We start from the raw sequence: 144,179 nt of genomic DNA, 5'->3' as shown, positions 1-144,179 counted from the left end.
AAAATTGCAAGTGTAACCCACTGCTTGGGAACTCGTGAATTTTATCATGATTGCATTTATAATGAGACACAATCTTGCTGCTTTGATGACCAGGCTGACCCTGAACTCCTGAGTTCAATGGTAACCTTCTGAAGACTTCTGCCGCTTGAACAGCTGACATTACAGGTATGAGCCACTGAATCTGGCCTCTCTGCCCTGCTTTTGCTTTCTGGATGTCATGAGGTGAGCAGCCTGATCTACCCACATGTTCCTTCTGCTATAATATTAGTACCTCAGCAGCTCAGGCACAAAGCAATAGAGCCAGGTGTCATTGGGCTGAAATCTCTGAATTCTGGAGCCCAAAGAAGTCTTTCCCTCTTTAAGCTCATCTTTCTCAGGTATTTTGAGACACTCGCAGAAGAATATATAGCAAAAGTATGGTTTAACTATGAGTTTAATTAAGTACCATAGTGTATGAGGAGTCTACTCAATGAAACAAGTGGTCTATTTTTATTTAAAAACTAAAATATCTACAATTGCTTAGCCTCCCATCTAGCCAATTTTGTACCATCTGTGGCATGATATTATGGGATGCTTCCTTTGAAAGGGAAAGTCTGTGTTGCTGATGTAAAGGATAGGTGAAACACCCATTCCAATTTCCTCTCATATATAATTATGCATATATTACTCTTTTCTGTTAAACAGTTTGGATAATAACACATTCTTGACTTCTTCCTGGGTCTTTGGGCCAATCAGAATCAAGTTAAAAAGAGTCCCATTATTTGCTTTTAAGTCTTCAGTGTAGCTACAAATAGAAATACATACATATAATTATAACAAATGCTATTTATAGTCAGACCAATATGTTATACAGATCCTATTTAATTATTTCTCCTTCGCTTTTCATTCTGACTTCTGGATCTGTGCTCTTCTGAAGTCAATATAATGTTGTATAGCCAAGAATCGTGTCAGTACAGATTATGTTTCATAAGTGCTCCATCCGAGTAACTATCAGTCAAGAATATAGCATTAAATCATACTATACAGCAAAAACATCAGGGATTTAGCAATCTGCAGTTCAACACTGAAATGAGCATGGACAATCTACTGAAGAAGAATAATTTCTTCCTGTTTATGACCATTTTATTTCTGGTTCTTTAAAACATAGTTTAACTAGTCTGCTATTATACTCAGTTCAGGGATTTAGATGTGTAATACCCAGCTCATTTTGTTAAACAAAACCTCAATATTCTCTCATAATACCTTAGGGGAGCTACAAGCATCTTCAGAATAGATTACATTTGTGAATCAATTCCTTTCTGTGTACCTAACCAGCCATTTGAAGTGCGTATCAGGTCAGCCTTCATCAACTCTGCTACTCCATCCCTCCCATTAATAAAAACTGACATTTCAAATTTCAGCTGTTATGTACCTAAACAGATATGTGTTCTACAAACAGAAGAGCAACTACAGAAATATCCTGTTACCATCTTGCCATGTGGGGGTTTCTAAGACAACTGCATTGATTTGGCTTCGTGAACATGGTTGTGAATTTCTTTTTCACATCCTCTCAAGCATGTTAATAGCAAGAGGTGGTATTCATCTACAAATTTAAATTCCACAGATGCATCAGGCGATGCTATGATCAGTAATGTGTGATCAAGGCTGGACCTTTTGCCTTCCCAGTGGAATTTCATTAATTCTGATATAGATTGTGAAAAGATGTGTTTGCAAATATTCACACAGCAGCTCGGTAGAATTGCATTCTTCTGGGAGGTGACTTAGATGACAAAGGTGCTATGAGTGGAGGTAGGTTCCGTTCTCAAAGAAAGAATTCAAAGAATAATAAAGCAAATAAGTGAATATACAAAGTGCTAGGAAGATTTGAAAGAAAAACATGTAATAGTCAATTATGGATTAGAAATTGTTTAACACTTATTAACGTGTTCATTCTTTACACAAATACGAATTTCCTACGATATGCTGGTAGTAAAGACCATAAGACATTTAATAACAACTTCATATCTGTATAGTAGGGAGAGGGCCACTGCAAAATAAACACAGTATACTAACCTTTACAGAAGGAAGAAATGGCCAAGGAATGAATAAATTCAGAAACAAAACAATATATTCCTAAAAACAAAAATTATTCAGGACAAGCAGAAAACATACCAGTAAAGATACTATGGTAAAAGACGAAAGTCAAGTTCTTTCAGGCCCTGTATTATATATTTCAATTTGTGAATGGGAGGTAGACAGAAACCATAATCAAATAAACACCTTTGAAAGATGTTTCATACCCCATAAGGGGTAGTAAACAGTGGGATAGGAAAAATGTTAAAGTGACTTTGGAGTATATTAAAGAAATCCATTTAGAAAATGAAAGGAAATATAATTGTAATGACAGGATAAATGAAACACACGGATGCTAGGATCAAGAATATAAAACATGGTAGCTTAGGAACAGGTTGAACTATAAAGAAAAATGAATGCTTATTTTCTGGCAGAGTAATAGGGCAAATGCTTCAATGAGACAGAAAAAATATAATAAGGCATTACAATGAAACTGAGTTGTTAGAACAAAATAATTTAGAGATGATCGCCAGTGGCGATTAGGTATTAGAATCAGGGTCTCAAGATGAGAACTTTGGCTGGGCATATGAGTTTGGGGTTTTTTAAGATCTTAAAGATTTCCACATTTCCACAAGGAAAAAATAGTAGTTTTCCATAAGGAAACTTAGGTAGAGTGATTGGAAGCCAAGAAACTATCTGTAGCAAATAACCAAAACGTCTTGTTACATAGAAAGTTTCATGGATATATTAGATGTATCCATGGTAATTATTGTAAGAGAAGTTTCAGCAGAGAAAAGCCTATGACAGCTGGAGAAATAATGACAGGAAGGGCAACATTGCCCAGGATGGATGTTCAGGGCCCTTGGATGACAGGTGACTAATATGTTTGAAGGTGGAGATGCTGGAAAGACAAGCATTGGTGAGTGGCTCACTGCAGAGAGGAGTGTAAAGGTGCAGTAACTGGGTAAGGCATATTCTCTGCCTGAAACTGACTCCACAACCACAGAGACTCAAAGTGTTTTTCTCTGCTTCTGCATATGACTGCCTTGTGCTCCGTACTTCCTCACCTTTAAATGTAAAAGTATCTGTGATTGGCAGAGATTAAGGCAATTACCAGAAGAAAGATGTACAGGTCTATGAGTTTTCTAACTTCTCTCTTGAACAAAGAGCTGATAGTGCATATAATCTGCCCAAACATATAAAGGATGTTCAAAGACAGACCAAAAATTTAAAATACAAATTAAATCTATTATTAGAGATCAAACATGGGGTAAAAGGCAAGCCAGGATTCAAGCTGGATTAAGAACTATTTTGTCAGGAATGTAATTTAGTTGAGGAGATACTGTATGCCAAAGTGAAAACCCAGAAAAAACAATTATATCACATAGAGAGAAAGTTTAGCAAAATGAGTAAAAACAATTAAGATGCTTCTGATAAATTATAATGGAAAGTACAAACATGAAGCATCCCAAGAAATGAGAAATACCTCAAAGTCAGAATGTCAAAGAATGCTTTAAATTGTCAAGCGACCCAAAAGTGAGAGTAGGGAGAAATATCATGACAATTAAATAATAAAGTTATGTCAACCAGAGAAGACAATATATTGGCATATAGTGAGAGGGAAATTTGTACCTTGAGAAGACATTGGAGACTAAGGTAAAATCATCTCTTGGAATTATGAAGAATAAAGGTCAGGATTACCAGAGTGTTTAGTGAAAGTTATGCAGGAAGTCGATACAAAGTAGACTGTAGATCCAAGATGTAAATTCACTATATACAGATCTTTATCAGAGGTGATATCTATGGGAGGTAATGAACAGGAAACTAAAGCAAGCCAAGAGGATTAACAGTGATGTGAGCTTTCTTTACCCAAATGAACAAGGGCAGGGCAAAGGAAAGGTTTTTAGACTCCTACACAATGACCTGGAAGTTAAGTCATGACTTTGGGAAATTTTTAAGACCAGGTTGACCATCACAGGAATCTGTGGCTCCCGGGAGGAAGCCGTGTCATTGTATCATTGTTGCACACGGCCACCACACGGATCTGAACAAAAGTATCCAGAGTTGACTAACACAGCATCTTGGGCCATTGGTCATGTTTTCTTAGGAACAACACAGCAGTGGAGAATGAAAGGATGAGAAAAATAGAGAAGTCATGTCTTCAAATAAAGCAAAGAAAAAGAGTTAAGATAGCTATTTAAGCAAGTTGAATGGGCAAATCTCATCACAGTCTATGAGAACACATCAGATGATAATGATCTGAGCCATTTATTAGGATGATGAGATATAGGAATATTGAAAGGTGTTTCTGTATTATCTATGGGATATACTTACATATAATTACACATATAGGTAAAAATATTAGATCTTAGAGATATATGTCAATTTAAATTTTGAAATGCAAGAATATGTTAAGGGAAATAATGTTGTCTAATTCAAGTCATGACCCCTAGTTTAAAAAAAATATCTTCACACCTGTGATTTTTTGCTTCTCAGTCTCTTAGCAAACTTGGACGTTATTCTACTGAGAGAATACCCTATCTCAACTCCCTCCCTCCAAGCTGTCTTATTTATTTAAAAAATGAACCACCAAAAATACCACACTCGTCTGCATTGCCAACTCTGAAGCATTATGAATTTATTTTGCCGGGTTCTCCAGCACTCCTAATAGATAATCCTGCACTGGTTGTACTTGGTAAGGGGTGTGACGTGCCAAGACCAAACAGAATTTTGCTGATGTACCTGGCTGCTGATTTTTTCAAATCCTTTTCTATCTCTATGCTCTATTTAAGCAGGAAAATGTAAGCGTGACTCATAAGGAACAACAGAGATTTATGCAAAAATAGAAGTCAGAGAAGCTGTACCTCCTAAGGAGCACAACAATGACTTTTCTCTAAGGAAAAGGCAGCTTTCGCGTTACTGTTATTATTGAATAGAATTCATACTGACAAACGAAAGTGGCCAGTGAGAAAATTGGCTTGGCTGGAATCCACTGATGGGAACTGCACACCAAAGGCCCAAGCTAAAGAACAAGCTATCTCTAAGCTAGTGGCTCAACTGAATATGTCTCCATCTTTAAAAAATGCTATACAAGCAACTTGTAAATAGTGAAGATCATCTGTGATTTAATTCCAATGTTCACTACTACTCCTATAGTGCTAGTAAGAGAATGAAAGACAGGGAGATACATCTGTAATGCATTTTTTCTCAATTTTCTCCAATTCCACACAAATGCGTCTTGAAAGTATGTCCAAATAGCAAAGCACAAGCCCACCATGCCTAGAGACAAAATAAATAGTAGGATAAAAAGAGCCGTAACAGGAAAGATAATGTTGATCTGGAACTATTTTTGAAAAAATAAGTCATTTCTCCTTTAGAAGTTAATTTAAAACATATTGAAAAGAGAATACACTTAAAGCCTTCTTCACTAAGTCTGTTTCACAATGATGTGTGTGCATTTCATAAACTGCAAGAAATTTTGGCCAAGTGCATCATAGAGCTTGGGTCAAGCCAGTAGGTCTGTCAAGACAGAAAATAAAGCTAAATTCAATGCTTCTCTACTACTAGGAGAGGTTGATCGTCATTACTGTAGTCATTAAGTCTTCCTTACTAGTCTGACGTTATGTAGTGTGATATTTCTTGGACAGATTCTAGATGTTTTTGTTGTAGTTTCATATCTTTAATTTTGATGTTATAAGCATCATATGAAACCATTCATTGGAAACAACCAAAAGATTTTCAAAATAATTTTTTAAAAATCCTCTTTCATTGGTATTATCAACATTAAGACTCATCAGAAAATATGTGCCTTGTAAGTTTGACATAAGATGTTGTTATCAGATGCTTCTAAGAGGATGGAGTTTTACCTGAAATGTGTATTGCATTCTATAAGAGATTCCTCCAGCACTGAACCCATGCATTCTTGTTAGCAGTTACTTCTACACACAGCATTCCCTTACTCTTCTGTTCACAACTTGTTTGGACATCAAAATGGTCCCCCTCATAAGAAATATTTGGCAATCACAATGGCTCACATTGGCTATATTAATTTGAATATATACCCTTAAGAAACAGGATAAAAGATTTTAAATTTGATACAATATTATCAGAATTCTAACCTCTCAATCTAACTCACAAATCTCAATTGCTTAATGCAGAATCATTTTCCTAAATAATGAAAGCTTCATGGCTCCCATTGGCATATGCTTGGAAAATCATCTTTCAATTATTGCTTTTCTCCCCTTGTACATGATGCTCACTTTGTGGTTGATAATACTTTGAATCAAATAGTAATCAGAATAATGAGATACCAGCAGTTGGAGTCATCGTTGGTGCTACATATTGTCAAAGATTGTTCACACTAATCAACTAATAATGACATTGCTGCTTCCTTCATGCTAAACAAAATTCCCTCAGTTGTGCAACAAAATTACTACTAATAACCTTTGAAACCTTTGAATGCTTAAGGAGACTGTCTTAGAGTTCATCTGGAGACATTGCAGAGAATAAGCCAGGGAAGACACAGTGTACCAGATGGAGATTACTCTTTAGTAATTAACTAGACATCGCTCCTTTGGGCCCATAACATTTTCTAACATCATGAAGCATTTCCTGTAGCATAATGATGTGTCTATATTAATATATTAGATTGATAACAGATAGGAGGCAGTGTTAAATATTAAAGATTTCATACATGAATTATATTATTAATAGCCTTTCTTTAGTATTTTTTTAAAAAGCATGCTAAAGTGACACTCGACAAACAAATTTAGAGGCATTAATATTAAAAAGGAGCCAATGAATTCAGACTCATGACAAAATGCATATTTGTTCATTTCTCCAGGGAGACCTACCTTCATGATTATTAATAGGGTAGTTAAAGATTTACTTTGAAATGGAGAAGCTGAAAATACCTTGAGTAGAGTGAGTCAGGAAATGGCACCTTTCAAAGTGTTGGGATTTGCCATCTTAGCGAACCTTCTCTTCCTGTGTGGGGAACAGTCTGCTGCTCAGAGGTATGGGGTTAGATGACAAATGAGATGTGGCATCCTCTGTGACACGGACACTGTACATCTTGTCTTAGAAAACACTTAAGAGAAGAGGAGAACTCTTTCAGAGATGGTGTGTGTTTCATTACACTAAAGAAGCCATCCCTCCTTTTCTCACTGTGAAAATTTGTATTGAAAAGCAAGAAAGCACAAGCTCAAGCTGCATGAATTCTAACAGGCTGGTCATCAACAGCCTATTTTGCCGGTTTGGAAATGCAGATCTGGCATGATATAATGTGATGTCCTTATTTTAGGCCTTAGAAGCCATTTTGTCTGGTTGACAGCTGGTCTCCTCAAGGTCATTTTACTAATACCCAAGGTGACAGCCTGAATAGTAACTAAAACTAATTAACTCCTTAGAACTGGCAGAGAATTTGCAATACCACAATCTGAAGTTTTTGGAACATTTTAGCCGTAAAATCATTTAACTGTCAAAACTACTCCTATAGGGACACATTTAGACTTACCTTGCCCCAAGAAAAGCCAAATTAAAAGACGGAGTAAAGGTATTTGAAAGATAACAGGTCCATCAAAGGTTTCTATTAACCTACTGACCACAAACACCAGAAATGGTAGCTTTAATTGAATTATATTTACACCTTTATGCCATAAAGTAGATAAAGGTATAATCCATCAGGATTACAAAGTAATCTTTAACAATATGTCAAATACATAAGATCTTTAGGACATGACCCAGAAAATAGAGACTTGTTCAAACTGCAGAATTTTAGAGATTCCCACAAAGGTACTAAGTTGGAACTTAAATTTTAGCAAAATTTCTGAGAGACTAAAAATACAAACTTATCTCAGACCATCATTCTCCTAGGACTCACCGCTAACAGGTGTCAGAGTCTGCTCTCAAATATAGTTTAATTTAGTACTAAATGAATCCTACTTGGGTTGGGGTTGTTTATTCTGTTTTCACAACTTCTTCAATGAAGCATGTGTGTGAACTGAAGCACTTCAAACACAAGGCCAGCTCAAGGTGGGGTCTATTTAGATTGTTTTTTCCCTCTACTATTCTATAATTTGCTTATACTGGTATCTCAAGTCATTGAAAGCAAATTAGGCTTAGGAATTAGTATGCACTACTTTTACTTGCAAAAGACGACTGTGTATGTACAGATGTGACTCCGTAAGTGTGGGAAGCATGATTATAAACACAAAGAATTGGAGTGTTAATGTGTCATTCAATGAAGTATTGGAGATAATTGAGAATAGAAATCATTAAAGAATGCCTAACAATTCATCAGGCCTCACTGAATGCTTTGTTTCTTTCTACCAGACACAGTATCTTTCTTTCTCTGCATTTTGTCTTTTCTTTCTCTCCCACTCTAATTATTTTGTTTATAATTTTGAATCACATTCCCACACATACTTACAAATAGGTCCTAAAACCTAAGCTAGTGGCAGTGGAAAATCAGGTTTGAAGATTTTATATATGGTTTTTTTTTTTGGGGAGGGGGATCCAGTTGTGGGGCCTGAACTCTGGGCCTGGGCGCTGTCCCTCAGCTCAAAGCTAGCGCTCTACCACTTGAGCCACAGCGCCACTTCCGGCTTTTTTCCTTTTTGCTTATGTGGTGCTGAGGAATCGAACCCAGGGCCTCAGGCATGCAAGGGAAGCACTCTACCACTGAGCCACCTTCCCAGCCCGATTTTATATATTGTTAAATTGCCTCTTTTAATTAATGAAAGCCAAAGTACATAAAGGAAGTGAAATATTTCATTCCAAAATACATTCAGAGAATCTTATTGGTTGCATATAAATGTGAATTAAAAAGTATCTAATTATTGTACTTACTTGAGTTCAAAAACATTTTAACATGTAACTTAATTTTCTTGAAATGTTACCTATCTTGTGTTATAGTTGAAACATGATTGGACAATGATACACGAAAACTGGCTTCATTCTTAAGAAAGAGCCATGTGGATGAATCTACAGCTGTGGTAAAAAACAAAAGTGTAGAGAAAAAAGTAAAATAAAAATAACCAATGCATTTAGGATAGATTTTTAATCTGCTTGGGGAAACATGTCTTCTCTTCTTGTGTAATATGAAATGGCAGATGCCATGAGACATTAGGAATAAGAACAAGCAATGATATAGGAATTTCATCAGAACACTTGAAAGCTGTCAATTTACAATGACAAAAGGTAAAAGAAAAGATAAAGCAATTAAAGCACATCAGAAGAAGAATAAGAAAATACTTGGTTGTATACTTGTGAACAATTCAGGAGGAAAAATGATCCAGATTTACCTGCAAACTTTTTAAGAGTTTGATCATTACTTAGCCCAGGACACTACTCAATATATTCGTTCAGTATGTTTGAATCACTCACTGTAGCTAAAACTAAGCCAATTGAACGAAAAGCTTAATTTGAGAGTAAGATGGTAGACCAACAGCATCTGCCCACCTCTATCATTTCCAGGGCAGTGACTAGGAGCAGGCAGACAGCAGTCTATTTTTGTGGCAGGCAAAGGTGTAATGCTCTAAGGTTGTAGCAGCAAAACAGAAACATATTCGAAAAGGAAGGTGGCAGGGCCAGGCCAGGTAGCACATGCCTTTAACCCAGGTACTTGTAAGTCAGAGATGGGAGGATCACAATCCAAAATTAGTTTGAGCACAGGCCAAGACTCTACTTGAAAAACAAATTAAAAGCAAGAGAGCTAAGGTATGGCTCAAGTGATGAACTGCCACCTAACAAGCAGTGGTCATGAGTTCACTCAGAAAAAAAAAGAAGGAATACTGTAGAAATATTTTATATGCATGTATGAAAATAGAAAAAGGAAACATGTTGAAATGATTTTAAGAAAGAGAAAGAGGGAGGAAGGAAAGAAAGATTGTATTTGTTCAGAAGAAAACGTATGTACTCATGCAATGTCACAATGAAATTCCCCAACATACAACCATTTGGTGAGAAGGAGAATATGACAGCTGGTATCTCCTTACAAAGTGCCATTAATTAAGCCAAAGGGCTCCCTTTGCTACTACAGACTGCTTCACAGGCTGCTTGAACTTCCGACTGAGTGAACTATGAATAACGATTGGTTTGTTTCATAGTACAGAAAAAAGCAAAATGGTATGTGTTATGGATACACTTATTTTTATTATTTATAATATTACAAATAACTTGCATTACAAGCATTATGAAACAAGCATCACCTACTTTTATTTCCTCAAAAAATTATATAAGTAATCCAAGTTCACCTAAAGAATAGGAAGTCCCCAGTTTGAATCCAGTTTTGACTCCCTCTGTTCTTAGTGTTCTTTACAACACATAGTTGCTTTTTCATTTTTTTTTTTTACTAAAAGTAGTTTTGTTCTTTTGTGCAACAAAGTAGTAAGAATTCAGTAGATTTTTCTGAGCATTATCGCTTCAGTAACATACAGAGCTTACTGAAAAACAACAGACAGACATTAATTTGTATCGATAGCAATTGTTTAACTGTTATTTTCTTTCTTTTTCATGGCATTATAAAAATTACTGGCTATCTAGATGATGAATCCATTTTGAGAAAGTTTATAGAAAACTTAATTCATTGCTAAGACAAAAAAAAGAAGTTGGCTTTGGATTTTATTGATAATGTGCTGACAATAAAAAAAGTCTTTAAGGATAAATTGAAAAGAAAAATCAGGTCTGCTAATGCTTGGAACTTTGACAAACTGCTTTTGATGGATGCATATTTGGGTAGACAAAGGAAGGCAAGTAACCCTCGTAGGAAGTGCCAGCTTCTGAATTTGTTGTTTGGATCTTCATGTTCCTCAAAGACTCATACACTAAAGATTCCATTCTCTAGTCTATGGCGCTATTGAGAGGTGGTGGAAACTTTGAATGTTAGGTACCAGTAGATAACAATTCACCAACTGGGGAAATGTCCTGAAAGGGGATATTGGAGTCCTTTCTCCTCCGTCTTCCTTGTCCTCTTTGGTCCTCGCCTTCTTTTCCCTTGCCCCTTCTCCCCTCCAATCTCCCCTTCCTCCCTTTCCCCTTATCCTCCACCATGCGCTAAACAGGTTTCCTAGCTATAGCAGGCCCCAGAGCATCAGGGTCAGGTAACCATGAATAGAAAACCTTTCTTCCTAATCCTTCTCAGTTCATTATTCCCCAATGTTTTGTCCTAGTGACAAAAAGCTAACATATAGAGGATGGAACAGGATAGCTAAAGATCAGGTACTCTAGTGAGCAGTTAGGAAAGCTGAGTCACTAACAGGTAGTATCTAGGGAAGTTGATATTTCAAAGCCACAAATGTTGCTTTAGTTAAAAATTAGAAATCCGCTTTAAAGAAGTAAGAGAACACTAATTACAGATAGGATGTATTTTTCAATGCAAAGGTTCCAAGCACAAATAAAAATGACACCAAATTAATCAGAAGAGTAACACCAAATGACTAGAATTAAAAAGCCTAAAATAAAAGAGCAAACGGCTAGACTGAGCTGGTGGCTCACACCTGTAATCCTACTCAGCAGGCTGAGATCTGAGGATTGTGGTTTGAAGCCAGCCCAAGCAAGGAAGTCCAAGAGACTATTATCTCCAGTTAAACACAGAAAAACCCACAAGTGGTACTGTAGGTCAAGTAGTAGAGTGCTAGTATTGAGCAAAAGGAGCTTACAGACCGTGCCCAGGCCCAGAGTTCAAGGGCCAGGACCAGCGCCAGAGGGGGAAGGGGAGGGGGAAGGGGAAGGGGAAGGGGAGGGGGAAGGGGAGGGGGAAGGGGAAGGGGAAGGGGAGGGGGAAGGGGAGGGGGAAGATGAGGGGGAAGGGGAGGGGGAAGGGGAGGAACACCATGACAACAGCAGCAGCAACAGCAAACCAGAGATGGTCATCATTCATATAGAAATATTCCCTCACTAGCAGCTATATCTGCCCTTCAAGCAAACCTTCAAAATGGTCCTAGCTGTGGACAGGTTAGGCAGAAGTTGGAAAGAAGACACCGTAGAACTGAGCCTGAACACAGATCTCCAAGCCTTGGGTCTTGCTCACTTAATGAGCCACTTTCAATTAGGATGAGATATCATTTATTCTTTTTCTCCTCTAGATTTGGTAGCACATGAATTTAAACATCTTTAAAAAGATATTTTAATGCAACAAATTCAAGGCAATTTGTAGAATTGCAAAATTTCACTGACATTGTTAGAATATTAAAATGGCATTGATATTCCAGGGAAGAAAAAATATTCAAATGAAAGTGTGAAGCACTATAGTAAAAATGATTTTAAAACCTTTTTTACTGCATATTATTTTTTAATGTGGCTTATCTACATTATTCCAAATTAATGCTTTAACTTAGAGGTCTCAGCTTAAAATTGAAGTAATATAGAAGATACTTTTGATTTAAAGACAAAATTATTAGAAAAATGTGAATATTCATGCTAATACAATGTGATAATTTATCATATTAAAGGGAGTTTCAAAAATGTATGTATTTGTGCCTAAATATATTCAGAAAACCACAATAGCAATAATGATATACTTGGAAGAATGAAAATGTTTATCAACCCTTCCTTCTTTCTTAAGAGTTGGGAAATGTACATCATTTGACTCATTTGCTAAATGAAATTAAGTATAAGTTTAAAACTGATCTAACACATAATGTACAGTATTCTACCTAAGTATGTACAAGTAAATGTAAGACGATGGTAGGAAGATTAACATGATAGAAAAGCAGAGAAAAATACAGATGCAATACAAAAAAACAAACATCTAAATGGGCAAAAAGGAGCTTATTCAAAAATTTTGTTGCTCATATTATTCAAAGAAATGATGACTTTCAAAAATAAAAGGCAGGTCTTAAAAAAATGAACAAATGCCAAAGGCTGGTGGCTCACCTTTGAGATCTGTGAATCGAGTTCAAACCCAGCCTAGGCAGGAAAGTCTGTGAGACTCTTATCTCCAAGTAACCTGCAAAAGCTGGAAGCAAAACTGTAACTCAAGTAGTAAAGCAATAACTGAGCAAAACAAACAAAGGGGCAATAACTAGGACCTGAGTTCAAGCCCCAGGACCCACATAACAAATAAACAAATACACAAATAAAAGAACAACTATGCAAACAATTTATTAAGTTCAAGAATTTGTAAGTTATACAGCTAAGATCATAAAGCTGGTTCCCAACAGTATCTGAAGGATGATATCTATATAAAATGCATCATAAAATGTGTAAATAAAAAAGTGTAGTTGTGGAGGTGGGAGGGAAGGGATGGTAGGGGAAAAACAAAGGGGAGGTAACAATGCTTGATAGGAAATGTACTCATTACCTTGCCCATGTAACTGGAACCCCTCTGTAAAGTATTTTTACAATAAAAAAAATATAAAAATTCCATGGTGAAAAGGCAGATTAAATACAAATTTGTTGAAGTCAGAGGAAAAAGAAAACATAATATTTGAGATTATCATGTATGCTCAGTAAAAATCTACAGATATACTCTAACTTCATAGTTTGTCTAGTGTAGCCAATCAATAAATAGTAAATACAGATATGTTATCAGGAAATTAGATAATCTTCAGGCAAACTTGGAAAGTTATTTCCCAGTCTGACATCAAAAACCATGGGATTCACTTTCTTAAACTTCATTTCTAAGTGTTAAATACTTGCTAATGTTTTAAAATGGAGCAACAATTAGATGTTTAAAGTACTTTAATTCATCATTAAGATTTCAAGTATTCTTAAAAATGTAAATTGTAGAAAGTAGGAAATTTCAGTTGGCTTAATTCATTTTTGGAGGAGTGTTTGTATTTGAATTTTCACACTATTCCCATTAATAATTTATTATTTAAATCTTATAATCATTTATGAAATCACAAATTTCATAGGGAAGTGATAGAGGAAAAGAGAAACTGTCATAATCATCTATATACTAAATGTAATGTGGCATACTGCTATATGAAGTCAGACTTATACTGGTTAAACATGTACACTGAAAGCTGTCAGAAAGCTCTTACATAATTTTTTTAAAAAGTCAATCCAAAGTTACAATAAGAAAAAATAAATAAAAGGGAGTCCTGTGACATGCTGAAACAGAACCAGAGAAACAGCTTTTTTTTTTTTTTTGCCAGTCCTGGGGCTTGAACTCAGAGCCTGGGCACTGTCCCTGAGCTACTCCCTGCTCAAAGCTAGCACTCTACCACTTGAGCCACAGCACCACTTTCAGCTTTTTCTCTTTATGTGGTACTGAGAAATTGAACCCAGGGCTTCAAGCATGCTTGGCAAGGACTCCACCATTAAGCCACCTTTCCAGCCCCAAGAAATAACCTTTTAAAGATAAAAGAATAAATGTAACAAATACAAAACAAAAACAAATGTTGTAGATATTAATTTCTGTGAGTTACAAAACCCTATAAATGTATTAACTACATAAAAACAAAAAACAAAACCACATAAAAGACAACAGAGTTCAAAAAATAAGAGAAATATCTCGTTAGTATTAATTTTAAAATGTCTGGGAAGACGATGTTAATTGGTAAAACAGACTTCAGAAGAAAAATGATCATATAAGAAGGAAAAATCTACAACAACAAAGTGATTCCTTCTCAATCAGATGCATCACTAACAAACATGAGTATGACTAAGAAGACAGCAGCAAGGTATTTCAGGTTAAATCTGGCTGAACGCCAGGTATAAATAGACAAATCCACTGTCACTGAGACTTCAACATTTTTCTATCAGTAATTGACAGGTTTAGTAAGCAGAAAATCATTGAAGAAATAGGAGAACAGAATAACATGATCAATCAACTGAACCTAATGTGTAATATCATGTCCCAAGTCTAAATAATACACATTCTTCTCAATATTGTTTGGAACATCCATCATGAGTGACTATATTTTTAAAAACAAACAGGTAAGTTTATAAGAATAGATTAAACAAAGAATGTTCTCAGAAACACTGAAATTAAACCAAGAATAAGTGAAACCTGGAAATTCTCCCAATGTTTTTAAATTGTAAAACACTTCATAATTAACAGTTGGGTTACAGGATATATTATTAGTTACAGGATATATTATTAAATATTTTGTTTAAGTGAAAACAAAAATACAACATAGACAAAAGTATAGGATGCAATGAAAAGTATGCTTACAAAGAAATTCCTAGCTACCATCTTGGAAAACTAGAAAAAATAGAGTAATAGAAACCTTTAAACAAACAAAGATAATAAAAATTAAAAATTGACAAGAAATGATCCAGGCACTGGTGGCTCACACTTAAAATCCTAGCTACTCAGGAGGCTGAGATCTGAGGATTGCAGTTCAACTGCCAGTAAAGTCATGAGACTCTTATCTCCAATAAGCCACCAGAAAACCAGAAGTGGTGCTGTGGCTCAAGTGGTAGAGTGATAGACCTGAGCTGAAGAGGTCGGAGTCAAGAGTGGAGAGTTGGCACCCAGGCCTGTAGTTCAAGCCCCATAACCAACAACAAGGAAGGAAGGGAGGGAGGGAAGGAGGGAGGGAGGGAGGGAAGAAGGAAGGAAGGAAGGAAGGAAGGAAGGAAGGAAGGAAGGAAGGAAGGAAGGAAGGAAGGAAGGAAGGAAGGAGAGAGAAAACAAAAAAAAATCAAGCAAAAGTTGCTTGTGAAAACATAATGAAATTGTTAACCTGGGAGCTACCTAAACAAGAAGAAAAGCACAAATTACTCATATTAGAGACAAAAAAGATTCGTATTCTGTTTGGCCTGCTATAAGAAATACAATACAAGGTACTAGCTAATTTGTTTCGTTTGAGGGCTCTCCTCTTGGCTTGCAGAAAGCACACTTCTTTCCACACCCTCACATAATTTCTGCCTTGGGAATGTAGAGAGGATTGGAGAAGGAGAGAGGAGGAGAAGAAAAGGGGGAGAGGCAGCTGAGGAGAGAGAAGGAGAGACAGAAACAGTGAAGGTGAAGAGGAAGAGGGGAGAGAGGAAAGAGAGACCACCCAGATGCAGAAGGCGTATTTTCTATCTGGTTATTAAGGCCACTCTTGCTCTTGCTATTTATTTGGTTAGAATCCTACTGCTATAAAGTATTTTCACCTTAACTCCATGAAACCCTACCACATCATGCAATTGGGAGACGGGGCATGAATTAATGTAAGTTGGAACAAGGGAAAAAATACAGCAGTGACTTTTCTGACATTTTCTTTTCATGTAGATCTGACTTTCTGACCTAAATCATTGTCTCTGTTCTAAATAAATACGTTGCATTATAAAATCTGATAAAACAATAATATTATGAACAATAGTGCACCCACATATTGGATTAATGGAAAAAATGGGCCAACTTTTGAAGAAATATTATGCAACTGGTTTTTAAAAGTTGCTAGTTAATATTGCTTTCAGATATTAAAACTTTATAAAATACTCCAAAGAAGAGACAATTTTATCTCTCCTTTTACCACTTTTCTCTTAAATAGTAAAACAATTTATGGGAGAGATAATTTTCAAGAAGTCATATTGCTTTTGCTTGAGAAGTGACAATTATACTTGAGAAAACTACTTATGCTGAATTATTTTTCCCAACTCCCTTCTAAAATCTTACTTAATGGGACATTATCAACCAGAAAATAATAGATACCAAATAATAAATGCTGTAAACAACTGCCTAGTCACTTAAGGAAATATTAGCACTTTACCTAATATATTTCATTTTAAAAAGTGCAAAGGTCTCTGTAATTTAAAGCATAAACAAAGCTTCCTGGTCTAACATGCAAAATAGCTTAGCAATCATTAATTGCATCCTCCTAAGAAAAAAATCTGAGCAACAGCAAGTCTTCTTAGATCCTTTAGGGAACCGGTCACGGGACAAGGTAGGGATACAGTTAGGAGAAACAGAAGAGAAACAGAATCATTGCCTGTGTGGAGCAGAAGTGCTAGAGCTTAGCTTGAAAGATGAAAGTTCTAGCTGCCTCAGTTCTAGTCAATCCTAACCCCTTCCTGCTTTTTCTCTCCAAATACCAGTATAAAGGCATAACTTAAAAACCCTACTGCTAGGCTGGGAAGGTGGCTCAGTGGTAGAGTGCTTGCCTTGCATGCATGAGGCCCTGGGTTCGATTCCTCAGCACCACATAAGCAAAAACAAAAAAGCCGGAGTGGTGCTGTGGCTCAAGTGGTAGAACACTAGCCTTGAGCTGAAGAGCTGAGGGACAGTGCCCAGGCCCAGAGTTCAGGCCCCATGACCGGACCCCAAAAAACAAAAACAAAAACAAAACCCTACTGCTTCCGGCAGGGAAGAAGGAAGTCCAGAGAGTTAAGATATTAAAACAAGCCCATGTGAAAACACAATCTGAATTTGCAAACAGGTAGAACCATACAGAAAAAAAATATAAAACAATATAGATTTCCTTCAATTATACATTTGTCTTAGTTTCGTGAAGATTTTTAAAAGGAGAAATATTTACTACAACTATAACAAAGGCTTAGAGCATTAATGGTCCTGTTCCACTTCACCGGAGTATACACACAGAAACATATCAATAGGTGATTTCACCACTGTGAGGGGAAAAAAAGCAGAGAGGGGACTTACACAAACCAAGATCAGATTACTGTGTCAGCCATTCTGGTGTCTTGACCCAATAAGGAGATGTCCACCGAAGTGATGTGGCTGGCTGCTAAAAAGTATACCTCATTATTTTCCAGTGAGCTTTGTTTCCCTAAATAGCAGGGGTACCACTCCACAATAACAGCAGAAAGAATTGTAAAACAGATATATGAAGAGTAACTTAATCATTATATCATGACCAAGTATCCTGCACTGTGTATAACTGCATGTGCTGTACTTTCACACAGTTGGCAGCATGGCAGGTAGTTTACTCCAGCAGCAGCATGGACACATGAGCAAAACATCCTCTACAACAATGTCACAGCTACAACACCACCAAGTTCTGGGAGCCGAGTTCCACCTCCATTGCAATCCCATGAGAATACTGTATATATGTGGCCTGTAACTGACTGTGGTAAGTGGTTTGTGACTTATGAACACTCACAGATCAACATGAAAAATGCAATTTCAGTGCAATATGGACCAAGGGAATAAACAGATGGTTTGAAAAAGAATAACTATAATGAATTAGTATATAATGAATTCATGTTGGTTTTATGAAAAATAAAATTAATGCAATTTTGGGTACATGCTAAAATGCTTAAGAATTTTGTAAAGATACAAAGAAACTTTTGGCAAGAATCAAAAAAAATCAGTATCATTCACTGTCCTAAAAGATAGCTTGGCTAAAGCCTCCAAATTCTGACAACCAATTGAACCAAAGGTTTTATTATTTAAGAGTTTAACTTAAAACCCAATCACAAAATACAACAAAAACATTAAAAGTTTGTAGCATTATTTTTTTGTACTATTAACATTGTAGGAAACACTTCTTACTCCAAAAAAATTGAACAAACTGTATTTATAAACTGTTTCATTGAATGGCAACTCCTTTGTATGACTAGCTGAAGATAATAAAAAATGAACTGTAAAACTAAATAAAAGAATCAAATATATTCATAAATGAGAATGTTTTGTATCCAATTTAAAGAAAAACTGATGTTGAAGTTTTGTAATAGATGTTAAATGGAATTTAGCAATGTATTTCTTTAGACTATAATGATTGTTTTCCTAATGAAATTGGTTATAACATCCACTGACTTTTCTTTCTCACATTTCTGATTGCCGATTTTAACCTACATTACTACCTTCATTATTTGCATTTTGGTAGTAGCAATTATACGTGACATGAAGAAACACTCAATGTCTACAGCCATAAAAGAAATGCAAATCAAAACAATGAGATTCCAAATCACTCCAGTTGGAATGTCCATTATCAAGAAAACTAACAATAACAGATGTGGTAGGGATGTGGCCAAAAGAGAACTCTACTACACAATTGGTGTGAATGTAAACTTGTTCAACCACTCTAGAAAGCAGTATGGAGGTTCCTCAAAAGACTAAACATAGAGATAACCTATCACCCAGAAATACCACTCCTGGGCTTTTGTCCAATAGACCAAAAATAAGCCACACTAAAGTTACCAGCACAACTATGCTCACTGCAGCATTGTTTACAGTAGCCAAAATATGGAATCTACACAGATGCCCTTTATGGATAAAATATCAAGAAAAATGAGATATATAGATATACGGATATATACACACATACATATAAACACACACACACACAATGGAATTCTACTCATCTACCAGAAAGAATGATATTGCACCATTTGTAAGGAATTGGAATGACTTGGAAAACATTATATTAAGCAAGGTGAATCAGATACAAAGAAAAATAGGAGCCGGGCGCCAGTGGCTCATACCTGTAATCCTAACTATTCAGGAGGCTGAGATCTGAAGATGTGGTTCAAAGCCAGCCGAGGCAGAAAAGTCTGTGAGACTTTTATCTCCAACAAACCACTAGAAAACCTGAAGAGGAGCTGTGGCTCAAGTGGTAGAGTACTAGTCTTGAGCTGAAGAGCTGAGGGATAGCACCCAAGCCCAGAGTTTAAGCCCCATGACTGACAAAAAGAAAAAAAAAAAGGAAGTGGCACTGGGGCTCAATTGGTAGAGTTGCTTTTCCTAAAGCTTGGTTCCTGCATTTTATCTTGCAGGTATAGCCACAGTATTTTCATGCATAAATATTGCCTTGCAGAAATTCTGAAGCTAACAGTATCTTTTCCCTATAAAGTGACTTTTACACTTGGCCTAATTAACCAAAAGATTCCTTTTTATTCCTTGAAATTCAGTTAAGCTAACCAGGCTACGTCTTTCTGATTGACATTTTGAGTTCATTTTTACATGGCATACCTGTCATGGCCATCAGTTACAAGGTGAATATATGTGTGTGTGCGTGCATGCGTGTGTGTGTGTAAAACAAAGTTCTAAGTTTTCTTTTTTAGTGCTATGTATTTTACATTTTCATTACCTACTCTTATAAAACTCTTCATTTCTATTTCACTTGAATCTTTTTATACATTTCAATGAAATATATTCTATTTTATATAAATTTGTCTTTCTTCCTACAATACTTTTTCTACCTTTCTCTTGTATACTGTCAGGCTAAAAGTTGTCCATATCCTGTCTTTCCATCTTATCCCTACTGGCTTTGCTTTATTATTTGTAGCCAATCTTTGTGGAAGTAGTTATTTTATATAAGTAATTTAAAAAATTCCATTTAAGACACATGCTTACTGCTGTTATTTACGAATATATTGTTTTGCAGCCTTTTTCTTCTTCTAAGGGCTACTGGTCTTTCCTACACATTTTTTTCTTAAAATACCTTTGTTCACTAAGGATAGCATTTCAAAGCTAGCCTGGACAGGAAAGTCCATGAGACTCTCATCTCTTGTTAACCACCAATAAAGCCGGAAGTGGACCTATGACTCAAGTACTAAAGCACTAGTCTTGAACAATAAAGGTTAGAGAGGGCTCAGGCCCTGAGTTTAAGCCTTAGGACCAACACTTGTGAGTGTGTGTGTGTGTGTGTGTGTGTGTGTGTGTGTGTGTGTATGTGTGTGTGTCTTTTGACTTAAAAAATATTTTTGAGAAAGATAGAACATTTTTATTATGCACCATTTACTAAGCACTACACGCATGGAAAACTAGTATGTACAAGTTTTTACCTCTAGGGTGATTCTGTTATAGGCTCTTAGGCTACCTAATGTTTTCAGGGGAAGTACTGGGCTTTGAACTCAGGACCTCATACTTGTTAGGCTGGCTCTCTCTCTACCACTTGTTCCACACCTGTAGCCCTGTTTTTCACTAATTATATTGGAGATGGATTCTACTGAACTTTTCTGCCTGGAGTGGCCTTGGACATGATCTTTTAGATCTTAGACTCCTGAGTACTACTATACGTATACATATGCATGTACATACACAGAGAATATTTATTTCCATGCAGTAGCCTTATATACTCATTACAAAAATGATTTTTTGCTGTTTTAGAAAGGTTCTCACATTAAAATTTTAAGCAAAAATGCAAGATATATAGTTGTAGTTTTTTGTCAACTGGATAAAATTTATAGATGTAAAGAAAAGACAATTAAAGGAAACCCAATAAAGCATGAAAGTTATTTCTAGATTGTAAACATACTGATAATTTTACTCTTGTAGTTCTCAAAACTCTATATAGTCAATATATTTATGATTTTAATGGTAATAATTTATAAAGTATTTCAAGTTGAGGAAATTCAGCCATGTGTTTTCCTTTTCCTTGTAAAAATCAATATACTCTAAATTATCAAACGTTTCTACTGGGTAATTTATAATAAAATTTGTATCTTTCAGCTGTCTAATTTAAGTGTAAGAAGCAAATAGTCCCTATTCTCCAAATTATCCAGCTATAATTATGGTGATCAGATTCCAAGCATTAACAGCTATTAATGCTGCAGTGTAAGTTCCTCTCCTGTGACATTTAAACAGATCCTTCTTTTTGAGCATTATCTTCTATGCAATTCTTACTTTAATACACTACCACTAATTAGTGTATTCAAATTAGTATTTAATAGGAAGACATCCTGGCTTATTCCATGTTCAAATTAGCAGTATCTAACCTGTTCACCTATAAAGTCTTTGCTCCAACTTCTTTCAAATTTTCTGATTTTTTACAGAATTACGTCCAAAAAATAAGCAAGTTATATTGTACCTCGTTCTTCTAAGCAATTCTTCTAAACCTCGTTCTTCTGTAACAATTTTCTGGCTCCAAATTTTTACTGTTTTATTTTAATTTTACTTTTTCATTTTGAATCAATTATTTACAACATACAACTAATGGTAAAGTATAAAAGACATAGCTGAATAAAACAGAGAAATAATTAATAAAAATACTTCAAGTAGAGCATATAAAGAATTCAAATCTACGGCAAAACTCTGATGTGGTCTATCATAAAGAAAGCAATGAATTGCCTTGCAAAAATGTAGAAAATGCCTTTGTACTGATTAGGTGAGTTCTGAAATCTAATTCCTTGCTAAGCAAAAATACCTAAAGTTTATGACTTTTTGCCTAATGTTCGAGACTTAATGGGCAATAACAAGACCTTGGACATATGTTCTTATTATTCTTTCATTCTGTTTTATGATTTGTACCATTAGTGGGTTTATAAATACATGAGTCCAACTCTTGTGTCTTAACTTCACTGTAATCAGTTAATGTAATCTGGTCAAAGCCAATTTAACAAAAGTTCAAGGGAAAAAAAGAAAAAAAATGGTTTTCACAAAATAGCTGACTCGAGAAAAGCTAAGGTTAAATGAAATGCATTTATTCTGAAAAGCAACTATTAATCAGGATTCTGTCTATTTGATTAAAAGCTGTTTCAGTGAAAGGCAACAGAAATCCATTTCAACCTACTTCTATATAAAGGAAATTTATTATAAGAACAAGGAAGTGTGTCCAGGGATCCAGGGGTGCAGTATAGCTAGTACACTAGGACTGATATCACAGAAAGGGAAACCGGCAGCAGGACAGGCAACCCTCGCAAGTCTTACCATCTCTTCCTAACTACCTCTGCATTTTGCCAGTGCCATTCAGGTCCAATCTGATTTTTGTGCATTTTGTGCATGATGAAAGTGATATTTTACCACAACAGTTTTGGTATAAAATTCACTTTACTTCCAAGTTAGAAAGTGTGATTTAATCCCAATTTTATGATCCATTTGGCTCAAGGTGAAAGCAGGTCTTCACCTATGTATTTTCAGGTATGACCAGATGTGCCAATTGATGTGATAAAGCACAGCTCTCTGCAAGTGTCTGGGGAGTTCCTGTGCCTGTATCTCCTCCAAGAGAAGTTGTACTTGGATGTTTCTATTATGCCCTTCAGGAAAAACTTTTCCTGAGGAAGCATAGTGAGCATTTGTTTGTATATTTATATCATATAACTCATTTAGGCAAATTGGGATGACTGAGTCTGCCTAATTTTTCTAGTGCCAGCTGCAGAAGTAGAAGGCATGTCCTAACGTTTGTTCTTCTCTGATGTTACAATGAAAGACAACCCACGGGGGTACAGGTGATAGGGAGAGCTCAGAGTTTGATGAACCATCTTCTGAGTACCATGGAGATGTGTACTATGCTCCGAATCCTGAACACAGTCGAGTCACAGACTATCCCTAAATCTCTCTCAGTTTTTACGGAAGCCATATTTCTCTCTCACTTTCCCATCCAAAGACCAAGCAAAGCAGAAGGGGAAACAAGCATCCTTTTCTATAAGCCATCTGCCTACTATAACAGGTATCATTGGTTTAATATAGCCCATCTACAGAAAGACCCTTGGAATTGCATTATACACCAGAACTTTTCCCACCTCATACCCAACTTGATCCCACGCTTTCCAGCTACCAGTCACACATCACTAAAGCTCCTTGACTATTCCTGCAGCTCTTCTTCATTAGAATTAATATAGATAATATCTATAAATAAGTCTATATGGAAATACAGATATGAAACTTAAGGATCTTGATCAGTAGACTTAGCATTAGCTGTGGGTTATTTGAGCTGTGAGATTTCTCTGTTAGAAGATATCACTATGCCTAGGTCTCGATGTTAGATTATATCATTGTGTTTGATGAAAATTCTGAACTGATTTGAGCTGTAAGTATACCTGGATTTCTGAAAATGGTGCCCCCATAACAAGAAAATCTCTATTATCCCAGGAAGAAGCCAGTTTTTTCCATGAGGTATTGACTCCTCAACATGACAGTTCTCCAAGAAATGAGATACCCTCAAATGGCAGAACTTTTCAACTAAGTGCCTCAAAGGATGAATTATGCTTCCAAGTTTTCATGCCTCTACCTTAGCAACAGGCATGGTCAGTTGAATTGTTGAGATTCTGGTAAGCTGCTTTTACAACAGTAAGTTTTCAGGTCTTCAAAATTTTCCCAGTCCTTTTTCTTTTTCTTTTTTTATGGCAGCCCTGGAGTTTGAACTCAGGGCCTGGGAACTGTCACTCAGCTTTTTTGCTCAAGGCTCTATCACTTGAGCCACTCAGTGCTCTATCCCTGGCTTTTGGGTGGTGATTGGATATGAGTCTCTCAGACTTTCCTGCCTGGCTGGCTTCAAACCATGATCCTTTGACATCAGCCTGTTGAACAGCTAGGAATACAGGCATGCGCTACTGGTGCCTGGCTCCTCACTTTCCTTTTCAGTGCCTTGATAATTCATACAGGGCTGTAAAACTGATTAAGAGATTATGCAGTTGCCTGTTACCCTCTTATGACTCGCACAGTATTTCTGCATATTACAGTGGCTATGAGAAAAGCAGATGGAATACAGTGTCCTGTGAAGTGGTATCACATGTAGGTAAAGACCCTGCCAACAGAATCACTCCTCATGTAGTCTATTAACAGTGTGCCATTCAAGATCTCTAGAGAGCTGCTGAAGGAAGACTCATCAATGTTGTGACCAGATTCAGTGAACCAAAAACCAAACACATGTTCTATTGAACACCTGGCGGTGTTGACAACATTCATTACTACTATGTACTGAACACGCCATCCTACCTGTTTCTGTGATGATCACATAACCTATCATAATGTTTCACTCTCCTTAACTCTTTGGTACATATTTCAATCTTTGCATGCCACATAAAGAGGCAAGTTTGGAAATGAGGGCACTTACTAAATCATATAGCTTGAAGGGCTAGAACTAAGATTTGAATGAGAAACCATGTCTTTCAAATCCATAACGTTTCCATTGTGATACAACACATAAGCTACTCATACACCGGCTAAAGACTGCCCCTTAAATTATGATCACTGTGGCAAGCATTTTCAGTATGACTAAGAAAATGCTAAATAAATGCACTCCCAGTTCAGGGAAATCAAAGGCAGAATAGTAAATAAAAGTAGAGAATATTCCAATTTTTGCATATATACTTATTAATCTAGATACCTAGAAACTGAGTATCCTAGAAAAATTCCATGTCTCACAAATATGAAGTGGTGTTAGCACGCAAAATTCACAAAATCTGGGAAACAAGATGTGTAATTACAATCTATAGAAAGTGACATCTATGTTGGTAGTTTCTAAAGACAAAATAGTAAGTATGCTTGTATCCTTCCAAAATTCAGGTTGAACCCTAACTTCTCTGTACTTTGTGTATAATAAATAAAATCTGAAAAGATTCATGCATTCATAGTTTGATTACTTTCATAATGGAATCCATAGGTCATCTTTTTTCCAGAAAGCCACAGTGTGATACATAGTACAAATTAGTATATGATTAAAAAGTTTTACTCAGTATAGACACAGAATTAAGTTCACCTCTAATTCTGAAAGAAAACAAACCTATCTTGTTGAATAAGAATAATGAATCCAGTAGGAAAGGGGCTCTGTTTCTTGATGATTCTTTTGTGTCATTCTAATATATGAAAAGCTTTGTCATAATGAATATGTAGTAATAAGGCAGCTTTTAAATAGAATTTTCTATCAGAGCTCATGATGTTAATTTTAAACTGTTTCTTTTTATTTTCAAAAATTATTATGAAGTAAAAGATATCTTTACTTGGGGGAGAGTCCTGTGAACTTGAGCACCTGTATGTTTCCTCCAATATATTCAGAACATTGAACATGTTCATCCAGGGAACTCCTTTCTCCTTTCCATTTGATAGTCACGTACTCCCCTCCCCTGCCTCACCAACTCCTCCATTTTACATATAGGAAAGGGAATTTGTCTGCAATGCTAGTTTGGCCACAGACCAGTCATTCTCTAAGACCATTTGTGTGTGTTGGATGGGAAGAGTTTAATGTATCCAATATAAAATAGAAAGATAAACTATATCAATACCTGCTTCAGAGAACTAAATATGAAAGGAGCTTCATAGGTTCAAAAAGAACTAAAGGACTCAGGGTTGAAATTACAAGGTTTATAATGCAGATGCAATACTGAGAACATAATTCTAAACTTAGTTTGAAAGCACTTAAAACTTATGATGAGTGACATACAAAATAAGTATTTGTAATCCCAAACCTGGCACATAAAAAGGGGATGCTTATAAATGTTTTAAAAGGGGAAAGCTCTGATTCTAGCCATTCTATTCCTTCCCTGTTGACTTGTCTTGGGGTCAGTCATTAAGTAGACCTTCTCAACATAAAATTTTTAATGAAATCATCAGGGAAGCATTTTGTGACTGTATCATGTAGATTATAATTCTCTCAGTGGTCGGAATCAGCAGGAGAAATGCACTTAGAAACAGATGACATATTAACTGCCATTTTTTTCATTCTATATATACTGAATACCCTATTTGTGTTTGTGAAACTCTCAAAAGGGAGATTTAGGATAAATTAAATAGCCTGGCAAAGGGGGCATATAAAACCAAGTAGAATGAGTCAGTGACATTTATTTAAGTCATATTTTTTAAAAACAAAAATCCAGGTAATGAGAAGGAACATAAAATTCTGTTTTACTAACAAACAGAATATTTTGAACGGATAAGCTAGAACAAATGCATTTGGTAGCAAAGTCTGAACTGTGTAAAATGTAAGACTATTTGCAGAACTACTCCCACTAGACATGTATTATGTCTATTTGTTTAGCTATAAAAATATTCAAGTGTTTAATCGCTTTAAGCAAGTGATTAAGTTTAATTCAAGGTATTAATGTATTTCATCACCTTTCTAAACCCTTGAAGGATCAAGATTTGTGCACATACCTATCTTAAGGACTTAAAAAAGGAATAGTTGACTTCTACCTTTATTACTAATATCAAGAGGTATTGGTAACATAATAATCTTTTCTACATAGAAAACAGGGGAGGAACTAGAAAGGACATGGTTTTATTAGGAAATAGTGCTGCCACAGGAAAGGCATGAACAGCCAACAATGGATTAACTACAACTCTTGTCTAACACTGGCACATTCTGACCCAAATATCTAGGACAGGATTAAAAACAAAACATAAAAACAGAATTAAAATCTAAAGAGTGAAGACCAGGAATGGTAAAACTTATTGTATCACGTGAAAATTTTTCTTTGCTAACTAATAGTAAAAGATATTTCTTTTTTATTATTAATAAGTTTTTTATTGTGAAAATACTGTACAGAGGGGTTACAATTACATGAGCAAGCTAATGAGTACATTTCTTATCAAGCTTTGTTGCCTCCTCCTTTGTTTCCCCTTCCCATCCCTTCCCTCCCATCTCTCCCTCCTTTGCCCCTACTCCTACTCTACCCCACCCCCACCAAAGTTAAAGATATTTCTATCCTACTCAGCTAAAGATAAATCATATTGAGGCACAGAACTAAACAGAAAACAGAAAAATCACTCATGGTTGACATGCTTAGAGAGCGAACTAAAGTAACTCCATAAAAAAAGCTATGGAACTTGCAAGTTAAGTGCTGTAGAAAAAAGACCCCAATAATCTCTTTTACCTGTTTCTAAGTTTTAGAGAAATTTGACAGATTTGATCTCTTCTATACTCCCAGGAGGCATGTGGCAATGTCTACAAACATTTTCATTATCACCATTGAAGTGTACTAGTAGGTAAAATTTTCTCAACACCTAACAATGCATAACAGAGGCTGCCACACACAGAAAAACGTCAGTGTCACTTTGTGAAACGCTGCTCTGAGACAAGTTCATCTAGCAGAGATGAAAATAAGTCTTGACCTATGGAATGGCAATTCTAGATTACAAGTTTATTTCCCCTACTGAACAATAACTAAATGTGGAATATTATGATCTTATCTTTATAATTCTTCATTAACTTATCCATATAGTTCTATATCCTCAAATGTATTTTATATCGGCTTCTTGCTGGAAATTTCATTATTTAAAATCATGGACACATGTTCACTTTATATATGTATGTTATGATTTTCAGCCTTTGAAAATTATTTGTAAAAATTGCCCAGAAGAAGAACAATTGAGATATTATCTCAACTCTTCAATTCTGGCTGAGTTTACTTTCCTGTTGAGTTAATTAGACCTCAACCTATACTACAGAGACTCTTTTCTGTAACTGTTTTATTTCTAACTTTAAGTGTATGCTCAACTAACACTGGAAATATTTTCTCTATTTTGCCTTCACTTATATAGTTATTCCAAGAAAAATAATTTTTGCTTAAAGACAAAGATTCCTTTTGCTTTCCAAACAAAAGAAATCCAGATTCCCTGCATCTGGGCAGGAAAAGAAAAGTTCAAGAAGACTGTGCTACTAAGAGAAACTTTCCTTAATCATATACATTGTTAAGTTGAATCTGCAAATTGCAAGCTAATTTGTAAAATAAAACATCTACTTGACATATATAGCTTGAAACCTTAAAGGAAAAATAAGAATCAATCTGAAGCCTCTATTTGGACCTCAAAAGGAAAAACGTCAACATACAATAGAACTTAATCAGTACCTAATCTGCTGAGCTGAGTGCTTCTGCCACCTGGAAGCTACAGCCATTTTTTTTTCATGATGAAACTAACAAAAGGAAAACACTAAAATATACTTGGCTGTTTGGAGGAGTATAAAAATTTTGATTAGTGTACCAAATTGTGACAAATACTGATTCCAATTATAATTAGTTATTGGGGCATTAGCTAAGCTACAGAGGTCTTTCTATCTCTTTCTTCTCTGTAGTTCTTCCAATAGGGCTGCAATGATGATTAATGATAAGGTCAAATGTAGAATTGTGTTCATTTCACCCTTGATATTTATTAATAGTAGACTTCCAAAGATGCTGCTGAAAAATTTTTGTGATATAATATCACAATACATTTTCATGAGAGCCAAATGCTGACACTGAATCTATGTGGGCTAGGTCCATACTTTCACAAAGAACTTGGTTTCCAAGGCTTGTGGTTGAAATTTCGCTTAAACAAATTTATAATGCAAAGGATTTTTCTAGTTTTTTTTAAAAAAAATATAAGCCATTTTAGTAAATGTCAAGTGCTAAAGGATTACTGCATGACCTTCTTCATGCTTCTAATAAGAAGTGTCAAGGTACAGAAAAGAAAAAGAATCTGAAATGAGATTTGGAGACTCGGGTATGAATATTCTTTGCTTCAAAGCAAACTGGGAGAAAGGCAGGTATGGTAGGCAGAGTACTATTGTCCAAAAAGGCAGTAAACAAACTCACCTAGAACCTCTGCACATTTCATGAAATGTAATCATACTTGGAGAAGCCAGAAGGGTTTGAAGTGAAAAAAACTCAACCTGCATTGATGATTTTGGAGATGGCAGAGGAGAGCCAGGCAAGGAACATGGGCAGCTTTCAGAAGCTAAAAACAATTAGGAAATCTATTCTCCACAGATACTTAAGAAGCATGGCCTGCTGACAACTGGGAAGTTAGTCCACAGAGATTCATTCTTGAACCTTTGTTTGCTAGGGCTATAAAATGTTGTCCTGTCACTCTGTATGCTGATTTATCACAGAAGCAATAGGAAAGGGAGACAGTAGGTGATAGTATTTGTTCACAAACTAGTTAAGGAAAGTAGAAAAATACCTTGTAACCTTTAGAGGTGGAAAAAGAAAGAGATACTTGTTTTGCAAATAGAAGCCTGAATAGAAGGCACAGACGGTGAGGGACTGCAAAGGAGGTAAATCCCAGCACACAGGTATGGATAGAAATAAGAACATCACTCATGAGTAGAGGTGGAATAATTTCATGTATGTTGTAATGGGCTACACAACTGCAACAATTTGATTGACTGGCTCACTCACTAGGTTCTCTATTTGAGATGGTTCTTCATGTTTCAGGCACTGGACAACTGACCCAGCACTGAATTTTAAGACACGATCCCTATGCATAAAAAGACAATATCCTCTGGAAGAAAAAAGTACAGTAGAAAAAGATTGTGTTCCATTAAAAAAATACAGTTATACATCATTTGTAAATTTTGATAATAGTGTAAAGGAAAAAATAAAGTACTATTCACAGTCATATTTAATGGGTATCTAATTTAGATCGAGAGAGTCAGTTTGAATGTTTCCTTGGGTTGGTGCCTCTTATGCTGAGAAAGGAAGGACAGTCTGGCTAACGACTGAAAAAGTCTTACAAAAGGAAGAGATGGAAATGCAAAGAGCCTAAGTGGAGGAAAATTGAGACTATAGGAGATGACCAAAAGTCATCGGCAATTTGCTGATAAACTTTCTGCCCAGCCTCCAAAGGATACCATATTATTAGGCATCTACAAAGCAGAGGGCCTTTATTTGCTAGGAGAAAGAACCCTCAAAAGGAGATACATATCAATGAAAATTATTGAGTTAATTCTCATTCCTATTTGTTTTCAGTTTCTAAGCTTCTTAAGGTTCATCTTTTCCTACTAAGGGAAATGTGACCGAGAGCATATTTAATTCTACCCTAATATTCTTTGATAGAAGATAAACTGGGAGAAAGTACAGATGTGATAGGTGGAATAATGTCCTCTGAACCATCAGAAACACAGCATTTCATTAGGCAGAACCTCTGGATATTACTTTACATGGACTATCACCACAGATACAGGGATCTGATGGTTTGGGTGAGAGTTCAGCCTCCCTTTGCTGCCTTTAGATCCAAGGAACATAGGAATCCTATGAAGCTCAGAAAGACAGCAACACACTTGCTCACACTACCCAGATTCTTGAGAATGAACCCAACTTGACTGACACCTTGATTTTAGCTCACTGAAACCCAGTCTGGGACTTACAACTTCTAGAACTTAAAATAATAACTATGCTGTTTAAGCAACCAAGCTTTTTTTTCTGCTCATTTTTAATAATTTTATATTCTTTTTAAATACTGTTTTTATTGTGAAAATACTGTACAGAGGGGTTACAATCACATGAGCAAGGTGATGATGAATACATTTCTTTTTTTTTTTTTTTTTTTTTATTTTATTTTTTCCCTAACCCTAACCCTAACCCTAACCCTAACCCTAACCCTAACCCTAACCCTAACCCTAACCCTAAACCCTAACCCTAACCCTAACCCTAACCCTAAACCCTAACCCTAAACCCTAACCCTAACCCTAACCCTAAATGAATACATTTCTTATTAAGCATTGTTGCCTCCTCCTTTGTTTTTTTCCTACCATCCTTCCCCTCCCATCTCCACAACTACTCTCCCCTCTCCTACCCCCCATCTAAATTGTAAAGTTCGTTTTTTGACATAGCATCTTGTACATCTCCATTGTTGCAATGGGTCAACCTGTATCCCTATTTAAACAATTTGTTTTTTCATTCCATTCACCAAATTATACCAACATGAAATACAGTGAAAACAGGGGTTATACCATGGGGGAGGGACATACAAAGCAAAAAAAAAATCGTGGCACCTTATAAATACTTTAGAAACTGGGCGCCGGTGGCTCACGCCTGTAATCCTAGCTACTCAGGAGGTTGAGACCTGAGGATTGCCGTTCAAAACCAGCCTGGGCAGGAAAGTCCGTGAAATTCTTACCTCCAATAAGCCACCAGAAAACTGGAAGTGGCACTGTAGCTCAAGTGGTAGAGCTCTCCCTTGAGCTGAAGAGCTGAGGGACAGCGCCCAGGCCCAGAGTTCAAGCCTCACAACCGACTCAATAAATAAATAAATAAATAAATGCTTTAGAAACAACAGCAAGAAAAAAAAAACCACCTGTATCCTTAGCTTTTTGTGATCATTTTCCCACTAAGGAACTAAGAATACAATTAAAGACACTCCCATTTCAAACTAAGTTCATAAGTTAACTTCTTACATCTGCAATCATAAATGTTTCCTCAGCATGTCTAGCTAAGCTTGTGTCTGTGGTATTTTGCAAGCTAGGTTGATGTGAGGCAAGTCAGTGGCATCCTTTCCCTCTCAGCTTAAGATGGACTTGGATATTCCTGAAAATAGTTGTTCACAGGGTTGTTACTGTCATTGAGTTGCATTAGCTCATTACCTTATATTACAGTTCTGTTTCTAAATGACAAAGTGCAAGCTCCCAGAGCTGAAAGAAAAAAATTACTTTTCTAAATACCTTTCTGAGTGACACAAAATTTTGTTGTCTACAAAGGAAAGCTGGAGCTAACAGACAAGAAAAAAAAATTGTCCCCAACCTACTCCAAAAGCTGACACCACTATAACAAAGATCTGAATGCTCTTTTGTGGGTTTTGTTTTGTTTTTGGTTGATTTGTGCCAGTACTGGGGCTTGAACTCAGGGTATCACTTTCTCACTTGGCGCTTGTTTTACTCAAGACTGGCACTCTACCAGTTAAGTCATACCTCCACTTGAAGCTTTTTGGTGGTTAACTATAGATAGCATCCTTACAAACTTTTCTGTCTAAGCTGGCTACAAAGTGTAATCTCAGTCTTCTGAGTTACTACTTACTCAGTCTTCTGAGCCACTGGCACCTGCCTAGGTCTGGATTCCCTTTAACTAGATAATTGCAGAGAATCTGCCTAGTATGCTTCAGAATAATATCTTTTATTTATTGTTATTGCAAAAGTGATACACAGAGTATACAGAGGGCTTACCATTACATAAGTAAAAAAAAAAAAAAACCAGTACATTTCATTTTGAACAATGTTACTCTTTCCTTCACTCTTTCCAAGTTTTTCTCTCCCATCCCCACCCATGAGTTGTACACTTCATTTTCAACCTAGTGTCTAGTATCACTGCTGCACTGTGACCCCTTTATTCTCCCCCAAAGGCAGATAAACAAACAAACAAAAGGAAAAGGAAACGAAACAGAAAAAATCCCTCATTTTCATTTCCTAGAGTTCACATCCATAAATACTATTTTATATGACTTAGCTATTGTGCCTTTGTGATCCTCTCCTAAGAATATCCTTCTTTGGTCTCACTGTGTGAATGACTAGAAATCTGTATTTTTTATCATGTTCCAGTGTATTACTTTTCTATTACCATACAGTGTGTTTACTTGTAGAGTTATAGGCACATTCTATTAACTGTTCTATTAACTATTCTATTTCTATCCAGAAATGAAGGAAACCATAAAACTTATGATTTTCTGGGTCTGGCTTACTTTGTTTAATATAATTTTTTCCAACTCTTTCATTTCCTTACAAATGGTACAATATCATTCTTTCTGATGGAAGCACAGAATTCCATTGTGTATATATATATCATATTTTCTTGATCCATTCATCTACTGAGGGGCATCTGGGTTGATCCAATAACTTGGATATGGTAAACAATGCTGCAATGAACATAGTGCTGGTAGCTATAGTGTGGCCTTGTTTCTATTCTACTGAATACATGCCCAGGAGTAGAATTGAGGAACCTACTTACTGATTTCCAGAGTGGCTGAACAAGTTTACATTCCCACCAACAGTGTAGTAGTGTTCTCTTTTTGCCACATCCATCCACATCAGCATTTGTTATTGTTAAGTTCTCTTCATTGGCTATTCTTGGTTATTCATGGCCATTTCTTCATGGCCAGTCTAACAGGAGTGATGTGGAATCTCAATGTTGTTTTGATTTGCATTTGTTGTATAGCCAGAGTTGTTGAACAATTCTTCATATGTCTATTGGCCAGTTTTACTTCTTCTGAGAAATCTATCTTTCAGCCTAAGTTCATTTATTGAGTTGTTTCTTTAAGAACCCTACAGATTCCTCCCCCAATTTACTTGAACTGATCCTAAAATTTAGCAAAGTAGCAGTGTATAAAATTAACCCACAAAAATCAGTAGATTTTCTGTATGCCAACATGATGAGAGCAAGACTGAAATCAGGAAACTAAGTTCATTTGTAATAGCCTCAAAAAAAACCTAGAAATTAACTGAAGCAAAGATGTAAAGGACCTCTATTGTGAAAACTTTAAAATGTGAAAAAGGAAATTGCAGTAGATCTAAGGAAATGGAAAAATCTTCTATGTTCCTGGACTGGAAAGACTGCCATCATGAAAATAACAATACTCCCCGAAGCACTTTACAAATTCAGTGTAATACCCATCAAAATCCTAACAACATTCAATTAAATAGAGAAAAAAATCCAAAAATTCAAATGGAATAACAAAGGACCCTGAATAGCAAAAAACAATCCTTATTTGGAACAGCTGTGTTGGTGGAATATCAATACAAAAACTTCAAACTCTATTACAAAGCTATAGCAATAAAAACAGCTTTGTACTGGCACAGGAATAGCCCCCCAGAACCAATAGAACAAAATAGAAGACCTACCTAATATTTGATAAATGAGCCAAAAACATAGATTGGAAGAAAGATAGCCTCTTCAACAATGGTCCTGGCAAAACTGACTGTCCACGTGTAAAAACTGAAGATACATCCTTATATATCACCTTGCACTAAAATCAACTCAAAATGTTTCAAAGACCTCAATATAAGGACAGATACCATGAAAATATTACAGGAAAGGGTAAAGGACACATTTAGGGCTCCTAGGCATGGATTGAAACTTCCTAAGTAAAGATCCAGAATTACAACAAATCAAAGAAAGATTGGATAAATAGGGCTGCATCAAACTGTAGAGTCTGAATGGTAAAGGACATAACTAATAAGATGAAGAGAAAGTCCACAGAATGGGAGATTTTTACCAGCTATGTATCCGACTAGAGCTTCATATCTAAAATATACTTAAAACTCATAAACATTGGAATATTCTTAAAGTATACTTCAAGTTCATTTGTACTCATCCCCACAAATAGTTTCCCATTTGCTCTATCTTATTGCTTTTTAAATATACTTGGATGGCTAGTAGTGTTTGTGTGTGTGTGTGTGTGTGTGTGTGTGTGTGTGTGTGTGTTTGTGTGTGTGTGTGTGTGTATCCTGCTATGTATTTGTGCTTTCTCTATGCTTTGATTTCCATGTATCATACTAGGTATCTAGGTATGTAAATAGGAAAACAGGCTAAATTCACTTTTTTGTCAGTTGTAGGGCCTGAACTCAGGACCTGGGAGCTGTCCCTGAGCCTACCACTTGAGCCACAGCACAACTTCCCATTTTTGAGTGGTTAACTGGAGATGAGTCTCACTAGGACTTTTCTGCCTGGGCTGGCTTCAAACTGAGATTCTCAGGTCTCAGCCTCCTGAGTGGCTAGGATTACCGGCATGAGCCACTGGTGCCTGGTTCTCTCAATCCATTTTTGCTTAACTGTAGTAGATACTAAGCTCTCCAATCACAAGACCTCATTTGTATTGTTTTTCACTCAACAAATCTCTAGGATATGATGCCGTGCCTATCACACAGAAGATGCTTAGAAGTATTTTTCAAACAAATAAATGCATGTGATATGTTGAGAAAAATTTGTAGTGATTAAGATAAGTTGTTTTACTTGTCAAACAGCAGAAGATACATTCATCAGTACATTGTTTCTCTGGCTCTGTGCATCCTCACAGTGTCAAATACAGATGTGTCTGCCCTAGAGTCTCACACAGTCTTGCTGAGAGATAGGAACAGAGACCATCCACAAAGAAACAGACTCATTTATGTGCAACCTGGATTGGAATTTCAAAACTAGCTGACATAGCATGTGGGTCTTATTTCCAGACATTTGTTTCTCTTTATCTCTAAGCACAAATGGAATGGAATGACGGTGGTGTTCAGAATCTGGGAAGTAAAAAAAAATAAAAAAGTAAAATAAACAGGTGAAGTGAAAGTGAGCTGACGATTTTGACTGAGAAGCAGAGTTTTTATCATGCCTGTGTCAGCAATCCAGGCCACACTGGGCCTCCAGAGAATCTCGGAGGTCAGCACAACACACTACACATGGAAAGATTTACTGTTTATGCTCAGGTCTGGGTAGTGTTATAATCTCTTCCTCATAATCTGCTGCATAGCTAATGCGCACAGTTACTACACCTCCACCCCAATGGCTCTCTCCAGCCTCTAACAATGTACACACAGTGAATAAAAATGAAAGCATCACAGGTGTGTATTGAGATCATAGAAAAGGGAACTAAAATTTCCAGGGCAGTGGCATTCTGCCAGGCAGAATTGGTAAACATTTGGTAAACATATTGTGCCAGGCAATTTAATTTTCATGTGGACTCACTTAAAAAGAGGCACACTATCTAGTTCCGTTTTACAGATGATAAAGAGACCTATGGAAGACAACTCAAATCACTCTCCCAACAATCTAAGTAATGGAGATTTGAACCTAGTTTAGGGCTGTTCAAAGCCCACATAAATGCTTTAATTACTTTAATATACCCAAATCCAAGAGTCAAAGTCAAGTGCCTCGGTTGTTGTCTCGGAGTATTAGAGGCAGAGAAAGGTTGTATCATTTGAAATACTCTCAAAGAGTGCTCATTCTAAATGAAATTTAGGGTTCTAGAGGCAAAGAAAAGGTTGTATTGTTTGAAATACTCTTAAAAAGAGCTCAACGATATTTGGGATTTATCAAGTGTACTTTTCCCAGAGAAACATCCTTGTTTGTGAGCAAAGAAAGAACAACTTCCATCTCATTTCAGCCTAGCCTAAACACTACTCATTATTTAAGACTGAACTTATGTCACTTTGGGTGAGAAAATATCCCTTCTTTCTTTGGTACTTCCAAAAGAAGATGAATGCATTTCTGTTTGCCATTTATGTTATTCTTAATTATATTATTGCTCATTTGTTCAAATAAAACAATTATTTATTGTCTAACATTTTAGACAAAAAGTGTAAATAACTAGGAAAAAATCCTCAATCTATAAAACAAAGAGACATGTCAAGAAATAATTACCCATTATGTGACAAAAAAATCTAAGGATAATTCTAGAACAATGAGAGAACAGTAAAGAAGCTTTAATTGAATACAGATGGATGCATGACTCCATGGTAGATAAACAAAAAGACAGAAAATATCATGGAGAAGTCAGAACCAAGGGAAATTCTTGGAGATGTGTGTAAAGCCCATGTTTGGTTTTTGAAACTGTACCATTATCAAGTAGGAATACAGGGGTATGCTGGGATTTGTAAGCACAGTAATCATGGGAAAATATGCTTCAGACAGATCTTCAAAGGATTTGCACACAATCCAAGATATCCGAACCTTATGTCTCTGAAGTCATGGCATAGTGTCCAATAGGTGAGCCAGTGACCTGACTGTATGTTAGAAAGATCCTATTGGAAAAAATACGAAGAAAACATTAAGGCACTAGAGATCATGTCTTAACTAAGAAACTGTTTTTGATCAGAACATGTAGCATAAGCATAATGAACTCATTTCCTTGGGTTTTGAAAGGTGTCACACTTGGTACTGAAGACGGATACAGGCTAACGGTAGGGACATTTTTGACTACACATACTAATTTCTTTTAATTAATGGAGCACTTGCCTCATGCAGATTCCAAGTTGATCTCTATATGAAATTATTAAGATTACCACTAATCTATCCATACCCTGTGCTAACATAAAGCTCTTATTTTAGCTGTAAAATATGGCTGATTCAGCTCCTTCTTCTTCCCATTTGGGGGTAATGGATGTATTCCCAAGCAAATAACAAGCTTCTAAGAAATTATCCAAATCGACAAATACCTTCACTCCAAAGTGCTCGCAGCAAGTGGTAGAGTGAATCAGAATCAATTTTCTCTGTCCTCAAGCCATAATAGAAACAGATAACAAACATGAAGCACTGAGCTTTTCTGCAGTTAATTTAGAAGAAAATGTTATACCAGGAGAAAACCTGATAGTGCTTACTGGGTAGAAATAAACGTGTGAAGCTTTTGGAGTGCAAACTGTTTTGGATGTCTTAACATTCTTTATCAAAGAACAGAGAGGTGAAGCCACTGCTCCACATTTAGATCACAGCTAAGTTCTTCCCACCTATTCTCTACTTTCTGTTTTATACTCATAGACCCCTAGTTATTAAAAATAAAATAAAATAAAATTAGCCCACCAAGGGCTTCATTATATCCTCTTCAGTGGGTATTGACGCTATTGGCAGCCGGCATAGGGATTGTCTCTTGACAAATCAAGTTGTTGTCTGAGGCATGATATGTTAGTTTATGACTGCGTCAGCGTGACGCTCTGATTCATGGCTGGGCTACTCTCTTATTCAGGGGAAGAGGGATTTCTGCTTTGTAACACGTATGAATTTCTTGTGAGATAAGTGAATCCTTTTGTTCAACCTCGGGAATTCATGTTTCGTATCTTAGGAGGAAATTATTTCAAAGACTGAAACACGTGGAGAGACAGAGGGGTATTAATGATACAGGAAAGCTTCTCTTGACACAGACCCTTTGGAGGGCTGAGACTGAGCTAAGCAATTCAGAAAAAAAAAGGAGATACAGTTGAGATATTCCACTCTATGCTTCAGTGTTTTCCTGGATATTGTTTTACACTGTGTACTTGCTACCGTGTTTACTAGGCTTTTGTTGCCATGAATGCTATTATTTTCAAAGAGACTTTTGTATTTATCAGGTTTTCACAAAGATCCATAAAGTTAGCAAAAGTTTCCAATATGGTGATAAGACTACATTCTTTCTATGATTATGAAATAACATTACCATTAATGAAATATTTTAAATCATGGAAAAAAACATGAAATTAAAATTTAGGATTCATTGACATTTTTGTGATATGATACATAAAACAACTTAGATGACATATTGCCAGGAGAGTAATTCTCAAAGGTTAGATTTTTTTTTCTTACTCTATTAGCATTCTTGAAATGATAAAATTTCAGAAATGAAGAGCAGATTAGTGGTGTCTAGGGCTCAGAGAATTGATGGATATGGGGAAAAGGGATTAAAAAAAAACCAGGAAGCCTTGTACTAATTAAAGGAAATGTTCTACATTTGACTTTATTAGTGTCAATGTCCTGGTTGGAATATTACAGTGCAAATGGTTCATAACCTTACATACTCTGACATAATGTTTCTTTTATATGATGTTTCCCCCCATCCCAAGCACCAGAATTTGAACTCAGGACTGCATGCATGGCTATCATTGATTGCTCAGCTGATGCTCTACCACTTCAACCACATCTGCAGCCTGGCTTTCTGCTAATTATTTTGGAGACTGAATCTTATAGACTTATCTGCCTGAAGTGGTATCAAAACATGATCCTCCAGACCTCAACCTCTTTAGTAGCAAGAATTAGTTGTTAGCCACTGGCACCAATATATTTGTTAAGATTACAGTTGTGGAAAAGCAGGATAGATTTAATAAAAGCCACATACCAATTTCTGAATTTTGGTCTTTTCCTCAGATAGTGATATGAAGAACAGTATTCTCTTTCAAGGATATATACATCAGTAGAGAGCCAACAGCTCTCAGTCAGCTACCAGATCAGAAGCATACAATTCTAATAATCCATAATATTTCAAAGTTAAGGTATCTGGCAGATTAGGTAGACTAAGTGTATTTCTTACCTACATTGTATTTCAACTTATTATAGGTTCATCTCAAACCTCTTCATAAATTGAAGACCCTCTGTAACTCTGCAAAGCATCCCCACTGATGGAAACTGGGTGGAATATACCATTTCTCTTTGTATTATTGCTTATAACTTCTTGGGAATTTATTCATCTCAAAATAAAATTAAAAATTAAAAAATTGCTTCCATTCTCATATTGCAGAGGCAAAATTTTAAATCATTTCTGTGTATGTATTTCTGGCCCTTTAATATGCATGGAGTTTTTCTTTTAACAGAGCGGCCTCATAACTCTGCATATTGTTTTGCAACCTAAATTTTTCATTTAAAGAAATGTATGAACATTTTCCCATTAGCAGTCAATCTTGTTAATGAAAATGCTATTTTGGCAGAATATTTATGTGTAGAAACTGCAGCTGAGTACTTAAAAAAAGTTAAATATTTTAAAATAAGTTCCAACCTAAGTTATAGATTGCTAGGTTTTATGTTTTCATAATAGTGGAGTAAAGCTATTTCATTCCTTTCTGTCTGTTCACAGTGGCAGGCTACGGGCCCAAATATGAGGGTTCCAGCCTTGAGCACCTCCTTTTTCCCATGATTCTCTACATGCAGGTTAGCAGCACGCAACTGTAAATGATGGGAGAGAAGAACAGGTTGCTGCTTCCTCACAAAAGAGCAATTCAAGGAGTAGGGCATCGGCAATATGGGAAATCTCCCTATCAGTAAAGACAGAGCTAAATTGATGTTAAGCGAAATGAACCCCAAGTTAAGGACTCATGTTTTTTCTTGCTTGCTATTGTGTCTAACATATTTATAAGGTATTTCTTTGCTGCTTTGCATGTCCCTCCCCCACGGTATAACCCCTGTTTTCACTGTATTTGATGTTGGTATAATTTATGGGGGAAAGGGAAAAAACAAATCATTTAAATAGGGATACAGGTGGACCCACTGCATCCACGAGATGTACAAGATGTTATGTTGAAAATGAACTTTACAACTTTGGTGCGGGGTGGGGGGAGGGGGGGAGATGGGAAGGGATGGGAAGGGGAAACAGAGGAGGCAACGATGCTTGATAAGAAATGTACTCATTATCTTGCCCATGTAATTGTAACCCCTCTGTATGGTATTTTCACAATTAAAAATAAAAAAAGACAGAGAAACTGGAACTCAGAAGCTTTATGCCACCATCAACCTATGTTGAGTCCTTCTTAAAATCTAGCTGTGGCTTGGATTCAAGCTATGTCACTACATACAGTGCATACAGATAGGTCTATGTATTTCCATTATTGTGCTCTCACCCTTAACAACAGCCCAAGTCCTTCCTAGAGACTGGGGAGGTGAGACACAATTCTAAAGGAGTCATTTGTCCTTTGATTCACGCTGTTATAATACAAAATAGTAACAACAAACAATGACTACAAATGCCATAGATGTAAAGGTTGAATCTGTAAACTTCTAGAGAAAAAAACAGAAAGAAATCTTTGTGGTCTTTGGTTAAGCAATGTTTCTTAGATATAATATAAAAAGCATGACCCATTCAAGGAATTACTAATCAATAAGATTTAACAACCATAAAAAGCTTTCTTCTTCAAACAAGTAATTAGGGTAATGAAGAGATAGACAGTGTGCAGGAGTATATATTTGCAAGACACATCTCATAGAAATGACTGTTTTTCTTGGTGTCAAAGATTGAACCCTAAATCTTGTATAAGCTAAGCATATGCTCAGTGACTAAGACACACACGGTCCCTCATAATTTAGAATGTTTAATGAGTTATATGAAACTCCATAATCAAAAAAATTAAAAACACCCAAGATGAGGGAATGAGAGAGAGGAGGGAACAGCTAATGCTACGCAAAAGGAAAGGAACATGCATATCACCTGATTCAGGTAAAGTTAACCATGCTCTGTATCACCTCTAAAACAACAATAAAAAAGCAACACTCGAGGCTGGGAAGGTAGCTCAGTGGTAGAGTGCATGAAGCTCTGGATTCGATTCCTCAGCGCCACATAAGCAGAAAAAGCCAGAAGTGGCTCTATGGCTCAAGTGGTAGAGCACTAGCCTTGAGCTGAAGAGCTGATGGACAGTGCCCAGGCCCAGAGTTCAGGCCCCACAACTAGCAAACAAAGAGGAAACAAAGGAGGAGGCTACAATGCTTGATAAGAAATGTACTCATTATCTTGCCCATGTAATTGTAACCCCTCTGTACAGTATTTTCACAATAAAAAATTAAACAAAAAAACCTAAATGTAATGAAGAAAAAAAAAAGCAACACTCAATAGATAAATGCAGAAGAGTCTTAATACTATAGGCCATTCATCAAATGGGAAATAGGCAAACGGAAAGGTGCTCAGTATCATTAATAATTAAAGGAGTACACAGGAAGATGCTATTTCATAGCTATTAAAATAGACAAAATTAAATAAAGAACCATGCTAGTACCAGTGACTCACATCAGTTTCCCACCAACAGAACCAAAATATATAAGCTAAATTTTTTTTTTAACAAGACCTGGTTATATTATTTCCTTTGATTCCCCATTAAATTGTTTTTTCATGCTGTCATATTTGTAATGAAAGAACACCTTTAATCTCTGGCTCACTTATTCCATGAAATGCCTTTGAAAATATATAATGTGGCTATCTGGCCATACCTTATACCATCAAAAGGCATGACAGTGTATAATGCACTCAATGAAGTATATGCCAAGTGAATAGAAACAATGAGATGAATTTGTATTGTGGACCTCACAGACAACACTATGCAAAAAGCTGTAGTATGAAGAAGGGCAATGATCTAGTAACAAGCCAATGCAGAGAAGCATCATGGATCATTCATGCTTCCTATTACTTTGTAAATTATTCCAGATACATTTGCAGCCTTCTGTAATTAGTCAAATTAGAGAAAGGCTAGCATCTCTAATACACTTTTCCTAGCTTGGAATGACAGCTGTCAATCTTCTTACGCATCTTTCCTCTGTTTCCTTGGCTCTAACAACATCAGCATTGTGAAAGTTACTGTTGCTTTATTATATGTCAGAAACAGAGTTAGCTCATCTGTCAGAAGCAGATATTGATGAATCAATTCCATGGCTCTCAATGTTGTGCTAAAAAAAAAAAAAAAAAAGACCATTCACCTCTGCCTTCTCCATTTTTCAAGGAAGCCAGGGCTAACATTTGCTAACTATCAGGGCTGGTTTCTCCGGTTGTACTGAAGGGTTGTCTTAAATGGAATCTGACACACATAAAACCATATTGGAGCCCAATGATAGAGGCTTTTTGCAGAACTATGGACAACATGATTTTCCAGATTAACCCACATTTAAATAATATAGAGCGACCACACAGAAGTGGTGTTCACACAACAAAGTACCTCCACCGATTATCCCATTTTAATTGTGCTCACTATATTTTTAGTACAATTTAACTCTGTTTTGTCCTTTGGGTGACAGTCCATCCTGTGAAGGCTCTTAGAGGCTTCCTTCCTCCTGGCAATGAGACTGAGCTGGGCAAAGCAAATCACTACTGTCTTTCCTGCTGCAGAAACTAAACAGCATGTCATACATAATTCCAAAAGCTGAACATACAAGCACACGCAGATCTGAAAACTTACACCAAAAACCAAATGATCATTTAAACAGCTTTACCATGCTCCAGGCTGAGTAAGAGTTGATTTCCATAAAGTATCAATGAAGTTCTTGCAATGTTTTGGATTTTTTTTGTTTTGTTTTGTTTTTGTCATTTTCTCTCCTTCTTTCAAATCTGCAGTGAAGAATGATTATTTTTGTAGAGGCACAGCATTTTGAATATGTTTAAATATATTTCAGTATTGAAAAACAACTCAAAATATATAAAAATAAAAGCACTTGTAGAATCTTGTTTGCTTTGATAGAGAATGACTTTCTGCTACAATCAGAAGAACTGTGATTTTTTCCCCAAGTATTATTACAGCTTTTCATCATTGCACTTTGTTCTGAGCTACCAGGTTTAGAATTACGAAACTCCATGTCATCACAGAGACTTGGAAACACACATTTCATTACCTGTGTATTAAGTGAGTTCAGGCTTTGTGTCTATTTGACAACAACAAATTGCCTGTTCTAAATTGCTTGACACTCAGAAACTCTCTTAAGCACTATCATGATTTTATAACCAACATGAAACTGTGGTAAGATCACAAGCCTTCCAACTGAATAAAGGTTCCAAGTTGAAGGCCCACAGGGCAGACAAAAGCTTACTTGAAGTTAGATTCTTGTCTTCACCACCACCATGTTTTAAAGTGGCTTAATTCAGATATAAGTGACTTTCAATATAAATATTCTCTCATTTTTTTTATTTTTACCATCTTTACCAAGCCTGTGTAATCCACAACTGAACACAGTAATGTTTTGATCCTGGTCCATCTAGATGTTTTAGTTTGTAAGTTTTGGTTTAGGTGTGTGAATGAAAATCATTGTTAAACACTCCAGTTTTCTGAAGTCAAAAGAGGGTGGGAGAATTGCCAATGATAATTATTCATGACAGATTAAACTTGGATATGATCCATTTCAGACTTTGATTTGTGTTAGAAGGAACTACTAAGGTAAGAAATGGATATATGTAGGTCATATGCACTCAGCTTTTTCTTCTGGTTATAGAGAAAAATGGATGGAAATATCCTATTGTGCTATAAAGACAAAGAGATGATCACAAAATATGAAGTAAGAAAGGGAGGGATGGAGGGGAAGCAAGAAAAGAAGGAAGGGACAATAAAAAGGAGATAGGAAAAGGAGGGATAGGAGGGAGAAGGGGAGGGAGAAAACAAAGAACAAAAGGGAAGAAAAGAAAATTGATTAAATGAATCAGATAAGGAGTAAATTTTTTTTCAAAAGGGAGAAAGAAATTTTCAGAGGCCATGAAGAATAATACACATACACATACATACATGCAAACACTAAACACCTATTCAAAATACTAGAAATGCTCAGAAAAAGAGCACTGGATAACTCCAGCTAGTGACTTTTAGAAGCTAAGGTGTTTACTCTCATGTATACAGCTTTCTAAGGCATTCACACAGAGTGAGACCAGAAGAGGATATTTTTAGGAGAGGATCACAATGGTACAACAGCTATGGGCATCTGATCATATAAAATAATATTTATTGAAATGAATCCAGGAAATGGAAACAAGAGGGGTTTCTTTTCTTTGTTGCTATTGTTGTTTTCTTTTGCTTTTGTCTTTTTTTTTTTTTTCACCTATCTTCGGGAGGGTAATGGGGAAGCACAAAAATGGTGGGAAAAATAGTGAACACACGAAGCAGGATATTCACTAGACACAACTCACTCGTGGGTGGGGATGGGAGGGACAAACTGGGACTAACTGGGAGAGAACAAGGGGAAGGGGTGTCATTGTTCAAAAAGAAATGTGCTCTTTACATATATGACTGTACACTTGCTATACGTCACCTTCACAACAACAAGAATACATTAAAAATAAACAAAAGTAAAAATATTCTCTAAATAAGTTGCTTTAACAATAATAAAAAGATATATCCTTATATGCTTTGTGTGCATATGTGTATTGGATGTGCATGTGTGTGTGCCTGTGTATTGTGTCTTTTGAGCATGTGTTGGGAAGTGTCATGTCAAACCACCATGTATGTGCTTTTTTCTTTTTCTCATTCTCCTTGAGCTCTCATACCTCAGCTGTAGGAGGTTTTTGGTTGATGAGGCTTTCTTCAAGATATGTTTTTTATGTTTTTTTCTCATTACATTTCCTAGTCTTTAGTTGCTGTTTCCAGGGCCTAAGTAAGTCACTTATCCTATCTCCTTATAGATAGACTCCTTTTTAAAGACACAGCTACATTATCAAAGTCATTCTGTCACAAAGCAGCTTCTTCCATGAAACACCTACAGGAAAAACGACAATAGTGTTCTTCGTTAAAAAGCAATTGAACTTTGCATAGCACCTGAAACTTCTCCATGGTTAATGAGATCTTTTTCTGATGTCTTGAAAATCAGTCTCTCAGAATTTTCTTTTAAAATTTTGGCAAAAACAAATAATTCATAAGGATAATAGGATAAACCTTCCAGTAGTTTGAAATTCATAAAAGGATATGAGATCCTAGATTTTATACAATTTCTCTCAGGGAATAGACTTCAACATGTAACTTGTTTTATTCCTTGACTCAGGCAAAATACTCTTCTGTTTCACTTGGCTTCAATGAAAAATAAATGCTCAAGATACAGAATAAAATATTGATTAAGGTCAAAAAAGTTATTTGGGATTTTTATAAATATATAAGCTGGTTGTATATGTTTTCTGCTTGTATGTGTCACTGCATCATTATGGTTTTGCTTTTTTTTATTATTGTTTCCTTTAAGATAGGAGCTATAGCATTTCATTACCTTGGCTAAGTTTCTCAAGGGAAGGAACATGAACTACCTACATTCTAGCCACTTGGGATTCTTTTCATATTGAATGAACATAGAATCTGCATCTTTAATAAGCAACTTCAGAAGATGATTAAGCATTGAAATATGAGACATTCCCCAGAAAAGAAATGTTACACAAATAGCACTGGTACTTGAATTTGACACAAAGGCTCTATCTGAATGCATTTGTAAATGCTTCTTGGTGATTTGTATATTTTTTTATTCTTGTGTTGCATACCTAGGAAAAGGAGAATTCTAAGGAAAACTGCTTATGGATGGTATGTGAGAGTAGGTAATAAGTCAGGCCTCCATAGTTCCTATAGAAACCTTTCTCAGGACTTTCTGGAGCATTGATGCTAGATATTTATTCCTGCCTGCAAAAAGAAGAAGATATAGGACTGAAAGGTACTTTGAAAAGAACTTTCTTAGTTCTTTCAGCTCTTTTCACATAAAAAGGCTAAAATGTGATAGAGCAGATTTCAATTTGCAAAAATTAAGAGACAAGAAGGAAGTGAGACGTCTGTGACTAACTCAAAGACAAAGCCACAAAACACTGATGAGCGGTTGTGCTGGAGGAAAGATTTGTCTGTTACCTCCAAGAAAAATAAAAGGCTTCAGCTACTTATGGAAGTTCCTAGTGAGTACAGTGTGGGGAACATAACTAGGTTTGATGCATATGGAGAAGAGAAAGGTGTTTGGGTTATGAGATTTCAGGATTGAAGGAATGTTGATTTTGAAGTAGCTTATCATAAATTGGTGCTTCCTTTCTCAAGTACTACATGAGGCATTTTAGGAACATGATCTAATTTGGCCTCTCTAAGTTTTTGCTTCCATGGCAAAGATTATTATTTACATGTTACACACAAACAAATATGGTTTACATTGCTACAGATGCTGAATTTAAAATACAAACCCAGGACAAACTCGTGAACAATGCAAACTCCTGAACAATTACTTTGAATTGAAGCTGAGAAGATACATACACTCTCCTTGAAGATCAAAAGAGAATTCAGTTGAAGATCATGAAGCCAGCTTCACATAAGCTCAAATTAATTTGTATTTGAAAATTTATAGTTTTCAAAAAGTAACTATAATTTTTATTGACTCGTCTATTGACCTTTACATTTTTATCTATTTTAAAAGTTTAATATCCAATTTCATTCTTTTGCATGTAGATACACAGTTACTTATATTCATTGTTGAAGATTCCTCTTTCCCTTAAATGGACTGAAACACTCATTAAATGTGTGTTTATATGTCTGTGCATGTGCATGTCTGTGGTTATTTAAATATGCCCATATTAACAACATTGTCTTCTGATATATAAACATAAACTGTTTCTCATTTATTTGTATTTTCCTTACTTTCTTCATACTACAGAGGTTTAACAGTCTTATTCATATTGTAAGTAAATTTGCTTCCAAGTATTTTATTCTTTATGATTATATATTTTTATATCTATATTAATATATAATTATATATGTGATATATGATTATATATTATATACAAGTATATTATATTATGTAAATATATTATACAAGTATATTATATGTACATATATGTATATACATACCTATATATATTGTGTGTGTGTGTGTGTGTGTGTGAACTGGGGTTGAACTTGCCTTTAACTTGCAGGGCAGGTGACACATCTCTGGTCATGTTCCTTACACTCTCAGCTTTTGTTTTTTAACAGGACCTCAAATTAGTCCTAGGCATGGTCTGGACTTTAATCATCTTATTTACGCTTCCCATGTGACTGAGCTGACATCACCATCTCCCACATCCAACTCCCAAGCAGCTAGGATTATTGGCATAAGACAATACACCTTGAATATATCTTAAATAGTTATTTTTGTAATTATATGGCATTTATTACCAGGAATATACCAAATCTGCAAGTTTTCTCTTAATTATATAACAGAAATTTAACTTATCCTCCAGACTTTTAATATAAAATGTTAACCCAAGAAGTGGCTACAGACCAAAATCCCCAGAATTTCGTTTCTTTTTTTGTGTAATCATAGTATGCCTCCTTGGCTACATACTCAAAAATCATTTCCTCAAATGCATGGAGCTATAAGCCTTAGTGTACTCATGTGAGTTTGCCAAAAAATCAAAAATCACACTTAAAAATTACAAATTTTAATGTACATTGTTTATAAACCATTAGTGCTATTATTTCAAATAATAAATATAGTAATACTTGTATGCAAGTCAGCAAAAAAGTCTACATACTGTTTATTTCCCTCTACTTTAGACTAATTCCAATGTTCATTCCTGAAAAGTCTATAATGCTACTTCCCTCCAAATATGATTGCAAAGCTGGCAAACAAAAAGGAAGACCAGAAAGTTCACCAAGAGGTTTAAGAACATTGTGAGGGCTGGGAAAGTGGCTCAGTGGTAGATCGCTTGCCTTGCATGCCTGAGGCCCTGGGTTCGATTCCTCAGCACCACATAAGCAAAAGCCGGAAGTGGCGCTGTGGCTCAAGTGGTAGAGTGCTAGCCTTGAGCTGAAGAGCTGAGGGACAGCACCCAGGCCCAGAGTTCAGGCCCCACAACCAGACAAAAAAAAAAAAAAAAAAAAAAAAGAACATTGTGAATCCTTGAGAAATCCAAGATACAGTAATGAGAAGCCAGCAAAGAACTAGGGTTGCCTCTACACATGGTTTTTGGAGAACATGTACAATTAGTATATTACAATTGCTGCCACAAAGCTAGGATTCCTTTATACTTAAAGAGAGACTTCTGAACCTCATATAAATTTATTTAAAACCTTATATATGATTCATTATAGCTATATAAAGCTTAAGTATTTTACATCTTGTCAGAATGATCAGATATACAGTTGTCCTTGAATCCAATTTTCATTCTGAAAAAAATCTGAGAAGTCAATGCACAGCACACACACACACACACACACACACACACACACACACACACACACACACACACACACACACACACAAAGCTTTTTCACCGTGTGTTTTTTTCCACTGTGTGATTTTCTGAAATTGTATTTGAAGGGAATTCAGAGAAAAACACACATTAAAAAACATTAGGTTGCATTACGTTTAATGCAAGCTGTTTCACAGATAATGGCAAAGAGGAACTCAAAATTGCCCATATTTAGAAAACTTACATTAGCAAATGTCCCATGAGACATGGATCTACTTTGCTTACTGACTAAGCTGCTGTACATCATGATGATAAAAAGAGTCGATCTTAAAGGTTTTTATACTCTTAAAGAATTTCTCACAGATGCTACAGACATTACTAGGAAACACAGGAAGAAGTTGTGTGCAAAACTTTCTGAGCAATAGCATCTTTCCAACTTGCAAATTTCAAAAGGAAAGAGAATATGAAAGGTAAAGCGAGCTTATTACCTTAAAACCCCACACTTGAGAACAAAGGGATTTCTCTCTTGGCATCATTCACTTTTTCAACTACTTAAAAATATAGGGTTACAGGGCTGGGGATGTGGCTTAGTGATATGATAAAGTGCTTGCCTAGCATGCATGAAGCCCTGGGTTTGATTCCACAGTACCCATAAACAAAAAAAGCCAGAAGTGGCAATGTGGCTCAACTGGTAGAGTGTTGGCCTTGAGCAAAAGAAGCTCAGGGACAGTGCCCAGGCCCTGAGTTCAAGCCCAAGTACTGAGAAATATGGTTATGTATATGTTTAATTACCATACTCTATTTATGATGAAAACAAATGGAAGTCTTACCCAGGGTACACAGGAAAATCTAAATGCTAACTCATTTTCTCTCAGAATTTTATAGCATAGATGTAGAACAATAGTTCTTCCAATCTTTTCTTTTTTTCTTGACTCAAGTCAACAAGCAGTTATTGAATACATATTATGCTTAGATTTTTTTCTTTTTTCATGGAATTATTTTTATTTTTCCATTCATCTCTTTAAATTTATTATTTTTTTATTGTCAAGGTGATGTATAGAGGGGCTACAGTTACATAAATAAGGTAATAAGTACAGTTCTTGTTAAACCTGTTATCCCTTCCTTCATTTTTCTCCTATGCTTCCATCAGAACGAATGACACCGCCCCATTTGTAAGGAAATGGAAAGAGTTGGAACATTTTATATTAAGTAAGCCAGGCCCAAAGAAACATAGGTACCATGGTTTCCCTTATTTGCAATAATTTGTATACATCTAGGTTAATTTTATCAATCTTTTCTTTTTCTTTCATTATTTAGTACATAGTCATTTCTTAACTATCAATACTTCATTAGTAATTATATTTTCTTACATTTAATGCTACCCACAGGGAAAATGGGTTAAAAAGCATGTGGGAAGTGCAAGAAGATTCTCTTTCCTGCAATTAAGATTAACCTAGGAAAGCATGATGCAAGATCAGAGGCAAGAATGCTAGGAGAATTTATTGGCACAAGAGACCAACTATAGAATTCCTTTGAAGCAGATGGTTGTAGCCATGGGACTACATATAGCCACCAGCAGAAGATGCACAGACTGAAGGCTCCCTGTTGCTATCTTCACTCTCTTTGGGGATAGGCAGTGCTGTCTGTGTGTGACCTGGTTAAGAGCAATGGAGGCCCAGAAAGGATAAAAGTTCAAGATCAGGGATGAAAATTAACTGTAAACACAGCACATAGTTTGAGTATTGAACTCATACTATGCTCAAAGTGAGAGTGACAAAACTTTGCCTGATCCCATGAATGAAATGGCTGTCTAGCCTCCTTTCTATCATTCAAACTCCTCTAGATAACAATCCTGTGAAAAGTTAATTTTAGAAAGAACACTAGATTCGGGATCGTAGAGGCAATATTTTGTTCTGCTGGTCCCTATCACTAGAAAACTAAGAATATTCTGAAGAAAAGCCTGCATAGGGAAGCCTCTCTCCCACCCCTAGTCATGTCATGTGATCATGGAAGAGGACTGTTTTCTTGGAACTAAGAGCAATGTTCTTCTCAGACCTCTGAGCAGCTATCCAGGAAGAAGACTTCAACTTGGGAATGGTGGGGCTCTATCTGAAGCAGATAAGGGAGTATGAAAAGCTGAGGGCTCGGGCTTCCTCAGCAGCATCTCCAGCAAGCAAGCCAATAAATTCTTCAGTCCAAGACAGAGATCAAGATCATGTGCCACAGATCCCACCACAGAGAACTGTTTCAAAACAAAAACCATACCCAGAGCTGTTTCCCCTGTTTTTGAATATGTAACTGTCTGTAAGATGTAAAACTTTCAAATAAACAACGCATAGTGCTAAACTTCTTTTTACTGCATATTTTTAGCTCTGTTGATTTAATCAGGCTGAAAGTAAATTTAAGTTGAAACAAAGCGAACTTGATGAAATACATGCTGGGTTTGTGTGGGATGTGTGGTGTGTGTGTGTGTGTGTGTGTGTGTGTGTGTGTGTGTGTGTGTGTGTGTGTGTGTGTGGTGTGTGTGTATGTGTGTGTGTGTGTGTGTGAGTGTGTGTGTGTGTGTGTGTGTGTGTTTTAAGTACCCTTGGCAAGCATTATGAAATGAGACCATTTCATTTTTTTCAAAGAGACTTTTGGCCCATTGGTTATAAACCACTGGGCCCATAAAAGAAAAGTACATTCCCTTCACATACATAAAATCTATTGAATTCCACAAGAAAATAAAACTCTACTCCACAATAGCATTTTAATTTGAAAATGGTAGCAGGCTCATTTCCCAGTGTTGCATTAACTACTCCAGAAAATGGATATATCAGAGGCATAGTTACAGCAGTGATGACTTGCTTACAAGGTTTACAAGCCAATTGGGCACAAAATACGGAGAATGAAGCATTTACATTACTATTCACTACTACCCTCCCTTATCTTTCTTTTCTTCCCCTTTCCTCCCATCAAATCTCTTCTTCCCTTCCTCCTCTCCTTGATATTTGTATTTCCCATCAATTTTTCCTTTATGTTACTGAGCATTTCAGTCTCTTTTTTCCCTCTGTCTCTACTTTTGCCATTCTCTAAAAAAAAAATCCTTTTAATTTTATTTAGAAGTTATTTTAGATTCCATAATACCAAGATGTAGTAAAGCCACCAGCACAACCATGTTCATTTCAGCACTGGTGTGAGATCATCCCAGATGTCCCTCAATAAACAAATGGATCAAGAAAATTTGGTATTATATATGCAATGGAATTTTGCTCAACCATTAGAAAACAATAATATTGTACCATTTATAAAGAAATGGAAAGATCTGGAAAAAATTATGTTAAGTAAAGTAAGTCAGGCCCAGTGAGACAAAGGACACGTTTTTGCATTTTTTCTCTTATATGTGGAAGCTATAAACTTATAAGTAAATATGTGGGGTAGTATGAAAGTGTATATAAACATATTAATTGAGATATGGTAGATTCAAGGGAGAAATCAAATAGCATAACTTTAGAAAACTAAAATCAAAGTTCAACGAAATAAACAACAGGAAGCTGGTACTTGAAAGGGTGGCATAGAGACAAGGGAAAGGAGACCATGGAGAGAATACAGTCAAGAATTCAATGCATGTCCTGCAAAATTAAGACGATCAAGGGAAAAGTTGGGTAAGAATGTTGAAAAGAGCAACCTTGATCAAGATGCACTGCATCTTGGCAACTTGGCAACTTCTTTGTACAGCTACTTAAAGGTAATTTAAATATTAACTAAAAATTATATTATTGGATCCAGTAAAACATTTCTTTCTCTTTCTCTTTCCTCTTCTTTTATTCTTTTTACTGGTCATTAAACTGCAGGGAACTTCAACACTCAAGGTTATACAATTGGTACACTCATGGCTGTGAGCCCATGCCCACCTAATGCCAAGTACTCAAGTACTGGGTCAGTTTGCCTTAACTTGAGACATCTCTGAAGCACTGTGACAGTCTCTTAACTAGAACAACTGAAGGCCTCAATTGCAAGTGCATTGAGAATCCCTGGCTCTGCCTTTCTTTCAAAGATGTGGCTCCACAGAATAAGAACTTTGACCTAAATTTCTATTTTCAGAAAATCTAGCCAAATCAAAAGAGCTATATAAATACTGATTAATTTCCTAGGAATATCAGTGGGTGGAGAAAATGAGAGGAGAAACATTTGAGCTCATGATATAACTAATACAAAGGTAGAGAAATACAGAAAATATCATTCATTCACCATGACTTCAGTTTTTTCCTATTCTCCCCATGAACAAAAATGTTTATAAGCAGAAATTTATCATTTCAATTTTATAGGTAGAAAACAAAAGAACAGAACTAGAACATAAATTCTCCAGGCCAGGGGATATCTTTTATTATTCTTCAGAATCCTTTTCCCTTGTCTCCTTCTCTCCTCAAAGCCTTGGGGTAGAAGTGGATATTATAGGCTCATCAGTGTGATTAGGTGATTCAATAAATAAAACATTGTCCTCAAGTAAAATGGGAAAATATTGTCTACATTGAACACATTTGAGACTAATAGTACAGCAGTTTCAAATTTATCTTTTGAGATTAATAACCAAAATATAGAACATGGCAGACAAAAACGCTAGGAGGGAAAATAAATTATATTCACAAATTCTATAAAGCAATCTTTTGTTGTTATTATTAATTTCGACTGACTCTCATCAGTCGTATTTCCATACCTAATAGTATCCCTCAAATCCCTGTGTCTTGCCTCCATCTTTTATGCAAATTTCAAGGCTATGCGTGCTACACAGGAATTAGTTACAAAACCTGACAGGCTAAGAGACCATAGAAATTTGTCCAGAACACATTGTGAGGTAACGCAACTATAACTATGTGTCTTTCCTCTTCCATATAAGAATACTGTTTGGTGATATACTTTGCTTCTTTTTAGTTTTTTAAAGATTGTGCTTATAGATTATACTTAATCTATAATTTTAGGTCATATTTTAAATGGTTGTTAGGGATTATAGTTTCTGCTGTTTTATGAATATTGACATTTAAAAATAGGTTTGTCTCATCTGACAATCCCAAAAGATTCTAAGAAATACATTGCCTTGCTATTTACTTCTTTTTAAAATTTTGATTGACAAATCATAATTGTACACTTTTATGGAGGACAATATGATGTTTTGATATATGTATACAATATGCCATGATTAAATCAAACTAATTGACATATTTAACACCCTACTTGCCTATCATCTTTTAACAAGAAACATTGGAAATGTACTTTCTTAGTTATTTTAAAACATACAAACCATTAGAACAGACATATTGAACCAATATGGAGATTCCTCAGAGAAATAAAAATAGAACTACCATATGGCCTAGCTATCCCAATCCTGAGTATATATTCAAAGTAACTGAAATCATTATGTTAAAAAGATACCTGCATCCTCACGTTCATTTGAAGCATTATTTACAATAGCAGAATGTAAAAACAACCTACATATCTGTCAGTGTATAAGTAAATAAATAAGCATGCTACATGTACAATGGAATATTATATAGCTCTTAGAAGGGATAAATGCTATTGCAACAGCATAGCTGAAATATCTAGGAGGCTATTGTGTTCAGTTAAAGAAGCCATGCACAGAAAGTCAAATACTGTATTCCACATGTACAGGAAATCTAATAAAGATAAAAAATGGTATTTTGATATATGCATTATCCACTTACGATTCACTGTATTCATAAATTCCTTTATTAAATGACAACTCTTTTGTACAATCACTTAAAGATAATTAGTAAAAATTTTAAAAAGAAATATCTAAAGAAATATGTTAATTTGGCATGACCATTTTTGTTTGCTTGTTTCAGTACTCGTGATTGAATTCCTTTAGTTTGATTTAATCATATTTATATTAGAACTCTCAGTTGAACACTGCTTGTGAAGTTATTGAATACTATGAAATGAACATACAAGTAAATGAGGGGATAAATGAGTACATTTAATGTTGTTTACTTAGGAGTAACTAACTGGCTATTCCACTGAAGAAGAAAAGGAAAATATCAAAACAGGCAAGGACCTCCACTTCAAAGGCTTTTGTTGAGCTGACTTTTTATGGCCAGGCGTTCAATAGGAGACCTGTGCTCCAAACAGGCTATCTCCCTAAGTCTTGGCATTAGTGAATCATTATTTATAGGAAAGCATTTTTTAAATTCTTATACTAAGTAAAGCATATAAGAGAAATTGTTTTCCTAACTAAAACTAAGTTCTGAGTGTATTTTAAACAATCAAATATTTGGGGGAAGAAAGAAGAAGGGAAAAGGGTCAGCCTGGTTGCTATATCCTGTGCACGTGCGGGGTGTGGGGCAGATACAGTGAAACTATCAAGTGCATAGAGACAATAATATAGTAGAGACAAAATTGATCATTTTGCCTGTAATTAGTCAAAGTGTTTTTCAGCTTCTTAGAGTATCTAAATCTGTATAATCAAACTGATTCGCCATGTGGTTGAGCCATGAATGGGAACAGAGAGCAGATGTCTGGGCACATGGACAATGTTCTTTGGCATTAAGAGAACAGAGCCAGCAGCATCTTTAGAATGTTCTCAATTCAAATGTAACAATTGGAAAGATCCACCCCACATTTTCCAACTCATTAGCACCCTGAATCACCATGGTTCCTTGATTACCACTTTTATCTTTCTTGCCAATCCTAGTTCTAGACAAATCCCACTTATATACCATCAAGCAGTCCCACTTCCATCCTGACTGGCCAAAAGCCAGGAGAAACTCATTCTCCTTGGATTCTCAAATATTTCATGACTCAGCCTCTCCTCTCCAGGAGATCAGCCTGTCTACTCAATACTTTGCTTCCTTTTCCGTCCTTCTCAAGCTCCAATCCTCTTTAGTAGTGAATGTGCTCACCTCCTCTCCTGAGAGGCCAGAGTTTCTGCCTCTATTTCATTAATCTGTGTTCCTTTATCTACTGTCCACTTGAGGAAACAGGACATAAGAATGGCAAATGCGTTGTCGAAAGTCATATAGCTCAACTGGTAAATTTTAGAGCCAAATCTAGAACTGTAGCCTCCTACATCCAATATCCTATATCTTCTTTCTGTTTCATCAAATATCTCTCTCTTGCAAAGCCAAACAATTTTCCAAAATAAAAATAATTTCAGTTTCTCAAGGTTAAAGTAAACTTCAAAAAGACACGGTCTAGTGACTCATTCAACAGGGTACAGCTCTAGTCACCGCTATTCTCTTGTTTGTGTGACGTTCAGTTTTTTTTTTCATTGACTTCACAATGTTCACAAAAATGAAATATACTCCAGTATTTGATAATAAGAAGGGAATTTTCCCAAAGCTTTCACAAATTAAGAGATTTTGGCAGGTTGGTCAGCTATTTGATATTTTTATACATGTCCTGTTATCTGCATTACCCCCTCATTGTTTGACTGTGATGCCTAGGGAAGCCTGGAACAGCTAGCTAAATGTAAACTTAGAAGAGCTGACCGGATATACAGGTCTGCAGGAGGCAGCTTCTTACACGAACCCCAGTGAGCACTATCACCTCCCTCCTTCAGAGTGGACTCCACTTGCTCACTTTTCACAAACAGACACAGTAGGAGTAATAAGATGCTGCGTCAAAACTAAGCAATAAGAAGTGGGCAGTCATCTGGCAAGGAAACGGGTCTGCTCAATTTTTCCTCTCTTCTCCTCTGTTCTGTCCTCACCTCATCTCAATCTCCTGTTCTTCCCTCCTCTTCCCTGTCTTCTTCCTCCTCCTTCTCTTTTCTTCTTCTCTATCTCCCTCCTTTTCTCCCTCCTTTCCTCTGGCTTTCCAAGAGCTACGTGACCAACTTTGGAAGTTGATCCTTCTGCTGGAAAGTGCTTTCTTTTTATTGTCTTTCTCCCCAGATAAATTGCTATTTCTTTAAGGACAAAAATGGTATTATTTATTCCTCTATCTCAGTCTGATGTTTTATCTGGCATATATTAAATATTAAGTCATGATATTTTAAACTTCAATCAAGACATCTATTGAACAAATCACTGTTTGAGTTGTTTCCCTTAGCAAGTCCAATCAATGTATTTATAAGCCAACACTTACAAATCAGCATATTTCAAGGACAGAATAAATGAAATGACATGCAAGCATACAGATTTGTTTTCTCCAAACACTCTATTTGCAAAGTTTACTTAAGACCAAAGAGAAAATTAAAGCCAACACCTGAACTGTTGTTCAGTTTGCATCAAACTATATTTCTTGTAGGATTATTAAGAAATAACGATCAGAGTTTTAAACAAAACCCAATAGCATGATTTAAAATCTGACATAAAACACTATTCTTTATGTACTTCATTTTACTTTTTTTGGCAGTACTAGGGTTTGAACTCAGGACCTCATGTTTGCTAAACAGGTGCTACTATCCCATCCCTTGTTTATTTACTTGAGCAAAAATATCTCTGATGTAATGTCTCTAGTGTTTGTTTTCAATTTTAACAATTAATATGGTTCAAGGAAATCTTTAAGGGAATGTTATAGCTCCTTAGTTGAACACTAAAACCATTATCTGTGCTAATGAATAATTCATTCATGGTTGAAAACTGTATCATTTTTACAAGATATGAATTAAAATTTCAAGTGCAATTTAAAAGAATTTAAGATTGTAGAGATAATTCCTATGTACCATCAAAAAGTGCTGTGCAGGCAGTATTGCCTAGTGCTCAAATGTAAAGGGCTCATAGAATGCTCATGTGAGATTCTAAATTTTGATTCTTCTGTAAGAAATATTAATAGGACTCATTGCATGTGGAAATTTCACTCTGCAGCAATTACTTTAGCCTCTAAATATCTCAAATGATATGCAATTTATTTCAAGCTGCATATTTAAGACTGCCATGGCTATTATGAAAGCTGGCATTAGCTATTCCAATGTACTGCTTGTCACAGAAGTAGTTTCTAGTAAAAGCCCCAACACTGAAATTTTAAACATGTAATTAACAGATCCATCTAAAAGCTCAGTTTGTTAAATAATACTAGATTCTGAAAAAAAGAATAACGTGACAATCTTAAAGTATTAAGGAGCTTTCTAGTAGTTAGCCCTTCATGGTTCTGCACTCAGGGATGAATAAGATACATAGGAGAATATGATTCCCTCCAACATTTTTTTTTTTTTGGTCCAGTCATGGGCCTTAACTCTGGACCTGGGCGCTGTCCCTCAGCTCTTCAGCTCAAGGCTAGTGCTCTACCACTTGAGCCACAGCGCCACTTCTGGCTTTTTTCTTTTTGCTTATGTGGTGCTGAGGAATCGAACCCAGGGCCTCTGGCATGCAAGGCAAGCGCTCTACCACTGAGCCACCTTCCCAGCCTTCCCTCCAATATTTTAAGAGGTGAAACCATCTAAGGAAGTAGTTGTGCTTGCTACCATGTCACCTGAACAAACAAAAAAGTTTTCTAACTTCTCATAATCAAACAGACCAGTTGTCTGAGGAGTGTGTGTGTGTGTGTGTGTGTGTGTGTGTGTGTGTGTGTGTATTTCAAGCAATATTAGTTCAATGTAAATCTTATAATCACTTATTACCCTCTACTGCTTTAGCCAAGAGGAAGTTCACATTTAAATTTGTAGTATATTTCAGCAGAATTGTATAAAAAGTATACTTGTGGTTGTATCGTGCCATTTTTTTGTCGACATAATCTGGTGTTTTTTCAACTATATCTTAAATATGTGTCTCAAATGTTGTATTTCTGAAAATTATTAAAATTACATGGTAAAGCACATAGAAAACAGAGAAAGAAAACAAAGGAAAGTAAAGGAAAGAGAAAGAGGAAAGGAGTAAAGAGGTAGGGGAGAAGGGAAAAGGAAAGGTAAGAGAAGGAAAGAAAAAGTCAGAAGGAAGGAAAGGAGAAACAAATATGTTAGTCAAGTTCTCAATCCTTTGAAATATATTCAAACTTAGTCCAAACACTGTGCTACCGACACCCAAGAAATTTAAAAACCTCCAGAGTTTGAAGACTTAATTCTGCTTTGGCTTGGATTTTTTGCCAAGTGTTCTGCTGCTTCACAGCATACAGGATATATAATTTACTCTCACAGCAGTGGTGATATTCTCTTTCTAGGACAGGGGAGTTCACAGGTCAGTTCACCTCACCAATTCTCTTCCCTTACCCACCTTCTCCTCCTGATGTCAAAATAATCAAGGATGAATAATCGTGATTCTCATTCTCTTATGCAAAATGGTTATTTCTACTCTAGATATTACATGAGCATACCAACTAACTCCAAAACCACATACACAAATCTCCTCTTCCTAAGAGCAATTATTTCTAGTTATTAACATATTGAAATACATGTATCCTAAATAATATAGGCATAAGAAAATTTACAAAAATACATAAATAAATTTACATAAATATTTATAGAAGGAAGAAGAAGGAAAAAGAGGGGAAGTAGGGAGACAGGGGGGAAGGGAAGGAAGAAGAGGGGGAGGGAGGAGAGAGAAGCAGGCAGGCACAAATGCACCAAACACAAAACAACCCTGAGGTTACAGATACTAAAGTACTGAACAACTAGAGAAACAGAGGGTAATAGTGTCAAAAATCATGCCAGGAGCTAGGCCCCGGTGGCTCACACCTATAATCCTAGCTACACAGGAGGCTGGGAACTGAGGATCATGGTTCAAAGCGAGCTCAGGCAAGAAAGTCCATGAGACTCTCATCTCCAATTAAGCACCAGAAAACTGGAAGTAGCACTGTGGCTTAAGTGGTAGAGCGCTAGGCCTTGAGCTGAAGAGCTCAAGGACAGCACCCAGGCCCAGAGTTCAAGCCCCACGACTGAGAAAAAAATAAAAATCATGGCAGGACCCAAAGACAACATTCACCTACATACTATACTGGCTTTGTGCTTTGGAATAAGTCATTGACATTATCTCCATTATACTTAATTTCCTCCTCTGTGAAAGTGCCATGCTAAGAATAGTAGCTAGCTCATGGAATGGTCCAAAATTTAAGCAAGAGAGTGTATAAAGTATCTTAAACACTACCTAACACTTTCATAAGTCATAAAATAAATTCTAGTGATCACTGTATTTACAAGTGTGATGATTATGGAAGTCATACTAGGTGACAAGAAATGCATTCAATCAGTCAAAGTCAGTAATAATTTGCACAATTCAAGTACGCCTTCCATGTAGTAGTCGTTCACTAGCTTTCTGGGATCCAAAGAGCCTTCCCACCAGCAACCTCCAGACACATGTACAAACACACATATGTATACACACGTGCACATGCATGCACACACACATACCAATTTTTAAATGAACTTCAGCCTGATGATCTAGGCTTTTTGTTCTCCAAATGTCTGAATCTCAGAAGAGTAAGATACAGCACTTTAATGGCAGAACTGTGATCAGAATTGCAGGAAAAAGAAAATGGCCACAGAGCAACATCTTCTGGTTGTAAAGAATGCTCCTGTTAGCAAACCAAGGTCCAGGACAGAGAATATCCTCTTGAGAGCAACTGGTGGCCTCCAAACCTAACAGCTTTCAAATACCTAAGATGTGCAAAAACATAACTGAGACACGGCACATGGCTGGTGGGTACCCACTACCCTTGAGGGAGTCTGTGCAGTATGGTTTGGTTACTTCTTTACATTCCAGTCAAGTATTGTTTGTTTTGAGGATCTCAGAACAGAGCCAGACTAAATTTCCTAAGTTGTATGGGAAAGGAAGTATATGCCAATCTGACCTTATTCCCCAGGAAAGATGGCATGAAAGGCTGATCACTGCTGAGTGCATTTTCTTCCTTATAGTAAGCATCATCAGATTTTTCCTGTTAACACTGTGAATAATTGTCAGAAGAACTCTGAAACTGTGACCTGGGTAGCTGCCTCTCTTTCTTCCTCAGGGCTTCTTAGTCATAAGTGTAAAGGGTGAGTACAGTAAGAGAGATGTTTAATTAAAGCCTACAGCAATAGCACCTAGAGAATGAAAAGTAATAATCTTTTGAAGTTAGTTTTGTGCAGATTTTTTAAAGACTTCTCATTCTTAGGTGCTATTTTCAAGATAAAAACACGGACTTCCAAAGCAGTTCTACTGTCAGTTCTCTGGTATCTAATCCTTTCTCTTAGAAAATAAAAAAGACAGCAATGTACATAGATGGTCCTTAGCCTCAATCTGTGGACATAGCATGGTACTTTTTGTCTTAAGTAGCACTGCATAAAGCTAGATTTTTCACCTTCTTTATATTCCCTACACATCTTCTACTTTTTGTCTATCTTAGGTCTTTTAAATTCAGCTTCAAGAAAAGTGCTATATTATGGAATCAAGTCTTGTTATCATTTTTTTCTGGAAGAACTGTGTCCAATATTTTTTTTCTCTTATGTTGCAATTTAAAACACACAGAAAACTGTTTTGGATGCCATCCTTCCAACTTTTATCTCTCTGTCAGGATGTATTTTACCCTATTTTATATAATCAAGTGAAGCTATACATTTCTTGATGTTCTGCATAGTCTACTAGAATTTAGACTTCTAAGATGAATGAAATATCTACTAACAATACTCAGTGGGATAAATTTTCATGTTTGACAAGCATAAATAATAAATATTTGACAAGCATAAATAATAAATATTTTCCAATTAAAAACAAGTGTTTAATTCACTGTTGTGTACAATTACCCCAAGAGTACATATTCATGTTTTGTTTGTACTAGACAGCAGTCACTTAATATGTAAAAGGTTTATAAATAATAATGCCTTGATTTCAAACAATTATGTTATATTCCAAGTAACATGATAATTAAGCTTTCAAAAATAAGGTATCATTGGAATTATTTTTTTCTTCAAAATTGAACATTTAGGTTTAATTTCTTGGGCCTTTTTCTTAGGAAATCTTCATGTTTTTGATAAAGTTATGATGATCTGATATCAAATTTCATGAGCCATCTCCATGCATCAAGGATTAGATCTTATTCTTGCCATGATTCAGGAAAAGTAATGCGTTGATACAGTGATTAAACTAGCTTGGTTATCAAATTTAGATTCTGAATAGAAATGATTAATTCTCAAATGACCTACTTAAGACCTATAGATTTCTCTTTAAACATCTGAAAATTGAAAAAAAATCATTTTGGAAAAAAATGATTGCTTATTCAATGTCATCTGATAGCCCTTGAAGTCACAACAAATGATAGAGAAAATAGGGCTGTGAAAGACATAGAAATTAAGTACTTTGGGTTGAAAGGTACATAATAAATTCCAATTATAGAATAAAAAAAGACGTTTATAGAAATGTACACATTATCTGAATTGTCAAATGGTAATCCCTCTGTATAACACTTCAATAGTAACAAAATTACATTTTAAAAAGCTAAAAAAGGCCTAACTGTCTTGGTGCTCTGAAGTTTCAATGATTACCAGAAGCATATAGGCTATCTAGGACCACCTAATACTTCGCAGAAGCAATATAAGAATTTCTAGAACCCTAAGAAAAACCTTAGCAGTTCAGCTATTAATAAGTTCCACCTAAAGGTATTTTTAATAAAAAAAATAAAAAGACCATATGGGCATGATGGCTCATGTCTCTAATTCTAGCTACTCAGGATTCAGAGAACAAGAGGATCACACTTTGAGACTAGTCCTGGAAAATGCCAGTGAGAATCTGTTTGAATCACAAGCTGGCCATGGCAGTATATATCCTTGGTCCCAGCTACACAGGAGACATAGGTTGGAAGACTGTGTCAAAGGAATGAGGAAATAGTCCTTTCATGTCTCTTACGTATTTTCATCCCAGTGGTGAACATGTTACATGCTTGCCTTCTAAAAACAGTCTTCGTAAACTTAGTTTTCAGAATATTAGAGGCAGGATGATGCTCCAGAAGGCAAAGTGGAGTAGTTATTAGAGAGAATTAAAGAATACGTATTAGGACAAGAGTCAAGGTGAAAGTTGAACTCAGTGTTCTGAAAATTTTGATGAAGAACTGTATAAAAGAAAAGATTCTAAGCTATCTACTAATTGCATGTGATAAAATTTAATATTCAAACACTGGACTTTCCTAGAGAAGCAAGTCTCTCCAACAATTTATCATCTTAAGTGATAAGAAAATCTGATAGGGAAAGGCGAGGCATGGTGGAACATGTTTATAATCTCAGCTACTTGAGACCAAGAAATGGTCTCCAAGAGAACTGAGTAGTATATAAAAAATAAACTATGGCCAAAAAAAGGTAAAAGAGAAGAAACACAAGCGTAGGGCAGTAAAGAGCAATAGAGGTGGTAAATATGACCAAAGTCCACTGCATAAGCTTGCAGAAATCTCACAATGAAAAACCTTGCTACAACTAACACATACTAATAAAAACAAACAAGGAAATACATAAATAAACAAGCAGAAGGAAGTACGGTGAAATCATTGGGGATTTCAAGAGAAGACATCATCCCAGCATTCTCCCAATGCTATTCATGAACATTTTTTGGATGTTAAGACATTTAATTTTTATAACACATGTGTGCCAAAAAATGAGGACTTCTTCAGTGACCAGGCTCAATGTGAGACTATGCTCTCGGCCAAGTTAGCTCAGATGAGATTAGCTCAATAAACAGAGCCCAAGCAGGTCATTCCAAGGGCTCTAAGGGCAAAAATAAATTCAGAAATTTAAAAAAAAAAAGGCTTAAGAAGAGAATAGAAATCTTGTTCACAAAATGAGTCATGAGCAGTCACAATTTGGTGTCCCAGATGCAGAAAACCCAGAAAGTCTTCTGGGCTAGAAGACACATGAACAATTTCACCATTAAGAAGGAGAGATCGTGTTAAATGAAATAGGTCAGTAGCACATAGAACAAGGGCTTCTACATAAGACAAGAACTAAGTCAGATTAGATTCATTTAGGAACTTGATAAATACATTATCTTCCCAGATTAAAAAAAAGTATTATTCAAGATGATTTTTTAAAAAGCATAAATATGTCTCAGAACAAATTTAGCTAACAAGTAGAATATGTAGTGTCCACGAGACACTGTTTTTAACAAATCCCTGAGAAAAGTATACAAACTTCAGTTGGCTGGAGAAGCTTCCTATTATGTACAAATCTATACTGGTTTCCCCCCAGAAAGATGAAACTTTCCTAATAAAAGCATGCAAAAAGCGTGATACTTGAAAGCAATGGAAACAAACTTGGGAGTTTGGAATGGGTATCACTCCTTTGGTAAAGACGCAATCTCTCAATTGAGAGATGACTTTTTCATGGTTTCCAAATCCATTATCACCCACAACATGTATTTGTGTGGATGATAATTCTTACGGTTTAAGGTGCTCATGGCCACTACTTTGGTTGTTTTAACTGTATTCTTGTACATCAAGAATTTTTGGCAGCCCCCCAAATGACTAATTTTTAAGAGTTCTTTGGTAAATTAAGGATGGACTATATCTTTCCAAGTTAATTCCAAACATTAAAACTAAAATTCTGATTCCAAATTACATTAAATATTTTAAAGTGGAAAAAACTTAAGAAGTTAAATTCAGAATTTTTTTATTTAGGAAAATTAATGTTTTGTAATAAATGGAACAATCATAAAAATAGACATATCTCTCTAATTTTAAACATGATAATTGTGTTCCCTTTTTCGATAAGGATACTGTTCCATTCAAGCCTTTATTAAAATCACTTATATAAAATGATTTTTTTGTTTGTGCCAAGCCTGGGGCTTGAACTCATGGCTTAGGCGTTATCCCTGAACTTTTTTTTGCTCAAGGCCAGGGCTCTACCACTTAAGCCACAGTGCCACTTTCAGTTTTTTTTAAATTGGTTTATTAGAGATCAGAGTGTGATGGGACCTTCCTACACTGGATAGCTTTAAACCACTACCCGTAGGTATCAACCTCCTGAGTAGCCAGGATTGTGGTCCTGAGCCACCAGTATCTGCCTCTATAAATGGTTTTAATACAGAAAATGTTAAGCACAGACAATAAAATATCTGAAGCTTACTTGCAATTTGAAGGCTGGCAAACTTTACTGCATTTAAGCTGTGCTAGGTTATATAATTGAATTTTATACTTCATATCTAATTATTGTCAGCGTCTCACAGGTATATTTTCAGTAAATAACAATTGATTGAATTTAAATTTTTATAAGGGAAAATTGAATGTAAATAAGGCTGGAGGAATTCTATTTAGGAATATTCCATTGTTGGAGAATTCATTTGTCTGATGATGTCTATTACAAGAACAGAAATTATCATGAATTGGACGATTATTATTTGATCTTATTTCATTCTAATTAATGGGAATTTGCTACACACCTTTTTAAAGGTAATGAGCCTGCAATAATGCTGTCCTCTCCTGTGACACTGAAGACAGTCATTTTGGATTATAAATTTGGAAGAAAACCACATAAAGCATTAGCCCATGAGAGAAAGGCAAGGGCATTTGTATCTTGAATAGACAGATGCATCTGGGAAATGCTTAAATGTGGACAGTAATATATTGTTTTGGCTTATACTGAATAACTGAATAATTCATTTATTTCTACCTAAAATGAAGTGGAAGTTTAATTTTTTATTTCTATTAAGGGAAGGTTTCCATTGATCCCCTAGAATAATTTTATAAGTCAAGGAGCTGAAACTATGAGTGCAGTAGTGTTGGTTTAAAGGCAGGTGTTTCCTAAGAGGGTATCAGGGAACTTTGCTGGAGTAGATAAGCTATGTAATGCTTAAGTTCAATGGATTTTGTCAATTATGTATGAATGTATAGTCAACACACAAATACCCTGAAATTCTTTTATGTCTGTTTCTAGTAACTTTTCCTCCCTCTGTTTATCTAAGGGATTCTGATGTCAGAATGTATTATCATTATTATATTTGATGATGGGGTCCAAACCCAGGGCCTTGTAAAAACTAGGCAACTACTATGCCACTGAGCTATGTCCCAAGCCCTCTCTACTATGCATATTGATACCTGTGGTTGGAATTCATGGAATTAATTGTATTATATAGATTCCTTTGTGTCTATTTATTTGGCTCCTTTCATAAATAATCAATGTTGTTGAGTACATGAACAATCCATTCTTTTTGCTGAATTTATCACAATAGTCTGGTTTTCGGAAAAGTAGTTGTTTCTAGCTTTTGGCTATCAAAAATAAAGCTGCTTCAAACATTAATGTACAAGTCTTTTGTAAACATATGTTTTATTTCTCTCTGATAAGCATCTAAGTGGAGTTACTGGGCTATAGTATAAATTTTCTTACCTTTCTTAAAAACAAATACATAATTTCCAAAACTGTTAAGCTTTTCTATTTAGTAGTTACATTTTGACCAATATTTTGGTGACTTAAAAATTAGTTTTTAAGCAAACATTTTATTATGCTAAAACTCTGTATGAATGGACATTATTTACTACAGGATAAAATGATTAAAAATTTAAAAACCTATGTGGAAGTATAACAGTTCCCAAAGGATGTCTATCCACATCCTAACCCTGGAGACATGGAATTAAGCTGCTAATCAGCTGGCCTTGAGAGAAGAAGATTATTCTAGATTATCCTGATGGGCACAATGTGTTCATTCATAAGAATCCTCAGTAGTAAAGAAGAAGGCAAAAGAAGAACCACAGAGATGGCCTAAGAAAGACATCCTCCAACCTTGGTGGTTTTAAAGATGGGGGAATCCCTTACAAGAAAAGTAGGTGATCCCTACACCTCTAGAGGGTAACCTCTATTTGGGGAAAACAGGGAAATGCACTTTCCTGGGGTCTTCCTAGAGCTTCAAGTAGGAACACAGCCTTTCACACTCTGATGTTAGCTGAAGACCAAGAAGAATTGTACTATTATCAGTTTATGACATTTTGAGCCACCATCTTTAGTAATACATGCCAGCAGCAGTAAAAATCTAATAATAAGTAATGACAAATGTATGAAGATCCACATTAAACACTGAAAATCCCAACTATAATTGTTTCCTTATTCTTTGGAGGTATTCAGATTGGCTCATATGTTGACTAGTTTTCTGATAGGCTTTTCGTATTTTATTTTCAGTGTAAGTTTTACTTTATGTGGAGCGCATTCTGTTATCTGTTGGAAGAAGTACAATTTTGCCTTTCGTAAATTTGTGTGTGTGTATTAGGAGTTCTAACTTGCTAGTTATTTTCTCTAGCATATTGAAGATATCATTACAGCTTTTCTTTTTCCTAGTTTCCAATGTTATTGTGGAGATACCAGCTGTCAGTTTAATAGTTCTCCTTTTGACAGCTTTAAGGGTTTTCCCCATCTGTATATGATGATCTTCAGTTTCTTTATTATGTACCCGAATAAGGATTTTTTAAATGTATTACACATGAGATTTGGGAGGGGTGTTTCTTGAAGCCAAGTAGAATACTGGTGGTTTGGATCAATACAGGGAATAACTCAGCCTCAATCAATCCCTAAATATTGCTTCTTCTCTTCCTCCACCTTCTCCTCTTCCTCTGTTCTCCTCTCCTCCTCCCTTTTCCCCTTGCCTCTCTTCCCTTCCTCTCCCTCTTTCATGCACTTTTTCTTCTCTCTAACACACACACACACACACACACACACACACACACACACACACACTTCCTCCCTTTCGATATTTTTTTAGGATGGGACTTTCATTGCTTACATGTTCATGAAAACTCTTCAATCTACCTTCAACTTTATATAACCACTTTCTTAATCTACATTATCCTGGTTCTACAGATGTTCCCAAACTCAAATTTGAACAGACTTTTGACCTTTGTTGATTCTTACGGTTATAAGGAATGCAAGTATCCTAAAGTTTCACTTTTGAGTATCAAAAAATGCTTTTTGCTCAAATCTTTTTGTGTTTCAGGGACTTCACTTGGGAATTACTCAACGAGCATTCACTTCTTTTGGAATTCTCATCTTATGACCACTGAAACAACACATACTTCTTCCACAACAGGGAAACCCTTTTGCACAAACATGCACAAGGATAAGAAGAGAAGCATGTAAACGCTGGAAGAGGCTGCAGAATAGAATAAAGGGCAGAGGAAAGGAAGGAGGATTGGGTAGGAGGACCACAGGCTTCAGCCAGGCTTGCTGAGAACTCTAGGGCAAGAACAGATGTGAGAGAAGAGATGCACTGGGCAGGATTGGCCAACAGATAGAGACTGGCTATCTACACAGCCTGCAGGAGACACTTGGAAAAATCTCCAGGCTGGCCACCCCACTGGATCTCCTTCCTTCAAATCCCAAAAGCTTAACTGCCTGGTTCTAAGCAGTAGCTACATCCATACACAATGTATACTAATCATGCTAACATACACAGAAGATTTCAAAATGTTTCTAAAGGAAATTATTTATTACAAAAGGTTATGTTTTCTAAAAACTAAAATGATTACAACTTCATAAGCTCCTTTATTTCTTTCCTCCTTTAGAAGGAGGCTGTATTTCCAGCCTGCTGTGCATTTGCTTAGTTCTGTTTGTTCTCTTCACAAATAATCATCCTCTGCTCCCTGATGTTGACTTTCTGGAAATGAGGCTAAAGGTTTACCACTGCAGCCTAGCACTAATGGTTTTCATCTTTAATTTATTTTGCTTTATGTTTTAGGACTATGGCTCTTGTCTTTATGAAAAACACTTTAATACTTCAATTTCTTGTTAATTCTCATAAAATTATATGAGTGAGAAGCAACAAAATATTTTAAAAAATTCCAAAACACTGCTTGCCCAAGTTAGGTAGTATCAATGCCCAAGTGGAACTTACTGCTGGCTCTCAGTAGTCGGCATTACTGTGAGAGCCTTTAAATGTGTCTTCAATGATTAATGAACAAAAAGTCTACATTTACAACATCAAATGGCATTTAAGACCAGCTCTGCGTGTCATTTGTAAGTATTTTTCTTAGGTCTGGCTCTCTTGGAAGTGAAATTCGAGACATGCTTCTTATTTAAATAATTTATTTACAGGGTACTCCTAGGGGGAATTTCAAAGGAAGTGAGGAAATTAGGCTGAGGAAAGACAGACTAAAAAAAGTACAGTTTCAGAGAAAGTTTTGCTTCAGCCTGATACCATAGGGACTACTGAAACACAACGTTTGCTTGCCTGATGGCAAGAAGGGCATGGGGTTTTTTTTGGCACCAACATTTCTGACCCACTGGCATATCCACACCATTCAATCACCGGTATCAAGCTGTCTTGATAACACAGCAGATCTGATCTGTTGAGGGAATCACTGAGAGAAGTTTGCAGGTATGAGCTGTTGGCAAAACACAAGCTAGGGGGGAAATGGTGGGCTGGGGCATTGGCGGGGCATACCTGCCTAGGGGTATTGGTTTCAGAAGGATTCTACTTACCCAGAAACCTTTTCTATTGAAGTTAGGTTGGTAGCTGCCACTATTTGATTGTGGAAATGAGGATCTGCTACCAGGCTAGATATCTCTGCCCATTATTTAGTGTCCAGACTCTGTACTTCTTATGCCTCTATTTGTGAGAGACTCTATCTCTTCTCATCATCTGTCCACAATTATAGTATATCAAAAATGACATGGACTTCCAGTAGTATGAGAAACTGTTATATATTTCACATCAATTAAATAATTTTAAATTAAAAATTATAAGGCACAGATAGAAGCTAGAAAGGGATATCAGAAGCTTACTGTTCTAAGCATGAAGGACATGAGTCTAGGTAATAGATGGAGGAGTGTCACAGAAAAGACCTTATGAAGAAGGGGGCAGACATGTTCAGACACTACTGAATAGACAGGGAGAGTAGAAGGAACTAACAAGGGCTGGGAAAGTAGCTCAGTGGTAGAGCACTTGCCTTGCATGCATGAGGCCCTGGGTTCAATTCCTCAGCCCCACATAAGCAGAAAAAGCGGGAAGTGGCGCTGTAGCTCCAGTGGTAGAGCACTAGCTTTGAGCTGAAGAACTGAGGGACATGCCCAGGCCCAGAGTTCAGGCCCCATGACCGACAAAAAAAAAAAGAAAAAGAAAAAGAAAAAAGAAACTGAACAAGATAGACGACTCAGTGCAGGCTCAGGCTGAGATTAAGGAAGAGCCCAGACTCTAGAAAAGTAATTTAACTTCATTGCAAACACACACACACACACACACACACACACACACACACACACACACACACACACACACACACACACACACACCAGGGCCAAGTGAAGCATCATATTAATTCCATCCATCAAATTGTTTGATTAGCTAAAGTTATCACAGCAGGCTCTAAGTAAGTCACAGAGCAGGTAAGAATTTTAAGTGACTAAGTTTGGATAAGGTACCATTTTTAGTATCATTATTACGCTCCCTGGAAGACCCATGTAAATTCAGATCATTCTCATGTGCCCTGCATACCTCGGCCACCGACGTGAGAGGCCCTCTAGTCCAGCCATTACCCAGCATGGAAGAGAAGGATAGAGAAAGGAAATGGACTGAAAATCCCAGAATGCTACTGCACTCTGGCTGAGTTTTCTACTTCACATGAGGAAAAGAAAAGCAAAAGTTAGACTCAGAGCTTTAGTCATAAGCTAACAGTAAACGTTTTAGGTGACCTAGTGCCACTGAACCACCAAATCTATCTTTATTTTTCCTTCTTTTTAACATTTGAGATTTTAAAAGGGTTATAATCAAACTTTATTAAATAGGGGGTGAAAAAGCTTCAATTCTCCCAGCTGATGTATTCAGGTTCTGTTCTGAGCTCTTCATGTGGGAGAAGGAGATTAGTTGTAAGACCTAGTCACTGATAAAGGAAATTGATCTATTACTTATCCCCCCCCCCCCCCCCCACCGCCACCCCGTGGAAATTCCTGAAGGGCTATGTTGCTCTGGGCTGCCTAAGCGTCTCATTTGTACCTAAAAACAAGGCAGTGTCATTTTTCGCTATTCAAGATGTCACAAACCCAATTTCCTTTAGCGAAGGATCACAGTTATTAGTCTCTGAAGGTACTGGCACTCGAGGCCAACTCCGCGGTGATTAAAATGCCTCAGCGCTTTGAGGATTGCGGCCCTTCCGTCACTTCTCATCTCCAGCTGTTTCCCTGTCTGACGCTCCTTCTGTCTCTCATTATGATCCATCATTATCCATTTTAAGGTCTTTGTAAGTCATGTGAATCCAGGAAAATTGAAAACCTTTGCAAAATACATTTCTATAGACATGAACCACTAATAAAGAGATAGACCTAATATTATGGACCTAATATTATTTATGTATAAAATCTCAAAACAAAGCTAATTTGGCCTTTCAAGTTCTGTTTTCACTCAGGGTCTCTGTTCTTCCAACACACACACACACACATTCTTTACCCTAGAGAATCTACAAATATATGATCCCATTATGGTATCTTCTTCACTCATATTCTCAGTGGACAGCGTTAGAATGGATACAGAATAAATTGTAAACATAATCATTTTAAAAAAATTCCCGGACCCAATTTCTGGAGAAATTTCATTTCAGACATTGCGGGCAGGGGGAGGGGTAGTAAACACCACAGGTAAGAAACACATATGTCAACCTTAGGAAAAATGAGGGTATGGATTCCTTTGGTTCAATTCTGCAACATGTCATGAGAGAACAATGAGAAGTCTGCATATAGAAGCTGAACACCGACAAAAGTAACCTCACAAAGCGTTGGTAAGAGGCCTGGGGCCCTGGCTTGGTGGGGCAAAGAGCAGCTGCTGCTATCGGGATACATCAAGGAAAAGAATCCAGCAAAGCATATTTTCTCAATTGCCTCCAAAACGTACTTCTATTACATAGTGGAAGTTTAAGATAAACTCTTGACCGGAAATGCCTTGTAGCAACTGTCTTCTTCTGTTATTGGCCTCTTTCATCAGCTACATGGACTCACATTTGTGTCCTTGTGGATCAAATGAAGGGGATGCTAAGAAGCGTGGAGAATGCCCACTACCAGACACTATTTCTTAAAGTGTTGAGGAAAAATAGCCATGGCATAAAACTGAGAGTTATTCTAGGAAAAGAAAGAAACTGCAGTTTTGACGGCTATGGCAGTTGACCATTTTAATTAAATGTTAAATGTGCAAGAGTCAGTAAGTAAGTTTTGGAAGAAACAGGTAGATAAAGATTTTACCTGAGTTCAATTGGCTGACGTGGCAAATAAATAAAATACATAAAAATTGAAAGAACTTTAATGCTTTTGTTTTTCATGGGCTTTTCCCCCTCGTTTTTCAGAGAAAGCAGAAGCCCCTTGGAAATGGTAGTCATGAGCACACTGTGGCGACTATACTAACGAGGAATATTCGGTACATATGGAAGCCAGAGTGGAATCTCCCCACTCCTACTTCCTAGGAGTTGCTGAGCTGTCAACAGAAAGAAAAGAGCAATGGTACTTGGTCTACAAGCCATTAATCCATTGTTTGTATCTATGATTTTATAATTAGCAGCCAAGTTGATAATAACAGAAGGAGGTTGGAATGAGGTGAGCACAGTTCAGTTTTGGAAACAGAAAGATGATGAATGCAAATGCCTGAAGATAATAATTCTGTTTCTGCAACCTGGGAGGTAGCAACCTGAGGAGAAACTGGAACTAAATACACTACTTTTATGCCAAAGATTGCTGTACTCTTTGGAATTGTCTCCACTTCATAAACAGAACATAAAATCACATCTGCTGCATTTTTTCTTTTTCTCATCACTTGTGGCAATTCAGAAATCAAATATTAAAATGTGAAAATCACATGGCTTTCTAATGCATTTACCTCATGGAGAGGCCAGAAATAATCATGAATAATCAGTGCTAATCCATTTCCCCAATCTAGCATTCTTCCTCATCTATCCCATTTCACACACACACACACACACACACACACACACACACACACACACACACACAGAGCACACACACCTTGAACAACATAAACACTAATCATCACCCCACTATTATTACAGAAGATTAGAGGTACCATTAAGGGATATAATCTGCACTGTACTTGTATTCATCAAGTAGCATTTATGCGAAGAAAATTTAGATGGATAATTCCAGAGCCTGGAAATTACAAAGAATGAGCTTAGTGAAAGAGTCACAGAAGAGGTTGAAGCGTGTTTCTCTGATTACTACTAAGGGAGCACAGAGTTTTATGGAGGGAGGTTGAGAGGGACTCTTGGCAGGATGGGTCCTGAGCAAGTTGGGCTTTCTTCTACTCCTCCATACAATATGGCTGAGCCTGGTCTTACATCCATCTGTGATACCACACTCAAAGGCTAGTAGTATCTGCCTTATGAGGAAGCACATAAATTCTCTTAGGTGTCTCAAAGGAAGCCTAAATTATGATGGCCTTTGTCATTAATGTTAGATGGCAATTTGAGTTCTTGACTAACCACCTTCACACCTTTCCATTTACATATATTGCTAGCCATTTTATATACACAATCCCTATGCATAACACAAGTATGATACTGGAAAAATCAAAGAATAGAAGATTGTAGCTACTTGGAAAACAGAACTAGGAGGATCAAGTTTTGAGGCAAGCCTAGGGAAAATTAATAAGATATTATCTCAAAGAACAGGCTCAGTGGACATAGAACTGTATGCCTGTAATCCCAGCTACATCTGAAGCAAAGGAGGAAGAATATGGTTTAAGACCAGATGAGGCAAAAATTATAAGCCCTCATCTAAAAAATAAAAGAAAACATTGGGACAAGAAGCCTGTCCCAAGTCCTCTCATCTAAGCAGACCAAAGCTGAAATATGAACTCAAGCAGCCTAGCACCAGACCCACAGTGTAAATGTTTTAGATGCTGCTAGAATCCAGAAAGGGAAATCAGTGAAGCAGGTATATCATTTAAGTGGCAATGGGTCTAACAGAGTATGAACAGGAAGCTAAAGGGTAGCAAAGAGGTAGAATCCTGTGGTAGTTGGCAAGACAGAAGACATTTGGATCAAGTAAATGGAAGCTGAAAGAAATGGTAGATCAATATTTTTATTTTTTATGACATAGAAGATTTGCAGCTTAGTAAAGCTAAGTTGTACACAGCAGAGGTTTTGTAATGAAATACATCTGACTTTAAATACCAGCAGTGCAGCAAATTAACAACAAATTGTTCAAGTTACTTAAACTCCTGGAGTCTTTATATGTCAAATGAATTAGAGATAGAATTTCACAACATTAATGTAAAGGTTAGCAATTTTGAGAGATGTTAAAATAAGAAACCACACATATTGTATGGCCCAAAATGTGGCCTCAGTAAATCTTAGCATTCTCTCTTTTTAGTTATTATTATTAATGATATGTACTTTTAAGACAAAAGATATTGTATAAGTGAAATAGGCTGGTTAGCAGAGAAAAGTTGAAATTAGGATCGAGGTGGGAACAAGAATAAGCTTTGGCAGACACAGGGCCCAGCTTTTCCTTTGATGGGAACGTCAATGAAGGTCTGGATGGCATTTGAGAAGCAGACTCCCAACAAACATACTATTTCTCTCCTTTCATTTGTCCTTCTCTGGTTCCAACCCGAAAATAAGGTGCTCTGTGCTCAAGAAAGCTATACTTGTTAATGTGGCTCTCTGGTTGTAGACCTCACTAATTCTTCTGAAGGAGGGATTATTATTTTTGTAATTACAGGTACCTAACATCTTTATTTTAGTTTAATATTTATAGTCTACAAATTTGGGGACATAAAGAAAGTTAATGAGGCAGGGCGCCAGTGGCTCACACCTATAATCCTAGCTACTTAGGAGGCTGAGATCTGAGGATCACGGTCCAAACCAGCCTTGGCAGGAAAGTCCACAAGACTCTTATCTCCAATAAACCACCAAAAAACTGGAAGTAGTGCTGTGGCTCAAGTGGTAGAATGCTATCTTGAGTTGAAGAGCTGAGGGATAGTGCCCAGGCCCAGAGTTCAAGACTCATGACCACCACCAACAACAACAAAAAGAAAGTTAATGAATTACAGTTGTAATATATCAAATATCAGATACTGGAAGTCTCAGATAAAGTTTGGATCTTTTTCAGCTATTTTCCTATTTTTTTCAATTTAAAGACAAATTCTGTCTCTAGTCAAAGCTAAGGACTCCATGCTGCAAGTATCAGAAAAAAAGAATGTCCAGAGCCACATACTTGTCTTATGACACCAACAACCTCTCGACTCCTGTATATTGGGAAATTGAATTCAGCCATTCTTATTTTAAGGGTGTTATTAGGGAGAAGTAGAAGAAAGTTTACTATGATGATTTTTATTTTAATGAAAAAAGTGTTTTATTTTAAATTCAGTAATGTTTATTTCTTTTCATGTTTTTAATGTTCTGTTACAAAACCAAATTCATTTTCTTTTCCTTAATGCTATAATTATGTTCAGTTATTTGTTTTAAAATTTTCTTTCTTTACATAAGATGCATGAATAGATTCAATCTAAATTATAAAGAATAGTTCAGATTCTGAACTACCTTGAAGCCTTTTAATCAATCAGTCCACTTCCTCCATCACAGGTAGTAACTGAAGGTCTAATAGCCCAGTGAAACTTTCAGCTTCTGGACTGACAAGACCAGACTGTGAAGGAAAGGCTGGTTTTTCCATCCTTCCAGTATCCCCTAGTATGCCCTTCTTTTCCCCCTTTCTCTTTTCAGGTGTACCTCAGTGACCAAAGTGTCTTCCATTTTCCTTCTGCTCACCCTTGTTCTGACAGAACAATATAATTGAAAATTCAGAGAAAGCCCAATTGCAACCCAATATTAAACTTGAAAATATATGCTGTAAGCACAGAACAGTAAACATAAATGAGGTTTTTAAAGAAGTAAACCTAATCATTATTGATCTTTGGAAGAGGTGTTTAGAACCCCAACTATACTAGAAAAGCACAAATAGAAAACTAATATATAGGGAAATAATGTCTATCCTTCTACATAGTAAAAACAAAGAAATCATGATAAAGTTTTGGAATGGCTTTCAATTTATGCAAAACAGTAAACTCTTCACTGATCCAACCTTTTTGGAAAAAAATGCAGCATGAAGACACAGGCTTTGACCCAGTGTAAGTGCTCTCCTGGGATTTTACCTTAAAAGAAATAATTCAACAGAAGCAAAGTTCAAATGAATAAAAATGGTTGTTTTAGTGAAGTATAAACAAAACACACAAAAGAACCACTAAAATGTGGCAAAAAAATATTCAATAATAAGTGGTTTATTAATTATGTAACATCATGGGAAATAATGAAATGAACCACAAAAATCACATTTGCCAATGAAACTGCCTAAGGATACAATGGTCCATCACAGTTACTCACTGTTACGCCACTGCTGCTTTCTAAGTATAGTTATTGTGGGGAAGGTAAGTTGTAGTGGAACACCTCAGGGTATTATAGGCTGGCTAAGTACTAAGGAAGGACAATTTTCTGTACAATTGAGAAAAGAGAAACGGAAGTTTACAAGGGGATGAGATTTTGTAGGTAAATAACAGTGGTAGGAGCTCTGCTGAGGTGAAGGCAACACAGACACATCGTAGGAAGTCCAAGACTCTCAAAAGGAGTATAACTATCTAATAGGTAATTTGGGATTGTTTGCTATTGGTAAACAGTGTTAAGCCCTTCTCTGCCTCCTGAAAACAAAATCTATATTGTTCCTAAATAACTAGTGTGGATAAATTCTTCAGGAGAACTTTCAGAAATTCCACACCCGGTTATTGCTGTCTGGTGAATATGGAAGTCCAAAGTCTTCAGGCTAAATATCAATCTGAGCTCAAGTGATTTTCTAAGTCCCACAGGACTTGAGCTTCTTTGTCTGTAAATGAAATGAGTGATATTGCCACTTTTAAAGGGTGGTTGGGAACACTAGTGTATTTAAAGCACTTAGAACAGAATGAGTCACCCATAAGCATTTTATGCATGTCCACTAATCATCATCATCATCTTTATCATCATAATCCTCATGACGGTTCAGGGCAGAGAGAGCTTGTGAGGACTAAGATGACAAAAGTTGCAGAAGCTGGTTCTGTAATATTTTTTTCAAGATTTGGGTTAGTATATTTGGCTCTATCAATTTAACTCTTCATGTAGATAAAACAGCCTTCATTTATAGATGTTTAGTAGATGACTACTAAAAAAAGGAAAACAAATTTGAACTTCAGAGAAAATACAGTTAAATACAAAGTTAAAGTGAAAAAGAATCAGTGAGGTACGATAAATCTCTTTGATTAAAGAAAAAACAGTAACAAGAACAGAAGACCAAAAGTAACATAGATGTGAAGTTTTAAATTAACTTAACTCATTCTCTGATTACAGAAAATCAGAGAGCTAATTGAAACTTTTAGAAAACACCTAAAGATACCCTGTTAAAGAGAGAGATAGAAAATTACATTTAACTTTATTCATGATGTCTTTCGAACAGAAAACATTAGAAGCCTTACAATAATGGATAAAAGACAAAAGTCTGAAACATCTGGATTTAGATGACCCTGATTTAGGTTTTCTAGTTCCTAGTCCAGACACAGATTCAAAACATACACACGCACATACACTCTCTCTCTCTCTCTCTCCCTTCCCTCCCCCGCCCCCCGCCCAACTTACTAAGGCATGCAACCTTCCTTTTAGTGACCGTTGAAGTCCTTGATAATTACTGGTACTGTCCCAAAGTATTGCACAAAAGAAGTTGCAATCTCTGATAAATAGTTCCTATATATTCAGAGCTATTCATTTGTTCTTAAATTGTGGTGTTACATACAGCTCTGCCATGGATTATCAGCTATGAAGCCCATTGAGAAAAGATCTGAATATCTTCTCCCCACCATCAGAAGCCAGTATATATCCAAAGATGAGTTGGTTTAGTGATTAAGGACAATTCTTTGTTCCTTTTACTAAAAGAGCTTACACATTTGTGTATATAGTCTTCCTCTTCAGCATACTTATTGACTAAACTTACCAATAGGTGAATTTCCCTTACTAATGGTAAAGATTTGGGGAGCAATTCCAAAGGTTTTAAAATCCCTAATCCTCGGGATCCAACATAATTCAAGCTTTTTGCATAGCTGGAGAAACTGACTTGTAATGCTCCCTGGAGCAAAGAAATGATTGCTGAACTGGAAGTGTATTGAAAAGAAGGTTAAAGAAAAAAAAAAGAAATGAGCACATTAAATGCATTTTGGTCTGGGTTTTTGTCTCACTTTGTATAAGGTTCAGAGCCTGCTGAGCTTCCAATGCTCTGTAAAAACTAAATATTGTAAGAAACAGCATATCACAGAACAGTTATTACTCAGCACTGTTGCTCTTTTTATGCAACAGGAAAATCCTGTCACTCTATACATCATTTGTGACTTGCTGGAATGATTTCAAAAAGATATAAAATGCTGTAAATTGTGAATAAAAATGCAAGGAAATACAAGTGTCCCATACACAAAATTTTCATCCTGTATCACCCCTAAGCAAAAAGTATCTACTAACAGGAAATAGGAAGTAAAACTAATGTCAAGAAAACTGATAATCATAAAGATCATGTTATGTGCTTTCCTGAAGGGGTGAGATGGTTCTGGGTTTCAACTCCAGACCTCAAACTTATTCTTTCACTTGAGCCATGCCCTAGAACTTTCTACTCCAGTTATCTTTCAGAATATAGTCTCATGCCTTTTGTTTGGGGCTGATATTGGACTTAAATCCTCCTACCTTTATGTCCTACAGACCTGGGATTACAGGAGAATTAACCTATCAGCCTATACATATGTATTTTTTCCTTATTGCTGATTTTTTTTCCATTTTGTAACTAAGATATTATTTTTAAAATACAGAAATAGCACAAAAAAGACTAAAAGCTTTTCATATAGTACAAAATGATGTTTTCTCTCCAGAAATCAAGTACTGAGTGTCCCTAGTCCTCTGTAACACTGATAAGGAGTGAAAAGAAAAAAAGCAGGAGCGGGAGAAGCCAAGATACAAGCTGTGGGGAGGTAGAGACTAGCTGACAATCGAACCAGCTCTGCACATATAACAGCCACAGCCAGCACTTGGAAACTGATAAAGGTCTTATACTACACTCATAAAGTATCTGTGCTTCAGCCTCAAGAAAAAAAAATAGAAACATTACTTTAAAGAGATGATGAAGGGGAATGCAAAGGAAAAAAAGGAAGGAAGACGGCAGTTGGAACAGACACTCCGTTAAGTCTCGGCTGAGGACTGCCAGTCCATGGGGAAGAGCCTGAAAAACTTAAAAGCAGGAACTGAAGAGCTCGAGGCCATTTTGTGCAGAGGAAAGAAGTCTCACAGGCCTCAAGAATCTCTAAAGACATCAATTTTTATAGCAAGACAAAATCACTGATGCCCCTCCACCCCCAAGTCATTAAGGGGATAAAAACCACATTCGCTACATTCCATTTTAGATGTTTTGATAAAGTAGAAGGACCTTCTGAGGGATTTATTTCAGTGACATTTAAGTTTTAAAGAGATTTTATACTTGGAAGAGTTAAATATATGCAAAGTTGCTTTGATATCCCTCTGTGACAATGTAAAGAAAGAAATAGAATTACAGTATATACAGGTTGTATGAATACACTGGGATTGTGTTATTTGCCAACAGTTACAAGATTTCCCAAATGTGAATGCTTTTTGTTTTAAGAAGTATTTTTTTTTTAGAATTTCAAGAAGTTGATCACAAATTCAAGAAGCACAAACTCAGGAAACAGCTCGAATAGCATTATTAAAAGTAAACAGAAGTTAGAAATGATGCTTCTCCTATTTTTAAAATGGATGTAAAACCAACACCAATAGAATTACAATATAACAGGAAAGAACAATTTGCTGGTAAAATGATCTAATGACAGTGATCTAAACATATAAACAAAAAGATCGATTAGGTCCTGTAGGTACTGACATGAGTAGATGGAGTACGGGTCTCTGTGTGCCTGGAGAGCTGTTTTCCTATGACGGGAAAGGCTAGCAATGCCTGAGATGGGCGTTCAGCACAGGTATGAGGCAGGTAGGATGAACAATGGCAGTCCTTGCTATTCTGTTGCTCAGTGAACCCAGGAAGATGCTGAAGAGAGATTTTAAAATTCATTTTGGGGTAATTAATGGTTATTTTCAAGGGGGTGGTGATGTAAAAGTAGCCCTGGAATACAACAAAAGGCCATTAAATACATATGACAAAGTAAACAAGGCACAGTATGGGAGTTGTCTATTACAGTCAATCCAAACATTCTTCATTTTAAAGAAAAAAGATGGGGTGCTGATTTATCATCCTCTAGCAGTACACAGCTAGAGGACTTTCTACTACCATGAAGATGGTTTCTATTTGTTCTGTCCAACTCAATGTCTCCTAGACATATGTAGCTATTAAGGTATAAGCCCTTGAACTGTACACAGCACAAGTGAAAAATTAAATTCTCATTTTATTTACTTTCAACTACTTTTTTTCTTTTATGAGACCAACGTCTAGTAACATATCCCAAAAAGGCCTAAAACTTTCAATCCTCCTACCATAACCACCCCAGTGCTGGAATTACAAGCATTTAGCACTGTGCCAAGCGACTTTAATTTACACCTAAGTGTTTGCATATATGTAAGAGCTGCATATCAGGAAGACTTTTCTATGAAGTAGTCAATATAATGAATATTATGCATTCATAACTAGGAAAATGGCTTCAAGTCAAAAAACTATTATGCCTTATACACAGCTCTTCTTATTCTCAGAGGGAAAGAACAGAGTCTATGAGCTAATAAAATTTAAATGATTTCTTTATAACACTAAAACCTCAAGTTAAGACAGTTCCTAAGATTGCAAGTAACTATCCAAATGGCAGATTTCAAACATATAGTCAGTATCTTTATGACTCTGACCTTAAAAATCAAAGGAAAATTATGATGTTTCTTTTTCCTTTTTCTTTTGTCTTTTCTTACTATCTTTAAGCAGTTGTACAAAAGGAGTTCAGTCAACATGCAGTTTATGAGTACAAAGCATCTTGATCAATGTCACCGCTTTCACCAATCTCATTTTCCTAGTCCTATTTTCACATGTACACATTGAATCTGACTGCATTCCCCAAAAGGCCAAGTGCTGGTATAAAGCACACGAATGCCTTCCCTATAAAGAGTTCAACTTTTATAGTGATCTTTGTTTTCACTTATTAGAGATTGACAATCAATTGTTGAATTTATTATTTCTCATCATAAAGAAGAAATAATTTGAACAAGCAAAACAGAGTGAATGAGGAAATCAACAACTGCTTTGAAGTTAAAAAAAAATCTCAAGTTAGCTGGGTGCCGGTAGCTCATGCCTGTAATCCTAGCTACTCAGGAGGCTGAGATCTGAGGATCACAGTTCAAAGCCAGCCTAGGCAAGAAAGTCCCTGAGACTGTTATCTCTAATTAACCACCAGAAAACCGAAGCGGCACTGTGGCTTAAGTGGTAGAGCACTAGCCTTGAGCTGAATTGCTGAGGTTCAGCTCCCAGGCCCAGAGTTCAAGACCCACAACTGACCAAAAAAAATTACACATATGAGCCAGATACCGTGATTCATGGCTGTAATCCTAGCTATCAGGAGACCAAGATCTGAGGACCATAGCTCAAAGCCAGCCTGCACAAAATGTCTATAAGACTCTCATGCCCAATTAACTATCAAAAAAACCAAAAGAGCTGTAGCACAAGTAGTAGAGCATTAGCCTTGAGCAAATAAAAGATCAGGAACAGAGCCCAGGACCTGAGTTCCAACCCCAGGATAAATACCAAAAAAATAACCAAAACAACAAAAAAAACCCTACATATATGTTTAAGATGAATGCCAATAAAGGACAAAGCCCGTGAGTACTTGCTTCTCCATCTCCAAATGTGTACTTGAAAATCTGAATGCTTCTGCTTAAGAGAAGCCTATTGTATATAGAACTTGGCTGGTGGTCACACTGTCGAAAACTGAAACACATGTGTATAATGCAAATGATAAACTGGAAATTAGTATTATTCTTTTTTTTTTTTTTTTGTCGGTCATGAGGCTTGAACTCTGGGCCTGGGCGCTATCTCTCAGCTCTTCAGCTCAAGGGTAGCGCTCTACCACTTGAGCCACAGCGCCACTTCCAGTTTTCTGGTGGTTTATTGGAAATAAGAGTTTCATGGACTTTCCTGCCCCAGCTGGCTTTGAACCATGATCCTCAGATCTCAGCCTCCTGAGTAGCTAGGATTACAGGTGTGAGCCTCCAGCGCCCAGCAGTATTATTCTTTAAATGAAAGGAGAAGTGCACTGCATTCTGCCTCCATTCCAGGATGCCTCGAGAGCTGATGTCCTTCAAATTATTTTTAATATGGACTGTGATTTCAGCACAGACTCACTGCATTTAAGTGTTATATACCTGTAACTCCTGGTTTCTTCAAACACCCTCTACCAATTTGAAGAAAAACAAATGAGTTCTCCAAGTATAGAATGTCTGATAAACAGCTAAACTAAAGCCTGTTAGTGGAAGAAGGATGGGGAAAATGGCATTGCCAAGTCAACATAGGAAAGCAGCCTGCTCTTCCCAAGCTGTCACACAGGGGAGAAGTAACAAGGGGATTCTCACTATTCTTCTTGGATGGATTACAGTTTCACACGCTATTCTCCTTAGGAATAGGTGCATTTTAATAAGCGACGAAACTGAAGCCACAGGTAAAGTAATAAAAGGAGGATTTTCAGCACCCACAGAGGCTTATGGAAGAAACTTTCCGAACTTTGGGGGTGTGCTGGAATCCTCTACATCAGAAAAGCAGGCAGACACCTATTTGCCTTATATATCTGCTTCTGGGCAAAAGTGTCTAAATGAGAAGATGCAAAAAACAAAGTAATACCCAGTTACTTCCCAGTGGTCCAAAAACTAGAACTCGCCTCCACTGTGAAATCTAATCTGCCATTTTCAATTTCAACTTGTAAATTACTTCTATAAGGGGGATATTACAAGAATGAAGTCATAGACTTTGAGAGTAACTGAAAAATCTCCAGACCTAAAATTTCTAACATCGGTAATCAAGTTTTACTTCACTTAATCCATGCAGAGCAAGGTATTTGCAGTGTAACGCAGGTAATTTCATTCATAATCATGAACTGTATATTTAAATAATCAGTTCTATGCATAATTATTCATTCTGGATGAATGCTGTGCCTATTTTTTTTCCTGAGGATACATGCATACTTTGTTCAGATTCAAAACGAATCATGTTTTAGAATTTCATTCCCAACTGATTTCTGTCCATCTCTGGGACACACCAGATGTGTACGGAATTGTTTTGGGGGGAAGGTGCAGTAATTACAGAAGAATGTGGCTTTACTGCCCATTATGCCCAGAGCCTGTAACTATTAGCATGGCCATATTAACAAGCAAGCATGACCACTAATTCTGCAAGATCACTAACCCACGAGCATTACAGTGATGTGCCGAGGCTACAGAGCTTCTGTGCATCTCTAGCATGTGACCCACTTGTGTCCAACAATGTAATACTACAGCTTCCAGAGGCTGTTGGCCACCATCAGGCTGCTGTTGGTCCATTCTGAAAGCTGTGTGCTTAACCATTTGACTTACCAAACCCTGAATGTCCTTGAACTTAGTCTTACATGCCCTTGCTATTCCTTTGAGAAGATCCTGAGTACAGAAGCATTTCATATATTCATAACATCTCAAACAGGAGGTAACTAAAAGGCATAATGATGCTAGCTTCCTTTTGGTGTCCACTTCACTGGAACAATACTACAATCTGTGGGAACAACCCAGTAACCACGTTGTAAGACAGATTAAAGCAACATTTCCTCTTGGTTCAAGTGAGGATGTTCCAAACATTACATCGAAGACCCCAAAGGTTCCCCCAGCTGCTCTTCCTCTTGAGCTTCTTTTCCTGAACTGCTTTGTATTTGTTATTATTGATCCAACTGACGAGGTTCAAGTTCTTTGAAAACTCTTTGTCCAGTTCCCACAGCAAATGATTATCACCTACACGGTCTTCAATACTAATCATGAATTCTTCTTCTCACTTGCTATTGTGTACTAGAGACAGAGACAGAGAAAGACGGAGACAAAGACAGACAGACAGAGAAAGAGTATGTGTAGTGAGACTTGAACACAGGGCCTGGGCACTGTCTTTGAGCTTTTTTTGCTCAAGTCTAGAACTCTACCACTGGAGCCATGACTCCACTTCCTGCTTTTGGTGGTTAATTGGGAATGGCAATCTCACAGAATTTCCTGCACAAACTGGCTTTGAACATGAACAGTTCAACAATTTTTTTCTCTCACTCAGTCCTTCTTTACTTCTAGGTCCCCAGGTCTATATCCCCCCAAAACTCCCAAATAAACCTTCTCAGCGAACTCAACTTGGCAACTGTTGGTACAAAAGAAAATCTGCAAAAGTTGAAAATAGATGAGATCTTGGAAATGGATCATCTACTGCCTGGGTAGCCATGTGGAACACATCACTTGTGGTAGGTATAGCAAAGATTTGGCCTCTGCCATAATGTGCTGGTGCACATGCGTTAACATTTCACCAGGTATCATCTAGAAAGCTGCTGTATCACATCCTCTGGCTGACAAATACTGGGAAAATAGTTACTGGGTGGAACGGTGGGCTGGATGACTTGCATTTCCCACTTACTTAAAGCATATATGGCCTTTTCCTCAGAAGTTAGCATATGGCGCCTCACAAATTTGCCTATATTTCCCCTCCAAGACACTAGGATTAACTTAGTACTGAAGTTTTGATATAGTCAGCTGTAGATGTGCTGGGCTTGATAAGAGGGGAATGAAGGGAAACCCCAAATCAGCAGTAGTATGAGGAAATAGGACACCTGCTGGAGCGAGGGGATTACCATTAGCCAGGAAACAAGAGTGCTTCATGAAAGAGTGATGAGCACCAAGACAGAAAGAGCAGAGTGTTTTGGTCCTTCTAGCACTTCCCTTGAACAGAATACACGACACCTTGGCAAAGATATGAAAGATGGTCTGGACATGATACTAGGATAATTTCCAGAAGTATAAAAAAAAAATGGATGTCCCAATAAGTCAAGCTAGAAAGGCTAGGATTGCCATGGAATGCGGTGGACAAAAACATTTGCAGGCACCGAGAAAATGGCATGCTGTAGAGCATACACTTTGTAATATAAGAAAAGCCATTACAGGACTGCATTTCAAAGGAGGCCCTAAAGGACACTCCATCTACCAAAGCAATATGCAACACATCAATGGCTTGCACTTCTGCTTAGATCATAGAAAGCCAAAAGAAAATGTTGCCTCCTTCTTAATAACTAGGGAAAGTAGAACAAAACGCAAAAATGTAACATTTTTTAAGCCCATTAGAAAATAAGATAAGAGGGTAAATTGAATTTCAAAGGTAGGCACAGCCCTCTGAGAAGAGACTGTGCATGTGCATTCTTTTGCCTTTGGCAGAGTGTAAGAAGAAAAAACTGTAAGAACAGATGAGCACAGCCACGGATAGATTCGTTAACTCTTAAAAGCTGAGTAGGGGCTGGTGTAACAGTTTAGAACCCCTGCAAGCCCCAGAAACAGGGATGAGTCCTATATAAGGTCATTCCATGAATTTAACAGGATGCTCATGGAGGGAAAAAGAAAAAAAAAAAAACAGCCAAGTTGCAAAGAGCATCCATGGAGATGCAGATCTGTAGGTGGTAACCGGATGTCACTGGAAAGTGGGCCTACAGATCTATTGCTTCTGGAATAGAACACAAGCAAATTCTGACTCCCTCTGGGAGATGAACAAAACATTTTTCCACTATCAAGAAACGTAAAGATCAATTGCTTCGGCATGAAAAGACCAAAGAAATATAGTCTCCTTCCAACTGGGAAGCAAGAAACTGCTGAATTCAGAGTCAAAGTGGATGCAAAGCTGGTCTCCTTATACTGGAGAGGACTAGGAAATGCTTCCCTGCAAGACTCATCACAGATAAAGGCACAGAACAGTTAGGCAGCCATGAGAAGAAAAGGGGACATGGGAAAAAAAAGCATCACTCAGAGGACATACTTGCACAGCGTTGGTTAAAGACTGAGGCTGAAGTGATAGAACAGGAAACACTGTCATCAGAAGCACACAAGTAAAAAATGACACCAGTCAAGTATTGCATGGGGGGTAACAGTGGACAAAGGTCCTTCAAGGCTGCATGCAGGGAAAGACTATTAAGCACTGAGATGGAACCGAAACACTTTGGCTCCACAGGCTGCATTCTCCAACTAAAGAAAACAGCAAGCCCATACTGTTATGCGTGGATGATTATGTATGATGAAGCATAAAACCCAACACAGCTCAACTCCCTACTGTAGTAATTCAGCTCCTCCCCCCACATAAAAATACTAAAGACCCATTTACATGTATAAACAGACTTTACCTCAGAGTCAAACATAATTTTACATACATAGGAAGCATTAAATTTAAAAACTATCAAACATGCAGAAAAGCAAGGAGGAATACATACACACACACACACACACACATATTATCAAGAAATAAATCTTTTTAAAACAACTTAAGAGATGACCTTGACATTACATTTAGGAACTAAGCTCTTCAAAAAAGTAATTAGTGCATAATCAAAAGAAGGAGGCAACTTGCATTAAAAGATGTAGATGCAGACTATCAGGAAGGGAGAGAAAAAGGGAGGAAGGAAATATAAAATACAAAATAAAAAGTCCTTTCAGTGTGCCAAAGTGAAACTAGATGCATCTGATATTGGTATCAACTGAATTTGAAGAAAAATCAGTAGGAATTAAGAGAAACAATGAAAAAAAATTCTGTAGCTGTGGTACACTATCAAACAGTCTGTGTTATGTACAGTTAGTAAGAAGACTAGATGATAAAACAAAAGAAATATTTAAGAGATATTGACCAAATGATTTCTTAACAAAAACAACAAAAAACTCCTAAATAACGAAGATGTTTAGAAAACCACACAAATGAAATATAAAACATACATATGCACACACACATACACACACACACATCTCATATTCAAATAGCTACAAACGCAAGTAGAGAAAGTATTTTCTTTTTTCCTTTCTTTTAAATTTTACTTTATTTTTTGTAAAGGTGATGTATAGAGAGATAAGGTGAGGTAATAAGTACATTTCTTGTCCAATATTGTTACCCCTCTCTTCCTTACCTCCCACTTTCCCTTCCCCACCCTCCACTTCCCCTCCCTCCAAGTTGTAAAGTTCATTTCCAACACAGTGTCTTGTAAGTATCGCTGTTGCATTGGCTCAACCTTTGTCCTTTGTCTCACCTTCTCTTTCCCAAAGCAGATAAATTATATATATATATGTGTGTGTGGGTGTGTGTGTGTGTTTCAGCGTATCAGAATAAAAAATAGTGACAATAGGGGATAAACCAAAAGAAAAAAAAACAAAAGAAAAAAAGAAATAACTTGATACAGTACATAAAAAAAAAAACAAAACAAAAACACCTCATTTCCATCTCTTGGAGTTCATTCTGATTACCATCATTTTATGTGGTCATATTACATAACCCCATTGAGCTACTGTGATCCTCTGCTAGGGCTATCTTAGACATAGACTAAGTATTACAAATAAGGGAAACCATGGAGCCTATGTTACTTTGGGTCTGGCTTACTTCATTTAATAGATTTTTTCCAAGTCTTTCCAATACCTTATGGATGGGGCGATGTAATTCTTAAGTATTTTCAAAGCAATCAAATAAAAGAAGAACGTATAGAAAACCAAAGGGGAGAATTACAACTGTTTCAAGGTTTTGCAAAACATGGAGTTTTTAAGGCAGCAAATTTTTAAAACAAAATGACTGCCAATCCAGAATTTCTTACTATGAATGCATCCAAGAAGAGCCTCAACATGCGTATGACCAAAAAATACGGAAATGAAGTGGGAAATAGACTAATTCAGAATTATGGATGAAGACTTCAACACTGTCTTCAATAATTTATAGAATAAATAAACAGAAAATTAGTGAGGATAATGAACATTTAGTATCAATCAATTTGAAATGTTGATGTTTACAGAAAATTCCACATAACAATAGAAATCATGTTCTTTCTAAGTACACAGGCGAACTTTACCAAGAGTAACTGTTATGGACGAGAAAACTAGTTTAGCTATATTAAAAGTACTGAAATCATGCATTCACACACACACACACACTTGTATAATGTTCTCTGATTACAATGGAGTTAAATTAGAAGTAGACTTTATTCTAAAGATACTTGGAAAATATCTAAATAGTTGTTAGTACAAACACAATCTCAACAACCTAATTCTAGGTAATTCATGTCCTCAATTGTTTTTTTAATTACAAAGGCATTTAAAATTTAGAAGATGGTTGGAATGTAATGAACCTAAAAATAACATACCAGTATTTGAGGGATGTAACTAAACAGAATTTACAAAAAATAAGCAATAAGTGCTTATAACAGAAGAGTATCTCACATCAGTTGTATGCATTTTTACTACAAGAAAAATGAGGAGGTGGGTAACAAGTTCAACAAGAAATGTATTCACTACCTTATGTATATAACTGTAACCCCTCTCCATATTACCTTGATAATAAAATTTAATTAAAAAAGAAATTTAAAGTAAGAGTAAATGAGACTCAAAGTAAGCAGCGAAAAGAAAAAATAATAGAGCAAAAATCAGTGAAGTAGGAGGAGGGAAGAGAGACAACATGGGAGAAAAGGAAACTACCAATATAATAGAAAGCTTAGATTTAAAACGTCTTATGGATTTTAATACCAACCAATAACAACTGAACAGTATTAAAGATTCTATAAAAGTATGATCATGGAATAGGATTTGAAATTTTATGCCCATAAATGTAACATGTTCGATAAAGCAAAAACAAAATCCTTAAAGGCATGAATGCAACTATGTATCTTAAATAACCATAATTAATGTGCGTTTAAAATATTCTCATACACAAGAACATTTCACTGGCTAACACAACTGAACATCTAAGGAATAAATAACACCAACTCTACTCAAGGCTTAGAAATAGCTAGAGCACCTTAAGACACATTGTATAAAAACAGTATTATCATTATACCAATCAGACAAAGACACTGTAAAAAAATCCTTAACAAAATAAAAGCAAAGAAAATCTAGTAATATAGAACAGCATCATATGACCAAATATGACATGTCCTAGCTTGGCAAGCTTGTTCTAATATTGAGAACATGAAAGCAAAGCACTTCAATAAAAATTAAATGGGGAAAAAGGACATAGGAATGTCTAAATGGAGTCTACATCCCTTTATGGTGAAGATTTCTGTTTGTTTCCATATGTTAAATGGTACACACTTAGTTTAGAAGTTAGTAAATAACAAACAAGAAAACCACTTGAGTAAATGTGGGTTCTTTTCTCAGTGTTTCCTTTGAATCTGATTTTCAAGTTCTAGTTTAGGATCAATTATTGCTTCCTTACCCAGTGTTCTGTCACATGCTTTAAAGCTCTATTGGCTTCTGGGGGTGATCACGTTCTGAAGAAGAGCAGAGGCAGGCAACAGTGCTCACGTCGGGCACTCCTCGGCCTCTCCAGGATCTTAGCACACCAACTCTCACCACCTCTTTGCTCGATTATGCCTCCAAGTGTCTGTTTTCAGTATTCTGCTTGACTTTTGCATTTTTGTTATGTTTGTTATGATTTTTTTCATATTCATTTTGGTTTTTTCAAACCCAGAACATCATACGTGCTAGGCAAGTGTTCCATCTGGAGCTACATCTAATCCTTGTCAGTTTTTAATTTTAAGACACAAGAGTATTGCTAAGTTGCCCAGACTGGCCTTGACCATGCCTCCTGCCTCAGCTTCTAAACAGCTGTGGTTATATTCTCCCATCACCACGCCACACTTATAATTCTTCTTCGGCAAGTTAATCCAGTAACTTGTCGCACAATTATTCTACTATTGTGAGAAACAGAAGTGTTTCTAACACTTAATCTCATATATTTAGGCAGATTCTACAAGCTTATTTTTATATTCAATGGAATATTTCAATACTGAACATTCTGTGAATTGGATTCTCATGTCTTCTGTGCCTACTGGCTTCTGATCCTGGGGTTCCTACCCCGCACACACACTGTCACCTATCTTCTTCCATTGGTTTTTACTACCTTTTTAACTTCCTTTCAGATCTGGGCTAACTGTTGGCTCCCCAGCTTTATCCACTCCCCATCAATACTGCTGCTCTAAGAAAATCTGAGATTAAAATCTCCATATCTAAAGCCAAAAAGACAGTACAAATTATAAATGTGCTGTACAAATCTAAGCAACAGTTTTGTGCGTTTGTGGGTTTTCACAGAAAATAATTTTCCTTCCTACCAAAATCATATTTTGAGTATTTTCTTAGCTTCCTAAGAAGCAAGACAGTTATTTTCTAAATCACTTTATACCAGAGCTCAACCCTTGGAGTTATAACCTAATGCAGAGGGCTACTGATGTCCTATTTGGTTTCCTTCCTTCCTGAATCTGGTCTAGGCATTTTCTTGAGTCTTCTCTCTGAGGCTATGAAAGTCTAATATTTAGTTATTGTTTTCTTATTTCTTTTTTGGTCATGGACTTGAATTCAGGGCCTGGGCGCTGTCTTTGAGCTCTTTTGCTCAAGGCTAGCCCTCTACCACTATGAACCACAGCTCTACTACCAGGTTTTGAGTGGTTAATTGGAGATAAAAGTCTCTTGGGAACTTTTCTGCCCAGGCTGGCTTTGAACCTGGCTTTCGGGCTCATGAGTAGCTATGATCACAGGCATGAGCCACCAGTGCCTGGTTTATTTAGTTGTTTGGGCATTTTTTTTTAACCAAGGTTTCATTTTTTTGTTATGTTTATGTGGCACTGAGGAATCAAACCCAGGGCCTCATGCATGCTAGACAACCACTCTACCTCTAAGCTACATTCCCAGTCCTATTTGGTTGTTTTTAAGTATAGAGTAAGTAAAGATCTGCAGACCTCACTGCTAGAAACAAATGGCTATAGTTATATTCATAGGTATTATTTTTAATTGATAATCAAGATTACCTGTGAAAAGTTGTCATCCTTATTAACATCACAGAGATAAGGATACTAAAGTGTCCCTTAGGGAGGTAGAATGGTTTGTCCAAAACCCACACCCAGAAAATAGCAGAGATTTGCTTCGAAGTGTCTTTTGTAGGACAAGGGGTGTGACTCAAGTGGCATAATATCTACTTAGAAAGCACAAGTCCCCTGAGTCCAATCCCAGTTACTGCAAAGCAAACAAGCAAGCACACAAACGCACAAACCAACATTAGGCTCCATATTCTTTTCATGAAAGGAATAAGAAGTCTAGTCTCCAAAATTTATTCATGGTCTCGCAAAGCTCTAAGGTTGTTCTTGATTCTCAATCTGGAAGGGACACAGCCATTGTCATTTGTGTAGCCATTCTAACTGGCACCAGCAGATTTTCGTTATCAAAGGAATGTCTCTGAACAGCAGCATCATGTCAGTACTGGCTACCTCCCAGAAAAAAAAAATTAATCATAATAACCAGGGATTAGAAAAATCATAAACAGATTGCCAGAATATTGCCTTCTTTAACTTACCAGGCACATTCCACCTGCTGGCTTCTGCCAAATCCAGATACCAAAACATCACAGCTATGCTCTTTATGTATTTAATCTAAAATCTTTGATCTTTGTGGTACTGGCCCCGCAGGCAATGATTCCCTTTTGAGTGAAGAAACATTTCATTCTACTTCCACTATGAAATCCATTCCTGTCAGTACAAAATATTACCACTAAAATCAAGAAGAAAATAGGATGCTTAAATGAAACAAATGTGCCATGTGAGAATAAGCAGATGGAATCTGTATTCATGCTACTGACTGTCTGTTTTAGTGTGCTGTGGTACTTTACCATGGATGCATTCCAAGCCCCTGTTGAATTTTTAGAACATACTTCATTCCCAAGTATGTGGGAGGCATGGGGGAACACATATATATCTACATACACAAACATACGAGTTTCTCATAAATTGTTGTATCTTTCCTCTGTTGCCTTACTTCAGCCCTTCAGAGACTGGTCAATCGTTTTAGAAAACCCATACATTAGATTCGCCTACAGACAAAACTGTGGCTAACTTTAGAACTTCTTACAATGTGGAAGTTATAACAAATATTTGCTGATAAGGGTATACTTTATTGCTCCTTTTGTCTAGACCTTCTGTATCTTCTAATATCTGGATGGATATATTATCTCCACCACCATCTCCCCAGTGTGCAAGAAAGTGAAGATAAGGCATTATTGCTGCTGTTGTTCTTAATTTTATTTTCTGAAGATCTGCTCAGAGCTTTTCCCAGATGCACAGATTCCTAGAGTGCAGGTCTATCTCACTGCCCCAGGGTGTGTGATTTCACAGCGTGACTTCATCTTTATGGTGAGACTGGGGAAACAAACACACCACTCTGAGTAAGGCTTCCTTCCCCACTAAGTGTTCTTTGTCCACACTTAATCCTATTGCTCTGCTCCCAACTCTGGCACCAAATCACCTCATTATTAATTGGTTCATCATCAAGCAGGTCTTGCTGTGAATCTGCTTCTCTCCTTTTGACATCTCCAATAGCTGATATTTTTTCTAAACAGAATATTATAATAAGTATGTAGCATTGTACATAATCCACTCTCAGGTCCACTAATTTTCCAATTATGACCTCAAGTTACAAAACCTATTTATATATTAATACTCTTGGTTTAATTATATATAATGAGGCTGACAATTCATATTCTGCAGGATATCTGGGATAACCAAAGAAAGCATTTGGAACACACTGAAGTACTATTTCCCTTTCACTTACTGTCCTGGCATATATAGGATGCTTGCAGAAGCCGATACAGTTATTCTGAATTAACATGCTTTATACAGAAATGTGAGCACAAACTGTTAGTTCGCTTCCCTTCACACATGGCACCTGAGTGTGTCCCGATGGCACTGCTCCTAGCACATGGGATAAGATCTTTGCAGTCTCCAACCCCTATCAATGATTAGACACTGACAATTCTCCATTTCATACGGAAACTCTTCATCTGCATAAACTCATCTGATTCAGGTCAATAAGTTCATTACAAAAAATATGTATGCAGAACTTCCTTGAGCCACTACCAAGTCATCACATGAAACACAGAATCAAAACCAAATTGGCATAGGAGAGTCAAAGTTAATGAACAAACAATAAGAAATGTACTCATTACTCTGCTCCTGCAATTGTAAACTCTCTGTAAAGTATTTTTACAATAAAAAAAAAAACATACAAAAAAAGTTAATGAGCAAAAAGGAGAGATAAGGGAGGCCAGTTTCTAGTTTCTAGAGAGTTCCTTAGAGGTAGAATAATCAGAAATAAAAGAAGCCCTGGAAAGACAACTTGCAGAGAAGAGATAAAATTCTTTCACTTGTCCAAATACGAGACTTTTCTCTCTTCTTTTACTGGTTTGGTGATGATGTAAACAGATTATTTGGTGAAGATTGAAGTTGTACTACATTGTTCTTTTTGTTCATTTTGTTTTGTTTCTTGCAATTTTACAGTTTGAATCTAGAGTTATATATTTGCTAAGCAAGTTTTCTCCACTTGAGCCCCCACTTTCAAAGGTTGGTTGGTTATTTTTAGATAGGATCTTGCTTTTTCCAAGACAGATTTCAGACTGAAGTTCTCCTCCTATCTCTGCCTCTGAGATTACTGGCATGTACTACTATGTCTCTGAGATTATTGGCATGTGCTACTTCTTTTGTGAAATAAGGTTTTTGAGCCTCTGTTGTCTTGGAACAGCAATCCTCATATCTTGACAGGTCAAAAAAGGGTTTCATTTTTATATATAAAGTTAAATGTTCTAGATATTTTGATGAACAAAGTCAGCAAATACTCTGACTATCACAAACCAAGGACCTATTGCTTCATTTCTGTAAATTCCTTCAATGGTACGTAACTATTCTGAGCAATTTTTTTAAAAGGATATGTTAAAAATATATATTTAGATTAAGGTTTTCTTTTTTTACCATACAAACATGCCAACACATGCTACAAAGTCAATGAGAAGAAAATGCATGAGTGTTCCTTCATACACATAATAGTAGTTGAAATAGAACCACTGGCCTATTGTTGTGTTAGGTTGGGTTGCATCAGTGAAGCAGAACCACTAGGAGTAAGGTGAATGGAAGAATTTCCAGTGGGTATTAGACAGTATATGCTAGGGAGAATAATAAAGGAAAACCATGAAAAGCTCTTGCTGTAGCTGTCAATGAACCTTACAACAGATAAAATCTTGGAAAGAGTAAGGGAGAAACTGTCTTGGAGGAATGGAATAAAAGCTTACAGTGTGTCCAGTTTCAACAGATGTGGCATTTTATAGAAACATTAAGCTTTACACACATCTGGCCTAGGAGGTGAAAAATACAAAGGTGCTCAGAAAAGACCACAAATCTAATCAACCAATTGTTCAACAATTATTCATCAAGAAAATGGCAGCCATGTGGCCCATCATTGGGCTTCTTTTTCCCACAGTGTTCTGGATTCTCTCTCAAACACTTTTTTCTCCTAATACTCAGAGTTCTTGCTCAACTAATACAAACTGGGGCAGTACTTGCACAGCAATCAAGCAATCAGCTATAAAAACTGCCCTCTGACAAGACTCCACTGGACTCCCAGGTTGGAGTCCTTCTGTAGACAGGTCTGTTTTGCTGTCTTTTATTTTCAAATAAACTTTCTCTTTCTGCTTTCAAAATTATAATGAAAAATCATCTGTCCATCATACAATTCAATTAAAAAACATTGGTGCAAAGATCAGATGCCTTTGCTGTGCAGAACAAATAGCTACTGAAAAACATTCTGGGAAATCTAGGTGAGTGTGTTATGTGCTCATTATCTCCCTTAACCATTGCACTAGCTCATACTATAAGAACTGCTGGTAAAAAACAGAAGACATGATATCTCCAAGTGTAAAGCCACCAGATGTTGAGTTCACACTGTTGTTCCTGTTCCATTCTCAACCACAAGGAAATTTCCTGGGGATGTTTTATCCATAAAGGTTGTTGTTAAGTCAGTAGAATATTTCCAATGGGGTTTACCTCCATTCCATTCCGTAGGTAACACTAGTAATAAACATGATGGCATCTGAATTCTTAACTAACACATTGTATGCGTCATTTCAGTAACATTCCCTTTTAAACACTAGGTGAAATGCATCAGAGCAACATGGTTATTTATATGCCAATAGGTATGTATTTGTTTTTGGACTCTGTATGTATAGAGTATCAGGAGATCTGAAAAAGCTTTGTGAGAAAACAACTATCACCCCTAATCCTCTGACCTACTTGCTTCAAAGAATAAATTAGGCGTGGGAACCTAACAACTTCAGAGAACTCAGTTATAATGAAATCACTGAGTTTTCCTGATAATCTCCTCCTCATCCCTAAAGCATCCCAAGTATCAAGATAAGCATCACCCTCTCTTACTTTATGCATCTTAAATTAAATGTATTCTATTATTGGCTTACGTTTCTTTTTACAAAAGTCAGTGAATTATTACCTTAGGAAATTGTGATTTATTCAATACACTCAAAGAAAGTCCTTTTTCTTTAAAATCTAATCCCACACACTTAAAGGTTTGTATGTCATTGTTCTTTTACATTTGGTCAACCAATACTTTCTGAGTTCTGAGTTCCATATATCCAGCTATGAACTTGAGTTGCCAATGCAGTCTTTGCTTTCAGATTATTGACTGTAGTCCCAAAGTCCTGATCTCCTGAAATTTCACAAATTATGTTACCGAAACTCTTTTTCTCCATTTCAAAAAAGTTAGATACTGAAATCCATGTTTTGCTTTGTTTAAAATAAGAATTAGAGTTTTGTTTTAATCACCACATTCTAAAGCTTTTTAAAGATAGATGCAAGGTGGAAGGAAATTAGGAGAAACTAAAGGAAAGGGGTAACAAGATTGACAAGAAATGTACTCATTACCTATGTACTGAAACACCTCTATATATCACCTTGACAATTTAAAAAAAGATGCAAAAATCTCAACTATACTAAGAGGTTTAAAAGCTCTCTCATGTTTACAATGTCAACATCAAGCAAATGGCATAATCTGCTCAGCTCTTAGCATCTCTCTTTAACCACAGGCAAGTTCACAGTAATCTTTGGAAATCACTAGGAAAGAGATTTGGCTTATTGTATGTTGTCTGCTGTATCCTCAGGTGAATACTGTGGTTTTCAGTTGATGCTTTTCCCCTTTTGTTTGAAGCCTCCCCCAGAGGGCCTCACTTTTCCAATTCATTTTTTTTGTTTGGGGTTTATTGAAATCTGGATTCATTCCTGAAATTGACTTCCACTTTAATGACCTGAACTGGAAATTTCTTTTATTTTTTTTATTAATAATTTTTATTGTAAAAATACCATACAGAGGGGTTACAATTACATAAGTGAGGTAATGAGTACATTTCTTATCAAGCATTGTTGCCTCATCCTTTGTTTTTCCCTTACCATCCCTGACCTCCCATCTCCACGACCACACTTCCACCTCCCTCACCGCCCCCCAGCCAAACTTGTAAAGTTCATTTTTCAACATAGCACATAGCATCTTGTACATTTCATTGTTGCAATGGGTCCATTTGTATCCCTATTTAAACAATTTGTTTTCTTCCCCTCCCCAAATTATACCAACATCAAATACAGTGAAAACAGGGGTTATGCCATGGGGGAGCGACATACATAGCAATTAATGTCATACTTAGCCTAGAATCCCAGGACTTGCCCCAAATTGGATATATCTCAAATGCCTTCTAAGAAAGAAAGCATAACCAAAAGAAACTTTATCACCTATCTATCTACCTATCTCTAAAAACATGCATATCTAATAACTATACTATACACATATATAATATATAATATGCCTATCTACTTTTTATAATTTACTATCTATCAATAGTAATAACATTCCTACTACTAAGAAAGCAAAATAGCAAATACTGTTATTAGGAAGAGTAACATTTCACAGGAATAGATTTCAAGTTTCAAATCTTTTTTAATTACTGATTTTCTGAAATAACATGAAAACAGATTCCAAATTGTATCAATACTTTGAGACATTTAGAATTGAGTGCAAGTAAAAGAAGTAAACAGACTGAAATCATGCCAAAACATCTTTTATGATACTTGATAAGCTTTTAAATGGCATTTTTGTTGATTCTGACATGTATACTGTCAACCCATCACAGCAAATATTGGCAATAGTATTTATTGAACATTTTTGTTTGTTTATATTAGTAAGTGCGATTGGACAATCTGTATCCTCTCTAGAAACCAATTGTTACCAAGTAAAATAAGAGTCTCATATCCCTGCCATAGGCAACATTTTATGATTTGTCCATGAGCTGTTATTCCCTTTGATCTGGAAACCTTTGCCAACAATCCAGAGGTGCAAACACTGCAACCTGAGCACCAAGAGGTACACTGTCATAATTCAGTCCAGGTCTTTTATTTACTGAAATATTTAATAAGCTCTCTAAATGCACTTTGTGTTCCAGTGTATGTTGTATATGTGTGTTGTGCTTATATGAACATGAAATATCATTCATAGTTGTCTGTTTCCACCATCATCTTGTTCTCATAAAGCCCAAGTGCTAACTGAAGCGTGACCTCCTTTATGAAGTATTCCTGAACTTCCCAGAATTGGTTGCCTCTGTTACTTTGTAGTAATTTTTTTTAGCATTTACCATAATGATATTTTTATAATGCCTTATTTTTTTATATCTATCTGTTGAACTTGTATCTTTTTAAGCAAAGAGTCTGATTTTCTCTTAATTCATTATATTGAACTCAATGTCTGGTAGATATAACAAAGAAATACTGCTGGGTAATAAATGAACTTTTTTGTGTTTATTCTTTGGTGAAACATACTTATGTATAAGCTCATCAGTGATATTTTAGATGTAGAAAACATAGAAGCTAATTTTTGTTTAGGAGAATTCTCAAGTTGGTTCGTGTTCTTTTGTAAACAATGCCGTGGAAAGGTTGTTAAACAAATATAATGTCGGCGTTTCCATTTCTTGCTCTTACCATGAGACCCACTGAATTGTGCCACAGAGGCTTACTTTTCACATTTATTTTTCATAGTTTGCAAATTATCTGTATATAATTACTTTCAATTAACTTCCCTCAGCCAATCAACAGACCATAAACTAACTTAAGCAGTTATGAACAAAGCTTTGTGATGAGAATTTGTCCTTATATTAATTGTTAGTTCATTAAAACTCCAGGCTCAGGGAATTACTGTAGCTATATTTGAGCTCCTCATTTATGGCTGCATTAATATATTTAAAATAAGACTTTTCAATCAGTGAGCCAAGAATATTAAATGTTTTAAATCATCTCTATCAGAATTCTTAAGATGGCTCTAATAATGTAATAAACACATTCAGAAAGATTCTGAAATGAGTTTTGCGACTTAGTAAATCTAGGTCCCCAAAGGCAAAGACCATGTTCTTGACTCCAGTGTGAATAACAACACTCACAATTGTGCAAATACTTAAGTTCCATTCCTCTAAAGCATAATATGAAGAAAAGAAGTTTACTTTGATATAGATTTATATCTAGAAGATGCTGACTAGAACAACATTAAATCACAATAGAATAGAAAAAATGTTATCTCTCAAGGCTAAAGCAAAAATTTAGCACAATGTGTGAAACTCCAATAAAACATAAGACAAAAAGGTGTTAAAGGAAACCAATAATGCAATTCTTTTTATCAGTTAATATCCAGTGCTATATGAAGGTAGTATATGAAAGAGTATGAAGTACCTTTAAATGCCTAGGGAGGAAAGGTCCTGAAAGTTTTGTATGAAGGATTAGTTTAGGAAAATCTAGAGAAAGAGACCTAGAGGTATCACATGAATGAACAGGATTTGCAGTAAACAACCAGTCTACCAAACCAGCTATAAAAGACATTTAGTTCTCTGGAAGTAGTGATGACAGTGACAACACTCAGAGGCTGGCAAACAGAAGAAGCAGAAGGCAATGATGACAACTGTCTACATCAGGCTAGATGCACTACTAACACCAAACTATCACAACTTGAATTGGCCATATAAATATTAGATGGACCATGCTACAAGACAGGAGAAAAGAAGAAGGCAAAGCAGTTAACCCAAACCTCTTAAAAATGCTACAATGACAGATGATGAAGTACAGGAGACTCAAGTGTATGCTTAATGTAAAAGAAGTGATGAAAATGCTAATCAGTCTCTTTTGAGAGTTATTGGCAGACATGGTGAGCATAGATACTGGGACATTTCTTCTAGTGGAATTTTGAACTCTGCGTCTTTAAGCTGGCATGATATACTTGAGCAACAGAGTTTAAAGAAAGGTTTTTAAACTCCCTGGCAGGAGGGAGAATATAGGCTGATCAGAGTTGCACGGTTCCATAGTATGACCACTTGAATGTATAGAGTCCTGAATAGATGAGACTGGGGAAATGTAAGGTTTGACACAAGCCATTGGAGGGCTGGGGAATATCTGGTCCATAGGCCATTAAAAGGCCCATGAAATTATTTTTACATGACAGGAAAGACACATACATTGCATATGCTTCTCATCTGCTTTACTGGCTGCCCACAATAGTCTGCCTGTACTGATAATTTTATGTGGCCCTCCAATGATGTTATAAATATCGTCTCCTCTCAATTCATTGACTACAAGTTTATTTCTACCTCCATCTTTATATAGCACTTAAGACATTAGGTACCCAGAAAACAAGCATCAGACATTGGTGAACACAAATACAGCCTAACACAGATGGTTTCTCTGGAAGTTGATCATTCCTTTCCCTGCATTCTGGAGATGCCCATAAAACTTACTGCAGGTCTTTGACGCTAAAAAGTCCTCCTTACCAGTGTTTCTGATGTCTCAGTTTATAATAGGGGCAAATTTAAGAGTTTATTTAAGGAAGGGAATATTATCAAGTGCAGAAAGACACGCTCCCCCTGCTCTACTTCTTTAAAAATCTTTATAAATGAGTCCCAACTACCATGTGTCAGAAATACTTGGGGGTTCCTTGATTAGAATTCTTTCTAAGGAACCAGGAGACACGCAAACCCTGGAAGATGAGGCAAAATAGGAACAAACAGTTGCCAAACACAAGACAGCCCTGCCCGATGTTCATTAAGGGCCTGAAAAGAGAGAATAATCAGAAAGGCCACACAGACATCAAGAGCTGTATGTGAGCCCTAGAAAGGAAAGAAAGTCTCTGCGGCTTTTCACCTCTGCATCCTTGCAACTAGCGCAATCCCTATAGTAATTGGAACTCAACTACTTACAGCAAAGTGATTGAACTGGAAAGAATATAAGTTACCCGAAGTTTGACTACAGGCCTTACTGTTTCTGTTTTTATCTATTCTTCTGTGCTGGTCCTGTGTTTTAGAATATCATATAATCAGTATAAAACCATGAATCTGAAAGGTTTTCCAGAAGTCATCTAAGTGACCAAAAGAGACCAAAGGACTTACCTCAAATATATATTTAATATGGGGAAAGGACAAGACAACACAAGTTTTATTGTATCCAATTACCTCTCTTTCTGGGGAAACATTTCTTCTCAGAGGGCCATTCAGAAGTTTCTTTGTTCACAATGAGTTTGCCTGTGTTTTCCATCTTCACCCCTGGCCTCTGCACAATACATTGCCACCACTAACTCAGATGCTCTAAATTCCTCATGGAGCCGATCACACTTTGATGTAATATTATTAAGATTTGATGATTATATATTGTTTGTCAATATAAATTCTGTAAGATCAAATCTTTTGTTTTTACCTTTTTCCTTTGCCCACTGTCCAAACTAAAACAATGTCACCTAAAACTTAAGATTAGTGGCAACTGAGCAATATTAAGTTCTCCTTTTCCCTCCCTCTCTGTAGCACTGGAGTTTGAAATCAGAGTCTTGGGCTTGCTAGGCAGACATTCTACCACTTGCACTACACGACTAGTTCTCACTATTTTTGAGAACGTAAATAAAATAAATGGAGGCACTATAGAAAGAACATTTGGAATTGAGTGATTTGAATTCTCCCAAGAGAAAGACACGCTGCCTTCGCAATATAAGTTAATTTCTCTCCATTTATTTCAAACATAAACTATGGAAGTAGCCAGTAACTAACAGAAAGAACATGCAAATGCAAAAAGGATCTTAAGATCAGTTCAGGAAAAACATGATGATTTAAATCTGCTCCATAGGAGACAGTGAAAAGAGGAAGAAGCCATTAAACTAGGGAAAGAATCAGGAGAGCCCTTCTACACAGTCACTGCACAGCTGTGTCAGTACTGCTGGTGGGCAGGTATTGTGAACATGAGAAAGGGCCAACAACCTCTGTGAGTGAAGTTGTACCCAGCCCTAGAAGCAATGAAATCTGGCCAACTGAGGTTTAAAAAGTAAGGGAATTGGGTTGGAGGAATGGTTTAGGTGGTAAAGCACTAGCCAGTGAGTAAAGGTGGCTGTAGGCACTGAGTTCAAGTCCCCATCTCACACCAAGCAAAAATAAGTAAGGGGAAAAGATGAAACAGAAACAACATTCACTTATTTGAAGTTTCTACTGTAATATCTATGAACTAGATATAGTAAAAACATACGTCTAACCCATCCTACAGGGTTACTAGAAAATGAGTGATTGCAACAGGTAGGTGATGGAATATAATTCTAAAGAATACTATTTTTGTAAATAATCTTTCAATTGAATCTTGAAACTTAAGACGAGAACAAAAAAAGGAGAACCATGTGAGTTTTCTTTCCCAGTTTTCTAGGCCAGAAGGCTTTTTAACTATTTCCTCCCCTCTTCTTCATCTCTGAGGTCCACGGTACAATGAGAGATAGCACTGCATGCCTAAAGCTATCTTTGACTTTCAGTCTAGTAGCATCAGTTGGAGAAGCATCTCTGCGCTCACCCACCCTCTGCCAACACCAAATCCTCTCGTGTTTACCTGTATGTCCATCATGCTTCTCTCCAAGCTAAATCCCAAGCCCTCAACCTTGGACACTTCTTTTCCTGAAGCTTGCACATGTCTCTAAATGTCCAGCTGTTGCTTACACTATAAGACAGAATGATGTTTCATCACAGTTGATGCAGTTCTGAGAGGTTTGAGGTAAAGGCAATGAGAGGAAGCAACAGGAAGCTATTGTCTGAAAACAGCTTCCTGAAGTCTGCTGTCTCCACATACTTGAGTTCAAGGAGGTGACGAAATTCTGTGAGGAGGCTGATTACTGGTGCTTTTCCCCCCACTGATGTCAGAGAAAATGTGTAAGTGACAAAGTTCTCACCAAGTTTATTTTTCTCACCCATCAAATAAGGTCAATGGTATCTACTTAGATAATCCATTCCCAGTGATCATGATGTCGCCCACATTCGTTTTGTTTTTGTTCACTGTGCTTACTTTTATGCCTCTTCTGTTTCTGGAATAATTTTAAATGGCTATTATTAATCTATGATTTGAAATAACACACAGGTGTACAAAGAATGTCACTCCAACTTAACAAGGATAGCATCTTACCAATAAAAGGACTTGGTCAGAATGTATACTTCAGTTAACTAAACAAACAAAAAAAGGATGGACTGAGCACAAGATCTGAACTTCCTTTAGCATACCCACTCCTAAAACATTAAAATTTGAAACATGGAGTACTATGAGTTGTAAGAGAATACTATCTGTTCCAAAGAACACACTGTCAAAAGGAATAAGCCAGATACATGAAAATAAATCCATTTGCAATCCAAGTTTATGAATGACTAATTTGATTCAGGTCTGCCATTTAAAATGACTAAAATATGATCATTTTAAAGCGTATAAAACCCAATGAACAGAGACTGTGCATAAAAATAGAAAGCAGATGAAGAAAACATAATTTACTAAGTAGAATTGGAAATCTGAGGGAAAGTTTGTATTTTTATCTGAACTATGCCACTTAATTAAAATATTGTCATCCATCCTTTAATAAAATACTGCCTCACTTTTAATGATATTGTCAATAAAGCAGTCTGCCTGAGCTCAATAGGCATGCTAGTTTATCATCACTTGAAAGCTGTTCTGTATTTATAGTATATTAAATGTATGAGCCAATAATTCTGAGTCGGGAATAATGCATCAATCCATAATGAGAACCACTTCTAATTTAGCCATTGATAAGTCCTGGATCACTCAATATCCATCTTCTAAGAAGGCTATTTTAATAATGACCCAATTGTCCTTTCTCTATAATAAAGTCAAACTACTAAGGCAAACATGTCATGTTCTAACCCCAGTGAAATGAGTGTGTCTAAATTCTATTGCCTCTGTGATAATGAAAGCAGACTCAAAGCTTTGAGACTTTTAGGAGTTCCGTGGCCATCAAATTTGTATTTTTCTAAGAAAACTCTATAAAGGAGTGTAGCTCACAGGTAGAACACTTACTCAACATGCATGAGATTATAAGTCCAAATACAGCACCACAAATAAAATAAAATACCAGTTAAAGAAAATTCCATTCAGTTATAAGCAGAATACCTTAGAGATATACCTCTCTCAGGTTATTATTATTATGATAAAAATCCAAAGTAAGCCAGGCGCCCGTGGCTCACACCTGTAATCCTAGCTACTCAGGAAGCTGAGACCTGAGGATTACAGTTCAAAGCCAGCCTGGGCAGGAAACTCTGTGAGACTCTTATCTCCAGTAAACCACTCAGAAAACTGGAAGTAGCGCAGTAGCTCCAGTGGTAGAGTGCTTGCCTTGAGCTGAAGAGCTGAGGGATAATGTTCAGGCCCAGAGTTCAAGCCCCATGACCAACAACAACAACAAAAATTCAAATTAGCACTATCATCCTATATAATGAAAGCAGAATATCAGATTTTCTTCAACATTATTTTATAAATTTAAGTTAAATACACTCCAAAATATAGAGTATCCTGTGTTCTATGCATCCCACCCACAAGGAGTTATAACATAACTCCTATTATCCTATTACCAATGATTCTTCAACATACACACAAAAATGAACTCTTTGGCTTTGTAAATGCTTATCATCTTCAGCTTCTATCACATCCCCCAATAATCTCCTCCTATGCAAGATTTTCATATGCTGTTGCTTATTTAATACAATTTAAGCTAAATACAATCTTTCAGACAGGGTCTGTCTAGGTGAACCTGTAGACATGCATTGTCTCACCCCAGATGCCTTACTCTACCGAAGTAAATTTCCAGACTATTCATTTACACTTAGACAGCTCTATCAACATTAGTGTTATCAAACAAGTGTTCTTAAAAGCACGCTGTCATCCTTTCACTTCCTGGTGGAACTCCACAGTTATTCTCCATAGTTCCAGGGACAAGTCTCCACAGCCCCATCTGCCTTAAGGCAGACAGTCTTGCATTAGGTCATACTAAACCGTGAGATGAGTGTTTCAGTACAGTTTACATTCCACATTTTACTCTGGTTTCAGGAAGGTATAAAGAGACTTTTACATAGGTTTTCTTTCTTGACCTCATACATATAGTAGTTTGTTAAATGCAAAAAAAAAAAAAAACAAATCCTTTCTCCACTCTTCAGGAAGCACTGATTTTCTATTCCTGTCACTGAGGCTATTAGTGTTTTATTTATAATTCTTGTACTCTTTCAAAAAGTTTCAACAATTTCTTTTTAGTAACTTGTTGTGTTTCAACATAGAAGTTAGATACAGTTTTATAGCTATGCCTAAGAGGTTCTGTTTTATACTGCTTTAAGATGAAGAAGCTTTAAAATACAGAGTTACAGTGTTAAAGTATAAGAGAAGAAATTGTGACTGATTTTGTTATAGATAATATCACAGATTACCAGAGTGATTGTCATAATAATATAGTAGTCTAAATATGTATCTTAAGAGACATTCATACCAAAAATTCATTGTGAAATGCCTAAAATTCCTAGTTTCATACAGAATAGAAACAAGACTTACTACTAAATAAGAAATCTATGTACACGAAAGGTTTATACTCATCCGGGGTTGCTAGTTAATGCTTAATAACAGGTTCTTACAGATATGAGGTGTGCATTCATTTGTCTTTTCTCCATTTCCATGGGGTGAATACTCCTATTATGGTTGATTTCAAACTATCAACAAGATGTCATTGGCGGGCTGTCCTTTGTCTCTGTAGTTAGAAAATCATGAGCATGATCAGCTCTCATGAGCTGGTGTAACTGCCACCAGCCTTCATTGATTATCCTCTGCTCCAGGACATTTTGTGCAAATTAGTCACACACTGGGCTGGCATCTGTTGTTTTTATTTTCTCTTAGGAACCTTATCGAGGTCTAATTTACATGCAGTGAGCTGTATCCATTTTAAGCATACAGTTCAATGATTTTTGATAGTTGCACAGACTTAGGAAACCAACAATATGTTAAGCATGGATCACCTCTACTGTGCCCCATTTCACTCCAGTCCAGGAAACTGCAGATCTATTCAGATCACTTTACATTTATATAAATTTCTATTAAGTGGATATGTACACTAAGTAGTCTTCAGTATCAATCTTTTTTCACTTAGAATAAGGGTTTTATGATTCACCCATGATGAAGCTGATATAGATAGTTCACTCTTAATTTGTTGCTGAAATTCTGAACTATTCTAATGGATTGAGATATCACACTTTGTCTTTCCACTCACTTCATATACAAGGTGAGTTTTTACCAGTTTTCAACCCTTAGAAACAAAGCTTTTATGAATACTGACATACAAACCTTTATAGGGACATATGATTTCATCCTGGGTAATTAAGTAGGAACAAAATGGCTAAGAAAAATACTCTAACATTTTTTATGAATTTATAAGAAGTTTCCAAAATCATTCTACTATTTGGGTCTACAACAATAGTCTTTTTAACTTTAGCTTTACTGATGGATAGACAGCATTAATTCATTGCAATTCTAATTGATATTTCCCCTGGTTATTCATAATATGAATAATCTTTATGAAAGATCTTTCCAAATTGTCATTCTATTTTAAAAATATGGTATTCGTCATCTTAGTACTAACTTATCAAACTTCCTTATCTATTTTCATTTACTTTTCATTTGTTACCACAAACCAGATGAATATTTAGTAAAGTTCAAATAAATTTGGGAAAGATAAAAAATTCGCACATATTGTGTTAGCTTTCTAGATAGTAATATATCTTTACTTTGGTAAACATTATTGTGAGCAAAGTAGAAAACAGAGAGGGAGAAAGAGAGAGAAGGAAAGAAAGATAAAGAAAGAAGGAAAGAAAAAGAGAAAGGAAGGAAAGGAAGGACAGTGAGTGGGAGTGGGAGGAGGAGGAGGAGGAGGAGGAGCAGCAGCAGCAGCAGCAGCAGCAGCAGCAGCAGCAGCAGCAGCAGCAGCAGCAGGAGCAGGAGTCATTGTAAAATAGGAGACTCTGTTCCCAATCTTTCCCAGGGCCACTTTGTGGTAGTACACAACAGGACTAATAGGTGACAGGAGTAGAGAAAGCCTTAAGACTGAGCCTTTTCATAGAGAACACTGAGTAAAGATGTGGCTCCTTCTGATTTCTTCTCTGAGCTGCTCTACTTAATGTCGGCTCCTGCCCCTACCCAACTCCCATCTTTCTGAAGCTACAGGACCTGAAAAAGTTACTAGTGCTTTCCAATTCTTGCTGGACTCCATCAGCAACACAGAGACCAATTGCTCTGACAACATGGAAATGTTGAGGATCTTGGTTCAATTTCTATATCCAACAGTATATTTTTTCTATCCATTACCATCCTCTCTGGACTCTTCTTTCAACTCACAGGTTCTATAGGGGAAAGGACTTGGGTCTTTTTTGTTATTGTTATTATTGCTGTTATTTTTTCTTCTGTTTATTCTTTTGCTACTTAGTGATCTTTTTTTAAGAAGTATCACACAATTTCTTTCCACCTCTCAGCCATAGCTTGGAAAACTTGAGTGATTACATCAGATGGCCGGGCAAGCACAAAGGAACAGAGAACAAAGCAGAAGAGCAATCTATGGAAGATTAAATGGGGTACTTAAGAGCTAACATAGCAACTGAGAGCTTACAGACCCACTCAGGATGACCTCAGATGAACATGGCACCTGGCCAAACACTAGGAACTAAGAGGACATTTTAGTTGCCTTTTCTCCTTCTTATTCATTGAATAGACTTCAAAAAACATATAAATTATTAATTCAGCCTCAAGAGGCTGACTTTGTGGTCCAGTTCACTAAGGCTGCATGAAAACAAAAGGGAAACAAAATCAGAGGGACTTGGGGAGTTCTGGAAAGGCTAAAACGAAAGGGTGCATTTATTTGATCTGCTCTTTTGTTTTCCTACTTACTATTTGTATTATTTTAATGGGTCTAAACACCTTGGAAATGAGGAGAAAAACACCATGGCAATTGTGAATGCCAAACGCCAAAGCATTTACTTTCACTGTACCTAAAACCATTGCCATAGCCTTTCTGAATAAGATTAAGGTCACGTAAGTTATTTTTATTATCTTTCTTCTCTCTTGTTCTTACTATTTGACTTATTTGCACTTGTTAATAAGAGCATTAGTCCAAATTCTAATGTTACATAAAGACAAAAATAGATCCATATGTTCTTTGAAGAGTAGTTTATAAAAGCAACTGAATGCCTTTTTTCTTAGTTTCCTTCCTCTTATCCTTTTTGCTTCTATTCCTCTGTTCATCTCTTTCTTCTTTCATCCCTTTCTTACAGTCGCTTTCTTCTTCCTTTCCCTTCAGAATCCTCTTTCCTTCCTTCTTTTCAGTGGTCAAGGAGAAGATAAGCATTCTAAGAATTTTCTAATTTTCTAAAATGAACTTCTGCTCAACTTCTTTAGGATACTTATGAGCATGCCACCTTTTGAGAGACATGTGAATTCTTAATAAAAAGGAAACAGCAAAGGAAGGACTTCGTGGCATAGCTTTAAGCTTTACCTAATCTATCCTGAAACAAATGAAAGATTGAAATTACAATTGAAGAACCAGAAGGTAAATACTAGAGGGTTATTTTTAAAAAGAAGTTTTACATGCAAAAAGGAATACAGTTAGGTATTCTGATATTTTCAATATGCTCTGTCATTTCTTCTGTAGAACATTAATTGTTAATCATACATTCTAGTTTAATTTCGAGTATTTAAATTTTTCAAGACAGAAGGGTTAAACTTCAGAGTTTCTCAAATTTCATTACAGGTTATTGGTATCTGGTGTTATATGTACAATCCCTGAGATGACTACATTCAGCCTTTGACAACAAAGATAGCATTTTAATCTATGTTTTCCCAACATCTATTATTTCTATCTTTAAAAGTAGCATTATTATTAGACCAAGCCCAGTGGTTCATATTTAATACTCCAGCTACTTTACATGAGAATCACAGATAGGCCACATCTCTAGGAACAAGCCAGGTATGGTGGTGCAGATCTGTTCTCCCAGCTATACAAGAGGCACAGGTGTGAAGATGGAAGTCTAGGTTGTCTCTGGCAATAGAGTGAGTTCCTATTTGGAAACTAAAGCCAAAAGAACTAGGGTCATGGTTCAGATGTTAGTGCACTTGGCAAGCAAGTATGAACCGAGTTCAAACCCAAGTACCACCAAAATATATTGAGTTGGTATACTACATATATAAGAATGTCAAAATATTCAGCTTGAGATACATATGTAAATATAGATAAATATACATATATGATACTACAGTTTTCTTGGAGGACAGATAAGGCCTCAGAAGCAAATTTCTCTTGTTGTATGTACCCAAGTAGCTCTTAAGTCAAGGCTGCTGTTGTTGGTAAAAGAGCTGATAGTGATATAAACAGTGGTAGATTTGTAGGTCCTTCACTGTTTATTGTATTCTTTAAGAGCACATTGGAGTCTTGCATGATTAGATGTAACCCTTAATTTTCAGAAAGTTTAGGACAGCGTGGGAGGATCTTCAAATTTTAACTACATTATTTAAATGAATAAAGTAAACTAGGAGATGGAACTAACCCAAACTCGTAAAAGTTAGAATGTGTACACTCAGTAACAAGATTTTGCTTTGTGGGAATGCTGGCTTTCTATTGCCCATTCTTCCTTTTATCAAGAAAATAAGAAAGGTGAGAAATGTGGAGTTTTAATATGACACGTGGTATTTTTAGAAAACAAAATCTTTCGTCAGACTGGTTCAAGGCCTTGGATCATTAGTTTATAACATCTAATAACCCTAAGTTACAGAACACCTAAAAGAGGAAATAAATAAGGCAAGGTTTGTTTCAACTCACTAGTCCTTTGTATCCTCAGGGAAATCTCTGCACAAGGCTTTGAGATTCTTTTGAGTAGTCCCCTTTAAAGGCTAATCAGCATCACTCACCCTGTAAATCTGTCCACTGCTCTGAGGAAAGACTTTATATCTGCTTGGAAAACTCAGTACATTTTACTGCTGCCAAGATTCCCTATGATATTTCAAAGATATCATTTGTTGCCTTTCCTTTGCTTTTATGGGTGTTTTATGCTACTATAAACATGAACTTGGGACAAAAGAACTTGTTTAGATAAAGTTCAGCCCTCTGGAGCTAAATCTGGAGTGCTATTACAAAATACCATAAATAATGTTATTTCATCCTTGAGCTGGAAGAAGGGGGTGTGGTGGTGGGCGTTCTTGAATGGCAGCTCAATCTCTTCTCATCAGTGTGTCAGTTTCCTGTGGGTTATCCCAGGGGCAAAGCAGAAAAATGGCTTTGGAGAAGACACTATTCTCAAATCTAACCACTTTCTGAAGTGTGCAATTATTAATCACAAATATTTGTTAATTTTATTTTTTTTTTAAATTTAATCCCCTTCACTAGATAGTGCAATAATAAAGAATAACATTTGGTTTCCTTAAAAAATCATTGATGAAAAATTTGAAAATCAGAAGGAGAAAAGAATTCAAGGATCATTACCTTGAGGCAGAAGGTGTTATGAACTCAAGGCTCATTACCTTCAAGTGGGAAAGGAAGAAAGAAAAGTTGAAAGCAAGAAAATGAGTTTAACTGTCTACACTAAGAAAATGATAAACTGCAGAGAAAAGTGTGTCCCACGCTTCTGCAGAGTAAAGGGGAAAAACTCATGTTGATGGGTAGTTTATGCTGGCATTTTTGTTCATCTCTTTCTGGAGCCTCACTGGCCAAACTTTAGCAAAGTCAAGTTACATTATTTAGTCGTCAATGAGAATTTCTTTTTTTAAGAAAAATTAGCATATTATTAATTGCCGAAAACATTGGGTCTGACCTTTCCACTCATGCACACACGTGCCTTGATCATAGACAACCCTTTGTCAAGCTCTCTGTCTCCCCCTCTTCCATCCTGCTAGCACCTCCTATTTTAATGTCTTTTTAAAATCTAGATTCCACATGTCAAAGAAAAATATATATTTGTCACAGAATTAGAAAAAGAAAATCTAAAGTTGTGAAGTGCCATTTTTACATCAGAAGTACATGAGCAGCTGATTGCATTACATCAAACAACAGGCAAGACTGAGAGAGGAGAGGGACTGTGAACAAGCAGTTCATATGAAGACAGGAACATGTCAGGGGTCTGGGGTAACTAGGGTGGTTAGGAAAAGAAGAGAGCGGTGGTATGAGTAGGGTAGCCAGTGACCTTGTGGTCCTGAGTCTAGGAAAGCTCATGACAAAGAATGTAAGGGGAAATACACTGTTAGGCTGGTAGGTGATAGTATTATTCGTTTTCCCATCACCGACAGACTGTCTGAGACAACTGAAAGGTTTGCTCTGACTGACAGTTTTAGAGGTTTCAGATCATGGCACTTTGGATCTGTTGTTTGTAGTCTGGGATGAGGCAGAACATCATGGTGGGGAGCACATGGCCGACAAGCTGCTCTATCATGGTTTCCAGGAAAGGGATAGAGCTAAAAGGGACAGGAGATAAGACACGCCCTCCCCGCCAGGCTCCAAATGATATACTTCAACTAGCTAGGCTCTGCCTGCTAAAATGTCCACCATCTCCCAATAGTGCTATGTAGTACATGGCTTTTGGTAACATTTTAGATACAAACCATAATGGTTTGGAACAAATTAAGGAAGAAAATGAACTATTACTTCTTTCTCACAGTGAAAGGATATATAGCAAGCAAAAATACAGAAAAGGGAAGACAGAAATACAATGAACACAACCCACAATTAAACAAAACTGGCAATAACATAAAAATGATGACCAAAAGATATCTTTCTCATTAGAATGGAAAAAGTCTTGGCATAAAACAGCTAGAATGAGTGTTGGAAGGGATGGTATAAAACCTTCAGTATAACTGGAGAGGAAACAGATACACTGAAATAAACAGAAATGAAAGACAATGTTAGAATGGAAAAAGGGCACCCAGCCAAATTCATCATTAGCGTAAGGAGTAAAAGAATGGATTGCACTGAAGACCTGACCCTTCCCAACTCTTCCCCAAATAATTTCTTTGTGATATATACTACCCGCTTTTCACAACCTGAATTTCTTTTTATTTTGAAGTAAACAGACTTGACTTATAGAATCCTTTGGGAATTGGGTATATTCAGAATTGGAGTTCTTGACCTTCAAAATACTAGCTCTGGAGGGCTCATATAATTTAGTGTTGCCTTATTCATTTATGCTGGACCACAAGGGACAATACCCAACCTAAAACAGTAGAGCTAATAAATATGCTTCTGAGAAATAACCTTATGCTAAGGAAACATTGAAAAATCCAGAATCAAAAACAATCTTGAAATTCTTTTTATTTATGTATTTATTTTTACTATACCTTTTCTATTGAGTGACACATAATGTATCTATTTATAAGGTACAGTATTATAATTCAATACAATGTACATAATATGTAATGATCAGATAAAGTAACTAGCATCTCTCTATATATTTAGCATCTGTTTGTGCTTGGAGTGTTTAACTCCCTTTTTCTAGTTCTTCACACACACACACAAAAAAAAAAAACCTGTAAACTATAGTTACCCAAGTATACTATAAAACACTAAATGCAATTCTTCTATCTAGCTATTTTTGATAACCATTATTCAACCTCCATTTTTCCATCCCACTATTCATAGTAGCCCCTAAGAATCAGTATTGAACTTTCTTCCATTTTTTGCTTCCATATCTGAACAAGAATGTATAATATTATTTGTCTATGCCTGGATTATTGCCAAGTATTCCAGGTCCAGCCATCTAACTATGAACAAGCTTTCATTTTTTTCCTATGGTCTTGAAATTCTCTTAAACCTGAACATCTCTCAAACTTTATACAAAAGAATTTTGTTTAAAAAATCCATAGGACAAACATGTCAGGAAATAATTTTTAAGAATAAAAACATTGTTTTCCAACACGCTAGTATAAGCATGAAAATTCTGCCTATTTCTGCTCACTTGAAAAGGGAAGTAACTAACACAACTTTGACCAGAACTTGAAGACAGAGTGATAGGCCTGGACCATGGACTTGGCCTATGCTCCTTTCTGTCTGAGTCTAGAGTTCTGTGCTGGATGAATCCTAACCAGGGCCAGTTGGCTCTGACGTGCAGATGTGTCAATGAAGTATGAAGTACTCGATAAAATTCTTTTTTTTTTTTTTTGCTGGTCCTGAGGCTTGAACTCAAGGCCTGGGCACTGTCCCTGAGCCTCTCTGTGCTCAAGGCTAGCACTCTACCACTTGAGCCACAGCACCACTTCTGGCTTTTTCTGTTTATGAGGTATTGAGGAAATGAACCCAGGGCTTCATGCATGCTAGGCAAGCACTCTACCACGAACCCACATTCCCAGCCCTCAGTAAAATTCTTAAAGTTATGAAGGGTTTCATTTTTTCATCTTCAGCTTACATCTTGGCACGTAAATGTTTCAAGTGTGTGGGCGTGTGTGTTGAAATTCTCTATGACAGCACACACTACTTGATGTCAGGATATACTTTCCAACCCTCTCTAAAGTCATCCACAAAGCTGAAAGGAATAACCGTCTTAACAACGTTGTTACTGAAGATGGACACTGTCCCTTACACGTCTGGTGCTTCTCTTCCCTCTTCCCATCCACGCATGTCTCACCCACGCATCTTTGAAAATAGTCTACTATAAAATTTTGTTAAGCACATCAACAGTACAAAAATTATGATTAAGAGAAGATAATTATTTCAAAGCACTTTAGTTACTAGACTATCTATGAAAGTATCTGTCCACTTGGAAAGGAAAATAAGCAGACATTGTGAATAAGAAGCTGGCTTTAGGGCTGGGAAGGTGGCTCAGTGGTAGAGTGCTTGCCTTGCATGCCTGAGGCCCTGGGTTCGATTCCTTAGCACCACATAAGCAAAAAGAAAAAAAGCCAGAAGTGGTGCTATGGCTCAAGTGGTAGAGCACTAGCCTTGAGCTGAAGAGCTGAGGGACAGCGCCCAGGCCCAGAGTTCAGGCCCCATGACCAGACCCCCCCCCCCAAAAAAAAAAACACACACACAAAAAAAAGTGTTGAAGATTTTAAAAAAAACAACAAACCAACAACAACAACAAAAAAGAAGCTGGCTTGAATCCTGGACTCCCTACTTGCTTGCTAAGTTTGTTCCTTGGAGATAGTTTTTACTCATTTCTTTCTCAGTTATTGTGAACAGTAAAATAGACATCTATCCATCCCTCTGCCTGTCTGTCTATCTATACCTATCAATTTCTGAGATACACAGACAGACAGCTATTTCTTTGGTGGAATATAAGTTTGAACTCAGGACCTTGCACTCACTTGTTCATGGCTGGCATTCTGCCATTTGAGTCACACATGATGCCTAACTTTTTGCTTGTTAATTGTATATAAGAATCTCACAGACTTCTCTGCACAGGCTGGCTTTGAACCACCATATGATCCTCCAGGTCTCAGTTGCCTGCTGAGATTATAGGCCTGGGCCACCCACAACTTGGCTTTCAATTCTTTAAAAAGTACCTGGTACTACAAGGCTAAAGTGCTAGAGGTCCTTGTCTCAAAAGCAAAGTTCAAGAGGGTACCACAAAATTAGTAAGCAAGAAATACTTTCTTTTTGGAATGTATATTTTAATAAAAAACATTTTCTGAAAACCAAATGTCTATCTCCTTTGAGTTCTCTGAATTCTCAGAACCTACAATCTTCTCAGGGTTTAAGGAAAACCTAATTGAAGCATTATACCTACCTCGCACAGGCCTGTGTTTATCTACCCATGAAAAGCATTGGCAGCTACAAAAAAACATCAAACTCTTGACTCAATGGCTCCATGTTGGATCTCAGCCAGCTGCAGAACTGCTGAGGGATGTATAGACATATATGCTGGATCTGTTGAAACTTCTTTAACATGAATGCAAACAAATAAACCCTCATCTACTGCCTTAGAATCATAGTTTCCTTTCCTACTTATGAATGAAACTATATAGACTTTCACTCTGAATTATTTTTGATTATTTCTTTCCAAGATGGTGCTAATTTCCAAGACAACAACTGGAGGCACTCTTACCTCTCAACAGGTACTAAAAAAATCATAGATCATGAATTAGAAACCATCTACTAGCTAGTTTTCACTTTTTTGACTTAAGAATGTATAGCTATTTAGAAGAATAAACCCCCACTCACCCACCTCCCACTTCCCTAAGCTAGATTGCCTCCCCGCCTTCAAGGAAAATTAAATGAAGACAGCTAACGAGCAGTTTTATTTTCTTTCAGCAAAGGTCAGCAATCCCACAGCAGCAAATTAATCCCAATTAGTAATGATATTTTGTCTTGATAAATGATGACACATTTGATTTACTGTGTTTCCAGGATGCAGGCAGCAAATGTTAATGATTTGCTTTGCTGGGAATTTATACTCTTGCTCATTCCTATTTGCTGATCAGTTGCAGCTCCAGAAGACTTGGCTGCTTCAACTAATGAACTGAGAGCCTCACAGGAATAATGGTGTGCTGTGCAGTCTTCAATTTTTTTTCAGACCATCTGTAGAAATGCAGGTTCCTCTCGGAAACTATTTCTGGCAGCCAGGGAGGAGCGATTATGATCATATCAATGTCACTTATAATTTGTATTTCAGTTGTTTAATGGCATCCCCAATAAATGAAGTTTTCTGCATAGAACAAAACTAATTACAGAAAACTCAGCATTGGTGTATGTACTCGTGTGTGTGTGTGTGTGTGTGTGTGTGTGTGTCTGTGTGTGTCTGTGTGTGTATGTGTCTGTGTGTTTGAGAGAGAGAATTCATGAATATAAACATGCCTCATCTTTCCTCATTTCCTTAAAATATTCTGATCACAGGGATGCAGTTTATATAATGACATATACATCTTCAAATTAAATCAATTAGGATGTTTTCCTGAGGTATTTTAGCTGAACTTGCCATTCTTTTGTGTAAAATAAACACAAACATAGGTTGAATGTTTGATCTTTTTCACTCCTGGGTGGCATCTGCTAATCGGCTAGTGTTCTGCAGATTTGCAGAGAAGACAGTGACTTTTATAAAGCCTTCTCCAGGTGTCCCCCGAGGCCTTGTTGTCTGTGGGTGATTCTGGGCCTACAAATTCTCTTCCAGGCATCACCAAAGATTCAAATCAACAGAAAGCCCTGACAAGGCTGAACTCGTCTATTTCTGAAAGGCAGCTGTGCCTGCCACACATTGATACAATAGTTGCTACAGCTAACAGAAGTGATTGGCTACAACTCCAGGCAGGCTGGTTTCCTTTCTGTTTCATGACACCCTGAGAATGAATTATGAGGGCTCATTACCCATGCTCATTTAAGAGCTAGAAATGTTAGACACCATTTGGATTCTCCTTCAGGGAAGTAGATGTTTTTCATTTCATTCTTAATCATTGTTCTTACTATCAACTAATATCAAATCAATAAACTTCACTCTTCTTGCTTAAGGGGACACTTATTCTTATAGTAAATTACTGGGTCCACATTATGTATCTTCCATTCTGCTTCTCCTTCCTCAGGCTTGTGTTCTGCTCTCTATCCCAGCCCCAACTGGATTTCTCACTATACAATGAAGTTGACATCCTCAGCTGTCTGTGGAATGCACAGGGTTGGGGGCATTTGACTGTTTACTCCATCAAAGGCTGATGGCTTGGACTGATGCTGAAATATTAACAAGATGTTCTTTGCCAGACAACTTGTCTACTTTGATATGCTCTGATTTTTCAGTCAGAGATGCTATTTTTTCCTTATTCTATACATAGCCAACAACAGAACACTACTTCTCTATATTAATCTAGACCCTCTGAGAAAGCAGGCACTAAGAATTATGTGAGGAATTTACAAGGAAAAACGTCTATGGTTAAAAACAAATTAAGGCTGTCAGAGGCAGCTAGGTTCCTTGTTTTTGTCTTTTGAGTGATGCTGGGGGGTTTTGAGCTCAGGGTTTCGAGTGCTCTAACACATAAACAACACTCCTCATTCATTTTCACTTTTGTTAGTTTTCAGATAGAGCCTCACATTTTTGTCTTGGACCATGATCTTCCTACATGCACTTCCCTCATAGCTGATACACTGAATGCTCCTGTGCCCCTGGCTTGTTGGTTGAGATAGGACGGACTCAATAACTTTTTGCCAGGACTGGTCTTAAACTTTGATCTTCTAGAATTACAATCATGAGCCACTTTTCTTCTAATGCCAGTGTTTTTTCTGTCACAGTGAACATGACACAATTGACTTATGTCCCCTAAGTTCAGGATTCACCTCAGACATCTGAATCCTGGTGCTTCTTTTCAGTAGGAATACCAAATGTTCTAGAGGCATGACTATCACCCTTCACTTCCATGAAAATCCACAATCACAGCAGTCTCTTTAATTTTGTCATTGAAGTACTATTTGTAGATCTTCATTCTTCCTCTTGAAATCAGCTTCAGTCCCACATTTAGTCCCAATCTTTCTTGGCCAATCTTGTCCTTACGGTAACTTTCATGAAGCACTCTATCTCTTGAGCTGTATCTTCAACACTTTCTGTGTTTTGTATCATAATTCTAAGTCGATGTCTCTAACAGCCTGAGCTGCTTCCATACTGAGCTCTAACTTTTACTTGAGCTCTAGCTTTAACTCTGGGCCTGGGCGTTGTCCCTCAGCTCTTCAGCTCAAGCCAGTGCTCTACCACTTGAGCCACAGCACCACTTCTGACCTTTTCTGCTTATGTAGTGCTGAGGAATAGAACCCAGGACCTCATGCATGCAAAGCAAGCACTCTACCACTGAGCCACCTGCCCAGCCCCTCTCATATGTTTCTTTTTTGAGTATTTTTATTATCTTTCAAAAGTAGTACACCAGGCACCAGTAGCTCACACCTGTAAGGACACAAATGTGTCCTTGCAAGAGGAGAGGGTGAGCCTATTCTTTTTATTGAAAAGGAAATGTAAAAAGGGCTTACAGTGGAAGTGGTGCTGTGGCTCAAGTGGTAGAGCACTTGCCTTGAGCTGAAGAGCTGAGGGACAGCTTCCAGTTGTATAAGTCAGGTAATGAATACATTTCTTTCTGAACAGTGTCACCTCTTCCCTCACTTTCTCCCAGTTTTTTTTCCCTACCAACTCCACCACAAGGTATATAGTTCATTTTCAACATAGTGTCTACTGAGTATCACAGCTGCATTAGTTCACCCCTTGTCCCTATCATTTCTGTGCTTTTCCTTCCCCTCCCCAAATCAAATAAACTTACATACAAGACAAAAAGTACAGAAATTAAAAACAGCAGCAAAAGGGGAAAATGGGGGAAGAAACACAAAAAGTAAAATAAAAAATCTTGTTTTTCCTTTGCTGTTGTTTTTAATGTACTATGTGAAGTTCCATCTTTTTTCTTGTGTTTTTCTCCCCCCCCCCCCATGGATAGTTTATCCTTTGTTGTCACTGTATTTGATTTTGTGTTATTGTATATATGTTTATCTGAATTAGTGACGGGAAGGGAAACAACGAAATGGTAAGACAAGGACAAAGGGTGAACCAATGTAACAGTGACACTCACAAGACAACATGTTGGAAATGAACTTTACACCTTGTGGGGGCACTGGTGGGGAGAGAAAGTGAGAGAAAAATGAGGGGGGGGTGCAACAATGTTTGTCAAGAAACATACTCATTACCTTATGTATGTAACTGTAACCCCTCGGTACATCACCTTAACAATAAAATGAAATTTTAAAAAGTAAAAATTTTAAAAAACACCCTCTTGTTTCCAATTCCTGGAGTTCCTTTCAAAAAGAATCATTTTATATGGTCATATGCACATAGCTATTAAGGCTTTGTGACTATATGTTTCTTATATGGCAAAAATTTTTGCAAAGTATTGATCAGGTTTTCAGGAGAAGATCCATGTCTTTTGAGGTCTGACACTTATTTCTAAAAATTATGTGAAATTATATATATATATATATATATATATACACATATATGCTGCTATATGAATAGATATATACATTATCATTCTAAACTGGTCTACATTCTCTTAGCTTTTATTGTTTAAGGCAAATACTGCTCCATAATGTATCCTGCTAGAATGCAAGGTGCACCCTATCAAAAAAATTGGTGTTTGATAATGAGTGTATTCTGTCTGTTATATAATTATATTAACAGTTAACATCTAATGACACTAGGTGCCATAAACTGTTTTAGGACTGGATGTGATATTTCATGTAATCTTCACAGTAATTTTAAGAGGTCAGGAGACTTGTGGAGATAAGATGATGTAAATTTCCTACAGATAGTTATCAGAACAAAGATTAGGGAAGAGGGATATGGTTCTATGGTCCATGTTCTCAGAGACTGAACCATACTTTTCTCCAGTCACCAAACTGTAGAGACTGGCAGCAGTGTGATACTGTAATGAGATGAGCGTCTAGGGAGCATATAAGGAAGGGGTCTGCCTTAAGCCTCTTCTGTCTCATCTTGGAGAAGTTTTATAATGCACCAGTCAAAAATGCACAGACAACTAATAGTTTCATTAAGCAGTTTTACTCTTGACTTAATAGTTGAAGTATCCAGAACTGTGAAGCTCAAAAGGAAATGAAAGGCACTACTTAGGAGTCAAAACAAGATGAATTTTGTCCTAAAATGTTTTTTTAACTATGTTTTTTCAGTAAGAATATTCTGGATATTCTAATGCTTTCTGAATTGTTTATAGCAAAAACACTTAGAACTCATAAAAGCAGTTTGTGTTTCTATATCACTATTTGGAAAGAGATGAGTAGATTCTTATAGACATTTCAGACCATTTTTAAACATGAGTAAATATATAAACAAAATGTACAACAAAAGAGTTAAAATAAAGGATTTTCACAGTTTTGGTTAAAAGAAAAATACTTATTTATTTTATGCTCTTTTTATTTTCCCATTTCTATTTTCCCATTTCTACTGTATACATTTTATAGGATTTCAGTCCAGCCAAAAGAATGCAAGCTACCATATAGTTATCTGTGGAATATAGCATTAAGTTGATACAATGGATATATACATGTCAGAATTGGTATTGCTAGACTTCCCGGCTGGGAGAGTCACCCTTCAATTTTGCTCCATTACCCATGGCTATTAGGGACCTTAGTGAGAGGCTTTCTGTTTCTCTGATGCTTCTGGACACCAATAATTGTCAAGTTGGCCATGTAAAATAACAATAAAAAGTCTTATCTGAACTGTTTTGAGGCTATTTTGTGGTAGCTAATTTATGAACAGTAGAAAAGCAAGTACGAGTAAAAAAAAAATTTTTTTAAACTTACGCCATTTTAAGACACTGAAGAATTAAATCTGTTTGGATTTTTCTCTAAGTGGGGGGGGGGGGGGGAGGAGAGAAAGGCAAGATGCCAAGACACAAAGTGTATACATCTGCACAACCACGGGACATGTAGCTAGATAAGTAGAGGTAGTCTAAAAATGATGTTTCTAGATATAGCTTCAGTCATATTGACAGAAGAGAAATGACAAGTGATTAAATCAAAATAAAGCAATTCTTGTCATGAAGAAATGAGCAATAATGATTTCTGAAACAGATGTTATAAAGAAAAAACTAGATAACTTTTTGAACTGAACTGCTATGCTTAAGAAAAAAATGAAAATTATAGATGAAGACTAGAATAATTTGCAAAATATCAAGAGCAAAGAAGTCAGGAAAATAACTCCATTTTCCCTTCATGTTAGACTGTTAGATGGAAAATATCCTTGAATGATGATGCAGCACCATCAACAAAGCTACCATATCCTATTGGTAAAAAGATTATTATAGATTTATAGAGCAGGCAGTCAGAAAGCCACTTGGAAGACAGTTTTATTACCTCAGCTTCTTGAACATGAAGTACGCACACTAGAAGAGTTCAGAGAATGATATAGGATATGTCAAAACATAGAGGCCAGTCCCTGTTAGAGTTAGGAGCTAAAGCCCAATCCACCACATCCTCTCAGATACACTACAAAGCTGAACACAAGAATCAACCCAGCCTGTAAGAAGACAACTAAGTGGTGTTTGTCTTTTGTGCTTTTCTCTGTTTTTATTTCAAACAACATAAAAAATAGACAAATGGAAATAATAATTAAAGAAAAAATACAACAGGAAAAAAGGCAACTATATTCAGTGGGTACTGATAGTGATTAAGTATTCAAATATACAAATATAGCTATGTTTATCAAAAATCACAATTTAAATACTTATTACAACCCACATATTCCAAACAAAACTATACGATAAATAGAATGAGGCCCATAAACCGATGAAGTGTATCCATACAATGAAATATTATTCACTGACACAAAGAAATGGAGTTTGTGTGCTTAGTACAACAGAGCTGAATCTTAAAACATTCCAAGTAAAAGAGGGCAGATATATATACCACATATTCCTTATTATCAGAAACTTTGCTCTACATGCAAAAATGAATATCAAAGTAAGGAGTTAAAGCAAAGGTGAATATAACATTTGTTTCTTGCTTGTAATTGCACTAAAAAATAACTGACTGTCTAAAGTAAAACTAGTGAATATGTAGGGAGAATTTATAGTACACAGAAAAATAAAATATATAATAAAATTTAGTAGACAGCAACTGGCAACATGTTGCCTGAAGGTCCTTATATGTGTAAGACATTCTAATATTACATGTGTAAAGAATTATAATATTACTTGAAGGTAGTTTTGGTGGTATAAGATTATTATTGTGAACTCTAACACCATTAAAAACTAAAACATATTTGCTGGTGCTATCAGCTCATGCCTGCAATTCTAGCTTTTAAGGAGGCTGTGATTAGGAGGATCGCAGTCCCAAGTCAAGACAAGCAAAAAAGTTCAAGTTAGGCTCTGTCTCAATTGTGAGAAATTTGGCACTGTTGCACACAACTCACAATTCAGCTATGATAGGAATCATTCCAGGCAGATTGTATGTGTCTGGGTAGGAAGCTTCTAATTTTGATTAGCACATGTTAGTGATATGGGTCATAGTATTTCCTAACTGAGCGAAATAAGTTAAACCCCAGAGGAGTACTTCCCCAATGAGACAGACAATACAAGTGATGCTCTGTCCCTATTCACTCTCAAAGAAAGTTCTCATCTCCCAACTGCCATAAATAGCACCTGCTTTACTCCTTGGGAATTTCTCCCAGTACCAGGGAACTGTTTAGACTATTTTATTCTTACTTGGAGATGGCTAAAAGTCCATCATTGATCAATGATGGAATACAAAGGCTTGGCTCCTACTTCAATTTAAAGCATATTTAAAGTCCTACTTCAGCTCCTTCTAATCAACCTATAGACTCTGCTGAAGTGTCAGGTGCAACTACCCAAGTTAGTTTTAACCATTTCCAATTGTGGCTTCTGTATAGTTCACAAGAAATCACTCCAAATTCTCCATTTTAAAATCTATCCCAAAAAGATATCCACAGATTACAGGTTTTGATATACAAAATGAAATCAATATGCCAGTAAAGAAGTTCAGAGTGAGCAATAAAAATGCAAAAGATAACTGAGAGACTGGCAATTTTGATCTTATATAACAATCCCATTGATACCCACAGTCTAAAATCTGTTACTAACCAATAAATCAAAATAAACAACCTGACAACTATTGCCATGGATTTCTTTTTCTTTTTCTTTTTAGAAAAATATTCAAGAGTAGAAATACAGAAAATAGGGATGGCTACTTTATTGAAAATTTAATGTGAGAAAGTAACCTCCTGTTGAAATCTGTCTGCTTTCATTTCAAAATCAGATCTAGTAAATGGTAGAAGGAATGACTGAAAGAACATTGGCAGTCCCTAGGAAACCTAAAAAATGTCATTCAGTCAATTCAAATCAGATAGAATGCAGTCAAAGCCAAATAAATTTTGAAGCATTGCCTTGATACTGACCTTCAATCTGAAATTGAATACAAGGAAAGCACTGGAAGAAATCTGGAAGTAACAAAGAGGTAGAATTCTCTGTCTAGTGAGAAAAAAACCCAGATTTCGGTGGCAACTGCAGATCTTCAAAGGAAGTTTTAGGAGAGATATTTCTTGAAGTTCAAAGTGATTTATTTAGTACCTAATGTGAGAGGTGATTTCACATAAATTCTATGTATGAAAGACCTAACAGGGAAATGAAAGTTGGTGTGTATCTTGCCAAAGGATATAATGAATTACAATTTTGTTACAAAGGAGTCCTTGAAGAACTTGTTCAATTCATGGCAGACAAGATATGGAAGAACAATTTTTAAGCCTGAAAAGGACACAAATATATTCATTCACTGGAAATTGCAGGGGAAGGTTAGCTTCTTGGAAGAGATTTCTGTTGAAATAAGATTTGTTGACATCTGTGTGCAGAGCGAGTACTTTATTGGTTTCATACCACTGGGAAAGAAAGGGGAAGTGGGGGTGGGGGAGGACCTTTCTGAGTCATCTCATCTTGACCACATGGTCAAGACTCTGAGTAGACAGGCAAGGACAATGTAACAGCATTTGTGAACAACTATAAGCAAACTACAGGCAAACAATCATGAATACTTCTTCTTTGTAAAATTAATTACTGAAAAATAATGTCGATGCAAAAGCTTATTTTTACCTTCACTAATTGTCTGGCCTTTCTCAATACTTAATATAAAATTAGCAATTCACTTTTTTAACCTCCCATAGACTACTGTGTGATGGACTATGGATCACAACATGCTTTTATCAACTAATATTCTTGTGACTGTAAGAAATAAAAAATCTAACTCAGATTGGCTTAACAGAGACAATATATTCATCTTATCAATAAGAAGTATAGGGCTACTAGAGATGTACTTCAAGGTAGAGCACTTAGTGAATATTGATGAGATCCTGAGTTCAATCCTGAGGATTGCAATATGCTAATTAATTAATTAACAGTGTTTCCAAAGATATAGTCAGTTTTTTCACTATTACTCCCCTGGCTTTTCAATATTTTTTTCTATTTTTCTCAGTGACATAAATGTTACCTTGCAGGCTGCAAGAAACTTCTGTAGCTCCAGCTTCAAATCCTTATTTAACAGATCTCCCTATAAGGACTATATGGTTAGTTGCCTATGTCAAGAGACATAATTGGAAAAGTAAGCAGAAAGATCTTGTATGGCCCAGGTCACGCAAGCACCAGCTCTTGAAAAGTATGGGAAAGTCTAAAAACTGGGGCCTAGTGAAATTGAAAGCTATTAGCACAGAATTATAAAATGTATTTATAGTAATTCTTTAGGTATGAAAAAGAAGATCACTGTGAGTGTTTGAAATAGTACTCCAGTCTCTCCTCTTCAGAATGTATACAATGAAATATAACCCCGTACTTCAAAACATATCTGTATTGGGTATTAAAGGAGATAATGAAGCTATATGATATCATCATGTAAACTTTTATCCAATATAACTTGTGTCATTACAAAAAGAGGAAATTAGGACTAAACCACAGACACACAGAAGGAAGACGACAGGAACATATAGGAGAAGACATGTATAAGAAACAAGATAGACCTACTAAGAAACTCACCCAATACCTTGTATCTTGGACTCCTAGTCTCCAGAACTGTGAGAAAATATGTTTTTGCTGTGTAAGGTACACTGGCTGTGATACTTTGATATGGTAGGTCTAATAAACTTATACAACTGGCATCCTGCCCGAACTCCTATTATGCTTTTCATTGTTTTGACCCTAAGAAATCATAATGGAACCAAAATACTGGTTTCGGAACAATTAATCTTGCTTAGTTTCCTAATTTCTCTTATGAAATGGTAAAAAACATTCTCCTCCAATTAAACTGAGAGCCAGAACATCCAAAGTACTTTTATGAAAAAAACATATTGTAATGGGTTGTTCTAACTTTAAATAGCTTAAATACTAACTTGATGCTCTACGAGGATTTGTTGCTTTTATTCTTTATTAAAAAAACAGAGGATTAGAGAATCTAAATATATTTATAGTGCACATAGCAGAAATTTAGTCTATTATTTCAGAATTTGAGTTGAATTGTCAATTCTGAGAACAATGAATTTTGATTCTGTTAGGACTGCAGTTTCCTTCTAATATTTATTTTTATGAACTTGTAATCAGAGAACATTATGCACATATGAAAGTGTATTAATCACAAATGTACGAACTGGTGAATTTCTTCACTGAAAATATCCAAGTTAGATGTGTTCACAAATACCATGCAACTTAAAAAGAGTAGTTCCCTTATCACAAAAGCTCCTCTTTAACGAACAGCCAAATAAAACTTTCTATTGACATCTAACACTATAAATTTGGATATTTTAATATCTCTGAAGAATCTAATCATGTAGTATGTTTTCTTCTAATTATCTCTCTTTTTCACTATATGAATAATTTTCTATAGTAGCAATGCCTCATTTTTTTTGTTTAATGTCTTGTTATTTATCATTTCCTAAATAGGTAGAGATATATATTAGGCTATTCTGAATAGTAAGAATGTAACAATTAGCTATTAAAAAGGGTGGTAAAATATTAAAACATTTTCATTAAATATAAAGCAATTATAAACTTGGTATGCCATAAGCTTTACATACATTTGGCTTTCATAGATTTCCAAATTGTTTTTACTTATATATGCTATATTATAGAGAAAGAACATACAACTATTTAAGACAAATCCAAGAAATATGATAGATCTATTCAACATTTAGAAGACACCATTAGAAGGCCTAATCTAAGGATAATGGGTGTAGAGGAGCACCTAGAGATAGAAATTAATGGTCTATGAAATTTGTTTAACAGGATCATAGCAGAGAACTTCCCAAACATGCAGAAAAGATAGGCCTATTCAGATACAAGAATCTTTTAGAACCCCAAATAGACCAGACCAGAACAGGACATCCCACTGTCACATCATAATCCACACAGGATCAATTCAGACCAAGGAAAAGATCCTTAAAGCTGTCAAGAAGAAAAGATCAATCACCTATAAAGGGAAAACAATCAGAATCACCTCAGATTTCTCAGCAGAGACAATTAAAGCAAGAAGAACCTGGAATGATGTATGCCATGCCCTAAAGACAAACAACTATCAACCAAGAATACTGTACCCAGCTAAACTCTCCTTCATAACCGAAGGTCAAGTCAAAACTTTCCATAGCAAAGACAAACTGAAACAATATCTCTCCACCAAATCAGCTCTACAAAAGATACTTAAAAATGTCCTACACATAGAAAACCAACAAAACCACAATAAAGGCCAAGAAACCACACCCAAACTGAAAATCCAAGAACCATAGGAAGAACTCAGTTGACGCAGCCCCCAAGAAGGTGGATAATTTTTTGAGTTCCAAGTATATTTTAGATATGAGACCCTTGTCTGTTGTATGGCTAGTGAAGATCTTCTCCCAATCCGTGGGCTTTCTATTGATCTTGCTAGCTATGTCCTTTGCCATGCAGAAGCTCTGCAACTTCATGCAATCCCATTTGTCCAACCTTTCTTTGATTTGTTGTGTTTCCGGGTCTCTATTCAGAAAATTTCGGCCTGCACCAAGGAGACCTAGGGTTTCTCCTATTCCCATCCTGTAATGTTTTCAGAGTGTCTGCTTTGACTCCGAGGTCTTTGATCCATTTGGAGTTGATTCTGGTGCAGGGTGATATATAAGGATCTAGCTTTAGTTTTCTACATGTAGTTAACCAATTTTGCCAGCACCATTTACTGAAGAGGCTGTCTTTCTTCCATTCTATTGTTTTAGCTCCCTTATCAAAGATTAGATGGCTATAGGTCTGTAGGTTCATTTCTGGGTTTTCAATCCTATTCCATTGGTCCTGAGGTCTGTTCTTGTGCCAGTACCAAGCTGTTTTGATTACTATGTCTTTATAGTAGAGTTTGAAATTTGGTATTGATATTCCTCCAGCAGTGTTCTTTCCGTTGAGGAGCGTTTTTGCTATTCGGGGTCTTTTATTGTTCCATGTGAATTTTTGGATTGCCTCTTCCATTTCTTTGAAGAATGAGGTTGGAAGTTTGATAGGTATAGGGAAGCATTGCCATTTTCACGATGTTAATCTTTCCAATCTAGGAGCATGAGAGGTTTTGCCATTTTTTAAGTTCTGTTTTGATTTCCTTTTTCAAGATTTTAAAGTTTTCATCATAGAGGTCCTTCACTTCTTTGGTTAAGTTAATTCCTAGGTATTTTATTTTTTGTGGGGCTATTACAAATGGAGTTGCTTTCCTAATTTCAGCCACACTTTTCTCATTGTTGGCATACAGAAAAGCCATTGATTTTGGGGGGTTAATTTTATACCCTGCTACTTTGCCAAAGTTTTGAATCAGCTTGAGTGATTTGGGAGTAGAGTCTATGTGATTCTTTAAATACAAGATCATGTCATCTGCAAAGAGGGAGAGTTTTATTTCTTCTTTCCCTATTTGGATCCCCTTTATGTTTGCATCTTGTCTTATTGCTGTAGCTAGGCATTCTAATACTAGATTGAAGAGAAGTGGAGAGAGTGGACATCCTTGTCTTGTTCCTGAGTTAAGAGGAAATGGCTTTAGTTTTTTACCATTAAGTATAATGCTGGCTGTAGGTTTGTCATACACAGCCTTTATTGTATTGAGGAAAGCCCATGGATTGGGAGATCTTCACTAGCCATACAACGGACAAGGGTCTCATATCTAAAATATACTTGGAACTCAAAAAATTAAATCCCCCAACAACAAAGCCTCAAAAAAACAACTGCCCAATAAATAAGTGGGCTAAAGACTTAAAGAGAAACTTCTCTGAAGAAGAAAGAAGGATGGCCAATAGACACATAAAGAAATGCTCAACCTCCCTAGCCACAAAAGAAATGCAAATCAAAACAACATTGAGATATCACCTCACTCCAGTTAGAATGGCAAAAATCAAGAACTCTAACAACAACAGATGCAGGAGGGGATGTGGACAGAAGGGAACCTTACTGCATTGTTGGTGGGAGTGTAAACTTGTTCAACCACTTTGGAAAGCAGTATGGAGGTTCCTCAAAAGACTTCACATAGAGCTCCCCTACAACCCACCAATCCCACTTCTGGGCATTTACCCAAATGATCACAAACAAGACCATACGAAAGCTACCAGCACAACTATGTTTATTGCAGCATCATTTACCAGAGCTAAGAATGGAATCAACCCAGATGCCCCTCAGTAGATGAATGGATCAAGAAAATGTGGTATATATACACAATGGAATTCTATCCCTCCATCAGAAAGAAAGACATTGTCCCATTTCTTAGGAAATGGAAAGACTTGGAAAAAAAATTACATTAAGTGAAGTAAGCCAGGCCCAAAGAAACAGGTTCCATGGTTTCCCTTATTTGCAATAACTAGTATATGTATGAGACAAGCAGAAAAGGTCAGATAATTTGATATTAGTTGAAATGAACCTCAAGATAAGTATTCAAATGTTTTTTCTTTCATGCGATTGTTTCTAACATATTTATAAGATGATTTCTTTGTTGCTTTTGTATGTCCCTCCCCCAAGGTATAACCCCTGCTCTCACTGTATTTGATGTTGGTATAATTTGTGGAGGGGAAAGGCAAAAACAAATCATTTAAATAGGGATACAGGTGGACCCATTGCAACAATGAGATGTATAAGTCGTTATGTAGAAAAACGAACTTTACAACTTTATCTGGGGTGGGGGTGAGGGGGGGGGGAGAAGGGAGAGATGGGTAGGGATGGGAAGGGGAAACAAAGGAGGAGGCAACAATGCTTGATAAGAAATGTACTCATTATCTTGCCCATGTAATTGTAAGCCCTCTGTATGTTATTTTTACAATTAAAAAAAATTCACCTCCTTTGTAGTTGAGTAGCCAATAATCCCAGCACCATTACTGTTCTAAAAGACACTACTTTTGATATGAATTGTCAGAATATAATATTTGATGATCTGGACTCCAAGCTGTGGCACTAGCCGCTTCATCTCTTTTTCTATCAGAATATAACTTTTAATTTCTACAACTGTATATCAATCGTTTATGCTATTTCTTCTATGTTTTAATCATTAGACTACATTTACAATTTTATAGAATGGTATTAATTCACAAGTTATATGCCTGCTATCTAGTTAATTTCATCCAAAGACACTTAAAATTTCAAGTAGAATTTATTACCAATATTTCCTTAAATGAAAAAAAATAATCTATGTACAATAGGACCAAACAGCAAGGAAACCTCCAAAAACATTATGTGCCAAGGTATTGTGGACCTAAGGCAGAGATGAGCTTTTTATCCCTAGCAGAGTCACCAAAACTCATTTTCCCGACTACACTTACAGAGAGCAAATTATATACAAACTAATAGTAATGAAGTCAAGATGGAGTTGCCCAAATTTTTGAGTGAGAGCTCTTGACTTTATCACATTATGGTCATTAAGAACCAAAGGGATTCTGAAGTCCAAACTGCAGGAAGCCTCTAGCAATATTCCCAAATACAGGTCCTATTTAGTCTCCTACCAAAGTTGACAAGGATATTCTTACAGAGAACTTAGTATCAGAATGTTTTAAATTCCTCTACTCATGGAACTTTATAGCTAGATCTTCCATGCGATGCCACCCAAACCTTCCCGATGTCTAGTTTCCTCCCTTTGAAGAAAAGGAGTATCATAAAAATTTAGAACAAGAAAAGAAGAAGAGCATATAGATTTTGTTTCTTTTTTTACTGCCTTTCCTCATTCCTACTAAACATAACATCCAACTAAGAAAATAAAATATTTGTCCACAGTTGAGAAACTTCTTGTACTGAGTGCTTTTTAAAAATCTCCCACATTCCCCTCTTGCACCCAACTGTGAACAACTATAAACCTTGGCATGATATAATTGCCAAAAGGCTCTGAGGCCATGGAACACTGGTCCAAGAATAAGCACAAGAATATTCTCTTTTTTTTTGTATTGTGAAAATACTGTACAGAGGGGTTACAGAGGGGCAAGATAATGAGTACATTTCTTATCAAGCATTGTAGCCTCCTCCTTTGTTTCCCCTTCCCATCCCTTCCCATCCTCCGCCCACCCCCCCACCCAGTCCTCCCCCCATCCTGGCACCAAAGTTGTAAAGTTCGTTTTCGACATAATGACTGAACATCTCATTGTTGCAATGGGTCCATCTGTATCCCTATTCAAATGATTTGTTTTTCCCCTTCCCCTCCACAAATTTTACCGACATCAAATACAGTGAAAGCAGGGGTTATACTGTGGAGGAGGGACATACAAAGCCACAAAGAAATCATCTTATAAATGTGTTAGAAATAATCACATGAAAGAAAAAAAATTGAATACGTATCTTAGGGTTCATTTCCCTAATATCACCTTATCTGACCTTTTCTGCTTGACTCAGACATACAGCACAAGAATATTCTTAGGAATCAAATTAACACCCTTTACTGACTTGATCTAATATATAAAACATGCATTGTTCAATCACTATCATATTCCAGCTTATACTCTCTCATTAGATTTTAAAATATTCTCTGTTAACAATAGATTTTACTCTGCCTCAGGAATCAACCACTAATTACTCCTCTCCCTGTAGTAAATACTTTAAAAATAAAAAAAAAATCAATGCTCAAAATATTTTAAAAAACTAATTACATTGATCTTCTCCTATAATGTTTTCATTAAAAACATTTTCATTTGAGTTCCATTATTCCTTCAAGGCACTGGTTTTAATAGATCCCAGTTTAATGTTTTCTCCCATGATGCATGTCACTGGCTTATATTCACATTCTGTCACTAGCTAAATAAATAGCTTCTCCTTAGTATATAGCTTGTTTCTCTAGAATTAAAATCACATCCATAAATTCATTTTTCAGAGTTCAGAATTAGGTATCTTTTCAATACTAGACAGTAAAGCAAATAGAAATGTATGTAATATTTATCAACAGTCCATAATTTTATCAAAAAATTCCAGCATAAGAGAGCTTAATTAGTCCTAGGCTTGGTATATGTCCTTCAAGTGACTTGAAAGAAAGTTCTCAAAGCTGTGTATTCGATACTGATCTTTATTAGTTTCATTTTTTTAAGGGACCACTCTCTTAGTTGTGATTCAGAAGTTCTTGGGTATACGGGTACAGAGCGTACAGTAGCACACTCTTCCAATGGAGACGTGGACATATTAAGATAATGACACTCAGAAAAGAGTTAAAATGATGGTTTAAACCCTTAAACATCTCCTAAAACCTCATTTGAAAGCCTCAGATAAGAAATGGACTCATTACCTTGCTCATGTAACTGTAACCCCTCTGTAGAGTATTTTTACAATAAATAAACAAATAAATAATTTATAATGTAAGCCCATGAATTAGGAGATCTTCGCCAGCCATAACTCAAAAAATTAAATCCCCCAACAACAAATCCTCAAAGAAACAACCGCCCAATTAATAAGTGGGTTAAAGACTTAAAAAATACTTCTCTGAATAGGAAATAAGAATGGCCAATAGACACATGAAGAAATGCTCAACCTCTCTAGCCATAAAAGAAATGCAAAGCAAAACAACATTGAGATTCCACCTCATCCCAGTTAGAATGGCTAAAATCAAGAACTCTAATAACAACAGATGCAGGAGGGGATGTGGACAGAAGGGAACCTTACTGCATTGTTGGTGGGAGTGTAAACTTGTTCAACCACTTTGGAAAACAGTATGGAGTTTCCTCAAAAGATTTCACATAGATCTTCTCTATAACCCCGTAATCCCACTTTGGGGTATTTACCCAAACAATCACAAACAAGGCTATACTAAAGGTACCAGCACAATTATGTTTATGGTAGTATTATTTACCATAGCTAAGATATGGAACCAACCCAGATGCCCCTCAGTAGATGAATGGATCAAGAAAATGGATATAGCTAGATAGATACATAGATACATAGATAGATACATAATCTGTCTCTCTCTCTCTATATATATATAAACTCTATGCCTCCATCAGAAGGAATGACATTGCCCCATTTGTTAAGAAATGGAAAGACTTGGAAAAAAATTATATTAAGTGAAGTAAGCCAGGCCCAAAGAAACATAGGTCCCATGGTTCCCTTATTTGCAATAACTAGTATATGTCTAGGAGACAAGCAGAAAGGGCCAAAAGCTATGTTCATATGCCCACGTAAGATTACGCTAAGCAAAATGAACCCCAAGATAAGGACAGAAGAGGTTTTGTCTTTGTTGCAGTTGTTTTTATTTTTTTTTTTTTTTTTTTTTTTTAAATTTTATTTTATTTTATTTGAGAATATACTGTACAGAGGGGTTACAATTACATGGGCAGGATAATGCATACATTTCTTACCAAGCATTGCATCCTCCTCCTTTGTTTACCCTTCACCTCCCTTCCCAGCCTCCCCCCTCCCTCCCACCCAATCATACCCCCCCTCCCCCCCTCCTCACCGACATTGTAAAGCTGGTTTTGACATGACATTTTGTACTTCTCATTGTTGCAACAGGTCCACCTGAATCCTTAAACGACTTGTTTGTCCCCGTCTCCTCCACATGTTATACTGACATCAAATATAGTGAAAGCAGGGGTTACACTGTGGGGGAGGGACATACAAAGCAACAAAGAAATAATCTTATAAATGCATTAGAAACACATGCATGAAAGAAACAAAAACATTAAAATACATATTTGAGGTTTTGTTTTCCTAACATCACATTATCTGACTTTTTCCGCTTGACTCATACCTATACTAGATATTGCAAATAAGGGAAACCATGGGACCTATGTTTCTTTGGGCCTGGCTTACTTCACTTAATATAATTTTTTCCAAGCCTTTCCATTTCCTAACAAATGGGGCAATGTCATTCTTTCTGATGGAGGCATAGAATTCCATTGTGTATATATACCACATCTTCTTGATCCATTCATCTACTGAGGGGCATCTGGGTTGGTTCCATGTCTTAGCTATGGTAAATAATGCTGCAATAAACATAGTTGTGCTGGTAGCTTTAGTGTGGCCTTGTTTGTGATCATTTGGGTAAATGCCCAAAAGTGGGATTGCTGGGTCGTTGGGGAGCTCTATGTGGAGTCTTTTGAGGAACCTCCATACTGCTTTCCAAAGTGGTTGAACAAGTTTACATTCCCACCAACAATGAAGTAAGGTTCCTTTCTGTCCACATCCCCTCCAGCATCTGTTGTTGTTAGAGTTCTTGATTTTTGCTGTTCTAACTGGAGTGAGGTGATATCTCAATGTTGTTTTGATTTGCATTTCTTTTATGGCTAGGGATGTTGAACATTTCTTCATGTGTCTATTGGCCATCCTTCTTTCTTCTTCAGAGAAGCTTCTCTTTAAGTCTTTCGCCCACTTTGTTGCAGTTGTTTTTAATGTACTTATAATGTACTAAGAGATTTTTTTTGTTTCTTTTGTATGTTCTTCCTCCATAGTATAACCCCTGTTGTCACTGTATTTGATTCCAGTAATATACATGTATATACATTTTTTCTAATTTGGGGATGGGAAGGGAAATAACAAAATGCTGAAATAAGGTTACAGGTTGACCCATTGTAACCATGAAATGTACAAGACTATGTTGAAAACTTTACAACTTCGGGAGGTGGGAGGGAGAGGAGTTTGGGAGGTGGGATGGGAAGGGATGGTAGGGGAAAAGCAAAGGAGGGGGTAACAATACTCGATAGGAAAGGTACTTATTACTGATGTAACTGTAACCCCTCTGTACAATATCTTTACAATAAAAAGTATATATTAAGAAAGAGTTCTGTTTCTAACAACAAATTTTACTCCTCTCACAATCCATGATGATCTCTATCCAGCTAGAAAAGTATAGCTCTTATTTATGTGCACAAAAAATCCTACTCAAGTGTAAGGAAACTGTCTATGAAGACAATTAGTTACAGATCTTAGCCTTGTGCGACTTGAACAAATATTTGTTTCCATTTGTATGCTAGCAATATAATTATTTGTATGCTAGCAATATAATTATTATATAGCAATATATATCATATAATACATAGCAATAATCATAATATGTAGCAATATAATTTTAATACAATATAACCACTTAATTACACACAATGTAGAGAGTTTTTTGTTTTTGGTTTTGGTTTTTTTTGGTCGGTCATAGGGCTTGAACTCTGGGCCTGAGCACTGTCCCTCAGCTCTACAGCTCAAGGCTAGCGCACTACCACTTGAACTACAGGGCCACTTCTGGTTTTCTGGTGTTTTTTTGGAGATAAGAGTTTCACAGACTTTACTGCCCGGGCTGGCTTTGAACTGCAATCCTCAGATCTCAGCCTCCTCAGCTAGGATTACAGGCGTGAGCCACTGGCACCCGGCAAGAGTTATTTTTTATAATGTAATCTAAATGCCTTAAAACATGGCAGGAAATAGAAAGTAAGTGTTCAAAGAGCTTCTCTAAAGTAAAATTTAAGGAGAATAAGATATTCCCCCACATGACTTGATACCTTAAATTCAATTTCCAATCTTCAATTCTATACCACAGATCTACTGACCTTAAACTCATGTCATCTACGGTTTTAACTTTTTTCTCTTTCGCCTCAATTCCCTCATTCTCTTAACATATCATCAGACTATAGTTTTCATCAAAAGTCCTTCATTTATTCTCTTTGGTTCACATTTTCAGTTTCGAAGTGACCTTGTGAGGTCAACCTGTGGCTTCAGGGTTGTTTCCCGTCAGTCAGGTACAAACTTGGGGGTAGTTTCCTTTCCTGCTTCCCCATCATAATTTCTGTCCCCCTATACTTTCACTACATTGCACAGAAAACCTAGCTAACACTAGGATACTCAGGGGAAAAATCTGGGTCTCTTAATTCTACTCTAGCCCTTTCTATACTTTCTCAGATTTCATCTACAAATGGAGTGTAATTTTTTATGTCTCTGCAGATTGAACCTATGACCTCTCACTTAACAGACAAGTGGTCTACTGCTCTCACGAATAAGTTTAAGATAATCTATTTATATATTTAAATTATAAATTAAACCACAAGCTTCCTGAAAGTATTTTTATATGTGATAAAAAATGTAATAACAACACATAATAGAAGAGGTAGGCTTCTTTCAAATATTTATCTTAAAATCATGAGTCTTATGGTTGGCCAATTAAGTGAAGGACAGCAATAGGGAACCCTTGATGAGGCAAACGTATAAATGGTATGTGCATGAATTTAAGCAAATAGTAACCTCGCACACTTCCTCCTCCCCACCTCTAAAGTAAAGACTTTCAAAGTTCCATGCCTGAAAAATCATAACAAAACTCTGTAGTTCAAGACAAAAGTAGGAAAGAAATTAATGTGAATGACTTGTTGCAACTGTGCTCCAGCAACTAAATGGGTCAATTATAGTTTAGGCTCCGCCCCATATATGCTGTGAATGTCACTGATTCATCATACTCAATAAGGCATTTTCAGAAGAAAATTGACTAATTACAGCCCACAATGACAGACTCTGTAGTGGCCTTCACACTGCTGGGTGCTGATAAGTTGATTTGTGTGGAAGATTCCCTTGTACATATGCTAGCCATGAGGGAGCTGTAGGTGACAGAATGGTTTCTAACTCAAGTTTACAATCTTTCAAAAGTACTTTAAAAGGCATTTTAAAAAAGTCATCTTGGCCCAACAATTTATTTTTCCAGGGTTTGTAAGGTCAGCTTTCTTAGAGGATTCTCATTAGTTCTCTATAATGTAATGATGTCTTATAAAATCAGCCAAAATGCTGTGGCTCAAGTGGTAGAGTGCTAGCCTTGAGCTGAAGAGCTGAGGGACAGTGGTAAGGCCCAGAGTTCAGGCCCTACGACCGGACCAAAAAAAAAAAAAATCAGCCAAAATATTTCTCTTTGAGCATTCTAAGAAAGCTTGCTAATATTGAATACCATTTTAAGGTGGGGACTAAAACAGTCACTATTAAAACACTGAATGAACTGTTCATCACTAAATATAATTTGTAATTTGATTTATCTATTTTATCTTAATATTTATAAAGTTAATTACGTAAGAAAATTTCAATATTCAGGATGAGCTATTGAAAAAAGAATATAATTCCATTGCTGGACAATTTAAAAAAGTTTAAGGAGTAACAAGTGACCATTAAAACAAGCACAGGGCACTGTCCGATTTCACAGGCTACACATGCAGCTGTAATGTTGAGTTGTTTCATTAAGACTTTGATATAAACATACAACTATTCTAAAATCTTTCAATTACCAGAATGATAGTTCCAGCTAGTGACATTTTATACAAAGAAATTGTGACAACCAAAAGCATAGTGTTTTATCTAACACTTTCCAGGAAGACAACACAAGTATTCAGGCAATAATCTGGTCTAACTCCAGTCCAATTCACTGCGTATTTTATCACATTTCATCTCCAAATCAAACTCCAATTTCAACAAATAGCAAAGACATTTATGACCAATATATCCTGTTTCTCTTCCAAACATCACCATGGAATAATTTAATTGTAGGAGACAAACAACAACTGTTGCTTTTGTGAATTACTTTTTTGCCCCACTCAGAGCAATACAGGATCAGGGAAGTAAGAAAACTCATAAAGCCTAAACTCTTTGCTATCTATCACAGCATAGCTGAAAGATGCAATTAATAATGGAGCAGCTCAAAAGCTTAGTAGCACCCAAAGTAATAACTACTTTTATGAATATGAGACACAGGTCTCAGGACATCTTGAGGCAGGTTTTTTTCTCTATTGATTACATTCTCAAACAACACATTTCATACCATTGAACATGTCCTATTTCAGGACATGCAGAAAAGGCACACTGGAAGGGACATAAATGTCAGAGGAAATAGGAATTGCCTGTGATCTTAGCACACACTTCTTATGGTAATAAAAGTGATCTGGCTTGGGAAGCCAGCCTCATGAGTTGATAGAAAATAAGAAAAGCATTCATGGCTGGAAAAGAACTTGAATATGCTAAGTATAGATAACATTGTGTCAAAGACCAAACCATTGATAGTAATTTCCTGGGAACTACATTTGGCAAATATCTGTATACCAGGTGATCTCCTTAGCCACACAGACATTTTTTTCGGGGGGGGGGGGGTCCCTTTCTAGGCAAATTGGGAGAGAGATACAGGGAGGGAAGGCAAGAGAAACAGAGGACATTTACTGAGTGACTATATTTCATCTGACTCTTGTACAAATGAACAGAAATGTGTTCTTTGGATAACTGGATATTTTTCTTACCCTTAATCTCTTGCCCAGCTAAAATGACAATTTAGATTTTAGTTGGGCATTTTAAAGACAGCTTCAAGAGCCACAGGAGAAAATCCATATTTGTTAGAGCCTTAGAACTATTACCCTTGGATTCTATGAAATGACTCTGTATCCACATAGAAAATTCTTGCTCCTTAGCTCTTATGAGCTATTTTCCACCTTGTAAGTACTGCATCTTGAACTGGTTTGTTACTTCCAATCATAATTCTTTTAAAAAAAAAAGAATATCATTACATTTATTTTTCAATTCAGAGAGTATCCCAGCTTGATTCAATAGAGTCTCCTGAAAAACGTAATTTCTCTGTCTCTGTCTCATTCACTTCCTCATTTCCATTCTTTTTCTTTTTTTCAACCAAGTGTGTTTACTTATAGATGTATAGACATATATTCTTGCCACCACAAATGAGGGAATCCATGCAACCTATATTTCTCTGGGTCTGGCTTACTTTGCTTTATATAATTTTTCCAAGTCTTTCCATTTCCTTACCATGGTACAGTATCATTCTTTCTGATGACTAAATAGAATTCCATTGTATGTGTGTGTTGTGTTTGCATGTGTATATCACATTTTCTACTTATCCTGTGTTTACCCAATAAATATAGATTCTAAGATACAGATATAGATATTTTTATGGGGTAGAGGAAAGAAAGAACCTATGTCTGGGACTGTGCTTCTTTCTCTTCTTCCTCCCCTTCCTCTTTTTCCTCATCAGGGTCCACAGCCTCAGTTCTACCCAATTCATATGGGGGAAGCTCTGGGAAGCATCCTTTCCATTCCCTCTGTGTCTTATATGGCTAATAGGTTCAGAATAGAAAAGATAGTTGATTTTGGCCTAAAAGCTTAAGATTCCAGAAAAATAGTCCAGCAAAGCCCTGAACATGACAATTGCTCTTATAAAAGGCACTTGACAAAATAATAAATAAATAAATAAATGATGCTTTGCTTCCCATGGGACTATTTTTATTTTTATTTTATACTAGTGTGTGTGTGTGTGTGTGTGTGTGTGTGTGTGTGTGTGTGCATGCATCTGTGAACATCATCAACCAAACAGAGGTGAAATGAAAATGTTGGGATTCTGCATCAAATCCCTACCTTCACATACCTTACAATGTTTTCTTTCTCTCTACTTTGTAATCTTCCATAAAGAGTATGACACTTGGAGAAGAAAGTAAGGGAAATGGCATGAGAGCAGGAAATCCTACACTTAATCTTTAGTTTATGATTATACTGGCACTCAAGCACTCCTCTCCCCTCCCCTCCCCTCTCCTTCCCTCCCCTCCTCCCCTCTCCTCTCCCCTCCCCTCCTCTCCCCTCCTCTCCCCTCCTCTCCCCTCCCCTCCTCTCCTCCCCTCCCCTCCTCTCCTTTCCTTTCTTGGTTTGTGTGCTAAATATCACCAGCTGTGCACCAGCTTTTGTACTCTGCCTCCAGGATATGAGTTATACCAGTGGCCATTCTACTACACTCCACTTTCCAGGCACTAATGGCTAGGTCACTGAGTCATAAATAGTGGTGATCTATTTAGGAGTCTGAGCTTTGAGCTTACTCTTCACTGGAGCAAGTCTGTGCTTGCCTCGTCACTCTCCCTTACCTTTGGCTGGTACACAGGCGTGGTAAAAAAAACTGAGCTGCCTGGGATCCAAGGAAGAAAGTATGCCTTAAGGATGACCGAGTAGCCATTGTGGCTTGGGTCTTTTATTTTCCTTCAGTCTAGATTACAGGCCCAGCTAGAACAGAGGAAGGGGTTCTGCAAAAACCTGATATACACTCCCTAAATTTCCTTTCCTATGGTTCCCTAGTATACAGATCTCGTGTACATCAAGTTTTCAATAATGCCTTTCTTTGTCTCTGGTACAATTTAAGAGTAAAAATCCTATTTTATCTCTAGGTACAAAGAGATATGTATGCCTTCCTCTTTATAGACAATTTCTATGCTGTTGATGACTTACTTCCTCTCAATTTAAAATCATAGATATTCATATTCCATTTCTGTGCCCTATTTTTAATCCAAATCAAAAGCAACTGAAAAATTCTGGCTATTTACATGTTCACCTCTGTAAATACAAGTACAATAATAGATGGGGGGCTCTCATCCATTTGTAATTTCAACATTATATTTCCTTGGTAGTAGCTACACTCACCAACTTCTCCATAGTGAATAACTGCACTTTTCTGTTATTTTTTTGTACAAAAATGTACAGCAAACACCATTCCAAATTGAACAATACTCAAAAGGAAAAAAGAATCCGTAACATAGATATCCATACATTGCAAAAACTAGAAATTAGAACAAGATTTAAAATTAGATAGACCTGAGTTCAAATATCACTTATTCTCTATGGATACTAAACTAATACATTAAGACCTTAGTTTCTCCAGTGTAAAAGGGAAGATTACTAACCGCCTTATGCAAATTAAATGAGATATACAGGTAATGTATACCTGGTAGAATGAATGGTAGCCACGCATTCACTTTTTGGTAATGCCTCCTCTGTAGTTTATGTCTTGACTATAATTTTTTTCTTTGCAAGTAATTGACAGTCAGTGTATTTCTAAGCAGTGTCTAAAGCCAAATGCTTGCCTGGTTTAGGGAGAGTGAATGTTTTGTCAAGCAATTCAGGGCCTACTCCAAATTTACAACGCAAACTTCTTACTGAACTGTAGAATGTTAATTGTGCAGCCTATTTATAATAATCTTACAAAAATCTTATTACCTAAAGCAGCCCCAATGCAGTCTTCTCTTTTTTTTTCTGTTTAGGCTGAAAAATTACAGGAAGGCCTGTCATTCTTTTTGGAGTTTTCTGTATTTGGTGACATTTCCCCAGCTTGCTGCAAAACAGCAGCTGCAATTAATTACTTTTTGAATCAGCTAGAGGACAGATTGTAAGTTTTTTTCTGCCCTCTGTCAATTTTGAAACAATGAATTCTCTTTTAGAGTTTCCATACAACTTGCATTTTAAGCATTTCAAAGATAGCTGGGTCTGAAGACAAAAATTGTAGGATAGGGATCATTTTTTATTTGATGGAAACGCAACACTATAATCACAACCAATTCAGGATCCTAATGATTTCAATTAATAGGGTTTTGGGTTGTTTTTGAAGGTCTGAAACTTTGTAGAAACCTCTTCCTTGTGAAGATGCCATTGTTTTGTGCTTCTAAGCAGTGAGGAAAGATCTCAACCGCTTTGGGCATGTCTATGCAGACTTCATTGTTTTCCAAAGTTTTAAGAATCTGGAATTAAGATGCAAGGGGCAAGAAAAGCCTAGCCTCGAAGTCTTGGTCTCTCATTACTCAGTGCTCATAAAGAGAATACTGCTTTTTACAGAGGCTGAGTTACCTAAAATGTCTTTCTTTCATTGTCAAATGTTTAAATCACATGCAACCACTCATCACAGGATTTTCCACATTGATCCTGAAGAAAGGTAAGCTGGGGACTGTCTTAAAGTCGGATAATTAATAGCTATAGTTATAACTACATAAAATACTTCCAAAGATATATTTGTATGGTGGGTTTTGGTAAGAAATCCGATGATTCACAAATTAACAAAATCCTGTTTCTCTTCACAATATTAACTCATTCCCCTAATCTATGTTCTTGCTTGGCATATACCATGTTCCTACTATGTATTAGCAACAAACCATTTTCACCTCCACACATATTCCAATCAGGTGAACCTGTATTGACCCCTTTCAGAAGTTTCTAGATATAACTATTGTGAAAATGCAAGCTTCAGTGTATACTGCTGGCTATATACATACTGAGAGCCAGAAAATGAAGTAATGACTACAAAAGTATTGTACAAGTGAAAACTTGGTCTCTTATCAGGGAGTCAAAGATCAAAGCTAGTCATATTTGCCTTTGTTCTTTCAGTCATTTTCTTCTTTTATTTTAACAGAACTAAAACAAGATGTTACAAAATGACTTTTTTGTACCACCAGTTGGCTGAGCTCTCATGGCATTAGTTTATTATGATGAAAGTTTTTACCTAATGCATGAATACAATCAAGAGTGAGAGTGAGAAGAAAAGATTTTGTGAAAATGATGAACATGGTTATTTAAAGGGATCAGTTTGCCTAACTCTTACCGGTCCTAATTATAATGGGTAAGACATGAGGTAGAACCTTCTAATTTTAGCCTTTGAAAGAGACTTTCAAGGAATAAAAATATAATTTTTAGAAAATTAACTCAACTTTCCAATAAATATATGGTGAATGTATGTCAATAAGTCATTAAACACATTAATGAGTAGTCCTAGTTGCAACTAGTCTCACACCACATACACACACACACACACACACATACACACACATACACACATATACACACACAGCAGAAACATTATCTAAATTTCAAAATTTAGATAGAAAATTATGTAGTATTCTCTACCTGATTATTAAGAGACACCTCTAATTATTAGTAAATAGTAAGTTATGTGTTAACTTTTATTGGTGTGCCAGATGACCTTTGGATAGACTTGTCAGACACCCCTCAAAGATGAATTTGAAAAGACATATAGTAATTTCTTGTGTTAAAGTCTGGGACAGTATTCCTTGATAAGACAATGACTCAGCTGTGTTGAGCTGTGTTCCTTAAAGGCAAGAGCCACATAGAGTAGTGCCTGAGTCTTGCCTGAAGAAGGAAGATTAGAAGGAGGACTGGGATTTGTTCCCATCTCCAGAGGTCTAAAAGACAAAAGTCAGACTGCGACCTTGGAGTTAGGTTTGGGTACCAGTACTGAGATTCTGAACTCCTAACCATCCCATGTAATGCACCAACCAGGCTTAGGTTCTATGGTAAAATAGTTCAGTGCAGCATCTTCTTGGTCCTTACCTGTGTGGTCTTCCAAAAAACCACAAATGGACCTGAGGAGCAAGGCTACAGTATGCTTCTGAGTGCCAAGTGCTATGCTCACAGTTACAAGAGACCACCAGGGAGACAATGGCAACTGCAGGAAAGAGGGGCCACGTGAACAACAGCTGAGGAGACAGAAAAGCGCTCAGACAAAAAGGTCCCACCAGGGGTCAACAATCTGAGTCATCTGCCAGGCCAAATTCCTGATAGGTGTAAGAACTCAATCTATTAACCCATCCATCTGCAGCCTTTCACTAATGGATAAATAGAGAACGTGAGTGTGAAGAATGCAGAGAACAAAAATACCCCATATTGTTCTTCTTAGAGCTGTCCCAAGTACATTTAGATCACAGGCTTACCCCTAAGCTCAGACTGTTGGGTGGGAATGAATATTACTTTGTTTAGTTTGTGAATTATGCCTTTTGGGGACCAAAAAAGATTAGAGTTTTGGCTTGTCTATTCATTCACTGGTTTTTAATCTACATGGAATCAAACAAGTCACACACTTATCTACAAGTAGGAACGATTATATTCCTATAAATAAAATGTCAAAAAGAATGAGAAATGCAAATAATATTCATCATAATAATAATATTCATCATGAATAATATTCATCATCCATATGTGACACTTTTAATTAGTAATAAGAATCCCTACCTCAATATAGAGAAATTAGAGAGCAGAACATTTAATATATTATAGACCATCTATAATGTATTTATTTATTTATTATATTATTTATAATGTATTTTTATGTATTTTAACTACCTACTCACCTTGCCACAGCCCTAATATTTCTATTATGGGCTAGAAAGTAACATCACACCAAGAAGTTGTTACAGATGAACCACAATTAAAGAAATTAAAATTTAGTCAATGATATTCTATTTCTAATGTCCAATATGTAGATGCTCATGCTAAGTATTTTAGATATGATAGGAAGAGAAATGTATGTCATTCCAATAATGAAACCACTTTTCTCTTTCTCCCCTTGTTTCTTCCTTCCCTTTCCTGAGCTTTCCTTTCTTTCCTTCTTTTTATCTTATCTTTTATTTTGTCAAATATAGTGTTGACAGTCTAGAAGATATTATTTAAGAGGATATAAAGTTTACCTTTTAAAAATTAATTAAGAGTCTTCCACTTGAACAAAACCTTTTAGTTTGGATTTGCTTTGGCTGTTTGCTACACAGTACTGTGGTGAGGTTCTTGAATTAAACAGTCCCTAGATTGAATCACATTTCTTCTACCTTTCAGCTGTGAAATAGTAAACAAACTTTCCTATAGAGCGTTAGTTTCCCCATCAAGCAAATAACAATGAGACCAAGTTTGTTATATTTCCCATCCTCATATTTTAAATAGGGATTCGAACTGTCCCATACCCAACATAGAGAAAGCATTTAACTTTTTTTAAAATGGTATGTAATCTCCCAGACTTGTTACAATGTGAGTGATAGGGATATAACTTTTGTTTCTTAACTTGACATGGAGGTATTAGATTTAAACTTCAACCTCAAATGATTTCCCACGAGGTCCCCCGTGCTAAGCCCTTTTCCTGGGACTGCTACCAGGTTATTTGCTTTCCTCAGAACTCTTGAGTTTCCAAGCTGACCCTTAGGCTCTCATACCAAGCACATCAATTACTCTTCTGCTCTAGGTTATAAATCAAAGAATAGACTTAGTTTTGAAAATCTCTAAGCAACTTAAGTCCTGGGGAAGAAAAATTAATTTTAAGCATCAGATGGTTTAAATTTCCAAGCTCTTGAGGCAAACTAATTTATTGAAATGCTTCATGGAAACTGAGATAATAAATTGCTATGAAAATTTGAGGAAACAAAAAAGGTCTTTTGGAAAGAAGAGTATAAAAAGATACGTGTCCATGACTCTGATCTTGTCCATACACCGTGGAGATGATGGAAGGAAAAGCACAATGTTTGAAAACCAAAAGGACATTTCAGGGGATTCATAGATCCTATCTAATAGTGAGGAACAAGACTAGCTCTGACACTGTCTAAAAAGGATAATTCTGAGCATGAGACTCGGAGATCATGCGTGAATTCAAAAGAACCATAAGTTCAATGCAGAATAATTCACTCTGATTTTGTATCAGCAGACTCAAAATTCAACAATAAGCTAACATTCTACACACACAAAGGCCTATATTTATTAAATTGTATTTTATTTAGCTGCATTTAAGAAATACTAGGAGTTTTTGACCAGCATGTAAACTCCTCAGATAAGGCAGCTGGTAGAATTACAACCACAACTGTATAGTTGAGCCAATGGTATGTTTAACCCACTCTATAACTGAGTCCCACTCTTCACCATTGTCTGCCTGAGGACAGGCCAAAACATTCAGGCAACATTCTCACTGAAACAATGTTATCCTCAGATGCATTGTCATTCTACTTTCCAGACTACAAATTCTGGCAGGATAAGTGGGTCACATGAACATACCAATACCTGAGGATCACAGATTAGAGATCATACAGAAGCAAGACACCGTCATTTTTCAGTAAGTAAGATAACAGTGAGGTTGTGAGGATCTCACATTTAGCACAGGCAGTATACAATGAAGCCAGAGCTAACAGCTCTGCAAGAGAACAGACATTAGGCAAATATAAAATTAAAATTGTTATTTGTCATGAAAGTTAGAAAGGAACTTCAACAGGTCCTATGAGAAAGAAATGCTAAAGATGAGGGAGATATAATTTTCATGGATAGAGACAGAAAAAGACTGCTAAGAAACTAACCTATATCCTGAAATCAAATAATCTTGACATAGGACATATAAAGCTCTCCAGTATACTGTCCATAAGCTATGACGAAAAATAATATGAGAAAGGCTAAAAACCCACATCCAGCTACAGGAATGAGTAAACTATGCCATTCAAGAGTGAAGTACAAAATCAAAACAACATTGAGATTCCACCTCACCCCAGTTAGAATCAAGAAATCTAATAACAACTGATGCTGGAGGGGATGTGGACAGAAGGGAACCCTACTGCATTGTTGGTGGGAGTGTAAACTTGTTCAACTACTTTGGAAAGCAATATGGAGGTTCCTCAAAAGACTCCACATAGAGCTCCCCTATGACCCAGCAATCCCACTTTTGGACATTTACCCAAATGTTTACAAACAAGACCATACTAAACATACCAGCACCACTATGTTTATTACAGCATTATTTACCAAGCTAAGATATGGAACCAACCCAGATGCCCCTCTGTAGATGAATGGATCAAGAAAATGTGGAATATATATATATATATATATATATATATATATATATATATATATATATGTACACACACACACACACACAC

The sequence above is a fragment of the Dipodomys spectabilis genome, unplaced genomic scaffold (genome assembly GCF_019054845.1).
Source record: "Dipodomys spectabilis isolate Male_0828 unplaced genomic scaffold, ASM1905484v1 ptg000108l, whole genome shotgun sequence".
Classification (NCBI taxonomy): domain Eukaryota; kingdom Metazoa; phylum Chordata; class Mammalia; order Rodentia; family Heteromyidae; genus Dipodomys; species Dipodomys spectabilis.
Note: the sequence above shows the minus strand (reverse complement) of the source record.